Below are 112,981 nucleotides of genomic sequence, written 5' to 3' on the forward strand. Positions count from 1 at the left end.
GCTCCATCCTCGGCCCTGTGCTGTTCAACATCCTCATTCATGATTTGAAGGAATATTAAGTAATTTTGCCATTGACACCAAGCTGGGAGGAGCTGTTGACTCCCTCCAGGGCAGAGAGGCCGTGCAGAGAGCCCTGGACAAAGGATGGGGCTGGGCGGTCCCACCCTGTGGGGTTCCATAGGGGATTCTGCCCTGGGATGGGCACCCCTGGGTGCACACACAGACTGGGAATGAGAGGTGCAGAGCAGCTCCAGGAAGGGACCTGGGGGCTCCAGGACAGGGGCCAGCAGTGCCCTGGAGCCAGCAGGGACAGCCCTGTCCTGGGCCACCGGGCCCAGCATGGCCAGCCAGGGAGGAAGGGATTGTCCCGCTCTGCTCTGGGCTGGGACGGCCTCACCTCCAGTCCTGGGGGCAGTTTGGGTGCCACAACATAAAAATCACAAAAAAACACATTAAGCTTTTGCAGAGTGTCCAAAGGAGGCCACAAGGATGGGGCAGGGTGTGGAAGGCACCTTATGAGGAGTGGCTGAGGGCACTGGGTCTGTTCAGCTGGAGAAGAAGAGACTGAGGGGAGACTCCTCGCGGTCTTCCTCCCAAGGGAAGCAGGGCATTGGGAGCTGATCTTCTCACTGGCAACCAGTGACTGGACTTGAGAGAATGCCATGAGGCTGTGTCAGGGGAGGGTTAGGCTGGATATTAGAGAAAGGTTCTTCCCCAGAGGGTGGCTGGGCTCTAGAGCAGGCTCGCCAGGGCAGTGATCACAGCATCAAATCTGCCAGAGTTGAAGAAACATTTGGACAACACTCTCACACACATGGTGGGATTCTTGGGGCTGTCTTTGTCCTGTACAGGGCCAGGAGTTGGACTTTGATGATCCTTGCAAGTCCCTTCCAAGCCAAGATATTCTATTATTCAATTGAGTGTAATGGTGTAAAGTGTATATCACCTGGAGGGACACCACAAGCTTTGCTTTGTAGGTGTAGTGGGTGAATAAATATTCCAGCTGACTCCCTTCATAGTTGCCAGCATCAACATTTCATAGTGTGAACTAGTTTCATTTCCCTTTTGCCCAGTTGATCTTTTCTAAAGAGATTATAAACAACTTAATCAACATTCCTGTCATGTGTCATCCTATTAGGTTTCATTAATATCAACTAGTTCTAATGCATGGTTCTAAACAGGCAATTTCTATTCCTTGCATTTATTACCTGGCTTGTAATCTTGATACATAATCAATTTAGGAATTTCTGCACAGCATAGTCTGTCTCTATTATATGTTGACAACACCGAGAGTTTGAACAGTCTGAGCGTTTGGTGGTCCCTTCTTTTCAGACATTTCTGTTAATTGAAACCTCCCCTTGCATTTCCAGACAGCTCTGTCTTCTGCAGAAGTGGAGCTCTTCCAAGCCATACAGTTTTTTTGTTGCTCTAAAAAGCAAAAATTGTTTGTCTTATACCTCCCAGTTAAGCAGTATTTTCACTGTCAGGTCCTTGGATCTTCTGATTTCCTTCATTTTCCTCCAAGCAGACATCCCTCTCCCTCAGTCCCACTCAGAGTGTAAATTTTATACAGTTAGATCATGAATCAGTACAGCAATGTCTTCTGTTTTCAGGAGGTATTGTTCTTTGTGCTGTGGTTCCACTGTCAGTTCACCATTTTGGTGCCAGCCTGTCCTTTGTAGGATATTTTCCCTCCTATTCTCCAAGCAACAGGAGCTGATCTTCCTTCCTAGCTTTGTCTTTTCCTGCTTCTTCCAAGTACCCAGTGAGGGGGATGCTCTCTGCCTTTCACTGTCCCAGTACACAAAATTCCTTAGACCTCACTTGAGGAAATAGCAAGAAGGCTGTGCACTATATTTACTTATCAATCATCAACTGAACAACTTCTAAAGCAAAATCCTTCCCCAGTGAATGGATCTTTTTTCTTGCTATATGTCCAGTTCCTGCATTTGAAGTCTTAGAACCCAGCTAAAGCTTTCCCAGGTAAAGGAGGCTGCTCTCTTCTTGTGGGAACAACTTTGCAGTTCTCTGAAGTCATGCACACAGGAAAGGAAAAACATATGTGAAATCATCAAGGAGTCAGGAGAAGTAACTGCCTCTTACAACTATAAGAACCTTTTAAAGAATAAAAAGTCTTTATTTTCCCTTTATTAAAAAAAATTAAAAGACCTACATACTACCTTCCTTTTTCAACTCTACATGTGGGCTGTGAGTTCCTGATGATTTTTAGACCAACATCACAACTGCAGAACACAACTACTGTTATTAATGCCAAGCAGAGACTACTAATACAAGGCTGTTCTTTAAACTATGCTCTCCTTTTTCACTCAGAAACAGAAACAAAGCCAATAGAGAGCACGAAACATCACCATCACTTCTGAGAGCCCCATTCAAGTAATTTGCTTTCACACATTTTGTTGCTTTCCATCTCCCAGCTTTGAGCTTCTTTTGTTGTTTCTAATAGATAACACCAGCTTCAAAGTTTGGAGGAACTGTTCTTTTTTTGCCAGTGTTGTCCTTTTTTTCCTTTATTCCTTTAGAAAATGTTGATTTTTCAAAATTGTTTTTGCAAGTTAAAAGGGACTGCTTTAACAAAGCACATTCAGGATCCAAGAGAGACAAGTGTCTTGAGCTGTGGCATCCTGAGTTCATGGAGAGATGGAAGGACCCTGTCCTGACCAACAAACACAGCTGCACCCTTTTCCCCTCCATCCACACAGCCTTGTGGATGGCAGAGAAAGTCCTACTACTCTGATTAAAATCTGTGCACTAAAAGCTCTTGTACCATTATTTTAAGGGATGGCATAAGCTTGGTAGCAATTGGATTAAAAGAAATTAAGAAATCCTCTACTTTTAACTCAGAAGAGGGCACAAAATTTTGGAGTTTGTGAGTGCTCGGTGGCTCCAGCTGTCGTGCAAGCAGCTCAGTGTTGACTCCAGTGCAAACACACAGAGCTGCAGGTAGCTGATGAAGTGTCTTCATCATTGTTTGCTGAGAGCCTTGTCTATATTTTTATGATTTATTACTTCCCCAACTTTCTTAGGTGTTAGAAAGAACAATGAATCAATCCAAGCATTTTCAGAGTGGGGGCTGCTAATTGAATGAGCTCTGTTTACCACTCGAGAGCTGCAGTTTTGACAAGTCTCTTGACCCCATGTTAATACACATGATTAATTATTGTTAAGGGTGTCTGCAGAAACGAACTGGATAGGTAACTCTTCAGAGCTTTTCTTTCTTTCTGAACAAGCAATAAACATAATAATGTTTACACTGCTGGAACAGGTGGGGAAAGAAGGTGCTTTGAAGGCTTGGGGGTAAACCCATGGCTGCTGCTCAGAGATGGGCGTCCAGAGAGCACAGGAGTTATCCCCAGGCTCATCCCAAGCAGAAGGACCCGTGTCCTTTTCCTACACCACTCCTGGCTTGTTGCAGGTCTTTGAGGCTAATGCTGCAAGGAGTTGAGTTTTGTCTGTGGGCTCAAAAATAAGGCCAGGATAGGTTGACCCTCACCCTTGGGGAGCCCCAAAGAGATATCCAGAGTGGGATGTCCATGGCAAGATGCTTCTCAGGAAGCCTCAATGTGAGTGCTGTGGAATGGCAGGGAGTGACCATGGGAAGCACAGGAGCTGGTGACAAAGGCAACATAATCTGCAGCTGACACAGTGAAGCAGCATTTTAAAATACCACATAACAGTTGCAACCAGAATGGCTGTTCCATACAACACCCTTAGAAAATAGTAGAAAAAAATAGAAATTCAGGTTTAATTGCCTGCATTAAACTGATTTATCCTGCATAATTTTATTATTTCTAGAAAATTTGGCCCAGATGATCATGGTGGGAGGTAAAGTTGGTAGGAGACCCTGAAATTTGGCACTGTGGGTTACTACACAGCACAGAGGACAGAATCTCTGTCTGCACAAAGGCCTTCTCAGCACGCTGGAGGTGCAGGGCCGTGCAGGACCTCACCTTTCTGCTTTCTGTCCCTTGTGTTTCAGCACGGCAGCAGCACCACCAGGCTGAAAGAGAAACCCAGGACAAGCCTCTCTGAAGTTCACAGCACCGTGGCCACTTGGCTCTGTGCCCTGCAGAGGTACAGATGGAATCCCCATGTCCCCTCCAGCTTCATCCCCACCCGCCCCAGGCAGCAATCCCAACAGGACACATGCAGCCATTTCCTTGTGGACAAGGGAGCACTCGTTGTGAGAGAGCATCTCAGCACCCTTTGAGACCCCTTCTCACCTTTCCAGTGGCCTCTGTGCACAGGTTTGTACCACCAATCTTGATATCTTCTAGTTTTTCTAATTTGCACTTGTCAGTGAGCTGGGCTAGTTCTAGATCCCACAGCCAGGCTCTAACTGCAGAGAGGAAGGGGAACTTGAGGAACATGAGGGAACATGTTTATAGCAAGCAGCATTTTTCCATCTGGCCTGCTCAAGTTGCTTACTCCATTCAGAACACAGAAAGAATGAGGGGATAAATATAATGAGAGTGCTGGAAACTATTGTAAATGCAGGTGAATCCAATGGGAAGAAATGACGATGTCTGACTCAATTCAGAAGGTTGAATGATTTCTTTATTATAACTATGCTAAAATACATCAATATACTATAGAAAAAGGAGGATACTAAAACTACATACTACTTTCTCTGACTCCAACACAACTCGTGACCCTCTCTGAGAGTCCAGCCCCAGGTGGGTTGGATTGGCCATCAGGCTCAAACAATCCTCACCTGAATCCAATCAAGCAATCACCCCAGGTAACCAATTCTCCAAACACATTCCACATGGGAAAAACAAGGAGCAGAAATAGAAATTGTTTTCTCTTTCATTTCTCTCTGTGAACCTCTATGAAAAATCCTGAGAGGGAGAGAAATGTGCTTGCCACAGGAAACAGCCAGCCTGTCTGCATCGTTGTTCCCCATGGCCATACCCCTGTCCCCAAGGCCATGCAGAGGCAAGACCAGAGCTCTGAGGGGAGAATAGGCTCTTTTTTTTGCAAGAAGCATCTGTCTGCTAACAGTCTGGGTGAGAGCAAAGAGCACGAGGGCATGGTGTGCCCAGACCCAGTGACACGTGGTGGGGTTAATTGCTCTGCTCAGTTTTAGTGTCATGTTCTGGAGAGGGAATACACTTCACTGGGCAGGGGGAAAGAATGCCGACCAATTTGTGCAGAAGAAAAGCCTGCTCCTTTCATCTATTTGAAAGCTTTTGTACATCAAAGTCCTGGCCAGAAGAGCTATCGCTGATATAATTGGTGTAGACAATTGCGAAGGTTTTGATAAAGACATTTGTGGAAGAGCTATTCATGGGGGGCAAACAAGGGTCATGGTTTGGGGAGCAGCTCAGAAACAAAAAACCCCAAAAGCAGGATGAAGAGGCTGCACAAATGTCACACAGCTCCTGATCCCAGACAGCAGCACCCTCAGCTCCCTACATGTGGTGGATGAGGTGCCCTCCAGCAGCAGAGCCCAGCCAGGGATGATGAGGACTTCCAAGGGCATCACCAAAGCCGGGGGAACAGGTCAGAGTGGGGGAAGAAGATCCCCACCACAGACACAGCTTGGGTAAGGCTCCCTGAGAGGAAGGTGGGGTGGTTATGGTAAGTCCAGATCAGTTCTCACCTCCTGAAGAGAAAACTGAGCTAGGGCCATGGGCAGCTCACCACAGTGGTCCACTGGGGATTACAAATATATGCTATTATTCCAAAAACGCCTAAAAAAATGAAGATACTGGATAAAACTCAGGGGAGAAAGTAGGAGGGAACTGTGTCTAAATGGTCAGATAGGAAGGAAGAGGAGGTCCTCTTCTGGCACTGCTGCCTCTCACCAACTCCCAGGTGACACATCAAAAAGAGAGCATTTCTGAGATAGGAAAGTAAGCGAGTTAGAAATAGAGTCTAGCTAGAACTGAAATTATTTTTATTTCTAGATGAACTGAGTAAAAAGCAACATAATGGCCAATATACAAAATAACAAATGGCACAAAAGAGGTGCATATAAGTACTCCTATTTTCACTTTTCACATAAAAAGAGAACAAAGGGACAGTCAATAAACCCAAGCAGCAGCACACGTACAAGGATAAGTGAAATATTGTTGTTCTAATGCACTATGCATAATCATCCAGGGTGCTCCCTGTTCCAAAACATCACTAAAATGGCAGATGCAGAGAGACTTGCAAGAAAGGGACACGAATGTACCTGAAAGGAAAGATCATTCGCAGTTATATTTGCTCTGTGTGAGTTACTTGAGCAAAAAGCAATAATATGGCTTTTAAGAGAGAAATTTTCACACAAACAGCAATAAATGGGATGGGGGCAAAGGTCCCCTGGGAAGATTATTCCAAAAATTGCCTTCTAAGGGATGTCTCACTCCTCCTTCCTCTGAAGTATTTGCCTGGACTGTAGGCAGCAGTCAGTGACTGGAAAAGACAAACCACTTCTTGTCTCCTCTGGCTCCCCACTACAGCAAGACCAGAGCACCATCCCACCTGCTGTGTCCCCAGCATTACCCTGAGACAGGGTTTTTCATCCTTCCTGGAGCACCAAAAGCAGCTGCTTGGGTGGGTGCTGAGTTCCAGCCTGCTCCTTCTTTCTAGTCAAGGAACATTTCACATCCTCAGCCGTATGTGACTGAGAGAGGTAAAAATAATCTTGTCATCTTCTTTTTTCCCCCATTGACGTGCAGTGATATCTCCCCTATTCATTGCTGAAATGAACCAGAATTAATCTCAGCCAACAATTCTGCCTGGTGATGGGAATGCACATTTTAGTGATACACATCAGCACACCTTCCTTCAGGAGCACTGCTACCTGGATAAATATCAGAGAAGGTCAGCAAAGGGGAGGTGGGGCAGGAAATTACTTGAGAGGTCACCCCAAATTTAAATAGAGCTGACAACTGCACAGCTGGATTTGTGAAAATCTTCCTTTTCATGGCCTCCCTTATCTGAGGTAGACCAGAAACTCAGGTCTTTCTGTGCCCACAAAAAATATTCACCTGGCCTTAACCTCCCTCTCTGTGATGTGTCCTGATACCCAACCCAGAGCAGGAACTCTCCTTCCCCCAAATGCTGCCCACTCCCAAAGGTTGGCATCCCAGTTCCTGACCTCTCCGGAGCTGTGCTGCAGCACTCCCACAGTAGCTTTTCCCTGCCTCCCAGGCACACCTGGTACACTCTTCCACCAAAATACTTCCATTGCAGGCAGTGGTTCCTGTTTTCCCCTCTCTTTGCAACCCCAACCTCGAGCTCGTTACCCACTGCAGGAGATGTGGTGGCTGAAAGCTGGGGAACAAGGCAGGTCACCCTCTGCTGACCCCCCTCCATAACAACTTTAATGTCCCACAGCCTGCCCTCTACCCCTGGAGAAGAGAGCAGTCATTCCAACATGGAGCTGATCACATGAACTGCACATTAACAGACCTTATATTTTGTTGTGTGTTGTTTTGGTTTTTTTAAGACTTTATTCATCTAACATGCTTGACCAAAAATTACAACACTCAAGTTATGCCAAAATGATTAAATAATCTTTAAGCTTTCATACCTCAAGTACTTTAAATGATATTCTGAAGTAACAGTTGCTTTCATATCCTTTCCACATAAAAATACACAGTATTTGGAAGATACCTTAGGAAAAATTATTTTTAAGAGAATATTTTATGGTTGACATAGAAATTTTGCTGAGGCTAATAAAAGGACCTCTTCCCTTCACTTTAACATTTAAGTGCCATGAGTGAATGTAAACATTTCAGACTTTAACATACAGCCAATTTCCTGCCACATTTGTTGCAAACCACTTGAATTGTGACTAGACAAGCCACTTTTATTCTAACTACATGTTATTGTTCATCTTCCCAATGATGGCAGGAGCTCATATTCAACTATGAATTTCAGTTCTTACTGATTGAGAAGCTGATCCTGAAATTTCTACACCAGTAGCTCTGACCAAAATTGCCCCATCTGAATTAATGGCAGACTGCCCACCTTGCTCAGAGTCGAAGTTCACATGGCCTGGTTTTGCAACACAGGTATTTGAAATTGTTTATTTGTATAATGTACATGCAGCTGCTACAAAAGACTCACATTTACATCCATGTAACACACACAATTCTCCAATGCATGTGTGCAGGTGTGGGCTATGCACAGACCTGCAACCAGCTCTGAGCTGGCAGTGCTGTGGTGTGCCCAATGTGTGTGAACAAGATTAATGTCTAGATGCTGTCCCAAAATTCAGGATGCCCACATTCAGAATACAGCAGTTAAATTATCTCCATCAAGTCAAAAGGACATGTTTGTTAGTTCAAGGCAGAAATCTATTTCTTGCAGGACATGTCTGAAGCCCTGGGGTTTTTTTGGTGGCTTTGTAATCAATTCTTAAGCTTCTGCCTAGGACAGGAATAAAATCCCAGCAGCTTCAATACCTCTGCTAGAACTGCAGGAGAGCTGCACAGGCAGTGCTGTGGCTGTGGATCCCAACCAGCTCCTGACACATCCCCTGCTTTGCCAGGTACCAAAAGCAACACAACAGGTGGGTTTCTACTGGGTTTGTGCTGGGCCTCTCTCAGAAGTGTCCATGAGTGGGCAAACAGCAGTACCAGGTCCCCTGAGGTGACCTCTGCTCTGCACACTTGGGTGTGCACCCACCACTCACAGCCACCCAAAAGCGAGTGCCTCAGCTACACCTTGGGTTGATGCCTTCCCCTTGACATCCATGTTTCCCAAGGACAAAATGATCACAATGACTTTTAACCACTCCTGACCAGGGCCAAATTCAAACCAGTAATCTCATCATTGGCTGCATATCCCATTAGCAATTTTTAAACCAGTGGTCCCAGTGGGTTTTATTTAAAATGCCATTACTAATCATTCGGTGAGCTCTTTGCATTTTCTTTCTTTTTTCCTTAAATACAATAACATATCGCTTTACAAAAACACAGTTATATTTTTTCTTCTTTTTTTTTTTTTTTAAGGGAAATGTCATCTTTTTTTTTTAACAGGCGAGGCCAGGTTACAAATTCCTGAGTTTATACTGCACTTAACACAGTCTCCCTTCTTGAATGTTGAGCTGTTTACAGCATGCTGGCAATATGCACCATTTCCCTTGCCATCTGTAATGCCAGATGTAGTAAAACTTCATTTCAGTACAGTGAATTAGGGCCTGTATTGCATTGGTTTTGAATAAATGCAAAGACTTAGACCTGGAGGACTTGTAGAAATAGCTTTCTTCCTGTGACTGTCATTTGTGCATCATCTTTTATATTTGCCATGTTGATTATGGGAAAACATCTCTACCATCATTTTTATTTTAATAAGAGCTCACTGAAAAACATCTGAAATGAGGAAGTCCTAGTCTAAACACTTACGTTTAAACTGCAAACTTTCTTAAAGAAACACTCCTTTGAAAGACATTGTTCTTTTAATAAGTCCAGTATACGGTATGTACAAAAGCCCCTACTAGATATATATATATATATATATATATATATATATGCGTATATACATATATATATATGTGTGTGTGTGTGGAATGCACTCACTTTTCTGTGTTCACAAATATTTTAATGGTGAAATGTTAGTCTTTAATCTGTTTCTGGCACCAAAATGTCTTTATTCCTTGTCCATTTTTGTTACTCTAAATTTTTCTGTGAAGAGCTAGCAGGGAAAAAAATAAGGATTTTGCTTTTTTTGTTGAATGGTTCCCTATTGGGATTCTCAGCCAGCAATATAAAGTTGCTTATGTGTTGGGTACAACTTTAAATCCTCATTATAATCATGTGTTCCTTGGAGTAGGTAAGTCAATAACTATAGGCGGATTAAGTGGCTGGTAATTCACAGTGCACACAGATGCATTCACATAGGTGGTGGTTCCATCAGCCATGACACCATAACCTAAAAAGAAAGAAAAATTCTCGTTACTCTCATTATTCCTTATTATCTTCTTTCATTTTTAATTGCCTTTATCACACAATGATAAGTGCCACATTTTTTATTACTCAAAAGGAATTTAAAAATTATCTTTGTTCAAAACATAAATGTTCCCTAAATCAAGACCATCTTTGTCCTACAGAAGAACTTTTTAAATTGTGTAAGAAAAGCAAAATGGGGCCTCAGTAGCTGGTGGCTATTATCTCTGGCAACCAGCACTCAACCTCCTTAGAAAGACAGATACTTTTCTCAACAGAGATTTTTCACTTAAAACCTTTTTAATTTTGGAAAGGATGCTTCTGATCGTTTAGGCTTGCTGTCATCAGTGGAGCAAACTTTGGCCAATTTTAATCTTCCCACCTTTTCTTTTCCTGCCCTGTGTTGAACATCCTTTAAGAAAGAAAAAGCATTGCTTGACTGAGGCAAGTACGTGTGCATGTGCATCTGGGCAGGATTTGCCTAGTTGGAACCTCTTCTAGCTATGTCTTTGAACTTGTTGGCCAAACTTCATGGAAAGGCATTAAAATGCCTGCCCAGGCTGAGAAAAAAATGGCTTTATTATTGAATGCATTGTCTAACAGACAAGGTGAAATAAAACCCAGAACATTTCCACAGGAGAACACACACATCTGTGTGTCTCACCAGCAGTGAAAAAGCTTCAGCTACATCTCATGTCTTGCTAGACATCCAAGGCAAACAATTCCAGAGTTAAATCTGCAGAAAACAAAACTTCTAATTCCTGCAGAAGTACAGTGAAATGCTGTTTCAGAAAGTGAAGAAGAAGCCCTTTGACAGCCTTGGTGTTATGAAAGAGAAGACACACTCTCCGTTGTCAAAAATCTTTTAGTGAATCACTAGGAAAAAACATAATCTTGATCATATGAAGGCTAAAAGCTTAATGTTGGAAACTTTCACTGAAATATTATGATCAATATGAAGAACTGCATTCATCGTCAGAAATACGTGATTTTGGGGAAATCACCTGGTAGAAAGCATTTGTACTAAGATTCAATCTCACATTTCATAAAGTTAATAGTGAAATGTATTCATTGCTATTTAAACCCCAGATACTGAGGACCCTACGTTTTTTTCTGAATGCAATTTTGTGTCTTTCAGAGCACCGAAAATTGCATAATTTGCAAACAAAGAAACAGTAGCCAAATCCCTTTCTCTTTGGTTCCTTACAACACCCTGAATAATGCAGGGCCTTCTGCACCTCTCATAGAAAAAACACACTATAATTAGGGCCCAGGGAGGGAAGAAAACTCTGTCAGGTTCCTGTCACAGGCATTTCTTTAAATCCCTTCCTATTTGCCACAGAACGACTGTTCTGAGGAAAACACAAAAACGCACACAGGACAGTCAGCACCACAGCTGGGACTTTCTGTCTCCTCAGCTCCACATTTGGAGAAAGCAGACACTCTCTTTCCTGGAAGATTCATTATGCTGCAGCTTTCACTCTTGTCCCACTGCCAGCAGAGTTTCCTTGGCCATGACCTCAGTGGAGTACTGGCTATACTGGGAAAACCAGAATTTCAGCCAGAGCCCCTGCCATGCTGCTTGTCCCTTCCATGGGTGGATCAGCAGCAAGCCCATGTGCAGAGGTATTTTTTGGCAGACATGGCAGTGCAGAGAGGGAATAGGGTAGAAACATCTCTTAGAAGCACCTCTTCCCCCTAGATGTTCAGTAAATGACTGCTGCAGATGTAGCTATGCTCACTCCGAGGAAGAACTCATCTGTTCAAATCATGAATTCTCTCTATAAAGTGCAGCTTCGTTTGCACAGGCTGCCTGCAATGGGAATTCTCCTCTGCAGAGATTTAGCATCCCACTGAAAAACAAGCTCTGCAGTTCCCCATTTGTTTTCTCTAAATTATGATAGTTAACAAGAAGAGTACCTTGTTTCTGTGTTTTGATACCTACTGTGCCAACTACATTAATTCACAGGATTTACTATTCTATGGAGGTGCTATTCTCTTCCCTTGAGAGCCAAAGTTGGACTTGGTTTTAGCAGATGTGATTTTGTTTACCTGCCTGAAGCTTCATGGCTTGCTGTTTGCTTATATCCCCTGCAACCCTCTTGGCTTATAATTTCTGAAATGACAATGAGTTTGAACCATATTCACCAGCTCTCTTGCTTGGAATATCAAAGACTGCTCTAGCAGCATTATTTGTTTACTCTGTGATTTAAAAACACTTTGGACATAACCAGGCATTAACAGGTCACTGCAGATGAGACACATGAGGAGAATGGACTTAATGCTTGAGCTATGAAATAATGATCTGAACATCTTATCCATTAATTTTACAACAGTTATTGTACAATCTTGAAGATCAAGCCTTAGAAGCACCCCTCAGAACATTCCTACCCCTTTTACAACCACAGAAGCTGACACACAGAGATCTTAATGAATTATTGTGAAGCACAGATTCTGCTGAGGAAAAAAAAAATCCCTCCATCCTAATATTTAGTCACTTTCTGTAACTGCTGGACTTGTATTCTTATTTTAAAATTCACATTAAAGTACTCATCCCTGTGAAGGGAACATCAGCCTGTTTTATAGATGTAGAAAATGAAAGATAAGCTCAAGTACAAGTATTGAAATGTGGATATCAGCCAATTTCACCTCTATATATACAGCTAAATATGTATGTGAATTCAAGAAGTGCTTCAGTTCAGACATTCAAGTTTGAAAATGCTGGTTAAGCCTTCTCTGTTTGCCATTTCTAAATAAATATATATAAAAAGACGTGTTCTAACCTTCATGGATATGTCCAAAAACATGAAGCCTTGGCTGTATTCGTCTCTGGACTGTGTTCAGCAGCTCAACACATCCTACTCGTTGCATTTTCTTAGGGACCCAGTCTAGAAAACCTTTGGAAAAGAAAGGAAAGCTTAAGAGAAGACAGGTAATCCACAAAGCTGTGCTGTTATACATAATTTTGGAGATTTCATGTCTCATGGCTTTTTACAAAGAGCCACAGAAGAATTGAAATGGCAAAAACTGTGTCTGCCTTGGTATGCAGAAGAGGAAGGAAACAAAAATACTGGCCGAAAACCATAAAAGCTCATCTGGATAAAAAGGACTATGATAACTCTTTCCATTTTTTTTCAAAGAATAAAAATAATCACTGCAATCAAAGCATTTTTTGCACTGTTAATGGGATAACTCGATGCTTTACCCCTTTTTCTTCCTGAAGAGAATGAGGTGTAAAGTGCAGTAAATTCAAAGGGAGCCTTTAAAGATTTTAAAAGAAAATTTAACATTTAACTATTTAAAATCAGTCCTGGGACCTACTTTTCTGATTGAACACTTGAACCAACCTAATGGAATCTGTGCTGCCAATACTACAGCTATATTGTCATCACATTGAATCCTACAGTAGTGGAGCTCAGGTGAGGAAACCACTACATGCCCAAAAAGTGACATCCTCGAGTTAAACTACTTCATGGCACAGCAAGCCCTGCTTCCTAAAACTGATGGATCTCAGATGGGAAGAGAAACTCAGGTCTTTTGCAGAAGATAAATATTTAAGTGCTGCATTTATTTGCACAAAAATTGTGTAAAAATTTATTTCTTACAAAAATAGACAGAAATGTTACATCAACTTGCCTCTTTGTCTAAAAATACTGCAGGGGGAAGTTTACTGCCAATTGAAGTCCATGTTTCTTTCCAAGTAGTAGTATAAGGAGGATGTTGTATTGGAGTGTTTGCAACAATCAATCTGTTTTCTCTCTATTGTTCAGTCATTTTCATCAGGCTCAGTTTTGGAAACCTAGAAGATAAAATCTTCCTGGTTTTATTTTGTTGTTCTGACATTTTCCTGTGCGCCTGTCATAGCTTTGCATCTCTTGGATTTTCTGCAGTAGTGTGAATATATTGTGCTTTTAGCCAGAGGTACAGAGCCTGGACCTGGTTTTCATACATTTACTTTTGATGTCCACTCAAGCATGGCTAAGCAGCCAACCAACTGATTTAAAAGACCAGAAGTGTGGTATTCAAGCTCTTGGAAAAGCTCTCAGATTTGCTAGAGCTTCAGGGTAGGTTCACACATTGAGAAATACCTCTTTAGCTGCCAGTGCAAGAAAACTGGGCTCAGTAAACTGTGAGGTTTTACCAAAATGGCAAAAGTTTGCACTTGTTTCATAGCTACTGAGAGAGCTAAGTTCAATTTTCAGATTAAAAAAGGCCAGGAATGGGGCATCCTAAGTGCTAAAAAGAGGAAGTTCTGATCATGATCAAAGACCTGGAGGTACTGTTTGGCACCTGTCAGGGAATGTAGAAAAAGAAAGCCCTGCTGACCTACAGCCAGGCTGAGCAATGCTCACTCCTGCTGAATTCACATGTGCCATCGAAGGGAGGTCAAAATTCACCAGAGAAAAACAGTATTTATGATGTCAAAGTGAGGCCAGCCATTCCTCTGGAATAAAGTCGTGTTTGGAGGTTTTTTTCCCAGGGTAAACATATTATAGCCATAGGTTTTATTACTCCAATGATTTGAAACAGTTAATTGTCAAAATGTCTGCAGTGAACATAGAGCCAAAAGTATTTCCACTTCAAAAACTTCACAAACAAAAATCCATAAAATTAACTTCTCCATTAAATTAAGCATTATTTATGTTGAACATGTTTTTGTTTACATGCATTATCACCCTTCTGAAGCCTTCCCATATGTTTGCAGCTTATTATGTACACCTGACTACACAGACTAAGAATAATTGATTACACCTAGCTAACAATTAGAGTTCATCTGAGGGGTTTTTTAATGTTTGGTTACTTGAAACAGGTTTCTGCAGCTGTCAGGAAAGTATAAATCTTTGCCACAGACTATCAAGCAGACAGCTGCAAATGAAGACTTAAAGGTGAAATTAAATTAAAATCAAAGAAAAGAAAGTGAACTTTTGGAAGAGAAATAAAAGAATCATAAATTGAGGTCTTTAGGAAAGAAAAATATGCTGATATGGAAATGAGCATTAACACTGATCCCATAATCACAAATTCTACATTTCATAAGCTATGAAAGATATTGCATATCTTTGTTAATACTAATAAACAGGTTACTAATAAAATGGTCAAAAATAGCTGTTTTAACCCTTTTTCCCCCATCCTGTGTGAACCTCCCATCTATCCCTGCTCTGGTTTAATCCCAAAGCACTACTCTAAAACAGAAGAGAAAAATTATTCGGATTTTTGTTATGTGACTAAATGAAAAACAAAGTTCATTAACTCTTAGTGGTGTTTCTGCAGCTAAATAAGACCATTTCAAATCTATGTAATAATGTAGTATTAATTAATTCAGGAGGATGCACACTCTTGAAGTGAGGAAATCGGAGAGCAGCACAGAAAATGGATGATGGGCAGAATTTAGGCAGCCATGCTAAAGAAAAAACCCCAGAATTTGCAAGAGGACTGATTGCTATTTGTGATCATCAGAAACAACTCTACTGAGGTTCTGAATTCCAAGATCAGAATAACAGGAATCAGCTTTCTGATTAAAATAATTGGCTGGGAGGTTCTAGGAGGATGCTGTCTCCCAAAGGATCTTGGACAGAGCTGCACAATGAGGTGGTTTTGTAAGTTAAGCAGAGTGTTAAGTTCTTTGAAGTGTCATATATTTGTTGCCATGGGTGTCAGGGAGACCAACAGCTCCTGCCCTCAGGCAGAGGGTTCTGTGCTTGAGCCATCTATTAATGCATCAATAAGAGAAAGACAAAGAAACAGGAACTTCTGGAAAAAAAAATAAAAAGGAAATTCTTGGGGGATGATTGAAGGTAAAGAATTTAAAAAAAAAAAAAAAAAGGAACACATACTGAGCCATGGAGATGGGGGGAATTCACATTACTCTGTTACAATCACTGGAGATGGGTGGCCCTTCCTCAGAATTACTGCAATTATTAATTTACTTTTCAATTATTAAATTTGCAATTAAATTTATTACTGAAATCTGTCTGTTGAGTGCCAGCTCTGCAGTGCTCTTTAGGGGTCCTCCTCTCTCTGCTGATGCCTGAGGCTACTGGAGAGGCCTGGTGGCTAAAGCAGCAAGGTGGCTGAATCTTTCCACTTTCTAATATGAGATTTCAAGTGAATCTTCAGTCAGCTGAAGGTTGGACTGTTTAACAGCTGGCCAGCTGGCTTTAAAAGGGGTTTTCAAAGTGCTGAAAAAGCTTCTGGAAAAGTTTTAAATATGACTTATAAATAAAACTACATGAAAGACACAGCATTGTGGCTTGGACCCTAGCAGGGATTACCCCCATACCAATGGCTTGGAGCAGATATCTCGGGGCTGAAACACTTAATTTCTGACATCCACTTTTACAATCCAGGCTCATATTAAAATCAGTCCATGGTATGGCATGAGACTCCACTTAGGTGAAGAATCAAAACACACACCCCTAACTGTGAGAAACTCTGCTCACAAAGAACTACTTTCCCCCAGGATTAGTGAGCAGTGGAATGCAAACATGTCTTTCTAAAGAAAACAAAACACAAACCCTTTAGATACTTTCTCCTCCAAGCTCTGAAAGAGAAGAAAGGGTGGAAGATGAGGGGTTTAGCTTCAGGAAATTGGGGAATCTAAAGGTTTAAAGAAACCAACTGCCTTCATTTCACTCAAAGCACAGTAAGGCTCAGCAGAACACTTGAGTATATGCTTCTTGTTCAAGTCCATTTATTAAATTAGTGAGAGTCAAACACACAGTCACATTGAATATAGACTGCTATATGTTAAATGCATTGAAAAAAGCTTAAAAGCCTTAAGCCTTTACTGAATCTGGACAACTTTACATGATTGTATTATTTGTGTAGTAAAGGTAATGTCAACATTTTCTAGGAGTACAAGAAATCTATTATAGATAGGTAGCTTTTATATTACCTATATTAATAATAATTGGAAAATGCACATGCAAAACTATTTCTTTTTGATCTGTTCACGTTGCCAAATTGTATTAAAGATAAGCAATTCAACCATCCTGTCCAAAGAACAGGCAAACAATGGGGAGCATCTGGGTGTGTGAGGCAGAAGGTGCACCAAGTCAGCATGATGAGGCAAAAAAGAGATTCTGGGTAATCACTGGTGGGGGAACACAGTAGCAAGTCAGGAAGAAAGTGATAAAAAATAAAATCCTAATCCTGCATTTCTCTTCAAACAGGCTCCATGCTTTCAATCTAGTAATTTCACCAATGGCAAATTAGAGATGTGCATAGGAAAACTAGACCCTGCTTATTTGTAAAGCATATTATGGCTTTATGTGTGAACATTTTTATTTTTAAAGCCATTATTTAATTCCCTGCCATTGAGCAGAGATATCATAAGTAATCATGAGCTGAAGTCTTGGTGCTGCTGAAATCAGTATGCATGTTGCTTTTGACTTTTGTAAATCAGGATTGCACTCTTTTTCTAAGGAGAGCCATCAGTTACCATATAATCATCTGAAATACACATCTAAGAGCACTATTATTTTCTTACCGAGAGGTGGTCCATGTGTTATAAGAATATCTATTCCATCTGGAATAAGGTTCCATTTCTCTAATAGTGCTTGGCCTCGTGGAAGATTAAAGCCCCAGCCATAAAACCAAGGTTGCCTGCCAAGAGAGGAGGAGAATGTCTTCAGTGCTACTTCCATGTACTGGTTATCTAATTAAAATACTGAGGTTGACTCTTTACTACCATGGAATTTGAAGACACAAATAGCATTCATTTTCTTCTTTGTGTGCACAGTAATCCCCTCTTTCCATACAAGCAGTGCAGTTTAACTTGTATGGCAAACACGAGCAGTCCTCCCCGCTTTCAGTAGACAGCATAGAGTAAAATATTCACAGTATTGCTGCAACTACTTACAAGCCCTGGATACCAAGATCTCCATGTGTGGATTATCACGCTGACTCTCACAAATTTTAGAAGAACAGCTGTCCCAGACACCTCCACGTGATTTATGCTTCACATTGGCTCCCAGCATCTTTGGCCCTTAGCCTATGACCAGCTGGGCAAGGACAGACCCTGGCACCATGACAGATCCTGCTCCAAAGTCAGAGACATCGTCTCTGCTGCTTTGTTTCCCTAATTGGATACATCCCATCAGAACAAGAATCCTGCTGCCTCTCTTACACACAAATTTCTTCTGTCCTCTGGTGTGCTGACTTGCTTTTAAGTAAGACTTTCCATACTCGGGATTCCTTATCAGACAGACATTTACATTTCTTAAAATGTACTCATGGAGCAGCTCATCATGGAGCAGTGGGACTGTAACACTGCCAGTCAGAACATAATTTATCAGTATCTTGCTATCCCATTGATTAAAAAACTATATTTCACAGCAATTATATCACAGTGTTAAATTATGTCTTGCTGACTAGGCTCCAATTTTAGGTCATAAAATTGAGGGGTTAGTTTTAGGCTGGAAGTTTTAATAATTTCTTGACTGACGTCCTGTGGCCATACCCATACTTGAAGAACAATGAACAAAAGGTTTTTCTTCCACAGACAAAAAGAGGCTCAACTACTGATGACTAAAAGGCTTTCTTTCTCATCCCCTGCCTCTTCATCACATGTCCTGGATAACCAGGGTCTTGAGAAACAGGTGTCCCAGGGGAAAAAAAAGGTGAAACTTGGGATATATATTTCTGCTATCTGGACCAGAAATATATATCCCAGCCTCCAGAAGCTGTGATGAGGGAGGTGACGAAGGTGTGTGAAGGACAGATGCCAGCAGTACTAGCAGTGAAGCACAAATCTTATTCTGAGTAACTTTGCTCAGGCCAAGACAGCTGGCTGAGTAAAAGACACATCCCTACATCAGGCCACAAACTCACACTTTTCTGGTTACCTGTTCAGCATTCCAAGCTGCCTTTCTTTACCTTCCTCCTGCCAGGGTCTAGAGAGAGGCTCAGGGGAGACCTTATTTCTCCAAAGCTTCCTGAAAAGAGGTTTTAGAAAGGTGGGAATTTGATCTCTTCTCCCAAGTAACAATAAATAGGAGAAGAGGAAATGGCCTAAAGTTGCACCAGGGGAGGCTTAGATTCGATATTGGGAACAATTCTTCACTGATAGGTCAAGTGGCTAAGTCACCATGTCTGGAAGCATTTAAAAGATGTGTAGATGTGGCACTTTGGGGACATGGTTTAGTGGCGTCAGGTTTATGGCTGGACTCGATCATCTCAGAGTCTTTTCCTAAACAATGATGGGATTCTCCTAACTGGCTTGTTGTGCAGCAAGGTACCAGCAATGTTACCATGTGACATTGCCACACAGCAACCACACAAGCTCTTTGCAGATGAATATGCCCCTCCTTACATTCAGCTCACCACTGAGATAAGGAAATTATTTTTACCACACAGGAATGCCTCAAAAATTTTAAAAAAAAAATGAACTTTGTGAGGTTCTTGGATATTACAGAAGTAGGAGGCTTCATAAAAATGTACAGTGGTTCGCTTTTTCTAAACTCTTCATCCTTTCCTGCCTTGGGATTGCATTCCACACCTAACAAGACAAGTATTATTCTTTACCAAGATAAAAATACACAACTGTTGGGCAAATTGTCTGTAGGCCCAGGGCACGTTTTCCAGCACCAAGATCTCACTGTCAAAATATTTGCAAGGGCAAATAGGTGGCAAAAGAAGTGTCAGCACAGTACATCATGTGTTGCAAGTCACTGACAGTTTCAATGGATATGCTTGGGGTGGGCAGGGACAGGACTGTCACTAGGTTCCAAATGGGAAGAGAGAGCAGGCACCATTCCATAGGTGTGCCAGACACAGAAAAGAAACCAATGGGAAAGACCAGTGTTTGCCCAAGAATCACAGGTCAAAAACTCACAGAATAATTATTTCAAGACTACAGTGAAGCATTTTTCAAGAGAAATAATCATGACTGCCACAGGTCTCACCAGAAGTCAGCTTAATCCTGCTGAAATCCAGACGACAACAAACCACATAGGCAGCTGTGAGAGCCTCTGCCTGCCTCTACCAGGGCTGGACTACACATGGCCACTTTGTAAAATATCCCATTTCCCCTTATGAATAGGCATGATCTGCTTATTAAGACAAGAAGCACTTTCCCGTGTCCTTCCCTCCTCCCTCCCTCCCTCGCTCCCTTTGTGGTGACTGCAGCGGGGCTGGTAAGTTATGCATGCTGGAGCTGTTCTTTTGTGAAGGGGAGATGTTACAACTTGTGTGATTTGCCATTATGCTGTCTTTTGTGACAATCCTGAGATGGAAGGAAATGTCTGGAATATTTCTGGAAAAAAAAAAAAAAAAGAAGAAAAAAAAAAAAGAAAAAAAAATATCTCAGGTCCAAGAAAGGATTCAGCGGAGGATGTTGGCATGCTTTACATTGGAGAGAAGAAAGACAAATCACACACTTCAGTGCCCCCACCCCCAAAAGCAAAAACCATCTTTATAAGCATATAGGGATTTTATAAATCCCCAAGCCCCTTCTTCTGGAAATTTATTACAAAACAGCTATCAAAGTTTCTGAGTAGGAAAAAAGCCTGCTTCTCTAACACCCAATATCCAGCCTATGACCTGGATATCATGCAAAAGCAACTTTGTCTAAAATTTGCCTTTATGATAGAACCTGAAAACAAAGTTAAATTCTTTATATTGAGTACTGAATTTCTGTATTCCCAGTTAGTGCTTACTCAGGAAAAGTGTAATTATTTTTATAATGTATTTTTCAATAACATTACATTTGACAAAGAAGATATTGTCATGTATGTTCTACAAGAGAAAAATCTACTATCATCAGAAAAAAAAAAAGAAACCAACCCAAGAAAAATTTATTTGGCAATTAAAGACATACATCATTAAGGTATTTCACCTTTGAAGTGAAGAACTCATCTGTAGAAATGTACTTTGATTTAGGTCTTACCTTTTCAAAGGGAACAGTTTTAGTGTCTCCAACACTCTACTGAAATTCAACCAGTTTATTATTTTGATAAGAATAATGATTGTCTACATGTAAGATTCAAGGGGGAAAATACATCAGAGGTGAATTTGTTTACAGCACAATTAACCTTATGTTTAAAACATTTGAGCAAGTTTTGCAGGCCAAATAATCTGTCACACAAAAAGGGCTGAATTATCAGAGTTTGTGCTAGAAATCGGATGTTGCTTTATGTACTGAATTTCTATCTTTCTGTTCTAAAGTAACCATTGGAATAATTTTCTTACAGAATGATAGTTGCTATGACAACCATAGCAAATTTTCCTTTTCTGAAACAGATGTCTCATTTAGTTGAAAATTAGAATGTGAAAAACCCATGGGAAAAATTAATTCAAACTTTAACAGAACACTGACTACAATGTAATCTCTTATAGGTTAACCCCTTAACATCTTTTTGCACTCCTATAGTAACCTTCTCATAAATTCTAATTAAACCAGTTTAACCTCCTAGAAATGACCTTCTTAGCTATCATTAGCACTTTAGTTGTCTTTGAAAGGATCATTTCTGTTATAATAGTAACAGAAAAAAAGTCATACTAAAAAAATAATGGTCAAACATATTACCACCCTAATTATTTATTAACTTTCTTTTTCTTTTATTCTGCTACTACAGGAAAGAGCTGACATGTAGTCCAAGAATTCCTTTGTCATTTAAATGGCACTTAACTTAGTTTTACATGTGATCTACTGCAAAAGGTGGGGATGCACCACACATATCTGACCTGCCCTTTATGTGAAAACTGAAGGTTTTTCATTTTCAAACCAGTGGTACCCATCTCAATCTGACAGGCATCTCAATCTACAAACAAGGGACACTTGACTGGGGGGAACTATCAATTCACCTGGATTTTTCTATTACAAGCAATGAAAGACTGAAATTTGATTCTTCATTGCTTTGATTCAATTTAAACCTTTTAACTCAAAGAATGGCTTCCTTCCTTTCCAGCTCAAGGGGACTCCTCACAGTACCTGGGCACCCCTGCAAACATTGTACCTCCTAATTTCTATTGTTTCCTATAAAAATATTTTCTGTTTTTCTGCAGCTGAAAGGCAAGTTTTCTCACTAGAATTCCTTTGCTTACCAAATACATTTCAAAGGTTCACAAATACATGCAACTTGCTCCAGTCTTTTCTCCACAACAGTTGTCATTTTTCTCCTACAGGAAAATAAACAGATATTGGTTGGTGACTGTCAAGAAGATCAGTGGGAAAAGAATGGACCAAATCACCTTTCTCAATCCTGCTCCTCTTCCTGAAAGAAACAAATATTCCATATTTAGAAGACTGGACTGAAAGCCATACTGGTAGGAGTGACTGGTCAAAGGCCATGGAGCATGAAAAGCAGATCCTACAGTGGCAAACACAAGCAAAACTGCAACATATCCTGATTCCCAGCCCAAGAAAACTCCCTGCTGGACATTTAAGTCTAATTTTTCCTGGTCTTGATATCCTCTTACTATCACAATTAGCTACAGTCCTGAGAACATGGGTGTACAGTACTATCTACACTGCATACCTTCCCTGGTGTGCAAGTTCTTCAGGTGTTCATATTTTTACATTCCCCTCCACTGAATAAGCTGAAATTAACCAATCACTTCGTTTGCCTTTCTGGCCTTTCCTCAATAAGTAATTAACTATTTTACTGAGTATTTCTATCATATTTTTGGTGGATTTTTTTTTTTTTTTTTTTTTTTGGTTTTGGCCATTTCATCTAAAGTAGTTATGAAATAACACAGACCTTTTTATCTTTTCTTCCTTGCATGCAAAAGGGCCATCCAAAGCAGGAAGGGAAAGGACAAAAGCAGCTATCAGGCCATTGGTGGTAAGAATGACTGGCAGGGCACTGTTCATTTATAGGCTTTGAAATTGCATTCAGATCCCTGGTATCTGAGCCAAACATAACTGAGATCTAAGGAAAAACATGTTTCAGAAATCTTCAGGAGCATGAGAAGATTTATATAATGAATAACTTCCATGTAAGAGATGCAAGGGTGATGTGACTTTTAGGGAACAGCAGTGTGCAAAAAGAATTAAACTGTGCAAAAAAAAGAAATTTAATTTTTTTATTCTTAATATTGAAGCCAGATATTTTTTAATGAAAGGTAAGGCCTAGTACTTATAACTTATAAATGGAAATGATGCAACTCAGATCCTCTACTGGCCATAACACACTACTCTGCTTCCATGGGGAAGTTTGCCTTACTTGCTTTGCATCCAAGGTTGTCATTCTTGAAACTCTGAATCAAATTAAATTATTGTTTTCACAAAAAGAAAGAAGGATAAAAATCTAAGTATGGCCCTTTGTTAGTAATTATTTCTCTTGCAATTCGAGTTACACATGAAATCATTCATCTTTTATTTAGTAAAGGATTTCATACAGCTCTGACTGCAAAGAAGAAAGAATGAGCTATGACTAATAGGAACTGATCATTTCTAAACATTAATCTGTTATATAACAATGAAAAATAAAATGAAATCTACTTTATCTTCCTAATAAGAAAACAAGAAGGTAACAAGTAAGGAGGAAAATTAATGAAAGACTGAATTTAAAATATGCCAGTACCAAATGCAGATAGTTTATCTCATCCTTCTGGAAGGCAAATTATTATAAGCCATTTGATATTTTTTAAAAATAATAAAGGAAACAAAGGTAGAAGCTAATTTGGAATAATTAGTCAAAAGATTCAATGCTGAGGGTGCAGATTTAGAACAGTACAGACTTTCAGAACAGTCTTAGGGATTTAGTGCAGAGATAAAGTCTTGAGTTCCTGATGCCTGTTCCTCCAGTCTCTTGAATTCTCAGGATGTAAAAGTGCAGATACAGCCAGATTATCCAGCCAATATTTGAGATACTGATAGCTGGCAGTCACAGAAAGAAGGGTCAGGAGGAGAGTCAGCAGCCCCTCTGCTCTTAGTACAGTCACCATCTCACTTTAAATGCAAAACCTGCCAAGAAGGGGCCAACCCAGAAGGGAAAAAAAAATTTGATGCCCATCAAATTAAGAAAAGAAAAAGAATGTTCTTCCACACTTCCAGCTAGCTGGTGTTTGTGGTAGTCCCCTAAGACACTGCAGGGGTTGGCCACCTGAGGAGGTGGAATACCCCTTTTAGGGCCTCTCCCAGATGAAACATGACTAAAATATGTAAGATATATAATAGGTGCACTGAGAAACAACAAAAAAGGCTCCCACTGAATTGCTGAGCCCCCCAGTTACAGCTGGGCCCAAGAGTTACTCTGTTTAGTAACTCACCAGGTTTACATTCTTGCCTCAAAACACCAGGAGTGATCAGGCCATATGGACTAGCTATCTGCCATTTCTTTTCTGATTTCCTTCCCTTTTTATTTTTCTTTTTACCTTCTTTTACTTAAAAAATTCAAATTCATTTTGATTTAAACAAGCATGAAAACTCTTCCAAAATGAATAAATTAATGCAACGTGTGCATATATGCATGAAGTGCATTATTATTAATGATTCCAATCTAGCAACACATGAACTTAGTTCTTGTTTAAAAAAGTACATACTGATAGTTCATATGCCATGTATCTACCTGAAGTGAACAAAATCCAAGCAATCCTAAATTCCATGTTTACATTTTTCCACAGCCCTAAATTCACACCACAGTGCAGTGGTAGAAACAAACTGCTGCAATATAGCTTTCTATACCAAAATGTACATGTTTAACAGCTATCCTTCAGCTATCTAGGAATCTGAGATACCTTAAAAATTTAATTATCTGATGTAGATTACACAATTAGAAACATATGACACACACAGGTGCAACCCTCTGTTGTAATATCCAGAGAGCTTTGTCTGAACTCAGAAGAAGAAAAGGGAATTTAGGACCTTCTGAAGGACAAGAAACTCAAGAGGATTACAAGGATGTTGTGGGTTATGCAGGGGAAAAAAGTAGAAGTGCCAATTCCCAGAGAAAGCCTAATCTGCCTATTAAAAGGATCTAATCTGCCTAAAAAAAGGATGACCAAGGAGAATCTTCACCTTTTATTGGATGCAGGTGGAAACATGGTGGCAAGGACTGAGGACAAGGCTGAGGTACTGTGTTGGAACTTTGACTTGGTTTAGGGGTTTTGTGTGGTGGTAAAGTTTTTTTTTTTAATTTGTGTTTTAAAGGAAATTTAAGTAGTTTTTTGTTGGTTGGTTTTAAGGTGGTTTATTGTAAGCTATTTAAAAGATTGGGTTTTTTAGCTACTATGGTTTGGTTAGTAGTTTAGGTGGAGGTACACACACTCTTGATACTCTGTTGGTTGTTTGTTTTTTTTTCTTTTTGCTTTTTGTTGTTGTTATTTTTTATATGATATATTATGTGATATATGTTTATAGTTTTTTTTTATATTTATTACTTATATTAAATGGTGCTTTTTTATTCTAAATTAATTTATAAATGCTAATATTATTAAGAATACGGAGGTAAGGAAGAAGAAAGAGGAGGAATAGGAGTGGCTTATATTATTTTATTTTAAAACTTTTTATTTTTATGTATAAAGTAAAAATCCCCCTGTTCAGGTGTTAAAACTCTTTTGTATAATATTAAAAATTATATTTTTTATTTTGTAATTATTTTTATTATAATATTTAAATTTTTGTGATTTTTTTTGTTTTATTTGTAAAGTTGGTAAATTATTTTATGGCTTAAACGTAAAATTATAGCTGTTTTTAGTTGTTTGCTAGGGTTTTAAATGTTTCTGACAAGGGCTAGGAATTTCTAAAACTGTTTGAGGGACATTCTGAGTTCCAGCAGTACTCAATACTTTCTCTGCCTCACTCTTCAACAGCCAGACTGGCTGTTCTCATTGTACCGAGCCCCTGAGCTGGGAAGGACAGGGAGCAGAATGGAGCCCCAAAATCCAGGGGGAAAGAAAGAGACAGTGACCACTTCACCACAGAGACACCAAGTCAACAGGGCTGGATGGGATCCCAACCAGCCCCAGCCAAGGTGGGCTTGTGCCAGGCAGCTCCTGCTTGCCCCGAGCTCCGTCTGCAGCAGGGTGAGCCCTGAGCAGTGGAGAAAAGGCCATGGATGTGTTTCCCTGGATTTTAGGAAGCCTTTGGCACCGTCTCCCACAGCTCTCCTGGGGACAGCTGCTCGCGGCTGGGTGGGCTCGGCTTCCCCGGCTGTAAAAGCGGGCTGGGGAATGGCTCAGCACTGGGGCCAGTCCTGGTTCACAGTTCCATAGTCTTTATTGGTGATCTGGGCGAGGGGATTGAGAGTACCCTCGGTCAGTTCTGGGCAGCAGGGTGGGGTGTGGATGTGCTGGGGCAGGCAGGCTCTGCAGAGGGATCTGGCCAGGCTGGATCCATGGCCCAAGCCGTTGTGTGGGGTTCAACAAGGTCAGGTTTGGATCCTGTCCTTGGCTCACACCAAACCCTGCAGCTCCAGGCTGGGCAGAGGGGCTGGGAAGCCGGGAAAGGCCCTGGGGGCGCTGGGGACAGGCTGGACAGGAGCCGGCTGTGCCCGGGGGCAGGAGGCCGATGGGCCGGGGCTGTGCCAGCCATGGCGTGGCAGCAGGGCCAGGGCAGGGACTGTCCCTGTGCTGGCACTGCTGGGCCACACCTCGGAGCCCGGGGCACCTGGGGAGCCGCAGCACAGGAGAGACATGGAGGGGCTGGAGCGTGTCCGGAGAAGGGAATGGAGCTGAGGGAGCTGGGGGGGCTCAGCCTGGAGCAAAGGAGGATCAGGGGGAACCTTCTGGCTCTGCACAGCTCCGGACAGGAGGGGACAGCCGGGGGCATCGGGCTCTGCTCCCAGGGAACAGGGACAGGACAGGAGGAAACGGCCTCAAGCTGTGCCAGGTTGGACACCAGCAGGAATTCCTCCATGGAAAGGGTGCTCAGGCATTGGAAGGTGCTGCCCAGGGAAGTGGTTGAGTCAGCAGCCCTGGAGGGTCAGAAGACGTGTAGATCTTAGGGACAGGGTTTAGTGTTGGCCCTGGCAGTGCTTGTTTTATGTTTGGACTTGATCTTAGAGACCTTTCCCAACCTAAACAATTCTATGATTGCTTCCAGTTTTCTCTGCTTTCTTAGTGGTGAAGGAAAATCCTCATTTTAATTCATTTTGAACAATGCTAATTTATTAAATGAAATAATATATGAACAGCAATTCCAAAGGAAGTGTTCTGATGTTAAAGCACTTTCACAAGTGGCAAATTACTTCTCCCCTTAAAAGTCAGTCAGGGAAAAGAGAAAGAACCCAGACAGCTTTGTTCGTTCCTGTGCCAGTTGCTCTATTTACAGTTCTTCATGTAGAGCCACCATTTCCTTCTTGATGTAGTAACACTTTTACTGTGTCAAAACCTGGGGAAAATGCACACATACAAGCTACCACGGAGTAGGGAGGCTGATTCTCACCAGGTGTAAATGGCTCAAAAGCTGGTGGAGCACTGCCAAGCTACTCCAGCTGAGAATCAGCTCCACATAGACCCACTCCAAACTAGCTGGCTATTTGTGTTTCTCTTGGAATATTGCCAAAGGCCTCATCGCAGTGCCCAACTGTGTTTACATCTTTGAAACATCCTGAAATTGCTGCTGTCTGGGACTACAGCTCAGACTACAGATAGAGCTGGTAGTCCTTTTGTTCAAGGAGGAAAAAAATGGGGGGGGAAAAACAGCAAAACAGCAACAAAAAAAGACACTTTAAAATCAGCTCTGTCTCATAAAATTAAACTTTCAAGTAAATGTGAAAAATAAAGAGAAAACTGCTGTGGGGGATAGCAATTTCGCTCTTGTGGTTTATGAACTGCAGGAAAGTGAAACCAATTCCCCATAGTGAGATTACAGGTCTCCTTTTCTACAGGTCTTAAATTAAAAACCAGCTGAATCCAAAGTGAGCTAGTTTACTGGATCAGAAGATTCAATTATTTCTGCTAAGTAACTGAACGTGAACTACTTCCTTTTAATAATATACAACTAATAATTACTGCCCAAGAAAGGACTTTTTCCTACCAAGCTAATTAAACTAAAGCAATATATTTTTCAACTGCTCTCAAATTTAACTAAAGCGAGGAACATCGAAGAGCAAGTAAATGCAAATCTCCACTCACATGAAGAAATCCAAAGCCACACAAAGTGTTCAGACAGTACAAGAAATAGGATTTGACCAAAATTGTTATGTTGAAATCAACATAGTTTCTGGTCCATATTCAGCATATATGCATGTGTGTGTCCTGCACACTTGTACAGACACGGTGGAAGAGCATTACTGCAAAGTGAATGCAAAGCACTTTTGGCTTCATTAACTGCTTAAACTCCCCCTGCAAGAGGTCACAGTGAAATTTGTTAAGGGACTGATCCGTATCCCTAATACACAACATGCGAGAAGTGTCTAAAGTACTGATTTTCCTCTATTGTGATGCTCTGGGATTGAACTGTTCCAGACTCCTCAGCCCCAGGCAATGCTGAGAAGAAATTTTATTTGAGAGAAAATATTTTCTGGAATGTTCATCAGCAAGAAAAGGGAAAAATAAAGCTATATTCTAAACTGCTGTGACTCAGGAATACCTAATAACCTAATAACTAGAATTTATTGCATTGGTTTGACTGTGATGGTATTTATGGACTATAATAGGTGTAGTTCAGCCTACATTTTCATTTGTTCACATACATATTGCAGAGTTTATATAGTTAGTAACAACTATACTCCTTCAACATTATACAGAAAATTCACTTGGAGTTAGCAAATTTTTATTTTCTTCCATGCACTTTTTCCAGAAATGTTAATGATTCTTGCTAATTCATTTCAGTCACTTAATTTGTATGGAAGCATTCATTAGAAAGACCTATCCTGAATTCAGTGTGATTGCTCACACAAGCAATAGCACCTGTATACTCAGAGCCTGCTGAATGATATTCACATCTCCTGTATTTTCAAGTCATGCAGAAAATGAAAGCTTTCCAAGACAAATTTATCACATAAAATGCACCAATTTAAGCTTTTTTTGTTTGTTTGTTAAACAAAAAATAAAAAAGGAGAAAAATGATCCAGTCATCCATTCCTGATGCTAAAACAGCCAAAATATTAACTCTCACTTTCTGCCACTGGAAGACCTTTCACACTCCAGAAGTTCCGTATCGTTCAGTTCTCCACACCACCTTGCCTGAACAGCTGAGCTTAATAGGTCAAAATAATTTTGCAGGAAAAACAATGCTTATGATCTTCCATATGCTGCAGACTAAATTACAAATGCATTGTGGTTTTAAGGAGTTTTAGTAGCACCACTTCCAAAATGGAAAATGGCTTCTTGTAGGTATGAAAGAGGAAAAAAATATCCCTCCAGCATTCTGTTAAAATACAATTAAACCTGTATCTATGTGTCTCAGACTGATAATATATTTTAACAGGATGATGAACTTTTCTTTCTGTCTTCTAAACATGTTGCTATTTCTTACACATCTGTCATGTCTTACCTACTTTATACTAAATGCCTGAAATAAAATATCTTCAGCATTCTCGCCACAGTAAAACAGTCACATCAGGTAGGCTTAGATGCCAAACTTCTCTCAAAAATTTCTGAAACCTGAGATGCCTCATTTCTAAATAGTGAGTAGTCTACTATTCCCACTGACTACATTAATTTTTTTTCAAGAACAACGTCAAGTTTAACTAAATTACTCACTTCTATTGCCTGCCTCAATGTCACTAACTAAAACAACTCCAAATAGTTCCCAACTTTCTCAGGGAACATCTACAACTTCTAAAACATTTCTGAGCAGGCATAACCCAGCAGTCTGTAATTCATCCAAGTCCAGGATTTCTGCATCCATCCAAACAAAACTGTAGCATAGACATGCAAATAAGCCACCTGCTCAGAAATCTACTTAATCTGAAGTTTGGAAGGGTTTTAGAGGGAATTTTCCTCAGGAAACAGTACAGAAGCAAGTGCACTTCAGTTATTTGTATTTTCATCTTTTGACCAAGTGAGGCTGCAGCACGAAAAGAACATAAAAGGATCAGGTATTTTACTAAGAAAAACATCTATTATGGTTTTGTCTAGTGATAAAAAATTTGATTCCCTATGTGGAAGATGCTAAATAGGTTTTTTGATTTGGAAGGGGACATAAGAAGTAAGGAGTGGAATGGTCACTTTGAGACAGAAGTTCTTACTCTCTGTGAATTCTGGGGTATGAAACCCACAGTGTGACACCTTGAGCTGCTGCTGCACCTCTGTATGGAAGCCACACTCCCAGCTTGGGAGGTTTATTATGTTAAATGAAGTCAGTATTTTATTTTAATACAGTTTCATTTTAATTGATGTTCACCTCAATGACTAAAAATTTGTACAAGGTCCCAGAAAGTAAACATTAGGTGATTCATCACTGGCAAAATGAAAGTGTGTCCCTCTCATGAAATGAATCTATAAATCTTCGCTGACAGAAACTGAGTTCAGTAAGGAATGAAGGAGCTGTTCATGAAAAGATGGAGGAGGAAGGCACTGAAATGGAGACCTAGGTCCGGAGTCTGCGTGGAAACAAAATAAGGATGCCTCAGTTTGACCCTTTGAATGCTCTTTGAAACCGTTTTGATTACACATGGAAGTTACCAGCCTTTCTGTGCAAAGTGCACGTGCACACGTGCACATGCACACAGAAAGAAGAAAGAGAACATATGACAAGGAGTCAAATAACAAAGTCACCTACTCTGATAAAACACAAATCAGACAAGAAGATAACTGAGACAAGAGTTACACACCTACGGCTAAGCACAACCACACTGGATGCACAACTTGAGTAAAGACACTTGGCTGGAATAGTCCAGACAACTGCAGTGCACCAAAATGGACAACAGGTTGGAACCAGTTTCCAGCTCTCCAGCCAAAGGGGAATGATGATTTGGAGAATAAGGTCCCTGTTGAGGTTGCTTTGGGCTGACATTCACTAATGCAACCGGCATGTTGATGTCCTTTAGACTGGAAGGAATTCATTCTCTGACAAAGCCAGAGCTCACAGGATGAGCCTCACCCAGTTTGCTAAACTCAATAAAAACAAGACTTGAACAGAAAGAAACTGCTCCACACATACCTTAACTTTCTTTCCACAGTTCACAATTTTGGAAAAATACTGTGGCACCAGAGCTGTTGGTCCATGTGTATACATGCCAGGCCAAATCTAATCAATGCTGCATTGGAGGGAAGCTACAAAACCCCAGGAGTCCAGCCCAGGCATCTGTCACTGCAGGACAAATGGTCACAAATACCTTTCTAGGCTGACATTAATATTTGCTCTCACATCTTCCCTTACTGGGAAATTAAGAGTTTCTGGAGTTCAGAAGGCCTTTAACAAAAGAATAAAGGAGGAAATGAGAATACATAGACACCAGAAAAAGAAATGTACTTCTGCAAAAAGAAAAATGAGGTTCTGTTTCACAGGAATAGATCCCTCCAGAAAATTGAAGCCAAGTAAAAATCCACTCTGGATAATGAGTCTGGAGGCAATCTCATCCAAAAGGTCTTCTTTAAGTTATCCAGACCAATATGTCATTTAGAATAATGAAAATGTCATATGTTTGCAAGAGAGTTGTGATTGTTCCTTCCTTTCCCACATGGTGGAAAATGGAAAAAAGTGCAAAAGAGGTAAAATGCTCTCCTGCCACCTTCTATGCCTGTTTGAAAGCAGAGGAGGACCAAAGTTTCTCCTGGAGCTGTATACATCTGCTTACAACAATTATGGAAAGCTAGGGAAAAGATCTCCTTCTGCTACTTGCATTTCTTTTGCACTTTCAAGTAAAATGTACACTCTTACCCTGCCACTAATGCACAATCTTTCCCTTCTTAATAGAAAGGCCACTTGTCATTTTCCACCAGATCAGAGCATACACAGAGAATACCTGTGCTTTAGCAGATGCACATCTTTTCTACGAATCTCAGAGAACTGTTCTCATGTCAATACATAAATGCACATGCACCTTTATAGGCATTTGTTTTTACAGGGCATTTCTGAATAACTGCAAAAGGATTAATATACAGTGGGCTCATTCAGCAAGCACAGCACTGAATGCATCAGGTCTTTTTTGTGCAAACATAGTGTGTAATTGTGCAATTAAAATCTTTGGCAATTACAGAAACAAGAGAGGGTGGTATAGTTTATCTTCAAGCTGTAGCTAGTACTAAAACTCTTACCTGCAAAATAATACTGGGGGGGGGTGGGGTGGGGGGGTGATGAACTACAATAGAAAGCTGAAAATCTGTAACTCATTAGTAAATTATTAATATTTTTCCATGAATGATGTCATCATAGATTTAATACCCTGTCTGATAACACAGAACACTGATTGATGACAAAGACCATCTGCTCCAAATCCAAATTCAAACTTCCACGGTTATCTCAGTTTCCTGACTTCTGAACCACCAGGGTTCAGATGTTGGGGCCATCTACTGCTTGTAGTGAATGTGATAACAACAGTAAACTCCCTGTTGCAAGGCTTTTGTTGATACCTGCCCATTTCAGGTGTCTGCTCACACACAGTTCTAGCTCCATAGTGGGATTGACAGAATCACAGAAAGATGGCTCAAAGAGGACTTCTGGAGATCTCCTGTCCAACCTACCACTCACTATCTGGTCAGCCATGACTGTCTAGCCAAGTCTTGGAAACACCTAAGGGTGTTTTCTCTGCCACCTCTCTGGTGTTCCTGCTTGCTATTTTTTACTTCTCTTACATGATTTTTTTTTTTTGTTGTTGTTACTGAAAAATAAATTAAAACCCTCTAGAAAATGGCTTCATCCTTGGGAATTCTTAGCAGTCCCAAGTACATTATGTGAAATTATTACGCAGAATCATTTGAGTTATTCTGTCTGCCAGTTTGTCTATCTTCATAACAGTTCAGAACAAAAGGGGAGTTTAAAAGTACTTTTCAACTAGAAGCTTTCCATTTTACAGTAAATGTTATTGAGGAACTAAAGTCTTCTCTTTTACATTCACAACAACTACAGCTGCTGTCTGCACAAGATTGCTTCCAGGTCTGTGGATATGTTCTGACCATGCCCTGGGTTTTGCTGGGATGATTTCCTGTGACTAGTTTTTGCAAAAAAAAAAAATCAGGGTGTCCAAACTTTATACTGAAGAAGACCCAACAGTTCCCAGCACCTGGGCTGTACTGAAGGAAGTGCATTAAGAGCAGTGGCAGCAGCTGAGGGGCGATGCTGCCCCTCTGCCCAGCCTGTGTGCACATCTGCAGGGCTGTGTCCAGCCCCGGGCCCCTCAGCACAGCAGGGCCATGGAGCTCCTGCAGCGGGGCCAGCGGAGGCTGCCGAGAGGATTCGGGGCCTGGAGCAGCTCTGGCAGGGAAAGGCTGAGGGAGCTGGGGCTGTGCAGCTGGAGAGGAGCCCCAGCTGAGAGGGGCCCTCAGCCCTGGGTGTCCCTGGCTGCAGGGAGGGCTCCGAGCAGGGCCCAGGCTCTGCTCTGGGGCCCAGCAATGGCACCAGAGCCACGGGCAGGGACTGAGCCCAGGAGGCTCCACCTGGGCAGGAGGCACAGCTTCTGTCCTGGGCAGGGACCCAGCCTGAGCAGATTGTCCAGAGAGGCTGGGGAGTCTCCTCACTGGGGATATCCCAGACCCCTCTGGACACAATCCTGTGCCCTGTGCTCTGGGATGGCCCTGCTGGAGCGGGGAGGTGGCACCAGAGACCCACTGTGGTCCCTTCCAGCCTGAGCCATCCTGGGATTCTGTGAAGCACATTGCATCCTTCTTGGCGCCCTGCTCATCCAGATCTGGCAGCCAGCCCCACGTGCGCTGTGAGAAGCATCATGCCCCTAGGCCAAACAACTACCCATTGCATTCAGCATTGCTCTGGACACATTTAAAATCTTGATATTCTTGAGTTTTTCAATGAATCTGCTAATGTTTTCACACTTCTCCTCCTCATCATCTATCCTGATAATCCATGGTCCAAGATACGGCTTTTGCAAGTACTAATTCCTAAGGCGTACTAATTCCTAAGTAATATTAATTCCTGCTTTTGTGCATTGCAAGTGGCATTGCAAAATGGCTGCTCCCTGCTCAATGATAACACTTGTGTAATTAACAATTAAGACAGTTCAATTTTTATTAGTGAGTAAAGGCTCGATCTGGCACTTGAATTCTTGCCCTCGGAGCCCAGGAGAGTTAGAGCATTGGCTTCCGAGACAAAACACTGTCCCATTTCTTCTGTGTGATTAAAAATAAGCAATTGGTTTTAGGTAATAATAGAGGACAAAGTACCAAGTGCTATTGAAAGTATTTAACCCCACTCAAGTGGTACATATTTAAACGACCTTAGAGACTGGCATGTTATACAAACCAATCAAGCTCTCACTTTAATTTGCAACTAAAAAATCTTAAATAGAAGTAAAATCTAATGTGTGTAGGTAATATATAAAAATGCATATGGCTACAGGTAAAAGACACTAAGTTAATGCTGCTTGGCTTTCACTCAGATGTCACTCCAGTGTTCTTAAAGTACTTTGCAACTATTGATCAATGCATTTTATGAATGAGGGATATCTCTAGCTTCTAATTATTTCTACAAAAGGTGATGTAAGACAGAAGGTCAGCGCTGCAATTAGAAATGGCAAGTTTAAGTGCATATTTTCAAAACAGAAAAAATTATTTTAGGATATTAGACTTAGATATTAGAAATTTGACTTTCTTATGGAGTTCTGAGACCTTAAAGAACTTTAAACTTTGAGGACTTGACTATGTTCCTAAATATTTTCTAGTGAACTAGCTTTTTAATGCTAGGTCAAAAAAAAATATTCACCATGTAAAGTTCAAAAAATGTCTGCATCTTTTTAGAGATTACATTACTAGGATGTAGAAAGAAACTGAGATTGATTTCCCAGAGAGACTAGGACAAACCTCTCCTTTTAGGGCAAAGTATATTAGCAGAAATACCAAAGAACAGTGGTACTGACTATGCACAGGAGTGTAGCACAGCCTGAAATCCAGCAGCAGCTAGTTGTACACCCACACAAGAACTGTTTGTCTTCCCGAGCTTTCTGACTGGTGGCCTGGCTGATGGGACTCTGCATCTGCTGCCCTGATAGATTGATGAAGGGCTTTTATTGCTACTGTTGATGTTTCCACTGGACATGTCATCAATTGGTGTGGAAACTTCATTCAGCATTGCTGGATAGCAAGCAAAAAAACTCAGTTTGGCTGGAAGACTTTCATCAGACCCTCTCCCAGACAGAGAAGGCAAATATTTTCAGGAGACCTCGCAACATTCAACTTCCTGGACCATAATGGGGTGGGAGATGATTTAGCAGCATTGTAAAAGATGGAGTGTGGAAGTGTAGCTATGACCTGGAGTTGCAGAAACGATGGAAAATGTTCTTTTTACTTGAAGGATAGATCACAGCAGATAGCTCAGGCAACTTGTGCAGTGACATGATTTGTGCACAAAGGAAATGTGGTAGAGCTGATTTTACAGAAGCATTATTTATGGGTTAGTGGGTGGACAAAAGGTTTTCTCAACAGGTTTTTGCAGATTTAATCACACACAGAAAGTTCAAGTGCTTCTCTTTAGCCTCTGCATAGTGCTTCTTTATAGAAAGTGTTTTGCTTTAATTTAATTTCTCTCGACTTCCATGCGACTTTTGGTACTTCACTGCCTGGAAGATTATTACTGACACTGGAAATATGGTGCCTGGTTATGAACATGGCAATGAAGATATGAGGTTACCAAACATATTGTAAACAGAGCATAATTACAGTATTTACAGTTGAACATCAAAATGGGAAAAGATGCCAACTGGCATTTCTCAGAAGTTAATATTGGGACTGATACCATCTAACATCTTCCCAAATCATTTGGAAAATTAAGTAAGCTGCACATTGACTGCATATATTGTACACACAAGAGGAAGAAATACAACACAGCAGGTTGGTAGGTTGAAAAAAACCCAGAAAGATCTGGAAGTCTGAGAGGGAGAAAGAGAAGGGTGCATTTAAGAGGGAAACTAATCTACACAAATGCAGAATAATAAGCTCAGACAAAATTAACACCCATCTCAAGTAACCAAATGGGAAAAAGCCAATTTTCATTAAAAAAGAAAAAAATCCAAGAGATTTCACAGTTTATTCACACTGAAAATTCACATCAGGGTATATGCATCAGGTTTGACAACTTGTTTGCTACATTTCAGCCTGATGTGATGTTAAAAGGAAGAATAATATATTCCCTTAAAACCCTGCCTTTTAAAATACATTTTTACTTTTTTAAAACATATACCAAATGCTCACAAAAGACCCAATTTACAGGCCCATCAGCAGAAATAATAAACAGCAATGAGACATTAGTGAGAGACACAAAAGCAGCACATACAAGGAAGTCAGGAACTAAAATCCATCTGCCCCCGATACTGTCAAGGGTTCTAAGTGTTCACTGTGCAGTAGAACAAAATCCAACAAATATTAATATCAAATATCCACTGAGTTGTTGACTTTAGAATCTCAGCTAGACCTTGAGGAAAGCTATTACTTCATAAAAGAAAGTAAGATTCTGAGGGATATGCAATAAAAGACCTTCAGAGTTGCTGAAATAAGCTCGCTGCGTTAAATGACTACTGTATACACTAATGAACCTCCAATATTATCTGTAGGATGGAAATTCTCAAAAAAATGTACCCTTGCAATAAAATTAACCTGTAAATAAATGAACTCACTGAGGATAGAAAACATATTTTATGACACAAAAGCCCCCTGCTTGGACTGTTAAACAACAGCTCCTGGCTGAGAGTTTGAAGAGCACACCACCTTTTTCCCCATCATTATTTGGTTAACCATACCCACAGTACAGTACATTATTTTGTCCCAGGAATGATTCATTACAAGAAAAGATAAAAACTTTATCAAAGTGAGTGTTACTTTTCTTCCTAGCACAGCAATCCAAATACAGCTGATGCAGACAAAATGGCTGATGTGATAGCAATCAACAATATTTTTTTTATGTATGCTTAAAAACCTGCTTACCAAGGGGAGCCATATATTCTGAATCCCCTCACCGTCACTTCAGAGTCTTGAAGATAGATGCAGTTTGTTAGAAGAGACTGTACATTTTCATAGCTCTCTGGCTTCAGCTTAGAAACAGAGGGGAAATAGTAAAAGTCCTGCTTGATTAAGTCAGCCATGAATTCCTGGTCAAAGGTCAATTCATGATTTCCTGCTATCACAATCTTGTATTCATAGGGCAGGCTACCTAAAACAGTGAAAAACAAACAAATTACTTGTTTTATGAAAAAATCTCATAAAAGCAAACAGATACACAAAGTGTTATTGGTTCCTGTAATATGCTCACATATGTGGAACAATTGAGCCTACCCTTACTACATGTTGTTGTAATTCCTGCTGATTTCAGGTAAATGACATTACTGTCTTTTTCATGGCACACTATGATTTAGCATGCTTAGCATTAATGTGTTGAAATTACTTTCAACTCATCAACCTTAAAAACCAGTCTGCAGACTTCTGCTCTACTATTTACTTCTAGTTAATTGCCATTTGTGCTGCAAGTATCATTTACTGTGACAGTGATGATAACTCTTTGACAGAAATTAGGGTTCAAAGAAGATCAGCCGTAATGCTTCATAAAATCATGTCAGCTCTCTTCTCCCAGAGCTGAGGTCTTTGTCAGCCTGTACTGACACTCACAACTTGGGTCAGCCAGAGGGGTCTTTGCCCTGACATTAATATCAAGCCTTCAAGCAAGGCATGGATTCAGTTTGGCTGTCAAAAATCCAAATCCCACAGTGAAATCTCACTCTTTGCCTCTCTCCCATGTTTTTTTTATTTCCTGCTCCATTTTCTCAGTGACTCCCTTAGCTCTGTGGACTATAATTTAAAGTGATTCATGTTCAAGAATATTTTACAACCCGTATTTAGTGAAAAACCTTAGAACAACCTCCTGATGAAGGCAAGAATATATATGCCCACACACGTGGGCTCTTCCTGAGAGCAGCACTGAAACAGAAACTTTTCACCTGACTCCACATTTGGTTATTCACTGGATTCAGCTCCTGAGAGCTGGCATGGCCTGTCTCAAACAGCTCAGCACAAACCTCCTAAGCACATCTGGGAGGAAACAAAGACAGAAACTGTGCAAAGCTGCATTCATTAGCTTTGTTTCTGCACTGTTAATTTGTATCCGGATGAAGACAGAAGAGGGGATTGGGACCAGAAAGAAATATTTTATTGAAAATTAAACCCACCTTGCATAACAGCAATTTTGTGGGGTTTTAATTTTAGAAATGCATTGTAGATAACAAAAATCCTTAGCGATGGCCCAAGCTTAACCTGGAGGCAGGCTATTTAGAGAATATAAAAAACCAGTTAATATGCAATGGCAAAAGTTGGCATGAGTAGGACTTCAGAATAAAATGCAACAGTGTGATTCAGAGTTATGGAAACAAAAGACAGAACAATGCTAGCCTAAGGGAGGTGACACAGGGCTGAACTTTGCCAAATGAAGATTTAGGTGATTCTGAAGTACAAATTTCTGAACACCTGTATTAGGAAATCTGATGGTACAGGTTCCAATCTTTCCTATGAACCAAATGCATATGTGCCTGGTTCCAATCTTTCCTATGAACCAAATGCATATGTGCCTTTAGAATATTTAACAAAAACTCTTTTCAGATATTTATAATTACATGTTAAATGTTCAAGAGTCAGTAATTTTCCTGAAAGGCTTCTCCGTTTTGCTTCTGAAGCACTTAGCATTTAGCAGATGTGTACCCCACCTGTACAAACTTTCCAGGTGGGTGCACACATACACACACAAGTTAAAAATGTTATTTACATGCTGCAATATGTATGGGCATCTTCAGGCCTTAAAGGAATAAAGAAATCCTGTATCCCACAATGTTGTTACCAGCTCCATTTCTGTTCTGTTTGGTAAATCTTTTCCAGCTCATCTGATCCATCCATCTAGCAGCCAAGAACCTGTATGAGCTGGTTATAGTTGTTGCTTCCACTAATGTATTTATGTCATGTCACTGTCTGTGGGTGTTACTTAGGCAAATTAGCAAATTACTCTAAATGTACAGTTACATTTATTATAGTGGCGGCCAGAGGCACTGCTGTAGTTACAGGTCTGTCAGCTTTTCAATTAACAACTGTGTTTTTGATGAGTATGCATCTCAGTTGTTTGTTTTATTCTTTTATTGCACGCCAGGCTTTGGTAAAACTATTTCCTCTTCTTTGTCTCTTTAACTATACTTTTTACCCTTTAAATCTTAAATTTTTTACTAACACAGTATTTTCTGCTGCTTGTTCACAGATTTAGCAATATTTTGTTCAAACTTTGTCCCTTGGAAGACTTTAGAACATGCTTTGCTTTTTACTCCAAGTGCTCTTGAGGTACAGACTTAGGTATAAATCTTTGAAATGTTGCTCCCTACTAGGCACTGCTGTGGTGAAGTTATGTGTAAGAAGAGGGTTCTGCTCAATTTGTAGCCCTGACTTCCTTGGCTAGGAGCAGGATATCCCCAAGGGTACATAATCTAAGAACTGTTGTATGGCTGTGTCCCTGTTCACAGCCCTAGGACAAACATTTTCCCATTTTCTAACCCAACAGCTCTTGATCACAGATAATTAAAATGCTTCCAGGTTCATCAGTTATTCCCACAGCTGCACCCAGGATGGAGTAACTTCACTCAAAAAGACTCTGCAGGGAATCTTTGTGGTCATGGCACCCTGGCTGTGTTAATCACCAGCAAAACCAGCTGAACAAAAAAAGTGATCTTTCTCCTCCATGTAGCACTTGTGAGACCTCTGGAGTGTGGGGTCCCATCCGGGGACAGGAAAACTACTAAGAAACTGAGGCAAGCCCATCAGAGAGCTGCCAAGGTGTTGGGATGAGGGGAGAGGCTGAGATCTGAGGCTGTTCAGACCCAGAGAAGATGCAGGGCAGACCCTGCTGCTGGTCTGCCACCACCTGAGCCCAGGAAAATGCAAGAGCAAGTCCTTCTCAGAGGCAACAGGCACAAGCAGGAGGAACATGCTGCAAGGAAAGAATTTTATCAGGAGGATGGTGAAAAAGTGCAATAGGTGCCCTGAGCAGCTGGGAAATCTCCTCCCTCAAAGGCACTCAAAGTTCAGTGGGCCAAGGTTCTGGTCTCTTCGAGGAGGAGGCTGGACTCAATGTCTTCCAGAGGTCCCCTCCATCCTCCCCGATTCTCTAGATTCCTGTCAATCCACACTGGAAAACAAACCAATAATTTTAAAGAGCCTGCAACGCTAAAAAACAAATCCAAACCTCATTTTGTGTTGTGACTGTAATGGAACAAATCTATGACAGACAGGCAATTTAACAGGACCAGAGAGTATGTTCCATTGACTCTGGTGTAAGTTTCTCATTCTATCAATCTAGCAGATGAGTAGGACTAAATCCCCAACTGATAACCAATTAACATTTGATTCTAGCATATGGCTTTGCTGGTGGGCAGGTAGCAAACTCAGTATTAATACAGAAGCTCTGTGTATACATTGATATTAAAGAAAAATTATGGCTGTCACAGGAATCCTGCACACATATCCAGGACAAAATTAATTCCCCAGAAAAAATTAAGGCAGGAAGCATGTAGGAAACAGATCTGCCCTTCAGGAGTGCCAAGAAACACATGCAAGAACATATGCTATGGGAGTCAAAGATGTAATTTCAAACAAAGAAAAAAAATAAGAAAAGTTATGAATTTGGGGGAAGCTAGATTTTTTTGTCTGATCTCTTCTTTTGACCAGCCAAAACAAGGCAAGTGTTTTTGTCCAAAGTCCAGGGATCCTTCTGTTCTTGGCACCTGAGAAGATTCTGCTAAAATATGCCTCTAATCTGGACATAAACTAGAATCAGTTGGAAAAATTTTACCTAAATATTTTTCTGTATTAAAATACCACTTAAATGGAATGGGCTATATTTGGAAATTCACACAATCCTGCTGACATTACCAAGGAAAAAGAAATTAAGCAAAATGTCCATTTAAAATATCTTGGGGTGAATAAAATTTCCATTTATAGGCAAAATTTCTTTTTTTTTTTTCTTTTCCTAAAGTAAGTGCTAGGGTTTTTCCCTCTCATAATGTTTAATTTGCAAGAAACTAAAATTAATTTTCTCCATAATCAACCTCTATCCACTTCATCTTAGTTGGATTTGGAACTAAACATTTACAAATCAAAATCCTATCAGAAACACACTGGCTCAGATTCAGCCCTGGGCTTCTGAGCTTTCTCTTTCAGGACAAATTCAACTTTTGCCTTCTACCAATTTGGAACGGGGCTCCAAGCCACCATCCACTCTGTCAGCCTCTGTCTTAAGTGGGATAAGAGATTTCTCCCATCCTTTTCCTTCTTCTCAGCCACATGACTCTTTATCTCTCCTGCCTTATTTTCCCCTTTCCATTTTGTAATCGCCCTTTATATGCAGTAAAATGCTGGAGACACATTATCTTGTCCTTAATTTAGCACTTTTAGCAAAAGATATCTTTTTTCATAGGGAAAACATAGAACTTGTAGAAGTACAATGCTTTAGACATCTGTCTGCTTGTCACTCTGTATCTGTCTGAAACTGCCCCGCAGATTGAAAATCCATTTACTATATAAAGACCTCAAAGGTAATTATGTTCCCTTGAATTTTCTGAAAGCGTCTAAGGTAAATAATTTCCAGTCTGAAGGAGAGGTTTCAAAGGAATGAGGTAACTTGGAACCCACAGCAGATCTACAAGATCCAAGAAGTCAGGCAGCAGTGGCTCTGCTCCCAGAACAACTCATCACACAAAAAATAGGCCCTAAATTCCCTCCATCAATATAATTTCTTATCATTTAAGATTATTTTACTATCAACAAGCTCAGGTTATTATATTTAACTTACATATAGCCAGATGCGTTACCATCTTACAGACTTCTTCACTTCATCCATGGAGCTTTCATCAGTTTGCAGCAAACTTTCCTCAGAAAGTTTCTTAGCCTTCATTTGTTCAGAATAATAATATGACAGCAGTTCTGGTAATATAATATGTATAGGAGCATATATATTTCTTTAGCTAGGATCATCTTTGTTTATTCCTTTCATTACTGCAGATTACTAATTAAGAAAATCAACCGAACATCTAATTTTTGCATGTTTATGCACCAATTACAGAATTATTGCAGCAATTTTTAACTTCCAAACTCCAGTAGGTTCTTTTTATGGCGAACATAATTTTAACAAAATAACTTGAAGTGCTGGGGAACCATTATTTGGACTACAGGCTGCATAATGCAGCCTGCTGAGAAACACTGTCTGTTTGCTACTTCTCTGCAGCTGAGCTTGTTCAAAGTAGAATTCTGTGTGTTTAAGGGTTCATCCTGTTCTATCAGCAACCCAGTAACCAGATCAACACTGAAATAATCCAAGTGCAAGCTCATGATGTCCATACTGCAGGCTCCCCTTGTACCAAGTGAGGCACCTTTATCAACTTTGGACCTCCTCTGAAGCTCGCAGTTGTTATCAGTTCCCAACTTTGCCAAGCTAAAATGAAAACCTGAACAGGCAGATGTATTTTGCTTCTTTTCTGGTATTTTGTACTGAGCAGAATTTTTGATATTCATTAAAATCATAGAAGTGTCCACTTAGTGCTTCTTCCCTCTCATTTCAACCTTTTAGAATACAGCAGTGAGTGATACAGTGGAAAGACTCTATAACTGTCTCCGATTGCTTTTTAGCATCTTTTTGACAGTTCTGTGTTTAAACACTGGGGCTAATGTCTGGGAAATTCACATTAACATACTTTCTGTATGGTGTGTAATCTGGAATAATACCATAAATGAACACTCCCTCCAAAGTCATCTGTAACCTTCCAGCTCTAGCCATTCTTGCATTGAAAAAGCCAGTAAATTATACCAAACACTAAAACAGCAAACACATAAAACACTGCTCACGCCGATAAAACAAGATTCCTTAAAATAGACGAAGGCAAATCAAACTAAAAAAAAACCACCTGATAATAATCCCAACTTAGGCTCTTTGATATACTGTGCTTTATACCCACCCACACACATATAATAATTGGTCAAAATTACTTCTAAGGGAAAAGTGGCTTCATTTTAGCTTGGTTTATTTAATTACCCTGCAATTATGCAGAACCAGCCCAATGCATAACTAGGCCATTAGAGTAGCTGCACTGAATCAAGACAAAAGGTTACTTGGATCTTCACCTTCTGCTCACCTGTGGTCTGTAAGAGATGGCTACAAAATTGCACAACTGCAATGTGTGCCTGGACTGAAACTGAACCTTCCTTTGATTTGTCCCCTCAGCTTATAGCACTTATGACTTGAAAGCCACCAACTAAATAAGTCACAGTCCATTTCATAAGTTTATTTTTTCTTCTTTTACTTCCTGGGATAACTAGTCTTAAATTTTCTGAGGAGATACAATTCCTACCACATCTTTTCTGTGCCCTGAAATATTCTAGTTTTGGTTACAATTTGTATCTGGGGACCACCAAAGGGAAAGAGCTGAGAAAACTGAGTTAAAAAATAACAATTAAAAAACGTTTTACACTTCCTACATGGATCTCTGTGCACACTGCTACGGATTCCTATTCAGATCTTCAGATCCCACGGAGGTGCTTTCAGCATCTCCCACTTGTCACCTTGTGGAAGGGAAGACTACAAAGAGCCGTGTGTCATGTCAGCGTACGAGGTGCACAGCACTAATAACCATGTCTAATGTTTGTGTACAGTGCTGCACAATAGGTGTTCAAAGTGCTGTGCTGAGAATAATTAATCCTCCAACACATTCAGGTGGTAGGTGGATCAAGCATCATTTTTACAATTTCACAAGGGGGAACAATAAAGAGGCTGTCAAATCTGAAGATGACTAACTAGAATTTGGTTGCCTGTCTTCCTCAGGCTCTTTCAAATATCTCTGCCAGAGGCAATGACAGTTCACAGACTCACATACCAGATCTTTCCAGTTCTGTGGTTGTTCTCTTCACTTCTTTGCCACATTGCCTTCCTGTCTGCTAGTCTGGGATAAGACTGGGTATTTTTATTCACTTGCTCATTTGAAGGGTCAGGGATCTCAGTATTTATGAAACCACAGACTCAGAATCCTGGAGTTTGGCTACTTTGCAATGCATTAGTGGAAAGAGGCAAGCACAGTATTAGTACAAAGTTCAAGAAATCCCCCAGAAGCTCATGGGTTTGGAAGGAGGAAATGAAGGAACAACACTTTAGCACCCATGACAGCTCTACAGCTTCTCACCACTGGCGCAGGAGGTGTACGTGGAAAATAGTTGCTTTGGATCATCTTCCCAACACAAGGATACAACTTAAAAACTCCTCACAGAAGCCAGTTTAATATTCTGAAGTTCCCAGGACATCCTAACTCTCCAGAACTGGAGAAATACTAGGAGAGTGTGTTGCAGTGCAATTTTCTGTGTCTGAGCCTTGGATGTATAAATGCATCAAGCCACCATACATTTAAGAACAGCAGTAAAAACCTTTTTTTAGTATGCCCAGTCTTTTAAAATTGGCATCTGTTCTAAATCCCTACACAGCTCAATGTTTTTCACTGCATTTCCAAAGCCATTCTTTTGTAAATAGATAATTAATGCTTAAATACTTCTTTCAAGGGGTTTCTACATTAACATAAAAATAGTGTAATTACCGATGGTCAAAATGGCATGACTACAATATATAAATTCTAATTCCTTTTGCTGCTCTGAGGCTGGTTTTTTTCATCTTCAACATTATTTTAATCTGGTTTAAATGTGAGTATCAGTGAACTTAAAAATATACCTGTTAAGAGAGGAAGAAAAATAGCATTGTGCAAAGCTGACCAGTAAAGCAAAGAAGCCTAGTGACTACAAGTTTTTCTGAAGATCTTTTATCAAGAATTCTAAAAAGTATAGATGATGTCCATTGAAAAATCTCTGATTCTGTCTACAGAATCTAATACTACAGGATTATATAAAATACAATCTAATTCTAGAAGCAGGCATTTCTAGTTGTGCTAGTTACTACAGTTGGTAGACATCTTCACTCTAAAATAAAGTAGTCTGAAATAAAAATGTTATCTTTTGTGCTGAATTTGCCTAGGTCAGCTTCTGAAGTGCATGTCAAATAATGTAATTCTTTTTTTGTTTGGGTTTGTGTGTGTACAACATGCTTGTAATAGTATTTTCAGAAAAATACTATGAAGAGCTAATTATTGTTTTCCATAACTCCAAGTCACCTTCTATTTTTTTATTTTCAAGTTACCTTGACCTTGAATTTCAAATAGAAAGTCTGTCTTAGAAACTGGAAAATGTCAAGCAAACACACTGAAACAATATATATTACAAAATGTGTTAGTTTAAGTAATCTTCCCAATCCATGCACAGAAGAGAATTCCCAGAGACAAGATGGAAGTATGTGTTACAGCTTATACCACAGATCAGCCATTTAGTTAAATTTCCAGGAAAGTAACCTACAAGCTCAAAGTGACAGCGGGTCTTGGAGCATACACAATTTGGAAATGATATTACAGGCTTGAGCAAAGGGAATTACATGAGCAACTGAGCCAAGCAGGCAATTTCTAGTGCCAGCAATATGGGAGATAAAAAATAGAGATGGTTTTGGAGTCAGTATTTGACGAGTGTGCTAAGGCAGGACATACATCGTATTTGTCCTACTAGACATTTGATTGATATGCAGGTAGGGAAGAAGGGAATGGATAACAAAACCCAAAATAATGAAAAAGCTGCAGATTATTTCTGTCTGTTTGAAGTGTTATCATTAAAATCTCCTTATCACACTGGAAAATTAGCACACGTTTGAAGTCATACCATGCATCCTTATAAATTATCAGAAAGTTTCCCTGGATTCTTGGCCTTCTGTTAAGTCCATAAAACATATCTTGTACTTCATCTTCTTCTGATTCCCCAAAAGGGAATTTTTTAATTTGGAAGAAAAATACAGTAAGAGAACAAACTAGATAAAAAAAAGGAAGAAGTTGAGATATGATAACAGAAGAAGGGTCAGTTCAGAAAAAAAGGAAGGAAGGGCAATGACACTGTTTGTATGCTTTGTAAACTGACTGTTCATCCCTTAGTTTTCTAAGTTACCCTGAAAAACATCAGCAAAATAGTAATCTCACTTGCAAAAGTGCATAATGTTATTTCATTACTGGGCAATAAGAGGACAGATGAAACTGACCATAAATTTATGCAGAATATTTTTTAAAATTTGGACAAAAATACAAGAACTATAGATGCAGTGATGGGTTCTGAACTAGGTATTACCATTCAGGAAAGGCTTCATGGAATTGTATTAGGAAATTTTATGACAATGTCATCTCATTGTCCTATTAAAAACAGAATAATCCACAACACCAGAAAGGAAAAGAGAACTAGGAAGTTTCATTGTGCCAGAGAATTATCTGTAGTGTTCTCAGAACATGTGCAGCTCTGGTCTCACTCTCTTTAAAAGGATGTGGAACAAAGAGATACAAAGAGTGACACAGATGATCAAAGGCATTTAAGGACTTCTGAACAATCTTCAGCCTGAAAAATATCTTTAGGGCAGATATGGAAAGAGCCTAAAAATTCTTAAGCAGAATAAAACATGATAAATTTTTCATTTGCCTCTTCCAGTATTAGGAAATACCAAATGAAGCTAGTAGGTGACAGGCTCAGAATAAGCCCAGTTCATCTCACCATCCGTGTCATATTCTGGAACTCTGTTGCAAAACTGTCTGTGCTCAAATTTTGCACAGACCCTAAAGGCAATTTAAAAACTCAGAGAAGAAAAATCTATATATGAAATTAAAAGTAATGGGACTGCCTACCATAGAAGGCTAAGAAAATAAGCACATCCAGTGATCACCAACATTTTCTCTCTTCCACAGTTAGACACCAAGCCAACCCTAATGAAACCTCCACTCTCTCCCTGAGAAAGTGCTTAGAGAAAAAGACACATGACAGAAAGCAATTAATCACCAGAAAGAACAAACTGAAGTGAACTAGGGGGCTTTAGGGGTCAGAAGGATAAAACTTGGTGACTAAAGGGCAGCCAAAACAGGGCACCTGAGCTACCAGCCCCAGCCAGGGGCAACGCTGGGATCGTAGGCGCCGCTACCCGAGCTGCTAGCGGCTCTCCTGGGAACCAGGGACAGTCAGAAAAAGAAAAAGTCAGAAAAAGAAAAATAAAAAGAAACAGATTTTAGGGGATGACTCATCCAGCCAATGTGCCTCTATTAGCACAACACTTGAGCATGTGCTTGATAGAATCATAAGGCCCATGGAAGTTAATGATGGTAATGTAAAATAAATTTTCCATCAGACAGGCGCAGGATTTTTGTGCAAAGCGCAAAGATAAAATCTGAACTTGCTGAAGGGCAAGTTCATCTGGAAGGATGAAGCAGAGAGATCAGAGTGGCACAGACCCAAGAGGGGATGGCAAAAGTGAAAAATGAAAGGTGGGAATCAATGCTGCACATAAAGCCTTGGAGGAAAAGCAGGAGGAGGGTTTGCATCTCGTGCTTGAGGGGAAGCTGAGATCAAGGCAAGGTGTATCAAACCCAGTGTTTATTGCAAGGCAAAACGAAGTCGTAATCCAAGTTAGTCATAATCTAACATGGATTAGACAACAAAATAAGTGGGAAAGTGAGCCCTGTGCATGAAGGAATAAACAGGGAGATCTGGCAGCAGCAAGGAAGAATGGCAGTGGAGGAAAAGTTGGTGCCAGAGTCTGCCAGTTACTTTCTCAAGAAACCAGTAAAATATTAAGGAAGGAGAAGGTTGGGTTGGCTGTGGAACTGCAAAATTATGGAAGGTACTGGAAGCAGCTATCTAGAAAAACCAAAGATGTTGGAGACTAACGCCTTCACAAAAAAATGGACAACAAGCAAAACCTTCTGAAATTCCTTCTCAATGGGGATGCTTTTAACCACACTGCCATTTACTGCAGATTTTGTGAAGACTCAATATATTCAAGACTTGAATTAAACTGCTCATTTAAAACAACCAAAAAAAAAAAACTTCATTAAAAATTTAAGTTAAATCTTTATTTTAAATTGCCAAGAAACTAAACAAAAACCTTTTAACTTGCTAACTTCCTGTATCTCAAATCTTTTGCTCTTTCAAAAATAGAACTCCAACCACCAAGATCACCTTTTCCCAAGTGCACGCTACCATGAAATTGGAAGCATGCCTGAAAAGTCAGAAAATTAAGCCTTTTTTTTTGGAATAAAAATGATGAAGAGAACATCACAGAAATGCCTTGGGAAATCTCCCTACCATTTTGGGAGGATTTCAGCTTACAGACATCTTCAGAACACCGTACAGCTGTGACCAGCAGGGAGGCAGATGGAGAACTGGAGACAAAAACTGTGCAGCAAGCAATGTGCACAGCCCAATCCTTGATCACCAGCAATATCCCAAAGCACTTCTCTTCCCACACCAGCAGATAAATAAAATCAGGATTATTTAGAAGGGGTAACCATATGGTTTGAATAATTTGTAAATGCTATTTTCAGCACATAACTATAATACATGGTAGAGACCTACAGAATAGGGTCAAAACTTGCTGTTTTATAACCAACCTGTTCCATTTAGGTGCAGAGACAAGAGCTGATGGCTCTATATCAATTATTCCACATGCTGTTCCTACCTTCATAGTCACAGAAAAAAACAATTTTTCTGTGTGGGGCATATTATTGGGTTCCTGAGCTCAAATAAATATTTATCAGCCTTGCTGATAATTATTTGCTAGTAAATATTTGTTTAAATTGTGAAGTCCTGACTTTCCTTTTAAAATTCCATTTCAGCCTACATGCATCTGTCTGCTTTCTGCCTTCCTTGTGAGGAATGCTGAAATACGTAGCAAAAAAAAAAGAAAAGAAAAGAAAAAATGTAGAAATATCAATTACAAGAAAGAAAATCAAGACAAAAAGTTGAAATTTGTTACCCTTAAACTGGGTCCTTTCTCTCCCCAACTCCTTCATTTCCTCTCACCTTTTTTTAATTAATGAAGTCTCAGAGTGTCAGAATCCAGAAGACACTTTTATTCTAAATTAAGGTATCTGCAATGCTGCAAGAACAGCTCCGATGAGGGTTTTTGTCTGGATACAGTGCATGCTTTCCAATTTTCACTGCTTTTTTTTTTTTTTTTTTTTTTTTTAGCATATACAAAACATTGCAGAAGCACATGTAAATCATCACTCTCTTGCCCAGTGGAACAGAATTTCAGTTAGCAATGCCAAAAGTTGCCTACAGAAGGCATCTACATCTGGTCTGCTACATCCAAGGCAGCAACCACAGGCACACAGGGCTTGCTTTGTTCAGAATTCATCTCTGTGGTGCAGCTGAGCCTCAGATATAACAAAAAAACCCCAAACCTATGAGCCCTCTGGGGTTAAACAGAAAAATGTTTTCAGTCACAACAACTTTTTGGGGGAGGCAGCAAAGCTGTAACAATGTATGCAAGAGGTTTTATGTAAATCATTAAAGGCCTCCTGACTTCAATTGTTGCTAGCACCAAGTTGCTTAATGTACACTTGAGAGTGTGAAGGCAGAACAGATGAATAGTCTCACAAATCCTATTTGCTCAGTTGGAAAAATGCAAAAATATTTGTCGAATCTAAGGAAAAAAAATCTGATTCCTGCTCACTGTCATTCAAACTTAAAAGTCAAATTAATATTCATGATTTCTGAGTGCATGATGGTTTTTAACTGGGAGGCAGAAGGGGCAGTACAATCAGTAAACAAATTTACAAATTTACTGTCAAATCCACACAGAATTCAATACCTACCTAGCCATTCGTTGAATTTTTTTACTTCACTAGGAAGTCCCAGCTCAGTAAAATCACCAGCATGTATTAACACATCTCCATATGGCATTTGGATGGGATCAGTTCTTGAGTGAGTATCAGAAATACAGACAAATCGTGTATATCCTGGAGGCTTCGGAGCGTCATGGGGCACCGGATCAACCCTGTAGGAAATGCATCATAACAAGGTTATAAAGTATTTACGTACTCCTCAGTGCCTGCTTTGCAATTCTGACACTACTTTTTTACCTTTACAAAAGATTACACACACTTCTAAATCTGCCTGATGGAAGGATTTATTAAAACAAACCTAACACTAATGGGAGGTGTAAAAATTCTTGATGTTCACATCACAACATTTTCAGTATTTGTTGGGTAGATAGATTAATTTAAAGAGATTAAGGAAAAGAGATTGGACTACAGCAGTAATTCTGACACAAATACTTACAAATATATCAAAGGCATTGCTATTTTCAAAGGAAAAGTACTATCCCATGCCATTGTTTAAATATGATTACACTGTACACAGGGAAAAGATTTAGTTTAGATACATAAATGCATTCAGATGCTTTTTTTCCCTTTCTAATTATAACTTCTTTTCTGCAAGTTACTCAATTTGAGCAAATTTAATTAACCCATTTTGGAGCTATGTTTCAGTGTGTTAATGCAAAGCAACATTAAAACTCTCCTAACAGCTGTAAATGTACATTAAAGCCTGACTGCTGTCAGGACAAAGTGACGACTTTCTGGGCCTAATTACACTAAATGAAATCAGATGCTGTGAGGGGTGAGGCTGCATTGTTCAGAACCCAGTCTCTACAGTCAAAACTGAAGAAACAAAAAGATCATCATCCCAGTTTGCTGAGACTCACTTATAATTTACAAGAGGAAATCAGAGAACACCTCTCTGCTGTAGAAGGAACACTTGTTTTCCAATCAATCTTTTTAACCTCAATCCATATTTTGCTTGAATACATAGAAGCAAATCTGTCTACATGCAGCTATACTGTATCTGCTACTCCTGTTAGAGAATTCTCATGGAAAAAAAAATCAAAAAGCAAGAGATGCAAGAATTATATTAGTGTCACTAGAAGCCAGAGAGATATACGGAATTGTTATGAACTGTTTTACTTTTTCAACATTTCTTTTGAAAGGGCAAATAAAATTTGTTTTGTTCACTGTTGCAGTATACAGTACATATTTCTATCCTGTGCTGGTTGTGCTTCAATTGTACATAGACAAACTCAGGGGAAAAAAAAATCATAGAGATCTTTGCTTTTAATAATACTACTTCTGTTTACTAGGTAAATTTTCAAAAAGCATTTTACTGCTTAAAAGGCATAAGACGATGATCTTTAATCACTCAACCTTTTCTCCGTGTCAAAAAATTATATGAAATTTATAGGCAGATAAGCTGATGTGGTTTTGACAACTTCACAGGATTAGTGAGAGGGTGAGGAACTAATCTAAAACATTGAAATCTTGTTAAATACAGAAAAAGGTCTTAGCATTTTCTACAGTGTAACTACAAAACCAGAGTATGAACCAATTATTTTGTATCCATCTTTTCCACATCGGAAGAAGAAATGTTGGGCTTTTTGCAGCAAAACTGGAGGAGCAGCCTTTTCATACAAACACCTTAGGGTTGTCTTTCTGAAGTTGCAGGTTTTGAGCAGAAAGTAGCTAAATATGAGCTGAGGGTAAAACCTCAAATCCTGCCTGATGAGCTACATGCCAGGGGCATATGTAAGCAGGGATGTAATGGGAACTCTAAAATTTGGGTGGCAAAGAGTGCAGTGCTTGGACTCCAAGCAGCCGGAACCACCTTGTGTAGGGCATTTGGGGAAGGGCAGATGAAGGAGAAGGGTTGAGATGCTAAAAATGGCCCTGTTTTGGAAGAGGAGAAAGCTGCACAGGGCAAGCTCCAGGGTAGGCAGCCGGGGTGCAGAGGAATGTGGGTGGTGAATGGTGGGGCTCAGACTGGGGGGCAAGGATTTGCCCCCAGGTGGGAGCTGTGTGAAGGATGATGCAGCCAGTTCACAAAATGAACCGGGATGGTTGGCTAAAAATGATGAGGGGCTGACCTTGGCTATCACTGTAGCTGCTCAAGCTACAAGAATTAAACATCAGTCCAGTAAACTGAATTCTTGCTCTCCCTGCCCAGCACTTCCCAAAGCAAGTTACAGATGGCATTACCAAGCCAGCTTTAAATAATTGGTAATGCCTTGGCAGACATAAGAATATGGACTGATCTAAAACACCACTTTTTGACTTTTCATGGTAGGGTAGCCTTTAAAGCAGGTACAGCTTCTCCTTCAGAAATCTTTTAAAGCTCAGCACAGCAGTAAGGAGGGTTTTAGGGAGTAGTGTACGTCTCACATAGGAAGCTGTGTGGTAAGAACAGCAGGCTTACCATGGCAACCCCATGGAGCACAAAATGCACATGTCTTGGATGGGGATGGGGAAGGTGTGGACAGCATTTTCCTGGTTGCTGAGGTATGTGTAACTTTTAAATTCTCTGCAATAGGCCAGAGAATTTTCGTGGGGAAAAAGGCATCAATACAAAAAACCTACCCAAATAAATGAGATGCAGATTTCTCATGTTGAAGTGATATGCACGCACTGACACCATATATAGGTAAAAGCATATGTCAAGTTTCACAAACTCATCTAAGCTGTATTACTGGAAATAATTTCTGAAGGCTCAATCCCCATATTCTTGTGTAACGCGTTCCCACAGCAGCTGTCACACCAACACCCAATGCACAGCTTGCAGCATGAGCAGAGGAATACAGATCTGCTGATTATTTCTGTGCAAATGCTTTTGTTTTTCTTTACATCAGTAGGAAAACTTGCAGAGAAACTGAAAAGCGAAGCTGGAACATCTCAGAGCAAAAACACTTCTTGAGGGTAGTTTATACACTAGATTTCAGTACTTCAGGAAGGAGTGAGACAGGCACTTTCCAGAAATGACTGATGGACTTGAAAAACACTGGCAGAATTTACCATGCTCCTTGTCAGAGGCAACCCAGTCATCTCACAAGCACAGGGATGCCAGACTACGACAGGTCCAGAAAGGGCTGGCAGCATGTTCTGGGAGCTAAAACATCAAATAAGAAATCCAAACCTGCACAGAGGCCCAAGGGAGAGCTGCAACAAGACTGAATCCTGAAGAAAATTGAGCATACAATCCTCCTCCCACCCCGTGGTGAAAGTAGTTTACTGAGAGTTCAGATGTTAACTGGTCTGTGTGAAATGTTTATGATTGCCTGCAACATCACTAATGGAGGTATTTTGAACCATGCACAAAGCCTGGAGTTAAGGACAAAACTTACATGCACAGAAGCAGGGCTAGGATTTCACCCACAACAACCATGTGAATAAAAGGTGCTTTTGTCACCCTTTTTATGTCTACTTTTCCCTTCTTTGTTACTCTTCTATTCACTGGTAGGAAGAAAAAGCAATCCTACTGGTATTCAGAATCATTATTTACTATTTCTGTGCAAAGAGAAAGTGTAGGTCAGATTGTGGTACGTGTTTCAATTGATTTGGCCTGTTTTTCTATTTGCACAAGCTTCTTCAATAGTATTAATCATTCATGAGAGATTGCTAAACTCTTCTGAGGAATTGTTTTCTAAGGGCATCTTATTTTCAGCTCCTTGCTTGGGTGCTGGGTTTCGATTATGTAGTTGACTGCCTAAGCCTCCAGTACCATGATTTCTTACTGGTTAGAAGTTTAAGCAGTATATTGTTCAGAACCAAGTAAATACTACTAAATAACTTATTTTCAGCCCTGGCTTCCTTAAGATCAGGAAACAAATTCCTGAGTGCCCAGGAGCTGTCTGAGTATTCACAAAGAATAGCTAAGCCTCAACATATCAGGCAACCTGCATTTGGCATTTTCATTTGTAAAAGTATTTCTGAACCCACATTTGTTTGTTTGTACTTTTTCTACCATTTGCCAGCTCTATAAACAAAAGATGTTTCCCAGTGCTAACACTCAACTCATTTTACTGTTTGCATTTCAGTAGGATCTAAAAAACCCCAACACAGATCATAATATACTGCCCCCAAAAACCGAGTGTTTGCTCACCATCTTGATATACATGTTAGTCATCAGATTTTTTATATAATCTAATTTATGCTAAAGAAGCATTCACTAAATAGACACACAGCATTCAACCAGTCACAAGTGCTGAGGTTTTTAACTGCAGAAATCACGACCTACGTTTTTAAGTTATCAAATCATATTAAATACCAAAAATGTAAACTAAGTGACTATTTGTTCAGTCTTCCTAAAGGAAAAGGGTTCTCTTTAAAAAATGAAAACCAGCCATCTGATCTAAAGATAAGGCTGCTTCTCTCTTTAATAAACACAATAAAATGGTGCAGACATTTTTATTCCCTATAAAAATATTTTACAGTAGAATTTTATACTTAATTTATTTGTAATAGCTTTACTGTTTTGCTCTTCCTTCTGGCTTTAAACTTTATGGCAGGTTTAATTTCGTAATTATAATTCTCCAGTTTACGTTACAAGTAAATCATCTAGAGCAGTTAATTTTACTGATGTTGTCGTTATATAAGAAGTCAGAAACAAACACATTATTTTAATTACTCTTTAAGCACTTGGCTCTTTTGGAAAGTAAGTTTTCGGATGGGTGCCCACAGTATTTTATGTATTGATACGATTTTTCCCTTGTATGCAGCTGCAATATAACCAACCAAACAGAATGTGTGCTACGCAGATCCAGGCTTGGTGTTTTCAGCAGCCATGTACATGAATATGCAAGCACACAAAGCAAACAAACGTTATTAAGATTGCAGAAAGTATCATCCTTGTAAAATCTTGTGTTTTATTGCCACCGCTTGTTTTTTATTTCTCTTTTTAATACCTAAGTAGTATACTTACACCAGTGAGGGAATCTTTCTCCCATCTTTTAACAAAGTACTTTTCAAATGGACTGATTTCTTGTCGTTATAGTAAACATTATTAGAAAGGCAGCAGAACAGCGTTCCTTGAATTCTTGTTGACTGATCCATCAAATGCCACATCGACAAGGCAACAACCATTCCGAAGGCCGTGCCGGAGCAACAACAGCACCGCGATACTTACATTTGCACGTGTGGGGGCTGGAAGCGTCCCTGGTTAATGTTGTAGAAGGTGAAAGCCTGCGTGGGGTTGGAGCTGTACTCGTCCACCTCGATGATGAGCCGGCTGTGCTGGTGCCTCCTGGCTGCCATGATGTGGGACTGGGCGAAGGCCATGTCTGCGCTGGGCTGGAGCCCTCAGGCCACCATCGCTGCTATCTGCCTGCTGCGGGGGCCAGCACCATGGCAGCCCCCGGCCCGGCCGGCGCGCTCCCCGTCCAGGCACCTGCGGCACAGGGAGACACAGCGTGACCCCAGGTGAAGGAGGAGGGATGAAGACACGCTGCTCAAAGGACACCAGCTTTTCCAGCTCAGCGACCTGGTGGGCAGGCTTTAATTCGGGGTGGGAAGCGTGGAGTGAAAGTAAACTTGCTACAGAACATAGCTCAAGTATGTCAGACTTTCAGTCTAAACCCAAAAGACAAGACAAGACCATCATTCTGCAAGCCACGTCAAATCACAATGCTTTTCCAACAGAGTCATTTACTTTCTTTTTTTATTTCATAGAACTGATTGTCCTAGGTTATAATATTGGGGTGTATTCCATTACCACCTCGAGCTGCAATCCCTTTCTTTCTTTATTTCCTGACTCAGAGATAGGTCCCTCCAGGAGCAGCTGTTCTTTCAGCCACATGGCCGATAAGATCGCAGCATTCTGTTGTGAGATGCTCCGCCCAGAGGGAGGAGCCAAACGATGCCATCAAGGATATGAGCAGGGTTGTGCAGACAGCAAGGGGATCTCCTCTTCCAAGGGGAACAGCTGAGACCTCTGCACTGCACCTCCAGAGGGAAACTCCATCAGTCTACAGGAGCACTGCTTGGACAGAACCATACCTGCCACCACCGCCCCAGCCAGCAAGTGTCAGGTTGTATCTCTAACTCTGTCAGTGGTTCTTCTTTTGTGCTATTGTATGTATTTGGTTCTTTGTTCCCTTTTTCCTGACTTAGAGCCTCTCACTGGTTTTGCTTTTCAAACCACTGATGAAGTTTTATTCCCCATCCTCCCTCAGGAAACCCCCACCAAACCTGAAATGGAATACATTACTATGCACAACTCAAATGCAAGTTAATTAAACAAGAACTAGTTTAACTAAATTTTCCCAAACTCTGTGACATTTATTATGGAGAAGCACTGCAAGTGCCTGTTTCTTACACCAGAACAGTTTTCTGTGCGCTCGATCCTGGCTCTGTAGCACCACTGAAGGAACACCCTGAGGAGCACACAACTCCTTGAGTGAAGGACATAAATATGAAGGGCTACCCTTTTCAAACACTTTTTAGTCAGCACTAACCCAGCATTATGGATTCACAGGAAAACAGACTAATTCCAAGGCTAATACACAGTTAAATGTTACTAAATACTAAAAAAAACGTAAAATCCATACAGGTTTTATATTTGGGAATAAATTTTTCCCTGAAGGTTATGCAAGTCTAGAACAGCAGCACCAAAAATGGGTAGGGGAAGAACAATGTGAAGCCACCTGAATGCAAAGAGTATCCCCTAGAAACATCAGAAAGTAATTTAAATGTGAATTTTTCTCTCATTTCCCAGTTTTAATAAAAAATGGATTAAAAGCTATAAAGGTGGGTATTTTTACAGTATAACTTTGCATCCTTTTTAAAAGTTGTCTGACTTAAATATTGACTTTCATGCAAGCAGGGGCTCTTCTCTTCTAGGGAATACAAGCAATCTGATTCAAAGATGTATTTCATGAAAACCCATGCTAGAATGCAGCAACTCACTTAATATGCAGAGTTTTGGACAGCAGGACTAGAAGTATTTTCTGTTGATGTGCCTTTCTGCCATTCTGAAGGGACCACTATCAGGAGCGATGGATGAGGGAGGCCTTCACAGTCACTCAGATTTTTAAAGCTATTTACAAGTACTTTGGTCAAATTCAGTTTAGAGGCAGTCAGGCACTTGAGCATCTTTAAAAATCTGGGCTGCAGCCCTCTGCTAAACTACCACAGATGCTAAGCGCTCCAAGAAGTGGCAGAGTATTTTTGTTTGGGGAAATCTTGTTCTCAGGAAGCCAAAATGAAAGATTCAGCTTGGTTTTTGTCACTGGCTGAATGGCTGTAAGATGATGACAAGTTGCTGTCACTAACAAACCACAGCAAAACAGCCTCAGAATAAAGGAGCAGATTCCTACATGCCCACCCCTAGAACGGAGTGGTAAGGAAATGCTAGCATAACAACAAAGAAAATTTGGGATTTCAAACACTCTCAGATGCTGAGTTCAGGCTATAGAAGAAGCAGCAGCACAAAGGAATGTGCCAGAGCAGGGGGAGGGAAGAGAGGCATGATCCTTGTAAGAATAATCAAGTATAAATTGCTGCATTTAGGAAATAAGAAATTATGACAGCAGATGTGAAGAATCTTCCCTAAGGAGCTTCCTGTAATAAATGATGCATTTGTAAAGTCTGAATAGTCAAGGTCAGAGATTTTATAGGGGGCAAACTGTTCTAAGTGAACCTACTTCTGTTTGAAAAAAACTATTAGAACTGGTGACCTCTAGAAATATTCTCTAGTAAGATAAATAATTTATGATTCCACATCTCTACATAAGGATTTCAAACTACCTGAAAAACAGCCTTTTTTTTACAATTCAGGGATTGTGCCCGCTTTACACACAACTGAACCAGGGTTTCAAAGGAGTAAAGGCACTGCCTTGGGGACCCAGAATCTCTCTTTAGCCTTGGGAAGCTCTTAGGAGCTCCTCACAGTAGCTGAGGAAACAGCTTCTGTCAGTCTCCTCTTTGGGTTCTGTCCTGTACAACTTATCACAAGTCAGATGTCAAATCTGCTGCAGAAACAACAGATAAACGTGCATGTACCCCAGTATCCACCCTTTGGCCCTCTTCCTCTTTCTGGGTTAGTGGAATAGCACTTACCAGCACAATCTAACTCAAAAGACAAACTTGACTGGGAACAGAAACACATCAAATACTTGACACTTGACACACTCTTTAGTGCTGAAGAGCTCTTTTAGGCAGGGAATCAACCCTTGCACTCAGGAAACACCTTGCACTCAGGAAGCACCCAGCAAAACGTTCACCCTATATACAGATGAAAAAATGAAAAGACAACCTATTTCCTTTAATGTTATAAAAAAAAAAAAAAAAAAAAAAGGAAGGGGGAAAAAATATGCAACAGCATGTTGAGCCTTCTGCTCAGTGACAGTCACTCACTGCCAACCCTGGACACATAAAACCATAAAGGGAAGGGAAGGGAAGGGAAGGGAAGGGAAGGGAAGGGAAGGGAAGGGAAGGGAAGGGAAGGGAAGGGAAGGGAAGGGAAGGGAAGGGAAGGGAAGGGAAGGGAAGGGAAGGGAAGGGAAGGGAAGGGAAGGGAAGGGAAGGGAAGGGAAGGGAAGGGAAGGGAAGGGAAGGGAAGGGAAGGGAAGGGAAGGGAAGGGAAGGGAAGGGAAGGGAAGGGAAGGGAAGGGAAGGGAAGATAGATCCTGCCAAAAAAACAAACAAACAAAAAAAAAAAAAAAAAACCCAAAAAAAAAACCAGCAGTGATAGAAATGCCCTGTGCTAAACAGAAATCATCTATGTAACACACGGGATCAGTAAGCATAATTCAATAGCAAGCTGATTTCAAGCTCATTTCAGAAACACACACAGATGTCTTTGAACCTTACCTTTCAGTGTATGTTATCTTCCTGCATAAGTGATTGGCTGACTACTGACATTCTTGGTGTTCGACAGAACAAGCTGTCTCCTTCCAACTTGACTGATAACCAGACTGACACCCATTACTCCCCTCTTTCTCTTTCCATTTCCAATAGTCCCCCAAATCGTAACTTTTCCTTTCTTTTAATATTCTGGAATGTATTGCTTTCCCAAACCACAGTATAAAATGCAGCAGGGAAATAATTATCTGCTTCTGCAGCATGCAAGTTTTAAAATTATATGCCCAGCATTACCAACACAGAGAGTTAAGACTCAAATCCCCACAGCAACAACATGCTAACCATCCTCTTCCCCCAGACTTATGGAGCTGCGGGATGTCTGCCAGGGAAAAACAGAGAAATGTAAAAAGGACTGCAAGAACATGAATACTAAAATAAATATCACAAACCTGGCTGTTGGAATCACAGACTGAGAAAAAGCTATTAAATCAGCTAAGCCATCTTCTCACTGAAGGCAGGAATGTTCTCTGTACATTAATTTCCTGCTGTTTTCTCCAGCGTGTGTTCAAATGGGCCCCAAAGTCCACTGTGTGCAATGGACACTGCTCCAGCCTTCAGGAGGCTTCACATCAGACCATAAACTCTGAGGATTGAAACACCTCTCCTAAACAATTACTGGACTAGGCAGTAGGACTACCCAGATATATTTAAGTACTTTTTGTGGTCCTCAAATAAATCTTTGTATTAAGTTGGGTTTTTTTAACTTTTTCAGCCTGAAATTTCTGGTGTTACATCTCACCAGCATAAATATTTCCCCATCTACTTGAACTTCCCAGCTTTTTTATGCATCTGATTTATGTTTTTTTTCATTTCAAGCCAATCTTTTATTTTGATCCCAGTTCTCCACTCACAGATTTTGCTTTATTCTAGGTTCACTGTCATGTCCACCATCTCTCCCCACATCTCACTCCACTGACCTCACTGTTTTCCCCATCATCCACCCTTTGTCTCAAGTCTAAAAACACCACTGACACTTCTTGAAAATAATTCCAGCAGCACACAATATGAATCCAGACTTGAAGCAACATGGCTCATGCAGATGTCACTGAAATAATAATTAGAAACCAAGCTAAAATATTGATGCTGATAATTATAATAATAATTTTAAGAAGTCAGTAAGTGGGAGAAAACTATAAAGATGTCCTCTGTTGAGGAATGAACTCTGCTAAGCTGCAAACATCTGAAGGTCAGGAAGCACAATGTGACTGTAGCACATCACAGCAAGAAGCTGAACAGGGGTAGTTGCCAGATTTTCCACCACCAGTGAGACAAAGAAAGAAGAGAACTGTGGGACTCTAGGCAGTACCAAGGTCAGGGGCAAAGAGGCAGCAATAGGAAACATGTTCCTTTTGCTCAGCCAGCCTGACAGGCTGAGGTTTGGGGAGGCAAATAACAAAATGTAGTATCAAAAAAAAAAAAAAAAAAAAAAAAAAAAAAAAAGGCATTTCCATGCAGCTATAAAACATCAAAGCTGTATTTTTTTCAGGGAAAACCAGTAAGACATGAACAGTAAAGCACCTTAAAGAGGAGCATGAGAGTTTGTGATAGACTACATAGTGACATACTTGTTTCTCATGCACATCTTGGCCATTGCTAACCAGAAACTCTTCCGAGAGCTTTTACATGGGCCCAGGTCTCCCCTAGACCACAGTGCCCCTCAAAAACTGTCAGATCATCCCTCACATGGGGAAGGAGACCCTTTATTTAAACCCCCAAAAAGCACTACAGAGTACTCTGCATCGATGGTCCGAATCGTCTCAGTAACATTTTGACAACCACCAGCTTCACTATCACAAATTCCTGCTTCTGCTGAACCTCCCGAAAAATGCTTGTCACAAACTGACCACCAGAGAGTGAACTTACTGAGACTAGAAAAGCAGTGACTTATTCTGAGAAGTAGCTTGAAAACACTACAGGTTTTTTTGCTAAAATGCCCATTTCAGACAGTTCAGATAGAGGCCAATCAATGGAATCAGTCTGCTATCTTCAGTTCTGCCACCAGAAAAGGAATACTGAAATAATCCTAAAAAGGAATTATTCTGTGGGAAAGGATAAGCCAGGGAAATCACACTGCTGTTGAAATCTTTCCTTCTCTTCATCTTCTGCAACAGAATGCAGGTCCTGGGAAAGCAAAACCACCCCTTGGCAGCCTGGTGTGCTCACCTGACAAATGAGGGCTTTCAAGGGAAGGCAGCACAGTCAAATGTCATGGAGACACTTGAGGATTTTAAGTTTGATCGTGCACACTTCTACTGATGGAATCATTAGGCTTCCGCAATGAATAGCATTTGTCAGAGATTGAAACATTTCCCACTGCATTTTAAAAAAATAAACAAAACTAAACATGCACTTCTAAGCCTTTTTAGAAAATATCTGAGGTGGTTTTCTGTGCCAGCAAATCTAAATTTGATAACTGTTATCAGTCAAATAATACTCAGTTCTGTGAGTGTATCTTGTCCCTGGAAGTCCTAGCTATTTCCACCCATACAAGCAAAACCAGGGAATGTAATTCTGAATTACCTGTAAGCCTCAAAGCCCTACTCTTTTTGTCCTCTTCTGTTTAGAATCTCATATTTCACATATCAATTAATACTTCAGTGCCTCATTATATATCTCACATATTTGTTAACTGTAGATCTGCAGGGCACTGAGCAATCTGGTTTCTAACATGGAAAAAAAACCCCCAGTGTCTTAAATAAAACCTCTTATTTTTCTATAATTCTATAATTCAAATCACCTTAACCTGCATTAGGAAAATAAAAAAAGGCAACAAAATCCCCCAAGTTATTTCTCACCATGCTAAAACACACATCATTGCTCTCCATTGCAGGTTATAATGACCTGTTACAGACAGTATGAGAAAATTCTTGACTGAATTTTTTTTCTTCATAATAGCTACTTCCTTTGCTCTCGAACATAAATATTGCACATTTCTCTCATTATTTTCTTTATAAAGAACACTAACATATAACTTGTGAGCTTTAACTGAAAAAAAAAAGATTATATGGACACAGCAAGTAGGAAATGAGATAAATTATTTGGGTTTTGGGACTATGTAGAAACATCCACTTCTATGAAATTTCATCCAAAAATATACTGTACCTATGGCACACCAAAGTCCTGACAAGGCATCCAGGAAAGTATACAGACACCAAGTTCAGCAAATATGAAAATTGAATATTTGCCTAAGAAATCCAATTCTGTATTTATTTAAAGCAGTTATAACTTAGAAAGTTTCTTTGTCGGTCTTATTTTGAATGATTGTATGATTTTAAATTACTTTTTCTTATTTCCCTCCTTGGTTCCCACAACTATACAGTAAATGAATATTCCATTTATGAAAATTTTGTTTTATTTTGGCTCACTAGCAGGATCATTTTCTGAATTAATTTCTCATCCATACAAATAAACTGTTCATTTATTCAATTTGAAAAATCAACAAACCCTAATAATATTGCTTTGTTTCAACCTTAAAATTGTGCTTTACCATATATCCAATATATTTTAGATACTGGAGTACTGTAAGATCTACAGATAGACTGAATCTTTGTCAAGGCTGAACACAATATTATAATCCTACATACAATAGTGCCAGAATGTATAAAAACATTGTAATATTTCAATTAAATATTTAAATTGATACCTTTTTTTAAGTAAAACCAAATCTTTTTCCTGAAAAATATACTCTTTTTACCTTTAGTTATCTAAAAATACCTACAGAGGTAACTAATCTAGGTAAGTAATTACCTCTAGGGAAGGAAATTTTAAATAAATATCTAAGAGCCACAAAAATCATTCCTCACTCTAAAAAATTTGCCTTAGTCTCTGGCAGTAATATATAAACTGCTATGCTGCTGTAAACCATGTGTGTATGTTCATATAGAGAAAATTAGAAGTTCCCAAATGAGAATACTCATTCTAAAGGAAAATAGCCAAAAATACAAGTTACGTGGGGAAATTTAAAAAGTTGACATTCCAACAGGAATAAATTAGGGTTGAGGGGGTTTGATTCTACATTTCCGTTTGCATTTTGGGGATGTCACCTGGTTAAACTCCCGAAATCTTTCAAAATATTACTTATTGAGAAGAACACTATGTGAGTACTGAAACACATTTAAGACACAGTTTGGTTTAATTTTAAATTGAAGAATGTTCTTTTTCTTTACTCTTTTGTGACAACTGGCCACATCCTCATTTCCTAGCCTTGTACAAGCCCCGCTGGGTGTAAAAAGCCACTTGCTTGTGCCACTCACTTTATCCTAATTGATTTCAGTGGAATTTGTGTGTAATAAATTGACAGGGTCTTCCCTTTTTGTGCAGCAGCACCACTCGGCTGTGGATTCATTTCTGCTGCCAATATTCTCATCTGATTTCAGAAAGAAATCCGATGCTAACAACTCTTGAAAGGACAAGAGCACAAAAGAGAAGTGGCCTATCCATCCCTGTAGTTCAAGATGAATGAAATGCCAAAGTACCAGCACATATGTCAAAGGTGGGATGTGGAACACAGCTCACATGTAAATATATTTATAGTGATACTACTTCTGACATCACTGTCTCTTTCTCTACTAAGGTCTGGAGATAAATTAGAAAATTAAACAAGCAAATCCTTCACAGCTACATTTTCTTCTTTAACATACATAACTTTGAAAATTAACTATTATGTCATAATACTTCTGCTGCATCTATGCCATTGAAACCCTTTCTGTCATCTGATTCACGGGAGGGTGTCACTGGGTTTGTTACCTTTATTTTTCCAGGTATTGCCTCCAGGACTGATGTAAAATAAAAAAACAGTTAACAGCCACTCCTCCTACCCTGAAGTCATGTCCACAAAGAGCCCCCCTACGTGGTCCATGTGAGATAAAGAAAGGCTGCCCCTGAACTGTGCACTGTCCATCAGTTGATTCACTGGCTGCTTGAAATACTCACTTGCAAATTTTTATTTGCATTGGTGAAAAGATTTTCATGGGGCAGAAAAAAAAAAAAGCTAAAATAAAAATACGCAGTTTAGAGGTGGAAAGTCAACAGAGATCAAAATGCAAAAATATCTGGGAGGAAAATAAGCAAGTTCTGAAACAAACTCACTGTGTATTTTTTTAAAAATATGTTTTCCCTACTGTTTTATTTTATCAACACGGTGAAATCTGAACTTTTTTTTTTGATGTTGACAAACCTGAGGTTTCCACTAGTATGTGTTGGAATTGACATTTATTATCGTTCTTGTGGAAGGTACAAGACAGTTAACCTCTGTCAGTAGCTAAACTCTGATCTACCCCATCCCCACTACATTAGGCAAAGTGTCTTGAACTTTTACCAAAATCCTCTCATATTAACGACACAGTGTTGAGTGAAAAAAACTCAGAACAGCAATAGAAGAATAGAATCTCTCCAAGTAGAAATGTTTTGCTTTTCTACCAAAGAATCAGAAGAAAAGCTGTCCCACAAAGCCAAAGCAATCCTTGTATTACTATGCATGATAAATGTCCACAGGCCAGGTGAAATCCAGCAGCAAATGATGCTGGACACTGGACAGCCCTACAGTAAAGCAGCCTCTGCCCCAGATTCCAGCCTCCAGAAACTCAACAACGGAGATGGGAGAAAAACAACCGAGCACGGGAATTATCAGTGCAACGGCAGCACACTGTGTTCCTTCCATTTGCTTTTAGGGAGAAGGAAAAAAATAATGCAAGATTAGCATCACAAAAGACAGAAGTGGGAAGAAGATGGGATCTGCTAAGAGTCAGTGAGAGGAGGGAAGAGGTGCTAAGGAATCGAGTGGAGCGCAGGGATGCGATTCCGAGAGCTGGCAGGAAAGGAGGCTTGTGCAAAACCAGCCGATTAGGAAAACATGGCAAAAACAATCCAAACTAGCAGTCACCATCAGCCTCCTTCATATGCCACTTGTGCAGCTGCTCTGCTGGCTTCAGTCTTTGGTTCAGTGACAAGACCCTCGATGCCATAAGGGAAGCCGGGCTGACTGCATGGCAGAGGAATTCAATGTAAAAGGTGATGAGGACACACCACATAAAAAGTAAGCTTGCAAAGAGAAGCGATACACTCTTGGTTTTAGCAGAAATGTAGAAATTAGACACATGTAACAAGTGAGGGCTAATGCTTGCAGCTGAAATGTATTTCTGCATTGCACCTCTCAATCAGTAAAGATGAGCCCTTACTGCACTGATATTAGTCTGACACAGAATACAGCATATTTAAATGATATGACGAACTCAGCCTTTACTCCTGTAGTAAATCGCAGCATTTTAAATTGTGACTGAATGGAAGATGCTAAGCACTTTGTGTTTAGGTTACTCTAATGAATCTCAAATCAGTTATGACTGCAAGTTGCCTCATATATACCATGATGGCTAATTGTTGATCCTAATACAATTCCCACTGCTTTGTCAAAGCATGGCAAAACTGCCACACTTGTTGACAGTTTCAACAGCGAGGTCAAGCAATGAGCAGCGCCCAGGAATGAACTGCTTTACCTCCAGAGGTGGCTACTGCAGAAGCAGGGCAACAGCCAGTCCTGCAACAGCTCTGCCACTTTTTGCAATGGATCTTTATCAGGGATTGTCACTCTGCAACCCTGCCTGAGCATCACATTCTCATGCTATTTTATTTGTAATTACACTGACTGAAAAGATTATTTGCTAATACGAAGTTAAGGGATAAGAATCCAGCGACCTTAAAGAACTCTCTTACATTACCAATTTTGCGTGCATTTTGCAACATAACCTAGAATAGCCAGGATTTAAAATGAAGGATTTAAGTTACCAATAATAATTGGAAGCTTTGGTCTCAGACAGATGAAATCGACCTATGGAAAATGATCACACTACTGAAACCAACGTATGATCCAGAACACCCAAATTAAAGTTTCAAGTGCTACACTGAGTCTTATTTTGAAAGCTCGTACTGTATGTTGCAATATTCTAATATTCCTTCATGTAATTGAACATGTGAAAAGGCTCTTCCTTCAGCTTACCTTGCCCATCCCATATGAATTCTTCAAAACAAGATTCAGCAAGGATCAAAATGGACTACACTGCATTATTTTTATTATGTTTATTAACCAACTGAGATGAAAACTGTTCTCATGGATGAAAAGCTTTAAAATTCTCAATTATGAATACACTTTCTAATTACTATTTGATATTGTTTCCATACGTCTGAAAAAAAGAAACCGACTGGGTAATTGACTAAGCAGTTACCTGGTTTCAGGGGATTTAAGTCTCCTTCCTTGTAATTCAGTGGCAGAACTCCAGCTGACTTAAAAACCAATGATCCCTTTATACACTTCTACTTGTTCTATTAAATAGAAAAGTCCACTTCTGCGTAACTCTTCAGGTCAAGAGGACTGCACCTGAGGCAACAGATCTGAACATGTTTGGTTCTTAGCAGGACATTAATCTAGAGGGTTTTTTCGATTTCATATAGTACTTTCGATTAAATGACTATGAGCACAAACTACACTATATTCTATGAACCACTAATTGAAGAAGCAGAAACATCAATGTCAGAGTCATCTATGAATGCATGCCACATCAGAACTCCAGTCTGCTTTACATTCCTGCTGACAGTTCCCATAATGAGCAGGCAGCATTAAATAAAAACCATGACCTGTTTAAACAAAGATCAGAGCACCAGCTTTATCTTTGCATTCTCTAATGTTTGTTGTTTGTCATCACAAACTAACACCAAAGCAAGTCTCTCGTTAATAGCAGCCCAGAAGGTTTTCGTACAGGGCATGAGGGGATGGCTCCTGTCCACCAAGAACATTTGTGTATCTTTAAAATGGGTATTTTACTTCACACGAACATACACAGGTATTCTCTGCAGCTACTCTGCTTTGAATTATACCACAGGAGACCAGGAAGAGAAGAAAGGAGGTAGACAGGACAATGTACAAGCAAGTAATTTTAAAGATTTCTTACGTCTCGGATAGCTTGAGACAATGAAACAAACCCCGAGAGCCAAGCTAAAACTGTTTAAACAATCCATTGAAATTTTATGGGTAGTAACTAATATTAATCAGTTCACATACGTATCATTCACAGGAAAACTACTACATTTAATCATTTAAAAAAAAATCTATCTCCAAATAGAAATCAGCCCCCCCCCTTATTTTTGTAGCACACTACCAGAGAGTTAACAGTGTCTGGCATCACAAAACTGTTTATTATGAAAAGGTGCAACACAGATTGCCATTTTACAATGACTCCATAACTGGTCTCAAAAGATGCATGATTTTTTGGTAGCCGAATTTCAGACATACACTTTTAAAATGTAGCCTTGCATTTTAAATATCTACCTTAGAAAAACAGAGAGTTCACTTTATCACAAGCTAATCGCAAAGTTTAGTAATTATTAGCTATCAATTTATCCAGAATATCCAGAGTTCCTTTACACTAGTCTAAATTAACCACAAAATTCATTAAACTGAGGGTGAAATGTCTATCAATACCATATATTATCAGCAGATCTCTCAATGGTAATACTGTCAAGGTACAGACTGTGCATGCAAGAATCTTCAACCATTGATCTTCCGACCACAAGAACGGAACGTTTGAAATCTGCCCAGTTTCTTCACGTTTCCCATCCATACCCTCTGTGTTACTCACGGACAAGCACACCCATTTATAAACGTATTCCACACTACCGATCTGAAAGTACGAGAGAGAAACCACTAATCCTAAGAAAGCAGTGAAAAGAACTGAAATCTCTATCTAAACGTCCTTTATGTTTTGTTTTGTTTTGGGTTTTTTTTTGGGTTTTTTTGGTTGGTTCTTTTTTTGGGTTTTTTTTTTTTTTGTTGGTCTGCTATGCTGCTTTGAGCGTGCTGGATACCAAATAACAGCGCAATAAATCACATGCAAATCGGCATGAATCCTACCAAACTTATCCGAGCAGTTTCCTCCCGGAACAAAACTTTGGAGGTCACTCAATCCTCTCCTACGACAAAGGGAAGTTCTTCCTCTTCCATCACCCCTTCCCCCGGCTGTGCGAGGGGAAACTAGCGGGGAAGGCGCGCACGGCTTTTCCGCGGGGGCTTCCTCGGCGGTGCTGGCCGGTGTCGCGGAGCTCGGCGCGGGGGATGCGAGCGACGAGCGGCCGGGGCGCCCGGGGGTCCCAGCCCGGCCTCCGCGGCAACTCTGCGAACAAAGTAACTTCGCGGCTGGGCGGCGGCGGGGCACGGCGGGGCAGCGGCCGCTCTGCCCGGCCGGGGAGAGCAGCCCCCGAGGGGCAGGCAGGCTCCGCGGAGCGCGGTGCCAGCGCTTACCTTGCTCCGCAGCCCGCTCCGCACGGCCGGCGGCAGCTGCGCCGCGGGGCCGGGGCACGGGATGCTGCGAGGCTCCCGGCGCCTCTCCCTCCGCCTCTCCCGATCCTCAGAAAAGCCCTTCCCCCGCCTCGCTCCCCCCTCCACCGCCCGCCTCACTCTTTCTAGCTTTGGGGTATAGATATTGTGTGTATATATATATATATATATGTGTGTGTGTGTGTGTGTGTGTAGATATATATATATATATATATATATTTTTTTTTTTTTTTTTTTTTAAGAAGGCAAGAGGAAGCTTGGTTGGGAGAAGCAAAACCCTGACGCGCTTGGGGGTGGGTAGGTGGGGGGTGCGGCTGGGGGGGTTTCAGACCCTCGCACGGCGACACAGGCGGACCCATCCCCCCCACCCCGTCTCCTCGGTCCCCAGCCGGGGGAGGCGGTCGAACCTCACCGCCTTCCACCGATCCCGCATCGGGAACGGGCCCTGCGCGCGATTCTCCCGCCCGGGGCAGCCGCCCGGACCCCAGCCCCGACCCCCATCCCCGCGGGGGCAGCGGGGCGGGGGGGCCTCCCAAATACGTACCGTGCCCGCCGGGGCCGGCTTGAAGACGCAGGATTTTGTGCGAGCGATCGTCTCCTTCTCCGGGAGCTCAGCCTCCCCTCCCCCCCGCCTCCCCTCCCCCGCCTCCCCCACCTCCTTTGGGGGGCCAGGAATCCCCCACTGCCGGCCCTGCCTCCTCCCCGCCCGGCCGGAGCGGTGATGCGCCGGGGCCGCGGCGCTGCATGGCCCCGGAGCTCGGTGCCCGCGGCCGGGCTGCGCCGCGGCGGAGCGCGGGCCGCCCCCTCCCGCCGCGGGCGCGGGTCAGCGGGGGCGGCGCGGGGCCGCCTCCGCCGGGAGGGGAGCCGGCGAGCCCCGGCCCCGCCGACGGGCTGCGCGGCCCGGGGCGCAGCATCCTCCGGGAGCGTGTGTGCGCGGTCCGGCCCGGGGCACAGCATCCTCGGGGAGCTGTGTGAGCGGTCCGGCCCGGGGCACAGCATCCTCCGGGAGCGTGTGTCCGGGGCCGGGGCACAGCATCCTCCGGGAGCGTGTGGCCGGGGCCAGGGCACAGCATCCTCGGGGAGCGTGTGTCCGGGGCCGGGGCACAACATCCTCCGGGAGCGTGTGGCCGGGGCCGGGGCACAGCATCCTCCGGGAGCGTGTGTCCGGGGCCAGGGCACAGCATCCTCGGGGAGCGTGTGTCCGGGGCCGGGGCACAACATCCTCCGGGAGCGTGTGGCCGGGGCCGGGGCACAGCATCCTCCGGGAGCGTGTGTCCGGGGCCAGGGCACAGCATCCTCGGGGAGCGTGTGTCCGGGGCCGGGGCACAACATCCTCCGGGAGCGTGTGTCCGGGGCCGGGGCACAACATCCTCCGGGAGCGTGTGGCCGGGGCCGGGGCACAACATCCTCCGGGAGCGTGTGGCCGGGGCCGGGGCACAGCATCCTCCGGGAGCGTGTGTGCGCGGTCCGGCCCGGGGCACAGCATCCTCGAGGAGCTGTGTGCGCGGTCGGGAGGCAAGAACTCCGCGCCGGCCTTTCTGGGGATGGGGGGTGCCGCTCGTCCCCCTCCTTCCCGCAGCGGTCAGAGGGAAGTTTGGTGCCCGGGCTGCGGGGGGGTCTGCGGGTAGCGAGCGCCCCGCGGACCGAGAGAACCGCTGACCGTCCCTTCGGCAGCGCAGGTTGTGGTGGTGGGAGAGAAGGGCGCCGGGGGGACTCCGGAGGTCAGGTCCCGGCGGGATGCAGAGCGACACGGGAGTGGCCGAGGGAAGGTTCCTTCCCTGACAGTGCCTGGTGTATTTCTCAGAGGCACCGAGCACGCACAGCTTCCCTCTGCTTCGAAATCAGGCCATCGTAGAATCATAAATATATAATATTGCACTCCTATGATATTATGAGTAGAGAGCAGGAGAGTTAAACGCGTGCATTGAGGAGAGGCAAATTACATGTAAAGGGCTTTGCTGCACAACTGCAGAGCAATTCTCAAATGAAAAAAATTCAAATCCTTACAAGAATAAATCTAATTCCTGCTCGCATGTTCCCGTATCACCTGCTGGGCAAGAAAGTGTGATGGGTATCAAGCAACGATTAGTGGAGTTACATCTGGGTTTGGTACACATGGTGACTTACCGCTGATCAAACAGCAGTCTGAAAAGCCCGAGCTGGAAAAGACCATTCTGGACAGAATAATTCTACCTTGCTCATCTCTTCCAGGTCAGGGTGAAGCAGACAGCCCTGGGAAGTGTTCTGGAGGAAAGAAAAGAAGCCATCGAGCCCCACACACGCTCCTGTATGACCGAGCAGAGCCAAACTCGCACGCTGGCTCTGCCCAGGGCACGGAGACCCCTCGGCTGCCCCCCGAGAAGTTCCTGTGCTCTGGGCAGAGGCTTGGAACCCCAAAAGTGGAGCAGGAAACCTTCCCCCACAGCTTCCATCGCTGGCAAAAAATCCACATTTATCTTGAAAGTTTGCATTTTGACATGTCAGCGGTTCTGCAACAATATAAATGTGCTTGAGAAATTTTTGATCGGCCTAATGGTTAGGACCTATTAGAAGCTGCAGAACAAATTCACAATCAATCCACTTATTCAGATGCATGAATACAAGCTTAGAAAAGTAATTACAGGCACCTTTTTTTTGGAAATCTTGAGGCTGTGTGGTTTCCCCACGGGAAATATGAGTAATAAATTCCTACTTAAAAAAAAAAAAAAAAAAGAAAGAAGCAAATGTGCTAAGCATTGTTCTTATTTATTTTTGTCTTTAATATTAAAAATTGTTGGTTAAATGTTCCAGGTGAGGCAAGGCTGGCTGGGTGCAAATCCTTTCACAGAAAAATTAAAATCCTTAATTTCAACTATTCTTTAAAAGAACAAACAGAAATATTTGATATGGGTAATTTAGATCTTCTTTACACTTTTTAAATTTTAGCTGTCTTTTTGTAAGAGAAATGGGTTTTTCTTTTTTGGTGAATGTGTAAACAGAAATCAGCTGATCAGAATTAGCAGCTTGGCTATTTTTCTTTTTCAACTAAGAGTTTATGTTGTATCTATAGAGTTAACATCATATCTATACACATTAAACACATCTGGTTTAGGTTTAAAGTATTTTATTAAAAAATTAATCTTTATCCTCTATTGTTACAAAATGGTGAATAGTACTTGACATTTTTAGTTATTTTTGATTTGCATCAAGTTCTCTTTGTATGAAAACTGACATTCAACTAAAATTTGTTTGAGGGCATTTAAAATTGTTCATTAAACCTATCATAAAATGTTTGATGCATTTCAAAAGTATCTTTGCATTTTAAAATATTTTATGAAATAACTGAAATAATGTCCCCTAGAAGGGGAATTAAATTGGTGGCTTCTGGTAGCCATGGCTTTGACAATCTTAGAGAAAGCAGATCTTATCCTCTCACACTTTGGTTTAGCTGTAGATTGACAGAGGAAAATAGGCATTCTTACTTTTTCTTCTCTAATGTTGATTTTTCAGCTTTAATAGTCCTTAACTGAACTACTCAAATGGATTGAAACAAAGAAGATATTCACCCTGCCTGCAGAAGAAACTGCAGCTCTCAAAAATTGCTTTCCTGCATCAGCTATGTCCTGTTCCATCTGTGTAGCCAAGGCACTCAGGCTGGTGGTGTCACCTTCTGAAGCTCAGGAACAGCAAATATCTCTTTGTGTCAATTGAAGAGGTGCAGACAAAATTTCAACAAAATGTTACTTGATTTTTTTTTTTTTTTAAATAAAAAAAATTGGGGGAAGATAGTATGGAATTCTGTTGTCCAGCAAGGGCAGTATGTGTAGGGATTTTGATCAAATTCTGGCATAATGAAGCAAGGGACCCCTAAATAGTTCCCTTTGGTTGTACAGATTGTTACTTCAAGGTGGAGAGGCTTATGTGTTATTATTAGTTTTGAAGATGGAAAATGCTCTCTGTGAGTGCTTAGGTAGCAACAGACAAAAATTAATTTCAACTGATAGGGGAGGAAAGGATCCTCTTATTGAAAGTGAAAGGCAGTTGGGCAAATGAAGTTCAGACGATCACTGGAGAAGGCACAAATGGATAATAAACATAAACCTGTGTAACAGTGCATCATTTCAGCTGAATTTTTGTACTTGATTTGGCTTCTTGGTGGTTGGCAATTATTTATGTGTGGTTTAAATTAAACCTGGGTTTTCAAAACCACCTGTTAAGTGAACAAATCCAGCCTAGTTTAGGATTTTTTTAATTTTTTAGGCATTTGATTTTTCCAGATAAGAGTTAGTGCAGACTTCTGTCAGCACAGTGTCGCAGCAGAAGAGGAGCAGCAGACCACTGCTGAGTGACAGCCTACAGCTCTGAAATGTGCCATCCATCCCCTGGTAGGTTCTGTGTTCCCCATCACTTCTGGGACATGTCAGACTTCCTGCATGTGCCCTGCAGAGCTCGTCTGTGCCTGCACCTCCCAGGTGCTTTTCTGAGGCATCAGATGGGATGCACGTGTGCAAGGAGCAGCTGATCCACACAGTCTGGGTGGTCTTTGCCAGGACAGGGGGGTATGTGGTGCACCTGAGCTCTGAGGCATGGCTCTATGTCCGTGAAACCTGGATAAATGTGGAGAAACATCAGGTTATCACATGGTTATCACATGGAGAAAACAATGTGTTGTCCAGGATGGAAAGATCTGTTCATCAGGCAGTGGAGCTTCACACTGCTAACACACACACAGACACCAAAATAAAAGTTTACAGGGGTTTTTTTTGTTAAGTTTTACATCTTCTCCACAGAAATTTGGAAGTGGGTCTGATGAATGACTAATATCCCATTGTCATTTCTTTAGCGGGGAAGGAGGTCTCTAAGTTGTGTGATATTTTTAAGCTAATAAATAAACAGCTAGTTCTTAACACTAAACTTACCAATCAAATCAGCCTCGTGTTGTTTTGCAGTAAACCTTAGATATCTCCTTTCAGCTGGGGTTAGGTGTTCCCTGCAACTCCTCATAAAATACGGAGCTGTGGTACTCTGCCTATGGGGAAAAAGCCTGGAGCCACATAGTGATGTATCTGTTCAGCAGTGTGAGAGAGAAATTCCCTATTCACAGCCCTGCACAGTCAACATTGCCTGCCGGTAAACTTTAAATTGCCCGAGTTGCCTAATGTCGAGATTAAAAGCCATTTGTTTCTTTCTTGTCCTATGCTGTGTTTGGCAAAACAGAAGGGACAAAAGTCTCACAATTGCTTGGATGCCCAGCAAACAGTTACACATTGTCCAGTTGTATGGGTTTTTCTTGTTCTTAAAAATATGGTCTAATAATGCTATAGATACCAGAGGACCTTTTCATTTGCCCATTGTGAGCAAAATGAAAAGCTGAAGTCTTGAATACCAAAGTGCAATTCTGTGACTTGTGAAACTGAGTAGGTATATCCAGCAGCTACAGAAAAATGACAGGACAAAATCTCAAACAAGCCATGATTGTTTCTTCCCAAAGATGCCAATAAAAAAGGCTTTGGAATAATATTCAGTGTTTAATTAAGACAAATGAGAAATGTCACAAATAATGCGTGTTACAGGTCACAACAAAACCATGTGGAATGTAGAATTTCTCCTGTAGAATTTTTCCTTAAACACTGATGTAATTCCAAGTCTCATTTAACATGAGTTTTTCTTGAACTTTACTACTGTGTCAGAGGCTGAGATGCTGCAAGTAACTCTAAAACCTGAATAGTGGTTGCTTATGTTCCTAACGGTAAGATGAAATATCTGCATCCTCTTGTATTAAAAATAGAAAATGAAGTAGAGGGAATAAAAAAGAAAACAAAGTATTTGCATTTTGAAAGCTGTAGAATTATATATTTGGAAAAGCTCTAAAAGATGAGCTGCGTTTCAGTGTTATGAATTAAAAAATATTACTGGGGGGCCATCTATAGCAATAAAAGGTCTTTGGATTGTCTGGTTGTTTTTTACCAGTGATATGTATTCTTCAGCTGAGGGGAAAAAGTCCATTTCAACAATCAAGTGGACATGTTTGTGCTCCTATTTTAGGAACACATTCTTTTTATAGGCATTAAACACAGTTTACTATTGGAAATTTTTCATTTATTACATCTGCTTCATGTAGGATCTTTCATGTAAACATTATAAAAAGGATTTAAGTCTTGGATTTAGAAGTTGGGGTTTGGGGGTTTTTTGCCCTTTGTTCTCATTTTGTATTTTAGTTCTTTGGAGAACTCTTTTTTTTTCCCCCTTTCAGGAAATTTCACATAATCTTTTCCATTCGTCATCAGCCAGGTTGCTGATTACCAGAGTAACTGCCAAGCTTTCAACTCCTTGTCATCAATGGGCTGTGAATGACAGACAGCATTAATGTTGGCAAGCTCCCACTCTCCTTTTTGCCTTTCCCAAATGTAATTAAACTGCACTAATACAGCAAAAGAAAAGCTGCAGCTTTATTTTACTCACCCTAATAACATAACAATTAAATCAGAGAAGCACACAATTCAGTCAAATAAACCCACCACGACAAGGAGATTCAGAGGTAAGGCAAGTGTGGAATCCCTCTCCTAGAGCCTGGGGAAAGGCCTCCCGTGTTTGCCCTTCTGTTGCATCTTTGGGTTAAGCATAAAGGGAATGATTAGCTTCTCCTACAAGTGACCCGCTGTCCCCCACATAGGGGATGGCTGGATAAGGAACAAAAGGATGGTGGCCAAGGCAACTGCATGCCTTGGCCACCAGAAGGACATGGCATTCTCCTGAACTTTGAGGAAGCCTTTGGTTTAATGTCTGTAGTGGCTAGAGGACAGCCAGGAGTCAGGAAGAGGGGAAAACCAGAGTCCTCACCTCACTTGCAGGGCACTGTGGCAATCTGTGGAATGTATATACACCACTGAAGCAGATAAACTATAAGGAGATGAATATAAATAGATATATATGTATATGTTTCCCTGGATCGAGGCCAGTGAAGAAGTTACTGGCTCATAGAAAAGCAATGGAATTTCCCCATAAACCTCTCATTTCTTGCAGCAGTGTTCTAGAATGGGAAACAAGCACTCCTAAGGAGGCTGAAAACTGCCTGCCACGAGCTCTGCTAGCACAGCTCTGAGGCTGGCATGAGAGCCTGTCTCATCCTTCAAGCCATCCTTAAAAGTAACACAGTTGGCTTACAAGACAAAGCCAATTTACAGTAATGCAAAGGAATAGTTTGACTAAATGCTGACAGAAGAAAATAAAGCCTGTTACACAACTAGCCAGAAACAAGGGGCACCATATTCAAAATGGAAAAGCCAAGACCCTCTTCAGCCTGTATTTGACCAAACCCTTAGGCCAGCCTGACTAAACAGACTAAGTGAGTCTGTCTGCTTGTGCAATTCGGGTGAATAATGGTGACTGTTAGCTGACAGGTGGTACCTTATAAATCCAGCCTGTGCCAAATTCTCTGAGGAACTGTTCAGTACATACTGTAAGTAAATAAGTAAGTTCTGTGGAGTAAGTCTTTTACAAATTGTCCTGCGATGCCAAAAGCAGCTCAGTATCATGATAATTTTCCAGATGAAGAAACCTGGGCTGAAATCATCTTTCAGACAAAGTTTAAAGCAGGATGTTATGGGTTATATTTTTTTGTAGGTCTAGAGCTGGGGTGATTTTTTTATATGTGTGCTAATAAGTGTAGTGAAAAGCAAAAAGGAAAATAAGGGAGGCATGTAAAACATAAGAATGTAAACCCACTGGAGAAACACCATAGTCGTATAGGGGAAACACTAAAGAGATGGAGTTGGAGGTTTCTCTTAGATTTGTTCTGATACAGTACTGTTGCTTTAAACAGCCAGTTGCAAAATGGCCCAAAAGACCTTTTGGTTGAGTGTCATGATTTTCTACTTGATTCAGCAAAGATCAAGGCTGCAGTGTTCCAAGCCAGCTCCAGGCCCTCAGAGGGAGAAACAGCACATCAAACACCCACCTCATCTGTTTTTGCCATCAAGCAAAGAAAGAAGAGGCCACAAAGGACGTGGAAAAAACCTATCAGAAGGGCATAACTGAGCCTTCAGCTGTTCTTGTGTGTCAAGCATAATTCTTGTTAGAAAAAAAAAAAAAAACATGGCAGATTTGGTTCCTGTGTAGAAACTACCTTGAACACTTTAAAAGGCTTGCTCTGAGTTTCCCATGAATACGCGATTCCCAAGACTCTGTAAAAATTAAATTTGATTTTCAGACTGAATACTAAGTGAAGATTGGCAATAGAAATTGGCCCTAAAAATGAGAGAAAATGCTTTTATTGCAAGCAAGGTTTGCAGCATTCAGTGTTGTGGCCTTTGATTGTCGTAGCGGGCAGCTACATTTGAGGCACTGCTAACAGTGGCTTTCATCCAGGACTACTCCTGGCTCACTCCTTTCACCTAAATAACACCTGGGCACATGCTGGTATCTTTGAACAAAATAAGATATATTTACAAATGGGTTGGGATCAACCCAAAGCTGCTGGCCTGAAACTGCACCCAATGCAATGAGGGTTGTGCTTAAAATAATGAATTTGGGACTGGCACATATAACAACAAGGAGGGAAATTCTAATCTTAAGATCTCTGGTACACCAGAGAGCTCCCCAGAGACTTCCAGATGTGCAGTTTTGAGGGACTTCAGTCTTACCAGAGAAAGTTTTTTCCTGGTTGTTTGGTTTTGGGTTTTATTTTTTTTTGGGGGGGTTTTTTTGGGATTTTTGCAATATTACATAACATTTGCATAAAAGGGGAAGGAAAACAATGTCATTTGAATGGTCAATGCATGATTTACTATTCAGAGATGAAATGGCTCTTTTGACTTTTTCTCTGTTAACTGACCAGGGCTGCAAACCTCATTTTAAATTAGACACGGATGTTACTGTTTATGGACTGGGTATTGATACAGGAATTAAAATTACTGAAGAGGATGACAGCTTATTGAGAGTCAAAGGTGAACCTCTCACGGGAAAAATTACCTTATGTTCTGCAAGTGGTTAAAACTGTAGAATATGCTCACAGCTACTTGTAGGAAAGAGGCTTCTGGTGGGAATGGCTCAGCAGTGGTTCTTCAGATTCAGAACCAGAGGGGCAACTTACTTCCACCCCAGACTGGAATAACTGGTGCTATGGTTATGTAGTAACCCAAAAACATGGACTAAGGCTTTAACATTGACTGCTATTGATGTCTTGTCCAAATAACTTCATTGTGGGATTGATTGCAAATGTCAGCCTGAACAAGAAAGGAGCAAAGAATTGATTGTTCAGGGCAATGAGCACGTTTGGGGAGAGGTGGTTTTTTTCCTCCTCTCCTGTATTTTTCAGAAGTGCAAATCCAGTGGAACAGTTGCTCCAGGGATTCCCAAGAAACGGAGTGATTCCCACAGAGAGAATCTGCTACCAGACTCGTGTGCCATTTGCAACAGCCTTCCTGGAATACAATCTGTCCCAGTGTGAGTGAAAACCCCAGAGTTTTTTCACCTGAGTGAAAACTGCATTCACAGTGGAACAGCTCAGAGTTTACTACCAAGTTCTGTGTAAAAGATGAGAGGAAAGCAGTAGATTATAAGATTTATTAGCTGACTCTAATGTATTGAAAAATAAAGAGTAGTGCAATGTCATAATTTAAAAACTGTTCATAATTTGAGGTGTTGTGCAGTGGTATGATCTCCTTTGCATAGGTTACAAATGGATGTAGAGGTTGCTAGGATCCATTGAGACACAGGAAAAGCCTCTCTTGAGCAGGATTTTGCTAAGCAGATATTTCTGATATTTTTAATAAGGACTAGTATTTACTATTTCCTTGGGAATTTTGCAGTAGTTCCTGAAATTACATAGAGATCACCTGGGAAAGCATTGTCAGGGCCCTGATTGCACTAATTAGCCTTAATGTGCCTGACAAGCCCCAGCTGAGCCCTCTACCCACAATCCTTGAGAGACCAGGAGCTCTATTTAAGCTCAGCCCTTCATTCTTGCTTCAAGCTTTCCTGGAGAAGTTATGGGTTAGGGCCCTGCTGTGAAGCCAGGTTTGAACCCATGCTCTGACTTCCTAGCTTGACCTGAACCTGCCTCATCATCACAGTCTTGCCTTAGGACCTGGATTCTTCACTGGACTCGGCCACCATCTCTGGATTTGTGCTTGCAGGTATTCTGAGTTCTGTGGGATGGAGCTTGGCCAGTGAGGCACCTGTCTTGGTGGCCCCAGCATTTCCCTTGTCTCACCTTCCTTTAGGAAATAGCTCTGCCCAGGTTGCTTCCTCACAAATACAAAGTAGAGCAGGCTGCAACAAAGAGGATTGATTAGTTATGAAATTTTGGAATGGGTTATACACAAGTCAGGGAAGAAGTTTTGAATTGGAAGTGCTTGTGTGGATTTTGAAACTCTAGGAAATCTATTAAGTACTTACTATCTCAGTGCAACAACTTCTGATAAGATAGTGGAAGAATTCAGAGTGGGTGCTGGCAGCTCAGTTTCTTATCAACAACAACAAGAAATTAGCACTTTGTGTTCCTTTTGAAGCTGTAGGAGTGTGGGCTCCTCACTCTTGGTTGAGGGCTCAAGACTTTGGGAGATCTTCTACCTGGAGTTTTTTGTGTCGTAGCAATTATTTAGGTCATTCAGAACCCTTCATTCCAAAGGAAGGAGAACCAAAATGTCCTATGCTTGCTGGATGTGTTTAAAGACAGTCCCATTTGTCACAGACTATCTACTGCAGATGTTCTGAGTGTGTAAGCCAGAAGTACTCCCCTACTCTTGGGTGTGGGTGCTGTGCTGAGGCAAGACCCAGAGCACACGAGCCCTCCATCCAGAGAAAACTTGCAGTTTGTCAGCTGGGGAGATCAGGACTGCAGGGTGTGCCAGAGAGGATTCTTTTTCAGTAGCAACAGTATCATTCCTCAGATAAAGAGGATTTGTTAAAGCATCTTAGGCCCTGTTTGGTTTTACTGGAGCTAGGGTAGTTGCTAAGTTTCTGGCAAACTTTGGAGATTATCATGTCCTCCCCACAGAACACATCACAGATGGAACTACTTGGAACTGGGAGTTTGAGTCCCTATCACTGCTTTGTGAAGTCAATGCTCATTTTATCTGTGATAATCACTGAGCAGCTGAATGGTTTGGGGAACTTCCAGTTCAGAAGAATTCCTGAAAATATCTCACTTAGATTTGATTTGGACTGCAATCAAGTCTGAAAAGCCCCCTCAAATTTCTATTGAGCTGCAAATCTTGCTTTTGAGCCAAAATTGATTGGAAAACTTAAACCAACTAAACCTTGGATAGGGCTCTGCATGGATCTGATGTGAATGCAAGTAGTGTCATTGGAGATAATTTGGGGTTCAGCCCTGGATATGAATTGTCATGTCAACTGAGAGCATTTCTGGGGTTAAGATTGTTCCTCTCCCTTTCTCATTCTAAAATTTGAGGGAGTACTTGTCAATCTCAAAATTGACAAGTCTGTTTCAGTAAGAAGCTGCTGCCCCTGTGCCTCCCATTAGGACACAATGTGTGGGGTGCCACAGCCAGAAATTTTTGGTTATATACCTGACACTGCTCAGGAGCCTTTAGTCATGTGTTCCTGCAAGCAGCCTGAAAAGAGACCTGGGCAGTGAAAAAAGCTCCAAAGACAGGTGAGCTGAGCTACAATTTGGAGCAGCACATGAAAACACCCTAATTAATAGGATACTAACCTAAAGCTACTATAGATAGATACTATTGTTCTATACTATAGATAGCTGCTTAAAATTATGAAATTTTTATTGAATCCTCTAGTAAGACTCTTCTGCTTTTATTTCCTTTTGAAGGTGATATATAGATGTCAACCCTCTGTCCTAAGCTGCTGTGATGAGTAAGTGAAGTCAACAGATATGGCTGTGATAAGACTTGAATTGGATCCTAGCACCTCCCTTATAATTCTAGTAAGCCATAGGAAGCTGTAAAACTTCTTCAAGAAACGCTTCAGTAGAAGTTATGGAGATATCAATCCAAACAAAGTTTTTTGACCAGGATAAAAGCTAAGAAAAAAAAGTCTTCTTTGATTTCCCTTCTGCACAAGCCAACAGAGTGGCATCAGAGAAATAGCTGACAAACCAGTATATAGATAACTGACCATCCAGTTTCTCCTCCAACTGGAGCAACCTGCAGTAGCCACAGTTGTGAGTCAGTAGATAACAGGTTTTATAACATACACGTGGAACTTGCTAGAATAACTTTCCCAGTTTAGGAACTTGTTTCTTTTAGTCACTGCATGGATCCTGTTTATCATCTTGCTGTTTGTAAATGGACAGTAGGGAGGAAAAAATGTTGGCACAGGGAGATGCGGCTCCTTTCACAATAAAGTTAAGGAATAGGGACAAGCACAAAGGAGAATTCCACAGTAGGAACTTTTTTGTTCACAGTGCCAAGAAAAAACATGAGAGATGATACTATGAAGGCTGGAAAATAGGAATCTCATGCCACTGATGTTAGAACCTCAGAAATAATGTGTCAAAGATGTTGGAACATTTAGAATACAATCTTTTACTGTTTCAATGTCATCAACATGTTGTTCTCGCTATTTTCTGAGACAGGAGAATTTATTGAGTCAATTTGTCTTCAACATGTTAAATGTACTGTGTGTAGGAGGGCAAGCTAACCTTATTTATAAAGTATTACAAGGGAGAATGCTAACTCACTTTTGCACTCTTGAAAACTGTATTTCTTCTGACAGAAAATACCACACATTCAACACCCAGGCAGGTGTGAGAATACCGTTTCTTAAAAGAATGGCTTCAACAAAGAAGAAATATAATGGGGGGTAACCTTGCCTGTGGTGTTGATGATACACAGAAAGTTTATTTGGCTTTTGTTGCTTTGCTTAAACTGCTCTCACACCAGGTATTTATCCATCTTCCCTACACAAATTATCAGAATGAGACCTCAAGATACCTTTTCTTGCTGACTGTGAAATATTGGTCCCCTTTCTGCTTCATGCATTGTTTTAATCTTCTCAGCTCCACCTTTTTTTTTTTTTTTTTTTTACTTAATTTTGTGTTGCTCTTTGTGATGTACAGGAAGAATTTTTTTCTTTTTATGCCTTAGTGTTAATTTTGTTACCCCTTTCATGCAGATTTTGATAAAGCAAATGAAACTCAACCCTTTGTATTTTTCTTTAACTCTGGCCACTTTATATCTGCTGTGTGATCCCAAGGGTCTCAGCTGTCCAGTCTGCTCCTTCTGACTGAGTTGGCTTTTTTGTCACTATCTGGTACAACCTGTGCAGTACAGCATCCCTCTCTGTTTCTGTACATACCCAAATCCAGCTGGAAGTTGGGCTACTTTGTGCTAATTCCATATCTTGCAGCAATATTCAAGAGACTCCACCTCTCTAAGAGTTGCTTCTGATGGAGGTGCTCTTCCTGCAAGTGATCTCCATAGTACTGAACTTCTGTGGCTGTTCTTTTCACATCCCCTTTCCCACTTGGCAGCTGCCAAACACCTTTGGTATTGTCCCTGTTACTTTTCCTACATACCCATTTCCTCTACACGCACAGAGCTGAGATTGTGAATGTGTGTATTCCTGTACCTATGTTCCCTGATATTTTCCTGCAATCTGTTTGAGATCAGCAGTTGTTTATTTGAAACTTCACCCTGAAAATCTAATTTAAATATATGCTCTTTACATTTTTAACTTTTGCCCTTTTCATTTTTCCTTGCACAAATTTCCCTTCTCAAAACAAATCATTCCTCCAGTCTCATCTTCTTCAACCCCAACTTTTTATGTTTTCTGAGCAGCTTTGTTTTTTCTTTGCTCTCAATGGCTGTTGGTCAAACCTCAGCTCATACATTTCTGCAGAGCAGTCATCCCATAGAATTAAAATATCTAACAGCCCTTTTACCCCTTAGCAAAATTAGGTTTGGTAATATTTCTAGATGATTCATTAATCCTTAAATGCCTTCCTGTTTCTGAGAGGGATGCCATATGTTTGACTTCCCCCCCTTCAAGCAGAGGTGACATAGCTGCTTTTGCTAATCATGCAAAAGGTGGTATCATATGCAGAGAGAGGATAACAAGCAGGCTGAAGCCAAACAAGTCTAAGGGGTTCACAACTTGAGAGGCATGGTCTGACACCTCTCTCCTTTTCTTCCCCACTCTGCCAAATATTTCTTCAAAACATGACTGGCTTCTTCTCTTGTTAAAATAGAGGTCCTTGCCATACTGTGTCTTATGTCATAGATACTACAATCTGTTCTCCTTTGGCTTTACAGCAGCAACTTTGTGGCTTCTAGTGGCTTAGCTTGAACAAGCAGTCCTTGGATGTCAGTCTCAAAGCTCAGTCTCTCTTTCCCTCTCCACTTTTAAATTGTTGCATCAGCTTTTCACACTGAGCAGAACGTCATCAGTTGCCTTTCAGTACTCGGTGCCTGTCTGGTGACATTTCTATCGGCTTGAACCCAGCAAACACCCTGCTTCTACAAACTGGTATGGACTAGCCTCCTTCCCTTCTCTCTTAAACCAAACCCTTGTGCCTGGAACATTGTGAACATTGTGCTTGATGTTGTGTCTTGCAGCCTTACTTATCAGCAGCACTGCAGTAATTTTCTCAGGTTCTTCTGAACCTTGCTGTTAAATGTCCAAAATAAACAGTCCAGAGTTTAAATATCAAAATTAGGCTGGTGCTGTATGGGGATGTACATCTTATTGTTCACTGTGCTGTCTCAAGGAAGAGCAATCTCTGACTGAAAATTTTGTCATGGTTCAAATGTTTGCATGGTCAGTCTTGCACATGTGGATCCTTGACCTCTAAAAATATCCTAAACTAAATAACCCTCTTTTCCTCAGCAGAGCTAGTTGTAATGTTTCTGGTCACTTAATTCAGTATTGATTGAAAAAATTGGTTTGTCTGGAACCCTTGCTGTCTGGAAAATTTATTAAAAATTGTTAATGTCTTGTTGGAGGTACTCTGGGAGAGATAGATGGGCATGTGCATACTGATAATGAGATTGCATGAGTGAAAACCCTAGAAAGAAGCATTTCATGTTTGTGGACATGATATATATCTGTTTTATTGTTACACACCATGTTTGTCTCCCCTCACTGACATACCTGATAACGTTGTCTCACTTCCTACTGCTTTCATTGGGTGTAATGCATTCTTATACCAGCACTCCCTTAAGTTTCCCTGGGTTTAAGGTTACAGGTGGCATGAGATTTCCTCCTGATTTTTGTAGTTCAGATTATTGCCTGCAAAAATACCAAGTGTCTGTATCTTGTGAACATATAAAATAAGGTATGTAAACCGCTTTCAAGGAGCTCCACAAGTTTGTGGGTTTGAGGCTATTTTAACTTGGCATGAGAAGGTTGAAAATAGTTCTGTACCAATGTGTATAGATGGAGAAGCTGGATACTTCTCTCAGTTCTATTGGCTTTCTTGAAAGAACAAAGCTGTGGTGGCAGAGGTCACATCTGTATCTGCATTTTGGACAGTGGCAAGCTCTCAGTTCAGTCATTGGTGTGTGGGCAGGCAAATTCACAAATAGGGCTGTATGTTATTCAAACCACAAAGCAAAATGGGGTGAGAGCCACACCTGTAGCTGTTGAAATAGGTCTGGAAGTTGGAAGAATCTCCACTTAGTTTTAGTGATGCAAATCCTTTAAAAGACAAGAGCTCAGTGTGCTGAAGCAGGAAAGATTTGAGTTATTCCTCTAAAGTGAATGAAAATACAGTGACATGAAAATATCCTTTTGATATCTGGGGGTGTTAGGGCTTTAGCTAAAGCATACTTGCACTAAGAATGCATGACTTGTAATGGGACACTGCAAAATGAGGTCTGTGCTCACACTGTAACCTTCATGTTTAGGATTTTACTGTCAATGTAATGAATTAGAGCTAGGTTTGTCTAAATCTGAGCAATAACAAGTGAGGTACTTAAAATTCAGGGTAAAAGAAGAAAACAAGATGGAGTTGCAGTGTCCCTGTAAGCTCCATGGACCATGCTCTAATTCTTTCTCAGCACTTGCACTATGCCCAGATTAATAGAAGGACCCTAATTATGGATCTGGAGCAAGAAAATAGAAGATAAATTAATCTTCAAGAGACCCAAATCACAAAGCAATAGCATCTGAGAGGAAAATGTCATTAAACATGTTGCAAACATGCTGAAATTAAATCTACTAAGGGGATGCTTTGTCAGAATATTTTACGAAGTTGGGTGCTTTGTCTAAAAAATTCCTGTTACATTCTGCGTGTATATTAGGCAATGATTTCCAGCTTCCTAAACTTGTTATTTGTTAATTTTTTTCCTAATTACTCTCCTTAATTTTGTTTCATTACTTCCCACAATCTTAAACTGCGTAAAAGAACATCTATGAAGTGAATTGTGCTTATCACTATCTAAAAAGGAAATATAAAAAACCCCTAGACTTGTTAATTCTGCAGCTGCTGGGGCATCTGCTGTAGCAAGGTCATCACAAAGGAAGATTCTCTGGTCTAGACTCAGTTCCACCAGTAAGTGATTCTGGATGTCATGCAACTTTCACTGAAATTAACATTAGAGTTCAGCGGTTTATGACTTGTTTTGAGTCACACAATCTTAAGCCTTGATTTACTTTGACAAAAAGGGAACTGAATGAAGAATAGAATAAATAAGCTTTTTTCCCCTGAAAAAGTAATTCTAGGGGGGAGGATGAAAAAGGGGAATAAACAAACTACTGGGAGAGGGAAAAATATATCTAAATTGGAGATTTGAGTTGCTACATGAAGGATTTCTAAGCAATGCTCAGATGTGCCCTTAAACTTTGTCTTGTACCTCAAGTCCCTGTGAGGTAAACCCAGGTTTATACCTTTGATGCTGGATTCTGGAGAGCTTTATGGATTCTCTGCTTTCCAGGAAAAGTCCTAACTAGAGAGATGATGATTTTTTGAAATAGACCTGTCTTTAAATCCCTTTTCATACTTTTTTCTTCAAAACTGTCCTAACCATTAAACTATACAAGGCCAAATAATAACCTCAACTTCATTTGAACAACTTTCCTTATGAATCTGGCCACGTCTTTCCAAATCTTCATTCTTCAGAAATAAAGCACTTCAGGTCAAACAAAATGTTTCCTTTCACTTGAAAAGGAATGTTTTTCCTTTCCTTAAAGCTGAAAGTGTATGGGTCATACTGAAGCCAAATGTATATTAGATTCAGCTACCAAAATAATTTATTAGCACAGCTATATGGCAGGGTGTTTTTCATGGCAAATTAACAACTGTAGTGTGCCTTAGGACCTTTGGATGAAAGGGATTATAGAACTGGGAGGGATCATTAGGTCTATTTAATTTGCCTTTAGTAAAATGATGGAGGAAATAATCAGCATATTAAACATACATGAAATATTTTTGGAATGTGTAGTCTGTTGGAAAGGAATGAATAGTTCGTGTTATTAGCTGGGAAATGAAGTATATATAATCCACTGTGTGTGGTTGTCATCAAAGCCCTACTAGGAGTGCAAGACTAAATGTGCTCTTTTTATCTTTCTCTTTCCTGCTTTGTTTGTGGCTTTGGCAGAACAAAAGAAGACAGAGATAAAATGAGAGAGATTGTTTTCCATTTAACACAATTGTTTTTGAGGTGCTGTCTTCAGCATGAAGGCACAATAAGCTTTTAATTTATTATTTGCTTTAGAGTAGGGCATGGAAGCCTAGGCTGATATCAAAACTCCACCTCTAGGCACTCTGTGCTCAGGGGAAGGAAGGGTTTCTGCGTCTGCAGAGTTCATGACAAAACAGCTGTGGCAAATGATGAGGGGTGAACAGAGCCACAGAGGAGGAACCCTGTGCTCACCCTGTACCTGGAACATCATGCCAGGGTTTGCTTTCTGCCCTGCTGCCTCCCCTGATCCCTAATGGATGTGCATCCTTATTGGAACAGTGCAATATGTGAGTTACTACAAAGTGCACATGTACATACCTGCGCTATTTTAACTTTGTTGTGACAGAAATTTAAAAATAAATATATTCCTTTCACCTCCCAAACCTGACCTGGCAAGAACATTCATTTTAAAAAGCTGGTGGTAATTCCAATACAAGATATTAATCAGCCTTCAATCCATACCCTTTGTAAGAGAAAATGGGATGGTACATGCCTAGTCTTATTTTATTGCAGTATTTTAACAACAGATGCAATGCTGCCTTTGTTATTATCCTTTATTCCTCAGACAGTGTTCCCCCTCTTAATTATTACTTGTCGTCTTCAGTAAGATTGAGAAATGGCATTTTTTTTGAGCTCAGGTAAATATCAAAGCAATCTTACTTGTAATGACAGGGCTGCTTTCACTGGGGAGTGAAATGTAATGAACTAAAAAAGGAATTTAATATGCTTTCCGAATTAAATAATGTATTAATTTCTGCTGAGCAGTGGTCCCCAGCCCGCTTGAAAACAGCAGGTCTTGTACAAATACCTGCAAAGTTTGAGGGTGGTTTCATAATTGGTAGCCAAGAAGCAAAAGGTAGATCAGGGCCATCTCCTTCAGCTTGAAGTTGCCCATGTGCGACTCTGGGGACACTGTGGTGACTCTGGGGACACTGGGCTGTGCCCTTTGTGTCTCCTTCGGTTTTGCCCCTTCCCCACTGGCAATGGAGAACATCCCTGATCCTCTTCCCACTGTGTGAGCCCCAGGTTTGCTCTCTTGCCATCCATCACAATGTGCAGCATCTTCCTTGCTGGAATTGGGATTATACCTCCGCCTAAAAAATGGCCGTGTTTCAGTTTTTGTGATAGCAGAAAACTGTTTGAATGTAGAAATTCTAAAGGTTTGAAAATCAAAGGCAAATTAAAACCAGGCAGTTTCTCTTTAGTATTTCCTTAAGGCAGATACTCTTTTGTTTGAGGTATGTGTTTGTTTAAAAGGAATGAGAGAAGATAAGGAACTCATTCAGCTCAGTTGTTTAAACCTCTTGGAGAATTCTTTAGGATCGTGCTGAAAAATCAGTGCATTTAATGATTTTTTTTTTTTTTTTTCCCCTGGCAACATTATTTTTTTCCTATCTGAAACATAATTTTACTTCAGAAAAGGAACAAAAAAAATTCCAAACAATTTTAGGTAGAATTTAGTGGCTACTCTCTGTAGCATGGTTTAAGGTCATTAAAAGTAGCATTGCTGAGAGCAAGTGTGGGCACAGAAACCTGTATTCTACCACTCTCTGCAGAATAACTATAATTAAGGCATTCTTATCTAGGTAGAGAGAAACAGAGTCTCAAAAGCGTTAAGTAATAAAGGAACAGTCCCTGAAACTGAGAAAATTCCAGGCTATTGCTGATAGAGTGGAACTCGCAGAGCTGGCCAGAAATTTGCTGTTTAAGAACTACTTTAAAAAAAAACAAACTAATTTTGTTCATTAAACTCAAATCCATTTCATTTAAATCAATACTTAATGAGTGAAGTCATCCTTTTCACTCCAGGAGAAAAAAGTAAGGATGTGCTTTGCAGGCTTGACTTTTCAGCTGTTTCATTTCTCTGTATATTACTCCTATTATTTGAAAGCAAGTCAGTAGTACTCATAGATATCCTTTATTTTTTTTTTAGACTGAGATGACAAAATATCCTTTTTTTTAATTATTAAAGCACGAACAAGGAGCTGTTTCAATCAGAACTCAGAAGCAGCTATTCATCATGGTTTTTGAATTAAAAGATTAAATTCTTCTGCATCACAACAACGACTTGGGGAGCGCTCGCATTCACACGTTCTTCCTAGTACCTGGGAAAAAATAAGAATGTGTTTTTTTTAAAAAATGTTGTTTAAAACATGTTATTTAAGATTTTTTTGTTTTGTTTTGCTTAACAGGCTGTTAAAAATATTTCGTCCGGAGAAGGATATTGGGAAGGCGTTTCCCGTGAGGTATCGACCTGCAGTTTCCTTTCATATTTCGGTTTTTACTCGCTTTCCCCCCCGCATATTAAGTTCATTTTTTTCCGTTCTTTTCGCTTCCCTCCCCGCTGGAAGCAGCTCTGTCATTAAAAGATTGTTTTGATTTAATTTTTTTTTTTTTTTCCGCGCTATTCTGGCGGGGCCGCGGCGGCTCCTGAGGCGGCGCGGGCGGGGCGGTGGCGCCCCCTGGCGGCCGCCTCCCCTCGGCGCTCCCGGGACCTTTCCCTCAGGAAAAGCCGCCCGCGGTGCCCTCAGGAGCGCTCATTTCCATCTTTCTTCCCGTGAAAAATTTCCCTTCGCCTGTTGGCACAGGCTGCCCGAGGAAAGGTTTGATTTGCCACCTGTCGGAGTGTTCCAGAAACTCGTGGATGCGGCGCTTAGTGTGCGGTAAAATTCACCATGTTCAAAAGGAAGGCAGGGGAGTCCTGTAATATTTGAATAAAGGGAGGGTCTCTCAAACTGTTGGGGCATCCTAATTTCCCAGACATGTCACTCTCTTCCTTTCCCTGCTGGCTGAGGTACTTGGAAAGCACAGATTTCCCAAATCACCTACTCTGTACCCCCCTCTAATATGCACCTGTCCCTTTTTTTCCCCCCGCTTCTTATAACAAAACACTATCCATAATTCTATTAAGCCGTTGTTCTTTTTCTCCAAGTTCAGGAATTTTACTCAGCCTTGGCTAAGCAGGACTCTGTGTGTCAATCAGCAACATTTTCTATAACTCAGTTTCTTCCATTAGCTCCCCATCTGCAAGTTCCTGGCCCTATCTGCAAGCAGATTCCCATGGGTTTTCGGTAACACATCCACCTTATTCATTTAATTCGGGGTGTGCTTTGGTGGTGCTGTTGATGTGAGGCTGCTGGTTGGACTCGATGACCCGGGAGGTCTTTTCCAGCCTTACTGATTCCAGGATCAGTCGCCAGAAGCGCCAGTTCCCGCAGCTCTGCTGTCCATCCTCTCCTGGCTTTGGCAGCCCTGCAGGGAGAGCCTGCAGTCCCTGCCCCGTGCTTTCCTGAAGTTTCCTCCACGGGATAGTTGTGCTCATCCCGATTGCTCAAGTGCCACTTAGCTAAAAACTGATGGGACCGAGAAGGTCTCCAAGTAAATCACCCATGTAGGCAAAGCAAGAAACGGAGCTATTTCCTTTCCCTCACAAAAGATATTAACGGTATGGCACACAGGCTACAGCCCGAACATGTTTCTCCCTTTTTCTTTCAGGGTAACTGGAAAATCTGCCTGCTTCAGACATTTTCCCACAGATGTGTGGTTGGGTGTTTGCCTGAACTGTGGGCTCTGTGCTCAGCTGGGATCCAACAGATTATCCTATATGGGAATAGGGCCTTGTGGAAAGAAGTCCTGTAGGAACTTGTCCTGTTTCCAAAGAAAGGAAATACGTGGATCCTTTGTTTGAACTCTTCAGGTAACCATGTTGTAGCTGGGACAGTGAAGGGGATGGTGACACTGCTCAGATCCTCAGCTCTGGAAACCTTAAAGGTGCACCGAAGTATTTCTGCTGAAGACCACACCACACACACTTGTAGTAGCTCATCTCTACACTCTACCAAGTTCTCAATCCTTATGCCCCATATTTTTAATATTTAGGTGAAAGTGCTAAGCAGAGTGCAACCTGAGACTGAAGAAACACCTGTGTCCAGACAGTGATGAGTAGGTAGGTAGAAAATAGCAACACAAATTGCTCACTCGATCTATTGATCCATTACTGGGTGGCATCTTCCAGGTCATTCATTAATCACTGGTGTGGCCTCAGAAGTGATGTATTAAAAGGTAAATACTTTATGGAATTTTTTAAGGTTTTGAGACAGTGTTGGAGGCTCTTTAGAAGAAAAAAAGAAAGAAACAGGAACAGTTGACTCATTCAAAAGAGTCATTTTTTTTTATTCCTGCCTTTGTAGAACTTTCCCATTCTTATTCCTTACCCACAGATGAAAAACGGCATAAAGAACAGAAAGCACCAAACCTATTTTTCTCCATAATTTATATTTTCCCTTGGAGAAGTGAATTGCCTGCTTTGTTTTACTTGAAAGGTGTTCCATCTATTTTTTTAATGGAGAATGGATGAGAAATAAGTAAATGAGAGGGATTCTTTCTCCTTACTTACATTGTCCTTTTTATTCCATGGAAGAAGATGGTTACAGAACATTTCTTCCCACACACTCTTATTTTGAGTTCTGTGCCCTTTTCTTTGAGAAGAAGGGGTTTAGAGATCACAGAACTGAAATAAATCCCTCCAAAAATCTTTTTTTTTAATATTTCTTCTCATGAGAAGGACAGGAATGCAAGGCAGCAAATAGCAGAAGTGTTTTGTTTCAAAGGTGGTACTGGGGATTAAAGTAGCGTTTTTCTTAGGGTTACAAATTATTTTCCCTTTCCCTAAAGTGTCTGCTGGGTTTTCTTTTAAGTTGTTTCACTTTTTTAGTCAAAATTCTGAAAACTGAAATTTTCTCTCAGAGTTTCAACAGAGGCAGGGAAAAAAGTGAGAAATTTAGCAGGAACAAAAATCTTGCCAACGAGCTTCCATAGTTATATGAAGTGGAAAATGGAGCCGTTGCTGGTGCTGCTGTTTCTTGCTCAACTTACATCTGGTCTGCATGAGAAAATTCACATTGGTAGGGTATAAATCAGGTGAGATCCAGTGTCCTCCTGGCCCTTTCTGATATTAGGAACTCAGTGGGGCTGTGGTTTGTAGGTAAAGTCTGTGTTCCAGGACTGTCCAGGTCAGCCCTAGACATGAGGCCATCCTGAACAAAACAAGGCTATGCCACCCTCACAGGAATGAAAAAGGGAGCAGAGTAAGGGAGAAGCAAATCGGGAATTAATGTTTGCTCATCAGTGTGGTCAGAAATATGACAGTTATGTACAGATTGAGGCTCTTTGTGTCAAAAAAAGCAATCTTATATTTTTAGGAGTTGATAATTTTTCAGCCTGTGGCAATATTTAATGCTAATAAAACAAAATACTGTGATTATTTGAAGATTAAGCTACTCTTTCAGGTGGATTGCTCAGATATCTCCATAAGAATCTTCCAAGCTCAGTGATGTCCTGCTGTGTTATTTCTCAATGGACTAGGCATGACCTGATATGTTTAAAGCCATATGAGAAAGATGTGACAGAAAATGTCTGGGGGAATTATAGCTGGGAAAACCTAATCGTAATTATATTTCATCACCTGTTGGCAGGTGATATGCTGTGGCTTTCTGCAGTTTTGGTGGCTTCATTGAGATCTTTTGTAGAGCTTGAATGTGGTGATCTCACAGTCTATGCTGGCCTGAGCCTGGAGATGACACTGTCCACTTTGTAGAAGACAAATGACACAAATCCCCACTAAACCCACATTCTTGTGCACTCATCTTATTGTGATTCCTGGGAAAGTGCCCCAGAGAAGCCAAAGCAATCAGTGGTAGCTTGTCCTGGATATGTTCAATGAGCTGGTAGGCTGAACACCCAGTCTGTGCTCATGCAGTTGTTATTAATGCTGTATAATTCTAAGCACATAAATGAAGAAGCTCTCCTGAGTTTCCTTTATAATCTCTAGAGGAATGCTTCTCCCACCCCTCCCCCTGAATGTAATTCAATTCTTAAGTAAGGAGCAGTGCATCTCCAGAGGGTGGTTTAGCTTGCTCAGGTGGCTCAGAGGAGATGGAATCAGATCACCATCTCTTCTTTAATAGAAATGCCAGAATAGGCTCCATTGCACCTGGATCACATAGCTGTGAGTGCCAGCTGCTGAAGGAATTTGGGAAGTAGAAATATGAGACGAGGAGCAACAGCAAAGATCTGATCAGTGCTTTCAGTGCTGGAGAAGGGCGGGCAGGGCAGTGCTGACCCTGACATGACCTTATTCTGGCAGGCACTGCCTGCTGAGTCAGCACTGGCTCATCTCTCCTCTGCTGCTGGCCAAGGAGTGCCACTGCTTCCCCATCTCCCTGCACAGTCCCCTGTGCTGCTCTCTCCAGGGTTTCCCTCCCTACAAGAGCCTTTTCCAGAATGCCTTGGCTTGCTACTGTCTTCTGTATTTTCCCAGCTCAGTGAAGGATCATTTATTTACCCCCACACTTTATCCTCAGTAGTGGCACAGAAGAGAAGCACACGTGGCTGTGTTCCATATGGGCGAGGAAGACCCAAAGTGGAAGCTCAATTTACAGAGCAATCGAACTCACTGGCAACACTTTGCTGCTTCCCTACCTGCACTAACTAGAGAGCAGGTTTGGGGCTAAAACAGTAGAAAATTAACTTTTTCTTTTTTTTTCCTTTTGAGCTTAGTATAGGAGTAGTGGGAATGTGTGGTTACTTGATGACTCAAAGCACAGTCTTAGCCACCAGACCAGCAGCAGGTACAGCCCTCGGGACCTGTACAGCGCCCACAGCACCTTCATGGCCATCCCCCCATCCACATACTTCAACAACATCCATCTGTTTAGCTCCCGTGCATTGTTTGTGCTTTTAAACCCAGCAGATAATTAGAAATGCTCTTGCAAATTAGTTTAAACTAAAAATGCTGTTGCACTCGATTCTGGTTTCAAAAGGTATTCTAGTTAAAGCATCCCAGCTTCCACAGGGAGGCAGCAGAATACCTGACAATTTCTTTGCGACTTTAAACTTGCTCATTCTTCTAACAAACTTGCTTTTTCTTCTTTTAATGAGCTCTTTGACCCAGTATATATATTGTTTGGATTAAGAGGTTTTAAGAATTCGAAGTTCAGATGAAAATTCTTTTTTTCTTGCCAAGGTCAAGCTTGCCAAGATCAACATTTCCCTTATTTCCCTCTGAGCTGCCACCAAAATGATTTGCAAGTTATGTAAGAGCCAATTTTGAAAGAAATATGTTTTTAATTAGAAACTAAAAATCAGGGTGACTCTTTTCAGACAGTGCAGCTACATTCTGTTGGTATTTCCATTATTTTCAGGGATTTATCACCTCAGAAGAAGAAATCATTCTACTCCACTGAAACTTGGAATTTTAGTACTCAATACTAAAACTATAAAATAAGTAGAGAATAATACTATAAAATCCAGTATTTCCAAACCAGGCATTCAAATATCATGGAGCAGACATCCACCCTGCCCCCTAATTATGTTATTGGCTTAAAAAAGTTTTAAAAGTTTTAAAATAATACAAATAAGATTTTTTGCTTGTTTTCTGCCTTGTGAGACTTTATTATCTCTATTTTCAAAATCTTTGTCACAGGGGCTAAAAGCATTTTGCTTTTTCTCTTTTCAAAGTGGAAGTTGAGATTTATTTTTTTTTTTCACATCCTTGCATGACCCTGAAAGCTGAACTTTGGAAAAAAATTTAAATGTACCTTCAGAGAAAAGATGATTTTCACATTGATTGGTTTTGGTGGGGTGGGTTTGGGGGTTTTTTTGGGGGGTTTTTTTTGGGTGGGGAGGGGGTTTGTTTGCTTTTTTGGGGGGGTTGGTTGGTGGTTTTTTTATTGGTTGATTGTTTGGGATTTTTTTGAATGCAAGCAAATTCATAATGTCTAACTGTTAGCTTTATCTACAGAAGAGGTGTCTCATTGTAAAGGAGCAGCATACATTTCTTTCATACTATCCTGAAATAGATATCAGTCTGCCTCTGAATTTCCCTTCACAGGAGACATCCTAAATAAGTTTACTCAGCTCTTTTACTCCATGTATTTGCAAAAATACCGCTCTCGTGAGGAGTCTTTTAATTGATCCAGGGGTGGCAAATTCTATGTTCCTAGTGAGACTGGGGGTTTTACGCTATTCTCACAGGTTCACTGACTTGACATCTTTTTTTGCTATCTCCAGGAGATGGGATCTTGCTCACCTCATGGTCATTTCTATGCAGCACAGTGCTAGATTTGGTTTGTTCAACCCTGTCTACTTAGGAAAAAGCAAGAGGAATATTTTGTATTTTTATGTCCCTCAAAATTCTGTTGAAAGTAAAAGCATTAAAAATTCTAGTGCATTTTTGCCACATACAGATATTTTCTTCGTATCCTTTTTAATTTATCCATCCAAACAATGGGCTTGATTAAAAAAAATCTGATGAAAGAGGTGAGAGGTGGAGAGAGGTAGAGGTAAGTGCCTTGCAATGAACACACAAGTCAGGGAAACACCCAAAAGTGGCTTACAATCATAACCAAGGGAGGCTGAACCCGTAACCTTGAGGTGAAAAGCTCCAGAACTGGCTCCCAGAGTTGTGAGCTGTGTAGTTGCTTTGGAACCTGGCTATAGGTAGAAGATGGATGATGCAATTTGAATAACTGGTAATGTCAGACTCTGGTGAGGCACTGGGTTCCTTCTCCAGCTCTAACATTGCTCTCTCTGCTTTGGAGGTGCCTTGAGCCAAAGATCAGGGTTAGAGGCCCAGGGAGAGATGGATGGTGTGGCATTAGGGAAGAGCCAAGAGGAAAGCTCCACCTCCATGGTCAGTGATAAACACAAACTGAAAGATTGGGCACAGCCTAGTAGTAGTTAGGAAAATGCCCCAGAATACACTTAATTCCCACAGCAACAGCTGGAAGAAGCCACCAAACTGTCAATCCTGGTCCATGATCCTGGGAGTGCTTTAGGTCCCGGACTCTGGTGGCGCCTGTCCAGTCCCCAGGGAGACAGGATGATCCTCAGCCACTGCCTAGAGACATTGATGGGACTTTGATACAGTGATCTAAGAGGAAGAACAGCTGCTGGGCATGGAGGGTGTGAGTCTTTCTGAGCCTTTGGTTCCTCCTCAGTGTAACTGATGATCTCTATTTTTCAGGATTGCTGGGAGGGTGAATGCATTAGTCACTGTTCCGGTGAACTACAGGGATGGCTGTTGTCAGGTAATTTATTAACAATCTTTCCTTCTTTGCTGCTTTTTTCTCCAGAGTTTGGAATTGTGGCAGGTCCTCCTGGTATTCATGATTATATTTAAAATCATATATTGATTAAAGTGCAAAATGTACATCAGTGCCTGAATTCAAGTCGGGCCACAGAAACATAGGACCACTGTGTTTCAGCAGTAATGGGGAGCCAAGAACCTGACAACAGGGCATCAATGAAGATATTTCTGATGTTTTCTGTTAAATAGATTCAAAGGACCTGATTCAGGCTCAAGAAATTCATCTGCCTTTAAAATTAGCTGATCTATTTTTCACATCATAGCTGCAGTGTTTCTGTTCTCTGCCCTCCCTTTCACTTCATATGTAACCACATTTTGGTGGTAGATGAAGTGATTCCTATATATAGCATGCAAAACACTTCGTGATCCTTTCAGGGAATAAGTCCCAGATATATCAGATATTTATTTAGCACAGTACTTTTTAGTAGGAGCACAGCCTTGGAGCACAGCTCCAGCACCTGGCTTCAAGCTCAAAGCTGAACTTGCTGAATGTGGCTTGACCAGAATGTTTGAATAGTAGACATGTTGAGAGAAAAACCCCTATTTTGTCTGCATCTTTGTTGCAGCAATGAGCTCCTCACCTTGGATTAATTGCAGTTTCCAAGGAGGCTGACAGTTCTGCCCATTCCCATAGGAAAGGAAATACCAAAGAGTATGCTCAAAGGAGACCTTTTCCAGGAATTTAGGATTTGCTATACCTATCAGGTCAGATATCCTGTTCCTGGCAGCTGTCAGGACATGATGCTTCAAAGGAAGTTGGATGAGTTTACGTAGCCAAAGCATGACTAACTAAAGATGGAGAGAACTGAGGTAAGCATCTCTCTGCAGTGCAGGACTCGGCTTTCTGCCCGTAGGAGGAGATCTGATTACCCCTGGCTTAGTAAGTTGTATAGCTGTAATGTTACTAGCAATCATATTCAGGCTCCTACAGCTTTGCCAGGTCATTACATTGTCCCTTTCAGCTACCTGTTCAGCATCTGCCATGTTTTCCAAAGGTTTTACAACCAACAAAGGGTACAGCTCGATGGGGAGACACTATATAAGTTTGTGTGACCAGTATTGTGGTTATTCTGCAATGTATTTTTTGCTAGGTCCTGATTTTTGAAACAGATGGAAAGTGGGCAGAGAGCTGAAAGCCTCAAGACCACTCAGCTTCAGCTGCTTTCCTGCCCACCAAATTACAAGGTCAGGCCTTCCATAACACTTCTGAAAAGTGCCATATGCTAGAGATACCACCAGTCCTTTCAAGTGTCTATTGACTTCAGAGGCCAGACATCTTAAATTACCCTTCACAAAGTGTGCTACTAAGGCTTCACAACAAGTATTTCATTCTATGTGTTCTTCCAATGTGCCTCATCTTTTGAAAGCTTAAAGCATTAACTAAATTTGTCTTCCAGAGCAAATGGACCTAAGGTTTTCTAAATTATCTGAAAATCAAGCATCTGCTTACTTCTCATCTGCCTTTCCCTCCTCCTTGGAAATCACAAGTCATGTGGTGTTGTGCCCCTAGTGCTGCTTCCTTGCTTCTAGGAATGGGTTGACTTGAAAGTAAGTTGATAATTTAGTCACACTTATCTTTAATGATCTCTACAGAAAAAGGATCCTTGAGAATATTGAGTAGGGAAATAAAACAGAGAAATAGTAACTTATTTTGTACCTTCCTCAACTTGTATCTGTTTTTTTCTGAAGTGTTAGGTACAGTAGAAGGAGAGTATTTATTTTAAATTTTGTTGTGGAAAGGTAGGAAATTAAAGAGGCTCTATTATTCCAAATAATTTCATTTTAAAACAATGTTCCTTCTCCAAATCTCTTGAGATATCATGCATATCCTCTAGCATAGGAAAATCAATAGATAAAAAGGTTCCAGTTCAGTTTCCCTTGGATGTGAAGTACATTCAAATATTGAATGATAAATAGGCTAATTTACACATCTGCCAAACTGGCATTAGCATTTTACCAACTCCCTGCAGTGTCATGAGGTTTAATTAATGGTTGTAAAGCACTCCTCTGAATGATAGGTATGACTTTTTACATTTGAGATTATGTAGATCCATAAGTTTCTGCTGTATTTGTAACAGCTGTCTAGAAGACTAATGGTTTTGCAGATTTACTGCTGTGCTCTGCTGCTTTCTGCTACCCTGCACTTTCTGCAAGTTTGGTACTGAGCTTAAGAGCTTAAGAGCAATCTTAAGTTTGTTTTCAGCTGAAAGACATCTTTTAATTGTTCAAGGCAATTTCCTTGCATTCTAGTACCTGTAACTTACACTGTATCAAATTAATACTAAGTGCACCACATTATTCAAAAGAATGGTGGTTTTCAAGTAGCTGTGGAAAAAATATAAACTTATGCAGCCTCAATGAAGCAACCCAGTGAAGAAGTGACACCTTGTCTGACTGCAGCATCACTAGGGTGGCTGCAAGAGCAAGGTAACATACACTGACAATGGGTAAAGTGACAATTTAGCTCAGCATGATCTTGCATGTCACCCCCTTTAGACTGCCCAGAGTATTCCAGTGAGATCACCAGTCCTAACTAAATTTCATTATGGGACCATCTAACTGAGGTACAAAGGACTTGTTTATTTACTCCTTACACTCTGTTCTATTCTATTAGTGTGTCTCCTGCTAATTTGGTGTAACTGCCCTTTTTGGGTGGTGGGAAAGAAAGATACGAGGGTGAATGCATGGCCTTAACTTGAGCAGCAAAATTCTGCATCCTGATCAAATATTCACTGATTTTTGGCTTTTGCCTTTTGGAGTGCTCCACATCACTCGGTATAGTTTACTTGGTCCAAAACCATTACCAATTTTTTCTATCAGTGGTTTGAAAACTCAAGAGAGATAAATAGAGCATGTGGTTGCCTTGGTCACCCTGAAGGTGTCCTACCCCCAGCTCCCATGGAGCTGCTGTATCCTATATTCCTGAAAGCAGGAAGACTCCTCAGCTCTGCAGCTGAGCCCCAAATAATCCACTGCAATTCTCCATGCCTTGTGCCAAATGGACTCAGTGGTCTCCTGAGGCTGACACAGCTGTCAGATCTTGACAGAATGAGTAAAAACCAGGTAGGTTTTTTTTTAGTATTATTCCATAATTCTGTCAAATATATCAATATTAGATACGGATCGACTCAGGGTATCCTTGGCCTATGCAACAAACAAGTGAGTTATTTTACTTACAGAAGGACGTGGCTTTTGGCCACATCAAGTAGAATTATTGACCCAAAGTGGCATTATACACTCCTTATTGTTATATTGATCCTAAATATTTGGGACTGCCAACAACACCCATCTCTGCTTTAATTATTTGTATTGGCAGTGTAAAAACCAGGACTATACAAGCACATATATGTGTAAAGTGTTTGGGATTTTTCCTTGCCTTTCCTCAGGATAACCATTTTAGATTCAATTGTTTTTAGAACCCAGCAATTCTCTGGCATGTATAACCAGAAATAATCCTGAATCGATCCAGATGTTGACGTGTATTTTGATAATTCCTTTAATGCCTTTCTAAGACATGCCTGCTATTTGACATGCACTTTTTTTAACCAGCACCTCTTGTCTGGAGAGCTAGAAAACAGTCCTGCAGATAATTATCACCTCTACATCAGTGTTGGAGCAGGAAGCAAGGCTGCACCAGTGCCAGTGAAGGACTGAAAATTATAAAACGGTCTTTGGAGCTTTAATTACTGAGCAATTACTCACCCCGCAGCAGGTCAGCAACCATCCATTCTATTACTCTGTTTTTAAATGGTTTCATTTTCCTGTGAGAGTTATGACAAAAAATACTGCACAAACCTTATGTGAGCTACAAGTGACTGCAAAAAAAAAAAACATTCCAAGAGAGAAAAATCTCATTATTGGTGACTTAAAATATCCTGAAAAAGGTAGTGACTGATAGCTCTATTGAATGCTTTAGGATAGAAGTTGAAATTACTAACAGTACATGGGAATATGTAAGAAGGAAAAAGACAGGACAAGCAAAAGTATCACTGCTCTTGTATATGGAAGAACACATCTAAGGGGCTGCAGTTTCTGTACATAGGGAGAAGTTGCTTTTGTAGGATAGGCTTTGATTCCTGCTAACAACACAGTACTGCTGGAGCTTTTTGCCAGCCTCCTTCCACTGACAGAAGCACTCCCAGGGACAAAAGCCGTGAGATCTTGGTAAACACACAGTGAACGCCCTATTTTCTTTGCAGAGAAGCAGCTAGAAGCTGCTAGGAGTGGGATATGCCAATGGGGATAGCCCTTTTGTTCTGGGCACTTCCCATGCTGGACATGGGGGAGGCTTCTGGGAGCTTCTCTCAGAAGCCACCCCTCTAGCCCTCCTTCCACTACCAACACCTGGGCACACAGATCAAAATCAGGAAGGGACAAGTCCTGCAGCCCCCCAGTGTCCAGTGTCACCTCCCCAGGAGAGAGCAGAGATTCAGCCTTGTTGGCCTGGGTCAGACCCGTGCAGATACTCCATTTGTACAACTGAATTGGAGAAGGGAAGAGGGACAATAACTGTAGACATTAAAGCAGAGAGTGAAAGATTGGCTTAATAAACAGAATTGTGCCATAACACTGTAATATATCCAGAAAGTCTCTATGCCTCCTTTGTATTACCACCCACAAAGTTTGTTTGCAGCTGTGTGGCACAATCTGCAGACCAACTGAAGGATGTGTCATGCCACTGAAATCTGTTGTTTCATGACTTTAAATTGCATCTTTTGTTTGATATTTGACCACATTTGTAGTTCCTGAATTCTTCTGTTGACATTTCAAGAAGTGGATAGTGTTTCTAAGTAAAAGTGAATCCATCCATCCTCTGTCAGACAACTTCACTTTTAGTCAAATAAAATAGTATCATTCCTTGTCATCTTTGTTCTTCCACCAATTATGCTTTAATCTTTATTCAGTATATTTTTTTACCTGAAATGCCACAAAGCTCTGATGCTATAATTTGCACGTTCAGTGATTTCTTTACAGATCTTGATTTGCTTTTCAATTTCACTGATGAAGTAAGAGACCACTTTGCAAGCAAAGGGCCTGGGAAACAAATGCAAGAGAATTATATCACACAAAACCAGTCCAGTTCTTCTGTGCAGTCCCTGTTTTGCACAACATCTGGCTGTATCAGGATGCAGCTCATGGACAAGCTGCAGTGCAATGACATTTTCTGTTCCTTGAGCAGGTAAGAGGGGAGTGTCCCCCTTGGCTTTTTGTGCTTGTGTTAGATGCTAAGCACTTGAGGCTTATTGGCTGTGGACATTTCCTACTGTTTGAGGAATTTTGGCAGGCAGTGACTGTTGATCAAGATGTGTCACTGCCTTTCAGTGTCCAGTCAGAGGATGCATTCCATCAGCCCCAACGTGAGGTTGGGTTATCCCCATTGGTCTTGGGAGACAAATAAGGTCATAAATAGTGGTTTGATGGTTTAGTACTGGGTTGTGGCTTAGCCACTGCATAGGGAGCTGCAGTGTGTGCTCAGTGACATGCACCCACAGGCCATCTGCTTCTGTGCTGATGTGATTTATAGTGTAGCTAGCAAGGTTCCATTATGGATAGAGGTGTCGCAATATGTCCATAGGGGTCCATCTGAAAAAGAAAAAAACAAACAAAAAAAAGCACAACAAAACCCAATGTGAATTGAAGTTTTTTGTTATGGTTTCATCCAGCAGACATCTAAACGCAGCACAGCTGTTCCCTCTTTTGCCCACACTGGAATGGGGGAGAAAATGAGAAAAAAGGTAAACTCATGAGCTGTTATTAAGACAGGAAGAGGAAGGGAAAATAATAAGGAAGGTAAAGGAAAATGATGCACACTGGAATTGCACACTACCTGCTGACTTAGGCCCAGCATATCCCTGAGAAGCAGGTTCCCACATTCCAGCCAACTCCCCCAGTTTCATTGTTCAGCTTGAGGTCATAAGGTTTAGAATATTCCTTTGGCCAACTTGGGTCAGCTGTCCTGGCTGTGTTCACTCCCAGCTTCTTGTGCTACCCCAGCTTTGCTTCCTGGCAGGGCAGGAGAAGCTGAAAAATCCTTGATTGAGTGTAAGCTCTGCTCACTAACAACTAAAACATCAGTGAGTTATCAACACTATTCTCATCCTGAACTCGAAACACAGCACTGTACCAGCAACTAAGAAGAAAATTATGTTTATCCCAGCCAAAACCAGAACATTATTTAAAGTGTGCTTTTGATATGGTGCAAAGTACAGTAGGAGCCCATGGCAGAGTCCAGACCAGTTCCTTCATTCAAATGTCACTAGTCAATTCTCATGTCCCATTTAGGTTAAAATATTTCATGTTCTTAGGTTTGAGACAAAAGGTTTAGATGCACACTTAATTTCTAATTCAATAATGTGTTAGTGAGTTAATTATACTGAGAGAGCAATTTTATTTTACTGGCACCAAAAATTTCAGCAAATGTCAAGCAAGCTGCAAATGAGGCAATTCCAGACTGGGCTTTTATTGAATTAAATGGATTATTTCCTTGGTGCCTTCAAAGTCTTCAAATATGTCTGGAATCTCTTGTCCATTTCTCTGAGTCTGCCGAAGCCAGATTATTAAAATGCCCATTTTCCATAATATCATCCCGGGTTTTTCTCATCACTCCCCTGATTATTATAAATTGCATGGTATGATATTTCAGAGGATTCATATTCCATCTGCTCTTCACACTGCCAGAGGATCAAAACACTTGGCTGCTTCAACTCAGGCTTAATCTGCATGATAGGCTAACCCCTGCAAACACTCACATTGTTCATGGCAGGCTGGTCTACATGGGTGGTTTACACTGGTGGAAAGCTGACTATCCATATCCAGAGATCTGTGCCACACATCATTGACAAAATACTCTTAATTCTGTTGAGGGCTTTTATTTCTGTTAAGATTAGTAGCACTGTGGCAGTGGAATAAATACTGTCGAGAATCAAGTTAATTTGGTCTGTGCTATAAAGTATTGTTAGCTGTCCAATTATGTTTCTGTATTTCTTTGTGTCCGGTCCTGTACCTCTGTCTGAAGATTCTCACTTCTGCCCATCTGCTGCAGAACATTGATGAGTGAGAAAAAGAATGCTAGTTCCTCATTGAAAACAAGCTAGCATTAGTCCAAAGCTTTTTGGGACACCTACCCACAAGCCTGAATATGTGAAGAGAGAAAAGAAATCCCAGCAGTGATAGATAGCTGCCAACAGTTTGTTTTGATATGGTTTCTGTTTTCAGCATTCTATCTCAACAGCATAGTCTGTACCACCCTGTTCACAAACTCTTCAGCTCTAAGAGACTAAGGGGAAATAATGTTGGCTCAATAGTAAGCCAGCAGTGATTAAGTATTACATGGCAATTTATACTCCTTTATATGTGACAAAGTTGAACTTCAACTCACAGAGGAACATGCTTCTGGTAATTTTTTAACACTCAGAACTAATCTGGAGTGTAAGTACTCAAATACAGTCATGACAAAACAGTGTTGTTCATTTAGAGTGGCTTGTGGCTCTTCTTCCTCAGTATTTCTCTACTGGTAGCCTTTGCTGACCAGCTCTGCTGCAACTACTTCTGTTCACCATTGATGTTTGAAGGGAAAAGAAAGCATTCTGTGAAATGACATTGTAAGTGGTTTTGTGATGCTTATCTGTACATCTTTTCATCTCTCACTGAACAGGGTCAGCATGCTAAATTCATAACTTGATGCAACCCCACTGTAATACCATAGATGAGGAATTAATTTGGTATGTTGTATCTAAGTGGTTACTGAAATCATGGCATGTAAGTTGTTTAACCTTTTGTTTATCCTGTCCTGAATCTAAACTATCCCCAGCTTCAGAATTTTTACTTGCTAATGTGGACTCTTTAACAGTCATTTCCCAACTCTTCTTTGGTTCCCACTGTTTTTTGGTCCCCAGTTAAACTGCTAAAAACATTGAAACTGTGTGTGAGAAAAAAAACATATTAGTGTAGTTGAAGCTAACCAAACCTACCAAAAACTGTCCTTCTGAGTTTCATACAAACATTCATTCTTCTCTGTGGCCAGGATTTAGAACCTGAAACTTCCCAAACCATCACAGAAATTTCTTTTGAGAAATTGAGTCTAACAAGGCTTTGAGAACCCTCATCTGGTGTTGAACTCCTAATTCAATTGGAGTGGAAAAAACACAGAGGCAAAGAACACAGGTCCTTAACACAGAAATTGTATTTCTAAAGGACTTGACTGTACAGACCTTGGGAAACAAGTTGAGAACAGCTACATAGTTCCATTAATCCAGCCTCACTAGAAGTAGTATATCTGAAATTTTATCATTATTTTGTGTCTTCCCCTACACCTTGAGTCTTGCAAGAAAGTCACTGTATGTGGCTGCCATTGATCTGCAACAATGACTGCTCCTGTGCAGCAGGAGTCCTGAGACTCCTCCTCTCTTCCATGTTCTCCACTGAGATCCTGTTCCTGGAGCATCATGCTGCAGTTGTGGTCTCTTACACAGGGGATGTCCTGGTAAACAGTTGAAGGGTCAGGAGCTGATGTCCCCAGCACATTCCCTGGGGTTTTTATTGTGATTATTTCAGTGAAGTAATTTTACTTCACTGAACACCTTGCAGTACTATGGACTGTGGACTTTACCCTCTCTACTGCCCTACTTCTCCCTTGTTTTTTGGAAACTTTAAATTAGAAAGCTGTGATAAAATAATAAATAATCCCTTGGGGATGTTGAGGAGCCAATTTAGAGCAGCACAATACCCTGTGTGTGTGTGTGCAGATCACCCTGCATGACTAGCCTAAGTGCCAAGGGACAATTACTGAAGCAGGTGTGTTTATCAGGGCAAATATAGGCCCTAAATAGTAAGGATTATTAGTGGAACTTACTTGTAACAGTCACTCTGAAAACAATATTGGATATTCCAATTAAATTAAGCTGGATTTTTTTTTAAGGGATAATGGTGTGAAATACTCTTTATACCAGTGGCAAGCATTATTATTAGGCTCTTGAAGATGAAACCCTCTATTTTTTGAGTGTCCAGCCACAGTGAGAGTCCAAAGTGCAAAATGTCACAATAATTTTAATTGTTCTCCAGAACCCAATTTTCTCCCAGATATTTTAAACAGTCAGGAAAGGGACAGTTATTGTAGCCCTGAGAGAGTCCCACTGAAAAATGCTCCATCCAGTGAAAATGAAGACAAAATATGCTCATAATGAAAACCAACCTTTCTAGCAGAGAAGTGGAGTGAAAGTATCCACACCAACTTCTACACTATTTCTTTCTAAAATGGACTGCGAGATTCAGTTCTTCACCTCACCCAATTTGTTCAGCAACAGCTGCTAGCTTGACACAAATGGAGAGAAACAACATTCTGAAAAGTAATCAGTTTTTAAATTTGAATACATGCTTGTGTCTTTCTTCACTCTCACAGAATAGCATCTTTCATCTGAAGAGTTCAAAGCATTCCTCAAATAATTTCTTACATCTCACCACCTCTTCTCTAAGGCTTTTAAATATTATTTTCCTTATTGCAGAAGATGGAAAAATGGAGAAATCAGAAAAATTAACTTACTTTCCTAAGACCACACAGTGAGTCAGAATCAGACTGAAGAGTACAAGTCTGAAGTGATAACTTCAGCTCTGCCATTCGAAATGCTGGATTATAGTTTGTCTGCAACATTCCCTACAGGGAGAAGTAATAACTTCCTGAAGAACTGCTGTAATTTAACCTGCAAGTTACTGGGACAGATGTGTTAATTACTGCATGAAATTCTGTCACCTAGCTATTCAAAGGGTCAGACTAGATGGTCAGAAAGGTCTTGTGTCTAGTCTTAAAATAGAAGAGTCATTGCCACCATACAAGTCTATTTGCCCTTTCTCTCCTTCCAACAAAAATCAGCAATTAGTCGTGTTGAAAAGCTTGCTATGAAACTGCATTTTTCAAATCCAAGGCATATTATGCCAGAGGTTAGCAAAAATAGCTTCAGAAATCCTGAAAAATTGACAGATTGAATCTATCAAATCCATTTTTAATTTTATTTTGACAAAAATTCACACTGGGGCTGACAGTTCCTTGTAAAAACAATGTTGCTGACTGCAGTTTGAAACACACATGCTATAAAACCTTGGGAACAGGATTTATAATAGAAACCTGGCAGTCTCCTAACTCTACCAGTATTATCACCATGTGTGACAATAATATATTAGAACCATACTTCAGAGCTCCTTCATTAGATTCTGACATATGGAGGAGAAAAGAGACCCTGAAAACTAGGGAGGACATAGAGTGCAGTCTCAGCTGTGCATATTTATCATCTAAATCAAGTGAAGGCTATTTATTGACTTATTGATTCTAATTCAAAATGAGAACTTAATTAAAAGTTTAGTTCATTACCACACAATTACATGGCCCTCAAGACATTTCCAGGATAGTAAAGTGCACATTTAATCATGGGGTATATTGGATCTTCTGTTGTTATAAATCAGACATTAGTGGGGCCATGCTAATTTACACCATCTGGGGACAGGGCCTATTAGTTTTCTATGCAGGAGGCATTTGTTATTGTTTTAAATAAGGGAACTACAGTTTAATGTTGCCCTTTGCTGAGCAATAGTGCTGCTTCCAACCAGAAGGCAAAGCAGTGATGAGAAATTTCGTTTTGGTGCCCTGTATATCACAAACATATACTAGCCTTTGCCTAAGGAGCATGAAGAACTGTCTGCCAAAATTATAATATCAAGCCCCAGAGAAGCTGTTCTGCCTTGGAAACAGGCATTGGTGACTCTGCTAAGAGAGATTCTGGCAAAGAGCAATGTTTTTTGCCAATTTCTCCATAGAAACACAGCAATCTTGTATCCAGATGCAGGCAGCATCTCCATCAATGTGCTGTGCTAACTCTGACATCCCTTTTGGTTCTCAGCCTCACAGGGCTGCACCTACACCTCACAGCTTGTGCTGCTTCTCCTCAACAGAGCCAGTGGAAGTTTGGTTATGTAAATTTGCCTTCTGAGGTTCTTTGAATGCAGCAAATTTAGGAGTTGTCCCTGCAAGGGATGAGAGCACTATCTATATTTGTATTAACCCAATGCAGCATTCTGGGGCTCAAATATTGAGGATTTTTTGTCTTCGTCTATCTTTTGAGCATTTTTATGTATTTATGAATAGCCAGAACTGACAGTCTGGGAAGCAAATTGTGACAGACTTGCACATGCAGGCATGAGCTGTATTAAGCCATACAGCATTTGAGGGCAAGTTAAGCTGTTCATGAAGAATCACTGCATATCTTCAGTGACTGGAGTTCATTCTCTAAAAGAGAAACTCAAAAAAAAACCCAAAAAAACAAACCTGCAGAGTGATATTATGCAGTGTGATCCACAATAAGGGTTTGAAACTTTCACTCTGCCTGGCATCTTTATTCAGCTAATGCTTTCCACCTCTGAGCCTTCTAAAAAGAATTTGGGCAGACAAGTTCTACATATGTTGATATTTTGGACTCTCAGCATAGGACTTTCGGGAGTACTGTGGAGTGGGCTAATATCAAATTAATTTTATTGCACTTCTGATCTAAGGAACTAAAAGATTTTTAAGGTGGCATACCCTGCTCTTCAACACATGAGCCAGACACCAGCAAGGAAGCAGGACTAGAAAGAGTTTTCAGTCAGTTTTTGGACTCCCAGCTTGTTACTCACAGTTAGAAGGAAGTGCAGCTGGCAAGGCAGGTGTGAGCTGACTGAGCAAACAGCACAAACCATACCTGCTCAATCAGAAACAAGTCAAGGGCAGAGGGAGAGGAGCACAGAAGGGCGCCAGACCAGTCAGGAAGCTGCATTCAGGCATTTGTCAGCCAGAAGAGATGAGGGCTGTGCTGCAGGAAGAACAGTGATCACCCACCACAGGTACATGTGCTCGTGTGACTGCTGTGGTGGTGGCAACAATGCCAGAGAACAGCAGCCTTACGTGAAAGAGCTTTTGAAAACTCTGTAGCCCAAGGAGTATCTGTAAGGAATTGACTGGGGGGAACAGGCATTTTAATAGCTGTTCATTAGGTGCACCTGCTACACTCAGTGTTCAACCCAACAGTATTTTCCAGCTATTGATTGAGCACATCCCAGAGCTGCTGAGGAGCTGTTTTAACATAATATTGGATATTGTGTGTGCCTGCTCTTCTCTGTTGCCTCAGATGTTTCTGTAACAAGGAGGCACAGACTAAGATGGCCCCTGCTATGTTTGGTTGCAGTATCTCCAGCTGGCAAGGACCCATGTTTTACCCATTACAGTTAGAGTAATGGTTTGTGCCTTTCTAGTGCTCACAGCTCTGAGCCATCACACTGAGTTTGTAGCAATAGCTGCATGAGGCATTCTGCTTTCTCAGATCTCATTTACTCTTTCACTAATTGTCTTTTAGTTCCCTGCTTATGCTTTTTCCTAGGCTTCATTTTGGCAGGTTGAGATCGCACAATGTGTTTGTGTGTGGCCAGTAAATGTTACTGGAAGGGAACAGAAGTGTGAGTAAGGGTAAAAGTTTGTCTTGCAGCCACACTGTGCCATAGCTTGTAGACCAGAGTCAGTTTTCATTTTGCAGAACTTTTTGTCATTTGAGAGAGAATTTCCCTGACAATTTATGAATCCTACTGAAGTCTGAAACTGAGTATTCAGGGCTAGCAGAGCTAAAACTGCCATCAATGTTAACAGAGCAAAGCAACCAAGCAATTTATCAGTGCTTTTCAGGTTTGCAGAAACTGATCTGCTTTCTCTTAGACAAATAGTAATTGCTGGTTTAAATCTTACCTATGTTAGTAAATATGTAAATATGTAAATATAAAACCTATCAGACAACACAACAACTTTCCTAACCTTCAGTGATTTTAATAGAGCAGGAAGAAGCCTAATGAGATTTGTAAGGAGGCACTACTGAGATCTGGTGGCTGTGGCAACTGAAAGCTGAATAAAATGTAAAACTCTTCATATAGTGCAGAGTGCTCAGGTTGAGTCATTGACCTTTTACTATGACTCTTTTGGCAGTTAAACTTCCATCTTTGAGACAAAGAAGTGTTTTCATACAAATGAATTCTCTAATACAGGGCTCCTGCAGCTCAAGAATGGATCCAGATTCTTTCATAACTGTAAACTGTTGGTTTTAGTGAAGTTGCTCACAGGAGTTCGTCTCTCTTAATCTTGCCCACTGCTGGAACATTTTACTTTCAAACGATTTTTTTACTCAGTGTGACTTCCTGTGGCTACTCTACTGCACAGGTTTGTTGGCTGTTAATAGACTGGCCCGTAAGCTAATTCTTTCCATTTTCTACACAGTAGCTTTTTTCCTCTTCTTTTGTAAGGAACTTCAACAAAGATGTATTTTTAATGTTTTTTTTAGCTGTTGAAACCAAGGCTAGGGGAATTTATCTAAATGTACCTAAATTTCTAAGTCCGCCCCTTGGCACAGAACAAGATCTGATTTGCAGTCTTCCTTTCTTACTGCTGCACAACGATAACAGAAATATAGTAGAAACAGCAGATATTTTATGTATGACCAAAAATCTGTCTTGTGCAGGGTGGGAAAGCATCAAGTTTCTTTGAACTGAGTGTCATGAGATATATGTCTGCTCTGAGGCACTTCCTTTCAAACCATTTTTTCAGTATTTTCATATGTTCTTATATATTTAGGCAGAGTGCTGATTTTTCAACAGTACTTAAACAGAGCTGGATTCGTCACAGTAGATGTTTACAAAATCTTTCCCCCTCTTTGTCCCATTGCTTCCTCCCCATGTATATCTGCATTCTTTTTACTGCAAATAGCAGAGCTCCCTCAGAATTTTCAAAATCTAAGGAAAGAATTTTCCAGAAAAAAAAATTCTGCTAAATACTGCTTGTTTTCAACCCTCCTGCAGAGTATTAAAAGACAATGGAATTTCTTTTCACTAAAAAATTTCATAAAGTCTAATTGTGCTTAGAATTTTTGTATGTTTTTCCAGTTTTTTGTGGCTTCTACTGGACCTTGGGGTTATGCTGTTTGATTGTTTTTTTCCTTTGTAGGCAAAGGTAGCACCTGATTTATCCTTAAACCTGCTTCCTCTAGAACTTGGTCACCTTTCAGTGACTAAGGTGTGTAGGTTTACTCCCTTCCTTTCTGAAGGGAACAGATGGTCCTGTTAGAAGCCAATTTTCTTATAACCACAGTAATTCAAATGCACATTGATTCTTGGTTCTGTCTTGCCTAGTGACACTGCTATGTTGTCAGTGACATGCCAGTGTGTGACACCAGGACAAACGTTTGCTCAGCAGCAGTCAGCATGCCTGCTCTGGGGATCACAAACTAACTTTTACAAACCTTACCAAAAAATGGGCATTTTAGTTTAGAACATGTGTACTTTAGATTGTATGACTGTTAAATATGAAGTGTTGCCTTTAAAAGAAAATCACAGATGTCCGGTGTTATGCCAGTTGCAATTCATTTCTCTAAAAATATTTGAGCTAGAATACAATCTAAAAAGAACTTATACTTTTTCTGACCACTGCTAAAATTTTCTTTACTGAACCGTACTCATTTTAAAAATTTTAATCAGAGTTGCTGCTACCACTTCCTGCAAGGTTTAGATTTGATTGTTTGCTCCACTGTCTGACTAGGGTTGCAATCATCTGTAAACACAGGGGACATTTAGAGTTAATAAAAGGAAAACATTGAAGCTTTGATCAGGGGAAAAGGAGGAGGTGGGTTTTGTTTTTGAATTTCTTCTTCATGAATTTACAGTTTATTAGCACCAACTTAAACAAGCTAATAGGTTCCAATTACAACAAAATAATTGGAGTTTTTTACAGAGCCACTATGAAATAACCTTCCCATTTTAACCTTTCATCTTGGTCTAATTCTTATCTGTGGACTGCCCCTTTGCCCTTTTCTTCCACTTTGCCTGAAAAATAAGCAGAAAAGACAGTTTACATTATGTCTGTACACACATCTCAGTTTTTTTAATATATCCCCAGAGGAAAGTGGATAAATAAATATACATTTTTCAATAGCTGTAGAGCATTTGTTTAACACGGACTAACTCCCTAATAACTAGCAGAAGATTATACATGCAAATCTAATTTTCTGGCTAACTTAAGTCTCTCTTGGGAACCTTGGTCACTAGTTGCAAACACTTTCCTTGAATCAGCAGTATCAGCAAAGATACATTATGGTGCTAAAAGTATATAATGTAAAAAGTGAGCTAAAAAGATGGAAGAAGGTTTAGAAAGAAGGAGGAGATGGAAAAGGGAAGTACTATAAAGGGAAGGGCATCTATAAAGAGAGAGGGGTCTAAGCCTTTTACAATAGAGGCAGACTGAAATAACCATGGTTTCTTCTTTGAGTCGTGAGAATAGCTATTTTCTTGTTTAAAAGCTTAAAGAGCTATTAAGTTGGGCAAATCACTGGTAAAACAGCTGGAAATGTAAATAGCAATTTAAACAGTCCATTGCCCCTCAATCCAAATGTGGAATGTGCAGATCTACTTCAAAAAAGTTCCTCTGGTTTTATTATATTGTCAACGGTAAGAGGATTGAGTAGGCACCCTTTCTCCGAGGGCTGAATGGAGACAGTGTGCTTTATTTAGAAAATCCACAAATTTTTTCCTTTTTTCATTTTTTTCATTTTTCCCCCTCTTCTTTCCCCCTTTCTTCCTTTTTCTCAATTTTTTTCCTTTCTTTTTCTTCTTTTTTCTTTATTTTTCCTTTTTTGCAAGTGAGCAGACGAGTCTCTAATTTTCACACCATTCTCCCTTAGAGACCTCCTTCAATTGCACCATTCTTTCATTATGTGGAACTAATGAAGTGCTCTGCAACCTTTAGGTCTCCAAAGAATCCATTCCATTGCTTTAGGAATATAGTCCTTAAATAAAACATGTTTCATTGGCTGACTTCAAAACACTATTCTTATGGGGGAGGGGGGATAAATAATTGGCCTGGAATCGCTGTGTGAAAAAAAGGAAGAAATTACATCGGACAATGCTTTTAAATTATAGTTACAGTCAAAGGATACATTCAGCAATGGCAGTTTGTGTTCTTATTCATAGTAAGCTGCCAAAATTGGAATATGATTTCTTTGAAGTTCCAGATTGCAAACCTTTTTATGACTTTTGTCTTTTCAGTGCCTGTGTTCTTTTGAGAGCGAACGGGTTTTGCGGTGTAAAAAATAATGCAGTAGCAGATCAATAAGACTAATAATTCAGCAGCTGAGTTGGAAGGCTGGCTGCTTGTGTGTCTTAAAAATAACACCTCGCATTTTATACATTGCTTTTCTTCTCCAAAGTACCCACCAAATGCTAACTCAGTCCTGTGGCTTGTTTATTCAGCATGTGGAAGCATAGATCTGTTTTATCCATGAGGTATCAAATGCCTTATTCTCCCCTGAATATTTGTGGGTATGAGGGCAGCTTGTTTTCATCTGCCATTATGGACTGTGGAGAACAGAGTTATTTCAAATTTGTCAAAGTCTCTTCCCTCTCTGTGCAATGTCTGCCCTCTGGCATATTTAATGATTTGCCTTTCTTCTCTAAACCTTTTAATTGGTCTGAGCCCTATTTTCCTTCCCTGTCCTAAAATCTTACAACTGAAGTACACTCTCTCATAATATCTTTGTATAATTTGTTCCTAAATAAAAAAAATAAAAAATAAAAAAAAGGGAGTGGGAGGGATAGCAACAGGGGGAAAATAAAGCTATAGTTCAATGTAAGATTGCTTGTGTATGTTGGTTTTGTATCTGAACTCAGCGAACAAATGTAAACATTTAAATTTTTTTTATTAGTATTCATTTCCTTTCACGTTGCTTATCTTTTGGTGCTTGATTTAATTTGTAGCATATTGGATTCTGGCTTTTTTGTAAACTGGAATAACACTATCAGCATGATTATTCTTATAGTACTGGCAGAAGAGATTTGCTGGCTTAATTTCAGTGAAAACTAGATGTCTGTCTTTGGCTGTAAAACAATTTGTATTTATAGAAGCTGTTGTAATAATCTATTTTTGAGTGAAAGGATTTCTTGGAGCATAACTGTTTTGCAATACCCAGGACTTATCCCAGATTTCTAGTGTAAAAATAATGCATTTAAGCTCTGTTGAGCTGATTAGAAAACAGCGCTCAATGAACATGGAGCTTTAATTTTTGGGTGGCTAGGGATAAGTTAAAGCCTTTAATTAGCTCCCACTGTATTTTGGTAGTACAGCATAGTGCACTTTGCAGTACTGAAGACTGTGGAGCAGCAGTCAAGAACAGGGACTAAGTTTTGCCAAGGTCATTAGCAGCAGTGGTTGCCTAATTGTGGACCCTCTTGAGTGGTCTGATTTCAAACAGGCACGGAGCTTGCAGTCCCTGTGTCAAGCCACTCTTACATTTGTAAGGGAGACACCTGAAATTCCTTCCAGAATCCTGGCTCTGACCCTGTTTCTGGGTTTTCCAAACTTCCCGTGTGAACCTGAGAAAGTCATTTAACCTCTCTGTATGATCTTTCCTTTATCTTTACTAAGGGAGAATAATACTCCCCTTTTCTGTGTTATGAGACCTAATTCATGAATATTTATCAATCTCTTTAAACAGAAGAGACTTGTACAATACTGGCCTCATCATAAATAATTTTTGAAAGTGCAAACTGGACACTTGCTGGAGTTTCTATAGCTTGATACAGGAGTGATTCTGGAGCTGCACCCTCTCAGTTCCTAGCATGGAGTGACTTTTATGTAACTTTGGTATCCAAAGACAAAGCTCCTATTTTGTCTTCTGCCCAAAACAAAGTGTGCAGGCTGATCAGCTGTAGCTGGCAAACTGTGGAAGCACCAAGTGAGGCCCAGATGACTCTGAGTGGCACAGATGGCAGCACTTGCTGTTGTTGCCCAGCTGCTCGTGGTATTCTTCTCCTGCAGAGAGAGATGTGGGCTCTACTACACCTCAGCCATGTCCAGGTGGAACTGGGACATGCAGTGCCAGCCTCCCACAGGGCTGGCACTGCTGTTCTGCACTCTGCAGAACTGTTCATCTTGCTGTTTAGGTCTGGCAGGGTTTGCACACCCCCTTGATGCAAACCTGAGTGTGCAACTGAAGGCCAAATAGAGCCGGCAGAAAGCTCTACATTATTCTGAGTTGTGGGGTTGGACTTACAGAGGTAGAAAGCAGATGAAAATTAAGATCCTGTTCAAGCATTTAATGCCCTGATTAAGCACTAGCTAAAGAAAAGACAGGGAAAGCTGTAGAACATAGGTTCATGTTCATTTTCACTGGTGGTGAGGCTCATAACAGTGCTCATCGTGTTCAGTGTCAGCTCCATAAAAACATGTAGATGAAATTGTCTATTTCTAGGTTAAAAAAAGAGGGATGCTGTGCTTCATGCAGGTTCTGAACGTCAAGATCTTACATGTTCTATGTGCAGTCTTGGCACATGTAGATGTATCTATGTACATCTGGCCTTTTTTGTCCAAAGTTTCTTTCATCACAAGTATTGATTTTGCT

The 112,981-nt window shown here is 40.7% G+C and overlaps 1 protein-coding gene and 1 long non-coding RNA gene across 11 annotated transcripts; one reads left to right on the forward strand and one right to left on the reverse strand.

The window, feature by feature from the left end:
• Positions 1 to 5,903: 5,903 nt before the first annotated feature.
• Positions 5,904 to 68,465, reverse strand: MPPED1 (metallophosphoesterase domain containing 1). Of its 4 annotated transcripts, none has more exons than XM_085568581.1 (7): positions 68,353 to 68,465; positions 54,753 to 55,013; positions 49,615 to 49,800; positions 36,825 to 37,046; positions 17,392 to 17,507; positions 12,686 to 12,799; positions 5,904 to 9,888 (listed from the first exon to the last, which is right to left on the reverse strand). In XM_085568581.1, exons 2-7 carry the CDS (start codon positions 54,902 to 54,904, stop codon positions 9,770 to 9,772), a joined length of 909 nt encoding a protein of 302 aa, XP_085424707.1. In that variant the 5' UTR covers positions 54,905 to 55,013; positions 68,353 to 68,465; the 3' UTR covers positions 5,904 to 9,769. The 4 variants fall into 4 exon arrangements, with proteins under 4 accessions (XP_085424707.1, XP_085424708.1, XP_085424709.1 ...); XM_085568582.1 differs by lacking the exon at positions 68,353 to 68,465 and adding an exon at positions 67,773 to 67,908; XM_085568583.1 differs by lacking the exon at positions 68,353 to 68,465 and adding an exon at positions 67,386 to 67,522.
• On the forward strand, positions 67,443 to 111,162 carry LOC110473196 (uncharacterized). Of its 7 annotated transcripts, none has more exons than XR_014951847.1 (9): positions 67,443 to 67,655; positions 70,020 to 77,923; positions 87,583 to 87,636; positions 88,886 to 89,087; positions 89,270 to 89,336; positions 94,416 to 94,479; positions 95,936 to 96,086; positions 98,088 to 98,250; positions 99,513 to 111,162. It is a non-coding gene; the product is annotated as an uncharacterized LOC110473196 (long non-coding RNA). The 7 variants fall into 7 exon arrangements; XR_014951846.1 differs by lacking the exon at positions 67,443 to 67,655 and adding an exon at positions 67,856 to 67,944; XR_014951844.1 differs by lacking the exon at positions 67,443 to 67,655 and adding an exon at positions 79,579 to 79,622 and having other exon boundaries at positions 69,284 to 77,923.
• Positions 111,163 to 112,981: the final 1,819 nt, after the last annotated feature.

This window comes from Lonchura striata, chromosome 1A (assembly GCF_050655825.1).
Source record: "Lonchura striata isolate lonStrDom1 chromosome 1A, ASM5065582v1, whole genome shotgun sequence".
Classification (NCBI taxonomy): Eukaryota; Metazoa; Chordata; class Aves; order Passeriformes; family Estrildidae; genus Lonchura; species Lonchura striata.

Excerpts from the sequence above, each read along its gene's own strand:
- MPPED1 (XM_085568581.1), bottom strand. The coding sequence starts at position 54,904 with ATGGCCTTCGCCCAGTCCCACATCATGGCAGCCAGGAGGCACCAGCAC. Across the intron at positions 49,801-54,752 it reads CAGCCCCCACACGTGCAAAT|GGTTGATCCGGTGCCCCATG; the intron begins GTAAGTATCGCG and ends CATTTCCTACAG. Across the intron at positions 17,508-36,824 it reads AGAATATATGGCTCCCCTTG|GCAACCTTGGTTTTATGGCT; the intron begins GTAAGCAGGTTT and ends CTCTCTTGGCAG.